The sequence below is a fragment of the Caretta caretta genome, chromosome 4 (genome assembly GCF_965140235.1).
Source record: "Caretta caretta isolate rCarCar2 chromosome 4, rCarCar1.hap1, whole genome shotgun sequence".
NCBI lineage: Eukaryota > Metazoa > Chordata > Testudines > Cheloniidae > Caretta > Caretta caretta.
In genome coordinates, this window is record NC_134209.1 from 25,284,435 (window position 1) to 25,415,323 (window position 130,889).

General features: G+C 40.9%; 1 protein-coding gene across 2 annotated transcripts; it reads left to right on the forward strand.

Moving 5' to 3' along the window:
- The first annotated feature begins 11,128 nt into the window (after positions 1-11,128).
- Positions 11,129-117,156, forward strand: BMP2K (BMP2 inducible kinase). Of its 2 annotated transcripts, XM_048846643.2 has the most exons (16): positions 11,129-11,707; positions 42,073-42,191; positions 49,349-49,454; positions 55,107-55,249; positions 55,687-55,808; positions 58,457-58,538; positions 61,668-61,800; positions 66,974-67,077; positions 70,816-70,895; positions 72,826-72,986; positions 75,869-76,044; positions 77,186-77,281; positions 79,534-79,718; positions 86,281-86,438; positions 94,863-94,976; positions 111,014-117,156. In XM_048846643.2, exons 1-16 carry the CDS (start codon positions 11,548-11,550, stop codon positions 112,462-112,464), a joined length of 3,390 nt encoding a protein of 1,129 aa, XP_048702600.2. In that variant the 5' UTR covers positions 11,129-11,547; the 3' UTR covers positions 112,465-117,156. The 2 variants fall into 2 exon arrangements, with proteins under 2 accessions (XP_048702600.2, XP_048702601.2); XM_048846644.2 differs by lacking the exon at positions 94,863-94,976.
- The last annotated feature ends 13,733 nt before the right edge of the window (positions 117,157-130,889 follow it).

Here is a 130,889-nt window from a genome sequence, read left to right on the forward strand (position 1 = left end):
GCTTATCTAAAGTGATCACTCTCCTTACAATGTGTATGATAATCAAAGTGGGCCATTTCCAGCACATCGGCCAATGTGATATATGCCATCATGTGCCAGCAATGCCGCTTTGCCATGTATATTGGTCAAACTGGACAGTCTCTACGTAAAAGAGACAGCTACACGAGAGGAAAGTGATCAGGAACAGTCAGCATGGATTCACCAAGGGAAGGTCAGGCCTGACTAATCTAATCGCCTTCTATGATGAGATTATTGGTTCTGTGGATGAAGAGAAAGCAGTGGATGTATTGTTTCTTGACTTTAGCAAAGCTTTTGACAAGGTCTCCCACAGTATTCTTGTCAGCAAGTTAAAGAAGTATGGGCTGGATGAATGCACTATAAGGTGGGTAGAAAGTTGGCTAGATTGTCAGGCTCAATGGGTAGTGAACAATGGCTCCATGTCTGGATGGCAGCCAGTATCAAGTGGAGTGCCCCAAGGGTCAGTCTTGGGGCCGGTTTTGTTCAATATCTTCATAAATGATCTGGAGGATGGTGTGGATTGCACTCTCAGCAAATTTGCGGATGATACTAAACTGGGAGGAGTGGTAGATACGGTGGCAGGTAGGGATAGGATACAGAGGGATCTAGACAAATTGGAGGATTGGGCCAAAAGAAATCTGATGAGGTTCAACAAGGATAAGTGCAGGGTCCTGCACTTAGGACGGAAGAATCCAATGCACCGCTACAGACTAGGGACCGAATGGCTAGGCAGCAGTTCTGCGGAAAAGGACTTAGGGGTGACAGTGGATGAGAAGCTGGATATGAGTCAACAGTGTGCCCTTGTTGCCAAGAAGGCCAATGGCATTTTGGGATGTATAAATAGGGGCATAGCGAGCAGATCGAGGGACGTGATTGTTCCCCTCTATTTGACATTGGTGAGGCCTCATCTGGAGTACTGTGTCCAGTTTTGGGCCCCACACTTCAAGAAGGATGTGGAAAAATTGGAGAGAGTCCAGCAAAGGGCAACAAAAATGATTAGGGGACTGAAACACATGACTTATGAGGAGAGGCTGAGGGAACTGGGATTGTTTAGTCTGCAGAAGAGAAGAATGAGGGGAGATTTGATAGCTGCTTTCAACTACCTGAGAGGTGGTTCCAAAGAGGATGGTTCGAGACTATTCTCAGTGGTAGAAGATGACAGGACAAGGAATAATGGTCTCAAGTTGCAGTGGGGGAGGTTTAGGTTGGATATTAGGAAAAACTTTTTCACTAGGAGGGTGGTGAAACACTGGAATGCGTTACCTAGGGAGGTGGTAGAATCTCCTTCCTTAGAAGTTTTTAAGGTCAGGCTTCACAAAGCCCTGGCTGGGATGATTTAATTGGGGATTGGTTCTGCTTTGAGCAGGGGGTTGGACTAGATGACCTCCTGAGGTCCCTTCCAACCCTGATATTCTATGATTCTGTGAAAAGAATAAATGGACACAAATCAGATGTCAAGAATTATAACATTCATAAACCAGTTGGAGAACACTTCAATCTCTCTGGTCACGTGATTACAGACATGAAAGTTGCGCTATTACAACAGAAAAACTTCAGAAACAGACTCCAAAGAGAGATTGCTGAATTGGAATTAATTTGCAAATTGGATACAATTAACTTAGGCTTGAATAGAGACTGGGAATGGTTGATTCATTATAAAAAGTAACCTATTTCCCCTTGTTTATTCCTTCCCCTCCCCACTGTTTCTCAGACGTTCTTGTAAGGAGAGTGATCACTGTAGATAAGCTATTACCAACAGGAAAGTGGGGTGTGGTTGCGGGGAGTGGGGGGAGAAAACCTGGATTTGTGCTGGACATGGCCCACCTTGATTATCATACACATTGTAAGGAGAGTGATCACTTTAGATAAGCTATTACCACCAGGAGAGTGGGGTGGGGGGAGAGAAAACCTTATGCAGTGATAAACACCCATTTTTTCATGGTCTGCATGTATAAAAACATCTTCTGTATTTTCCACAGTATGCATCCGATGAAGTGAGCTGTAGCTCACGAAAGCTTATGCTCAAATAAATTGGTTAGTCTCTAAGGTGCCACAAGTACTCCTTTTCTTTTTGCGAATACAGACTAACACGGCTGTTACTCTGAAACCTCTCTGGGAACAGTTTTCCAACCAGTTTTGCACCCACCTTATGGTAGCTCCACCTAGGTTGCATTTCCCTAGTTTGTTTATGAGAAGGTCATGCGAGACAGTATCCAAAGCTTTATTAAAGTCAAGATATACCACGTCTACCACTTCCCCCCATCCACTAGACTTGTTATCCTGTCAAAGAAAGCTATCAGGTTGGTTTGACACAATTTGTTCTTGACATATCCATGCTGACTGTTACTTATCACCATGAAGCCATGTTGTATTACACAAGTAAGGCACAATGCTTAGTACTTTTGAAGATCCCACCTTAAATGTGTCTCTGGTGAAAATAAACTTAGAATGCAAACATTTAAACAGTAAACCCTGCCTTTTAAACAGTTTGAGGTTCCTATAGAGGCAGAGACAGCTGCTGGCTGGCCACCCAAGCCCAGAAGTTACCAGTGCTGATCTTCTCTCTTAGCTCCTGTCTGCTATTGTCAGCAAAAATCATGTTTACCATGTTTACCAGGACGTGGCACACCTATGTTACTCACCACCTCACAAGGGCATGGTGAGAATTAATTCGCTAGTCTTTGTAAAGATGGAAAGTGCAACAGTGTGTTAGTATTATGCAGCAGCACTCCAGTTAAACAGTAATGATTTGGGTGAAGAGCATTTCTTCGGGACAAATGAAAGGCTGGGAGAAGCTGATGGCCCAAGTTCCTGCAGAGAGATTATTATTGTTACTATAAACTGAAAACGAGAAAAAAATAGGCAAGAGTTTTTTTTTTTTTTTTTAATGGATGATGCAATTTTTATCGGAATCTAAAAAGCCTTCCTGGTGAATGTATGTCCTGAAAATTAGCCAGGCAGATTGTTTGAATCCTCGTTCTATCCAGTTTATATAGTGAACCTGAAGCATGCTTTATTTTTGCTGAGCTCAGCTGACAGAATTTTAACACACACACAGACACACACGTTCTCATATATATATATATATATTTTCACACTGCTCCTTTTTCCTTGTATAGTTAAAGCTGCTTTTCATGTGTTTTGAAAATAAATTACTAAAGTTCCAAAATCCAGTTTTTAATAAATTAATTTCCACAGTTGATATAGTGAAGTCAAAATTAAAGTCATGATAATTTGAGGCCTCTTCCAAACAGGTGTATGGGAATACAGTGGGAACTGAGGGCACTCAGTACTTCACTAGATTAAGCCAATGGTTCTTTAAGGTGTCATGCATCTGTATGACACAGATTTGTTTTGTGTTAAGTGATGCTCTTGATTAGCTAAGAAGTAACTGTTGTGCTCAGGCTCTCAGCTTCCAAAATGTTTTATAATGCTTATAGTACTATATAAAAGAATATGTATATATTTGTCATTAGGTCTGATTACTAACAATATTTTGTAGCTTCACTATGTACCTTTCTCTATGCAGTGTTGTTGTAGCCATGTTGGTCCCAGGATTTTTTCCTGATATTTGAAAAGTACATAAAAAAAAAAGTCATCAAACATTTCACGGAACAGATGTAAAAGCAAAACCAGCCGTCTTCTGATAAAAAGAATATGATGGAAAAACAAAATGGGTTTTTTTTGTACCTCAAGTGCTCTTCAAAGGTGCTATGGCCATTCCATGACTTCTTACTGTTCCACGTAGCTTCAGGGCATATCAGAGCCTCTGGCAGTTTTCAGTGGCACCATGGACTTCTTTTTGTGATATTAAATAATGTATGTGTATTTCAAGTGTATATAAAGGAAGGCTGTAATAGACAGTGTTCTGCTGAAATTAACAAAGTACTCAAGCTTTACTTTTGTGACTTATGAACTTGTATAGATTTATTAAGCATATTTGGTGATACTTTGATTCATTCTTGTAACCTCTCCCTCCTCTCATGGCTACACTCACTGTCATTCATTATAGGTCAATCTAAAAATGTGACATAAAACATAACATTATCCTTCACTGAAGGACACTAATGTCCTTGGACCTGTACGTTACAGAGAAAAAGACAAGAAGCAGTTCCCCAACAGCTGTAAATTGTCATAGCCACGTAAACTTCATCTTGAAGACTTTGTCTTGAACTCAGTGGAGCTATGACAATTTACACTGGCTGAGGCTTTGCCCTATAGCCCATGCACCTATGGTGCTTATGTTTTAAATTAGACAGAGCAGGGGTCTCAAACTTTTTCCACATGTGGATGGGGCCTCATGTTAACAGAGATTGTCTTGTGGATGCCTCACTTCCATTTGTGATCATGAAAACCACCTTCATTCCCATTCCCAACTGCACTGACCCCTCCCCTCCCCCCCGCTTCCATTCATTCCCTCAACTGTGGCAAACATAGCAGCTGGTGACATAGAAGCATAATAGTAATGTATTCAATGTATTTCAGTTTTCTTGTAAAGCAATTTTGCAGTTGGAAATAAGGGGAGTCAGCATCATATGACCAGTCAGCTTTCCATGAACCATCAGCAGGTACTCCACAGACCATGGGCCACAGTTTGGGGGGCAAGCACTATATTTCACTGACTGCTAATTGAAAAAGGTACAGCTTCAAAAGATTGCAGACTTGGTTTTGTTTTTATTAAAATGCTTAGCTTGGTGCATTTGCTTTGAAAGACTCCACAGAGGAAGTGTATTTTAAGGACATAATCAATATTGTGTTATGTACCTTTAATAATGCACATTTTAAAGGGAAAAGTACTGTGAGGATGAGGTTATTGGTAAGAATGAGATGACTAAATCATTTAGAGCGTGGGGGGCCAGGACAAAGGATAAACAATTACAGTAGAGGATGAATAACAAGGGAGGAGAAAATGACATCAAGAGTCTGACTATGGAACTAGAAAATGTTTAAATAATATACATAAAATGAAATACCAGCCTGAGATTTTAACCGAATGAAGAAACTGACTGTGTTCTGCACTAGTAGTTATTCATATCAACAAAATTCCTGATTTTAATTGTATGTATTGTTTCACCTGAACTAAGAAAACTCTCATAAGGTGAGAAGCATTTGGCCCTTTGTTACTGAATAAACAAGAACTGTGATCTAGAATCACAATCATCACAGTGTATGGCAGATATATCAAAGATTTGTTTTGACGTTTATAATCAAAATAAATTATCAAATGAGTAAATTAATTTTAACATAAACTAGACATTTTAAACTTCTGCACATTATATGAATGAATAATTCTTGGAATCATATTCTAGGTCTTAATGTAGCCACATATAACAATGTGATCACTGCACTGGTGTCTTGAAATGGGAGTAAAAACAATACCAATACTTTGCACTTCCCCATCTAGCATCTCAAAGAATTGTGGATCTGCCTGCCATCCCTATTCTGAGTATGATCTTACTCTGTGAGTGGTTTCACTAATTGTTTTTTGTTCTTTTTAAAGTCCCTGAATGACTTGCCAAAGAACGTAGACAAAGCCTGTCTCAGAGCCAGGAATCCCAGTCCCTAACCACTATGTGGATTTTAAATTCTTCTTTCTGTCTTAACATATATAATCATTTTGTGCACATGAGCCATTTATGAATATAGTATTGAACATTACCTGAATACTTGCATATCTCCTTCCATTTCAGTAGCAAAGGAAATAAAGTTGACTGGTGATTTTATAAGATTATTTATCATGTTTCCTCATATGCTCCAACTCTAGATAGGGGTTTGATCACTCTATCCTCAATCCAGCAAAACAATTAAGCAGATGCTTAACTGTAAACAAGACCAGGTAAGGGATAGGCACAATACACTTGTACTTATAGGGCCCCAACTCTTGGAGTCATGCGATCAAAGATCACATTGCCACCCTGCCTCTCTAGGGGTGAGTGAAGAGAGGAACTTTACTGCCACTCTTGAGATTACAAGGGGGCCCCAGGCCACTGCCCCTGTCTCATTGGAAGAAGAGGGACAGAGACTGGGGGGTGGGTCCATGGGGGCAGAGCAACAGGTGGTCCTAGGGTCTCAGATTGCCTGGCCCTGGCCTTTTAGCATATGAGTAATGCTACTGAGGTGAAGCTTAAAATGAAAACTTAAGTGCTATGCTGGATTGGGGTCAGAGTGCTCAGAGTCTTGTAGGATCCACCCATATAACTTCAAAAAAAGAACTGATACTCAGTTCTATCCTTGATCTTGCTTATTTAATTTCCAAATTTCCAGCTTTTCCAATCGAACTATTAAAGGATTCCGGTTTGGCATCTAAGGCTCCAATTCTGCAAGCTGCTCCAGCTAGGCCACGGGATCCACCCACATGAAACAGCTTGCAGGACCAGCACCAAAGTAATTTTCCAGTCCATTATATCCTCCATCAAATTCCTTACTTCATTGCAAAGAGGGGCATGGAGCAGCATTCATGTCGCACTCTCAGTCAGTACCCAGCCTGGGGAAACTAATGATCCAACCATGGGACGAAATTCGGTGATGAACCCTGTTCGCGTGCCACCTGAGGCACAATGCACATACGCTAAGAAGAATCTTGAAAAAATGTCATCCATTGATATTGTCCCTATGGCCGTACGAACAGATGTGAATTTCCCTGCATTCCCTTGTCCTTACCTGGGCAAGGGCTGTAATCTCAACAAGAAATTTACCCGCATATGAATGGGCAAATCTTCCATTGAAGTCAATGGCTCCTGACTTCAGTGTCAATGAGACTTGCACCCACTTACATCAAGGCTGAATACAGCCATTTATACCTTTTAGTCAATTTTTTAGATATTCTACATCCTAGTATTAGGAATCAGTAATTTTCCTTTGGCTCGCTTTATTTCATGTTTAGAACAGATGGGGTTGAAACTGACAGGGTTTGAAATTCCTCTGTTTGTAAGGCCAGCATGAAGTCTATACACCGTGTAAGCCCTCAAATTAAGTATTAAGTAGGCTTGGAAGTATTAGATTTCTACTGGTAAATGTCAGTAAATGTTGATTTCACTATACACAAACCAATGAAAAAATATTTCCATTGATGATAACTGAAATTTACAAATAGGCAAAATAATAAAAATGCTTCTTGAGAACTTATTCAAGTTTGATTTTAGGTTACTTATGTTGTATATTTTGACCTGTGATGTTCACAATTTGTGTTTTAATTATTCTAAAGCTTTAATGTTTTGATTTCAATGTCTACTGTCATTAAATAATTAGTCTGACTCCCCTCCCACATAATTTCCCACAACTGTGAAAATTTAAATTGACAAAATAAAAATGTTTAAAAATAAACATTGATATTATTGGTCCAAATTATATTAAAAAAATCAAACTCTGCCAAGTCTAGTCTAAAGTAAGACTTTATGCAGTCCAGTGGGTCTTGTGTTGGACCTTTGCAAAGGAGTGAATTTCATCCATACTGTTTTTTTCACAGTAGCCTCTCAATGTACCAGATATTTGATATTTTGTATACATTTAAAAACAAGCAAAAAACCCCCAAAAAAACAAAACAAAAAAACAGGAACTTTCCTTCTTGCTGCTGAGCGTTGGAGTTAAGGTATTTACTTTATATTAGAGAAGCTCACTTGTCTCTTGGGTTTGTCCTCCTGTCCTTCATCAGTAAACATTTGGATTGGTGTTGGTAACTGTATCTAATTCAGGCTAAACCAGGGCCATCAGTAAGGAACTGAGAAACAGTATTTACTGGGATGGGGAGATTATATAGCTGCTTCTTTGTGTAGATGATGGTTCTCAGCGTTCCCACAGGACTAGAAAGAACACAAACATAAAACAGTGAGATAAGAGTAGAAAAGTGAAAATAATGCTTATGATGAGACTTTTCTCTTGAATTCTCTTGTTCAGACTAACCAAACTATCAAAAAGTAGAATAACCTTCATGTATTATAAATGAACTGGCGTAATGGCATGCAGATATTGCTGCTATGGCCTCTGCACACCAGCTAGTCTATAGTACAAAGGCAAAATCCTACAGTTTGAGTATGAGATGAAGTATAATTTAAAGAGAATTAGCTTTAACAAAGAGAGAGAGAGAGATAAGACAGTTTTAGTAAAGTAAAAACAGATTTCTAAATAGTTAAACATTTTGTTTTCAGTAAGCAGACTGGGAATTTAGTATGAGGGAAAGACTGTCCAGGAAGAAAACAGCAGGCAGACATTTTTAAGAACTAATATCTACACAAAGAAGAGTTTAGAGAAGTACTATGGGGATTTTTGTTTTATTTTCCTTTAAGAGCATTACAAACATTTGTGGGGGAAGGTTTATTTGATTTTGCTGAGACTGAGTTTAAACCATTTTATGAACCATATGAGGGAAAGAATTTACAGTTGGAAGAGAGATGCTTAGAAAACAGAAAGAAACAAAACCGAGGCGGTTTGGAGTGTTAAACAGTATAGAGAGGAGAGGATGATGTCAGCATGTTCCTATCTCCACACCTGATATGAGCATATGGAAAACATCTGACATTACAGCAACTTTCAAATGCTCTTGCATGATGATAAAACAATAATAATACCTAGCTCCTATATAGTGCTTTTTATCAGTAGATCTCAAAGCACTTTACAAAAAATGTCAATGACACTGCTGAAACATTACATTGTATAATCCATATAAACTATAAGAAATCTTGAATCTAAAAACACATCCTCTGGTATGTACACTTAAAAAATTGGGGATTTGTATTTGTGGATCCAGCTATAGTAGAGGTTTCCAGATCTACACAATTACTAAATAAGAGCATTAAGCGCAGTAATTTACATTCCATATGTGTCTACAATTATACATTCTTGTTAAAAAAGCTTCATTTTCTGCAATCCTTGGTATTATTGAACCCAGCCTTTAAAGAACCATGAATCAAAATCTCATAATTTTTGGAGCATCTTACAAATCATGAGATTTAAAAAATAATCAAATTTGGCCTTTTGTTTGCTTTAAAGTTTGTAAGCATCCAGGGTACACATTTTCAATGATTGCTCAATAACTTTGAAGGCTAGAAACTTTTTTTTAAAATGAAAGCTTGGATTTTCCAATCATCACATGATTCCAGGAGCTGGAGCTTTAAGAAAAGACAAATATTGCAAGACTCAAGATAAAATTGTGAGCGTTGGCAATGTTGCTTTGGTCCACTCCTCTGCTCCATTTCCCTCACCCACTTCCTTTACACTGGTCTCTTTCTACCCTTTAGTCCAGCCTCCCCATCATCTTGCCTCTTCCAGTTGCTGGGTTATTCTTCAGCCCACCCTCTCTTCTACATCACTCATCATCCGCACCTGTGTGTTGTGCCTCATTTTGATCCATCCCCTGCTCTCCCCTCCCCTTCTTTGCACTGGATCTATCCAATCCTCCTCTTTAGGTCATCTGCCAGTGGGAAATTGAGAAATCTAAGTAGACTTAGGGTGCCTTTCTGCTATTCATTGGAAAACTGAGAGGGAAGAAAGACTATCTGAAAGATGTCAAGTTTCTGGTATCAAAAGATTCTTTAATGAACTGGCAACTACCACTGCTGTCCTAGGTATCCCAGCATGAGGTGTTATATGCTACTGTTAGATTTGGACTATAGAACTCCAAAATGTGGATGTATTTGTATTTGTGCATTAAAGTAACTGACACCAAATATTTTACTAGTATGATACCACCCTCTGAAAAAAGCTACTTGCATGTCATCTGCATTTGTATTATGGGAATCCCCAGAGAAAGATATGCCTGCAGTCATATCACTTTGTGGCAGGATCCTGTCATCTCCCTCAGCCCAAGCAGTCAGGCTGGGTCAGTACTTGGATCGAAGAGCTCTATGGAACACCTAGATGCTGCAGGAAGTGATGTTGGGGATCCAGCATACATAAGAGAATGGCCATATGGGGTCAGATCAATGGTCCATCTAGCCATATCCTGTCCCCCACAGTGGCCAGCACCAGAGCTTCAGGGAGAGTGCACAGGACAGGGCAATTTTGGCGTGATCCACCTGTCTTCCACATCTGGCTTCTGGCAGTCAGAAGTTTAGGATTGCCCTGAGCATGGGGTTGCATGCCTGACCATCTTGGCTAATAGGCCTATTTTCCATTTATAGGCCTATCTTCCATGAACATATTTAGTCCTTTTATGAACCCAATTATACTTTTGGCATTCACAACATCACCTGGCAGTGAGTTACACAGGTTAAATTGTGTGAAAAAGTACTTCTTTTAGTTTTAAACCAGCTGCATATTAATTTCCTTGCGTGACCCCGAGGTTTTTGTATTGTCTGAAAGGGTCAATAACATTTTCTTGCTCACACCACTAAGGATTTTATAGACCTCTAAGTGTGATTACACTTTTTTCTGTGTCAGCTAGTTCTTCTAGTCTATGCAGGCTCTTAAAACACTTTCATCACCATAGTAGATGGGCTTCCCCTGACCTTGGCTAAGTTTTTTCTCTCATTCACTGCAGGTTGAAAGTTTCACAACCCTTTTTTCCTTTTCTGCAAACAATTATAGAAAACGATGCCAGTTTTTGACCAGCTCCACCCAGGAGCCAGAAATGTCCTGTTCACAGGCGCTTGGATGTGCCAGCAGCTGGGACTGAAAGGAAGAGAGGGCCGTTGCCACCAAGAATAACTATGCCTGCTGGGCCTGTCCTAAGCTTTGGCTGGGGACACTGCTTAATTTGTGCCAGGGCTTGACAGGGCAGATCCCTGGCACCTCGAGGCTTGGCAGTTCATAGCCCCGCTGGGCTTGCTCCATCAGTTATGAATGTAAAAAAAAAAAAAAAAATGCCTGTGCCCCAGTACCTCTTTCATTACAAATTAAGTATTGGCTGGGGAAGGGCTGCTCTCCCCCTGGCCTAGGGGCAGGGCCATCCCCGCGCGCGCGCGCCAGCCTCCCCGGGGGCTGGAACCCCTGCTCCTCCAGCGTTCGAAACGGTCGTTCCCCCCTCTAACGGCAGGCGGGATCCACCACCAACGTTCTAAACAACGGCCGAGGCTCTCAAAGGGCGGCGCGAGCTCTGCCTCCCTCCCCACGTGCCGGCCAGGCCCGGCGACCTCACTTCCGGCCGCGGGGCGGGGGAGTGGGCGGAACCGGAGGAGTGCGCATGCGCCGCTGACCGCACACCGCCCAGGCGAGGCGGCTGGTCCCTTGCAGGTCCCTGAGTGCTCGCCTCGGCGCTGCTGCTGCGGCTAGGCGCAAAGTCCGCGCCGGGCAGGGCAGGGCAGGGCAGCGCGGGGTCCCCCCCTGGCCCTGCAGGAGCAAAGGGGGCGCAGCTGGGCCCGGCGCTTCCCACCCCCCGGCCGCGGTGCCGCTGCCCGGCGGGGCGGCGGGCGAGTGAGCGGGGCGGGGGCAGCTCCCCGCGGGCGGAATGTGAGGCTCGCAGCCCGGCTCCTGCCAGCGGCGAGCGGTTCCCCGGGCAGCGCGTCCCCTCCCCCACCCCCGGGCACCCCTCGCTGCGGGGCCGGGCACTGCCCGCGCTTCTCCGGCTGCGTCCCCGTCCCCAGCCCGCCGCTCGCCATGAAGAAGTTCTCCCGCATGCCCAAGGCCGAGGGGAGCGGCGGCGGCGGCGGCGGGACGACGTGCGCTGGCTCCGGCGGCGCGGGCGGCGCGGGCGCCGCGGGCCGGGTGCTCGCTGTGGGACGGCACCAGGTCACCCTGGAGGATCTGCTGGCGGAAGGTAACGGGTGCAGGCCCCGGGCCGTGGGGGTGGGCAGTGCCAGGGCAAAGCCCCCGCCGCCTCGGTGGAGATGCCCCGGAGGCGATCGGCGGGTCAGGGCGGCTCAGCCCCCATCCCGCTCGCTTTCCCAGGGCCACGAGTGCCAGCCCATGCCCCTGCGGGAGGGAAGCGGGGCTGGGAGGCAGGAGCCCTGCAGAGTCCATGAAGGGGGCTCCCGTAGACCGACTAAAAAGTTGGGGACAGAAGGAGAGAGGTCTTCCCTTTGCGCCCCCACTCTGGGCTAGAAGCCGGAGACCTTTGGATCGCCCCTTTTTTCTCCTCCCCCCCGGCACTGGCTCTCCTTCCCAGACTCTAAATGGCTGCATACACATTATAAGCCGGTTAGGGTTTTTTTTTTTTTTAAATGATTGGCTGGTGCATTGGCCTCATTGTAGGGTTTACTTAGTTTCCTGGCATATTGTCACCAGTAAACCATTATGAAATTGCCTAGCAAGTGGCATGCTGCTGTTGGATCTGATGATTCATTGGGTCAGATCAAATGGTGTTTCAGAGAATGTGTGTAGTGTACAGTAACCAATGCCAGAGAACGGACTTGTATAAGATTTTTCTCCTGTTTGCTAAGTAATTCTAAATGAAGCTCGTATTAAGGCCTAACTTCTGGAATTCAACAGACTTGTACTTGGATCAGCAATGAATGTGTGATGTTTGCAGCTTTTTATGCAGTAGGACTCCTGTCTTTCCCCTTGCAACAATATTTGATTAATTACTCCATCATTAGTATGCTGCTTGTATTGTTAAACCGGCAATTGACATTGCAGTGAACTTATGTTGGACAACAAAAGCTCTGAATGGGCAATATTTGGTCATTTATGCTATGCATTTTAGTAAACTAAATAACATAGGTAATCTTGACTAGTATCCGCTTTGGGTTCTTCTTGTGGGAGTAACCAGTATAGTTCTTATCCCTTAGCTAAATTTTTATGTATACTCTACGCTGTGAAGACTACTGTAAAATTCCCTTCTCGGGTGGTTGGACATAAGGCCAGTTTTGTATTTAGAATACTCCTATGCGGTGTGGTATTGTTGCAAAATTAGAAAACAGTAAAGTGAATAAAATTATGTTAATGTTTGTCGGAGAAAGAAAAGGAGTACTTGTGGCACCTTAGAAACTAACCAGTTTATTTGAGCATAAGCTTTCATGAGCTACAGCTCACTTCATCGGATGCATACTGTGGAAAATACAGAAGATGTTTTTATACACACAAACCATGAAAAAATGGGTTTCTCTCCCCCCACCCCTCTCTCCTGCTGGTAATAGCTTATGTAAAGTGATCGCTCTCCTTACAATGTGTATGATAATCAAGGTGGGCCATTTCCAGCACAAATCCAGGTTTTCTTCTCCCCCCCCCCCCCAACCCATTCTCCTGTTGTCAGAGAGTAGACTTATGTGCATATACATGCTGGCCAATTTTCATGGTTTATTTATAACTCTCAACCCAAGTACTGTGTGCAATTGTGTAGGTTTGCATGTTCTCATTACCCCTTGCATATATTTATTAAACTGCTATTAATGTCAAACAAAGAACGTTTATAGGTTCTAAATTGATTTCCTTATTTCAAAGTGAGAGAATTGGTAAACGGCTAAAGCATTGCAGATACTGATAGTAGATCTGAGTACTGTTTATCCCGTGCTATTGAAAAATGATTGCAACGGGAGTATGTTATTGTGGAATTTTCATTTTTTCAAACGTATGTGGGATTCTGGGAATCCTCTTTAGAACCTTGAAAGGTCTATTGAAAAATATGAATTCTAAGGAAGAACTTACCTACCCTGACTTTTAGTGCCCTCTGAAAGGGACACTGTCATCTTGAGATCTTTTTGATTTAAAAATATGAAATGAATAGTTTGTTACTGCATCTTTTTTAGCTTTTGTGCAAATTTTTCTGTAATAATTTCCTATTAAAAAGGTTTCAAGTCAGCTATTAAATACCCACACAAAGGAATACTGACCATGCACTTCGCAGCACTTGATGCCAAAAGTAGAGTGGAATTTTCCCACCTCACCTTTCAATTAATATCTTTATCTATTGTAATGGATTTTTTTAATCTTTCACACAGAAGTATTAGTTGACAGTATCCCTTTAGCTAAAATTGAATTAGTGTTCAATATTGAGAAGATGGGTAGTTTTGCTTTTGCAGTTTGGAAGTGAGCTCAGTACTCATGCATTAGTTTTAGGCCACCAATTCCACAACTAGCAATGCAGGTGGACCCTTTTATGGAGCCTTAGCCCTGGTCTACACTGTGGGGTTAGGTTGAATTTAGCCTTGTTATGTCCATCTTAAAATGAACGCGTCTACACAACCAACCCCTTTCCGTCGACCTAAAGGGCTCTTTAATTGACTTCTGTACCTCTCCTCGGTGAGGGGCGGAGCGCTAAAATCAACCTTGCTGGGTTGAATTTGGGGTAGTGCAGATGCAATTCGGCAGTATTGGCCTCCGGGAGCTATCCCAGAGTGCTCCAATGTGACCGCTTTGGACAGCACTTTGAACTCCGATGTACTAGCCAGGTACACAGGAAAAGCCCCAGGAAATTTTGAATTTCCTGTTTGGTTCGTGTGGCGAGCTCAGCAGCACAGGTGACCATGCAGTGCCCCCAGAATTGCAAACGAGCTCCAACATGTACCAAAATGGAGACACTTGATCTGATTGCTGTATGGGGAGAAGAATCTGTGCAGGCCGAAATCTGATCAAAAAGAAGAAATGCTAAAGTATATGCCAAAATCGCACAGGGCATGGTGGAGAGAGGCTACAACAGGGACACGCAGCAGTGACACGTGAAAGTTAAGGCGCTCAGGCAAGCCTACCAAAAGACAAAGGAGGCAAACAGTTGCTCAGGATCAGAGCCCCATACATGCCGCTTCTATCATCAGCTGCATGGCATTCTAGGGGGGGACCCCACCACTGCCCGTAGACACCTGCAAGGGGGGAGTTTCACGCAACAAGGAGGAGGATTTTGTGGAGGGGGAGGAGAATGCTCAGCAGGCAAGCAGTGAATCTGTTCTCCCTGGCAGCCAGGACCTTTTCATCACCCTGGAGCCAATACCCTCCCAAGGCTGGATCCCCAATCCTGAAGCCAGAGAAGGCTGCTCTGGTGAGTGCACATTTGTAACTACAGTACAGGGTTTAAAAGCAATAGTGTTTAATGTTTGTTTTGCTCTGAAGAATTGGGATGCATTCGCCGCCAGTACAGCTACTGGAGAAGTCTGTTAATGTGTCTGGGGATGGAGTGGCAATCCTCCAGGGACATCTCCATGAAGCTCTCCTGGAGGTACTCTAAAAGCCTTTGCAGAAGGTTTCTGGGGAGGGCTGCCTTATTTCGTTCTCCACGGTAGGACACTTTACCATGCCAGGCCAGTAGCAAGTAGTCTGGAGTCATTGCAGCACAAAGCATGGCAACGAATGGTCCTGGGTTTTGGTCGCATTCAAGCAACATTCGGTCTATATCTTTGTGTTAGCCTCAGGAGAGTGATATCATTCATGGTCACCTGGTTGAAATTGGGGAATTTTTGTAAGGGAACAGTAAAAGGACCCCGTTCATGCTGGGTTGTTTGCGCTTGGCTAAAAGGGATCATCCCTGAGAACAGCCACATGGCGGGGGGAGGGGTGAAGGGATCATCCCAGAGAATAGCCACGCGGTGGGGTGGAGGGAGGTGTGTGCTGCACATCCACCCAAAAACCGCAGCCCCTCCTTTTAAATGTGAAACCCAACTGGCATTACTTGCTATGGGAAAGGATGGCGTTGCAGTTTGAAACCATTCCCACATGTTATGAAGGCGTAAGAAGCCAACCCTGTGTACCAAAAGGCTTACCATGGCTGCCTGGAAACAAAATTCTGTTGCTTCATACCGGCAGGCGCTCAATATAAAAGGCAAAATGCGACCTTGTACCTAAAGCACATGTGCTGTCTGCTGTGAATTGCTTGATTCACTGTGGAAGAGTCTCCCTTTTGTTCTCAGAAATGTATCATTTTAAATTTTACTCTCCCTTTTTATCTCCCCCCAGGTGCAAATGTTTCTATGCTCCCTCTATCATTTCCATCCCTGAGGTTATCGCAGATTAGAGGGTGAAAAAAACGCACTCGCAGTGACATGTTTTCCGAGCTCATGCAGTCGTCCCGCACTGATAAGGCACAGCTTAATGCATGAAGGCATTCAGTGGCAGAGGCCAGGAAAGCATTAAGTGAGCGCGAAGAGCAGAGGCAGGAGGCGATGCTGAGGCTAATAGGGGAGCAAACGGACATGATGAAGTGTCTGCTGGAGCTTCAGGAAAGCCAACAAGAGCACAGACCCCCGCTGCATCCATTGTATAACTGCCTGCCCTCCTCCCCAAGTTCCATATCCTCCTCACCCAGATGCCCAAGAACATGGGGGGGAGGCTCCGGGCACCCAGCCACTCCACTCCAGAGGATGGCCCAAGCAACAGAAGGCTGTCATTCACACAGTTTTGATTTTTAGTGTGGCTACAATAAGCAATGTGGCCTTGTCCTTCCCTCCTCCCGCACCCCACCCAGGCTAACTTGTCAGTTATCTCACTTTTTTTTTAATTAATAAAGAAAGAATGCATGGTTTCAAAACAATAGTTACTTTATTTCCTTTGCCAGCTGTGATTGAAGGCGGGAGGGTGGTTGGCTTACAGGGAATTAAAATCCACAAAGGGGGCGGGTTTGCAGCAAGGAGAAACACACAACTGTCACGTCTGGCGAGTCATGAAACTGGTTTTCAAAGCCTTTCTGATGCGCAGCATACCTAGCTGTGCTCTTCTAATCGCCCTGGTGTCTGGCTGCTCAAAATCAGCCGCCAGGCAATTTGCCTCAACCTCCCACCCCGACATAACCGTCTCCCCCTTACTCTCACAGATATTATGGAGCACACAGCAAGCAGCAATAACAATGGGAATGTTGGTTGCACTGAGGTCTAACCTAGTCAGCAAACAGTGCCAGCAAGCTTTTAAACGTTCAAAGGCACGTTCTACCACCATTCTGCACTTGCTCAGCCTATAGTTGAACTGTTCCTTACTACTGTCCAGGGTGCCTGTGTATGGCTTCATGAGCCATGGGAGCAAGGGGTAGGCTGGGTCCCCAAGGATAACTATTGGTATTTCAACATCCCCAACGGTAATTTTCTGGTCTGCGAAGTAAGTTCCTTCTTGCAACTGCTTGAACAGCCTGGAGTTCCTAAAAATGCGAGCGTCATGCTCCTTTCCCAGCCATCCTACGTTGATGTCAGTGAAGCATCCCTTGTGATCCACCAGTGCTTGCAGCACCCTTGAGAAATACCCCTTGCGGTTTACATACTGGTTAGCAAGGCTGTCCGGTGCCAAGATAGGGATATGTGTTCCGTCTATTGCCCCACCACAGTTAGGGTACCCCACTGCAACAAAGCCATCCAGTGCGACCTGCATGCACATTTCCCAGAGTCACTACCCTTGATAACAGAATGTCAGTGATTGCGTTGGCTACCTGGATCACAGCAGTCCCCACAGTAGACTTGCCCACTCCAAATTGATTCCCGACTGACCTGTAGCACAGTCAGGCGTTGCAAGCTTCCACAGGGATATCGCCACTCGCTTCTCAACTGTCAGGGCAGCTCTCATCTTGGTATTCCTGCGCTTCAGGGTGGGGGAAAGCAACTCACAAAGTTCCAGGAAAGTGCGCTTACGCATGCGAAAGTTTCGCAGCCACTATGAATCATCCCATACCTGCAACACTATGTGGTCCCACCAGTCTGTGCTTGTTTGCCAGGCCCAGAATCACCGTTCCACTTTATCAACCAGCCCCACTGCCACCATGATGTCCCAATTGCCACAGCCCATGCTTTCAGGAATGTCTGTGTCCACGTCCTCATCGCAATCGTCCTCATGCTGGCGTCTCTTAGTCTGGTTCTGCACATACTCCAGGATAATGCGCAAGGTGTTTACAATGCTCACAACAGCGGCAGTGAGCTGAGCGGGCTCCATGCTTGCCGTGGTATGGCATCTGCATGGGTAACCCAGGAAAAAAGGTGCAAAACGATTGTCTGCTGTTGCTTTCACGGAGGGAGGGAGGTGCGACTGATGACATGTTCCCAAAACCACCTGTGACAATGTTTTTGCCCCATCAGGCAATGGGAGCTTAACCTAGAATTCCAATGGGCAGCGGGAACTGTGGGATAGCTATCCACAGTGCACCGCTCTGTAAGTCGATGCGAGCCATGGTACTGAGGACACACTCCCCCGACTTAATGTGCTTAGTGGGGACATACACAATTGACTGTATAAAATGGATTTCTAAAAATTGACTTCTATAAAATCGACCTAATTTCGTAGTGTAGACATATCCTTATTGAAGTCAATGGGGCTCAGTATAGGGATCTGCCTTTGCAAGGCTTGTTGCAGGATACAGTTTTCTTGGATTGTGTAGGGGTATGATTCTCTAACAGTTGAGGAGGTGACTTAAAATAGGCCTGTGGTAGAAAACAGGGAAATTGGATAGTGCTTTGCTCAGGCTTACATACTCAAGAGGACTGGTAATCTCATTTGTAAATTGTCAGTTAAGAAAAATATAAACTCTTATTTAAGGTGGATGATGTTAGGATACTACGTCAGCCTAAGGGTTGGAGAAAAGTAATGTGTGTGTAGCCTGTCCCTTTTGTTGGCTGCTATGTTATCAAGTAACTTCGCATTAGCCATAAAATATAATGTTGTCTATAACTTCATCCTTTTGTGTGTATCTACTTTTGTTCTATGATTACATTAGAAAGCATTCAAGTCAAACTTACTGTTCAAGTTAGTTGATAATGTTCGATGTTTGTGCTCAGCAACGATAGTTAGTGGCATTGTGAAGACATCTGCATCTGTAATCCTTCCACTAAAGCCAAAAGAAATGAAAGTGAAAATGTGGAATTAAAAATTAGCAGAGCTAAAATAAAATCTACTTGCGCAAGGGTAGGAACCGTAGGAACCTTTCATCGTGTTATGTACTTCTGCAAACTCTAAGGTTCTGTTTATCCTCTTTCCTGTAAAAAGCAAGTTTCTAGTCCTTATAGTTGTGAAGAAAATGTTCCTAATATGGTGTAGGGCAGGGGTTCTCAAACTGGGGGTCGGGACCCCTCAGGGGGTCGGGACCTGTGAGCTTCCACCCTGAACCCCGATTTGCCTCCAGCATTTATAATGGTGTTAAATATATAAAAAAGTGTTTTTAATGTATAAGGGGGGGGGTTGCACTCAGAGGCTTGCTGTGTGAAAGGGGTCACCAGTACAAAAGTCTGAGAACTCCTAGTGTAGGGTTCTCTTGCCTTTCTGAATGCAGGCATACCATCTCAGCCACTCTTGTCAGTTTTCACTGTAATTTAAATGCCGATGAAACTGATAAGAGGGAGACCAATTTAAAGTCAGTGCCTCTTGGGATGAGCATTGGAAGTGGTCAAGCACTGGAGCTGTCAATGGAGAGGATTCAAAAGAGATTTGGGGAGAGCTAAAGTAGTAGCTACAGGAGCCATGGAGACTGTAGTATGGGAGTTGGGGGAACAGGAAGAAAAGGCTGGCTGAGAGGAGCAGCAGGCAGAGGAGGTTTGGGGTGGAGGGTACCACATTGATCAGACCCGTACTAGCTGGAGGCTATGAAAGATGGAGTCCTGGGGGGGGTCCAGGGTAGCATCCTAGTGGGACTCCCAATGCCTTCACCTGTTGCAGTAACTGGAGGTGTGGGGACTGGCTTATCTGAGCATTATCTATTTGACAGCAACCTATTAGACCCCAGCCCTGTTTGTAGTCTCATTGTATTAGGAGATCTGGTATCTGTTTGTTTGACTTATTTGGCAAATATTTTTTTAATTCACCTAGGTCTACAGCGGGTCAAATACTGTTCAGCAAACATTACTATTTTTGTTAAATCCTCTAGTCAGGATTAGGGGCACCATTGTGTTTGGTCCTGTATAAACCCACTGGAAGGTATATGGTCTATGCCTCAAAGAGCTTTTAGTCTAGGGCAACTGGAATTAATAAAATAGAAATTTATTTAAGAATTCATTGCAATTTGAATACACAGCTGTCTATTCTTCCAATTGAAATGGTGTGGAGTGGCCGTGTAGATATTTTCACCCCAGCTGATAGGCTTAGTTGTTGGATAAGTATGTGTTGGATAAACATTTCAAACTCTGAAAATTTAATATTTCAGGTTGAGTGTTTGAAGGCTATTACAAAGGCAGGCCCTGATCCTATAGCTTGACTTCAGTTAGGCTCCATGTGAGTGGAGGATTGGTGCCCTGGAAGTGGCAAATTGGTATTTTAGAGGTTTACCTATACATAAATTGCTAGCATACAGTAACGAATCTTCACTAGATTTGCCACTGTAATATACATGTCCTCACTGTAAAGAGGTACAATGCCAAGGAGAGTACTGCCAGTCTTTCAGTGACTTGAATGGCTAGACTTCATAGCATTGCAAGTTTGTTTGGAATGGGATGGGTACCGGAATGAGAGAACAGCATCCATCTGCTGGAACACAATGATTCATGAGATCTAAAAGCACTGTTCTTTTCAGGGATGTTCTGGTCATGACACTTTGTGTCTGGTATAGTTTTCATAAATAAATTAGCAAAAACATGATCAATCTTATCCGAGAGAGAGAGAGAGAGAAATTTCTGTCCCGGGTGGAGCAAAATTACTTATTTCTGTGCGCACTGCCTATTAGGTGGAGATGGAATTCTGAGACATACATCGTAAATATTGGATTAAGCAGAGTGGAACATTCACCCAGAAATATCTTCACTCGTAAATCAGCATGGTGGGTTGTTTGGTTTCTTTGTATCTGGAAACAGCAGTAAAGTTCTGTGTGGCTTCTCCATAGGTCTGGACCCAAGATATGAGGTGATGAATGACTTCTCATAGTGCTGGGCAATGTTTCTCATTTATGCTTTCCCGCTGCGCCCCAGGATAGTTGAGGGTGGCAGTGATACTGTTCCCACCCTCCCTGGCTGAAGAGGCTATGTTTGTCAGAACTGATTAACCTGGCATGGACCTTCCAGTGCGCCCCCCTCTCTCTCTCTCTCTCTCTCTCTCTCTCTCACAGTGGTGGTTTGCTATTGCAAAAAAACAATTTTCTAGGACCAGACAGTATAAAACGGGTAACTTTAACTGATCATTTCTCTCATGAATGCTAAAAAGAAGTCGTCAAATAACTTATTCTACTGAGTGGCACAAAGTCCATAGTTTAATTACCGTATTAAAGAATGAAACATACTTCTGAGTTCTTCCAGAAGGACTTTAAAGTGGTTGTATAAGAGAGTCCAAGCAAAAAGGTCAAGTCTCTCTGTCGTATAATGTTATAGTGTTCAAGAAAGAGAAGTTTTACACAAACACCAATGTTAAATGTTTCCTCTGGTCAACAGCCCTTTTTTGCAGCCTCCAACATCATGGAGCACTACCTTAAAAGTTCAGTCTGCTTCTTATAGCAGTACCCGGCTCAAACTGCTGCAGAAGGTATCATTATACTTTCCACTAAAATATATCTCCTCATAATTAATAACTGCACTCAGACAAAATGTTGTGATGAGACCCAGTATTTTTAAAATTAAACAAGTAGTCCACTGGGCAACCTTAACTCAGAATTAACCAAGTTTTGAGGTAGGTAATATATAATGTAGGTGGTTCTGGATGTCCATTTTTAAAAGATGGTCTTGGTTCCCATTCTGGAGGCATACTGTTGTGAAAATCCTATTATAATGGATCTGTGCAACATAGCACAATGAAGAACAGGAAAAGCTACCAGCGCTTTCCTGAGTTTTTTTTCCTTTGAGTAATAAACTGTGGCTCACCATAAAGCTAAACAGATGATTTAGAAAAGCAGAGCTGAATTAATCTGAGTGTGGAAATTCTCAACTGGAGGGAACTTCAGGAGATGGTGGCAGAGATGGGTAGGCCTGGTTCTGCCTCCAAGCTGCAAGCCTGCTGAAGTGTCCATTGTGATGAATCTGTGGACTTTGTTACTTAAAAGGAAATTTTCATATATGCTTAGATAAATTTTTGTATTCTCTAGCTTTCAGTCTGAATCAAAATCTCAGTATTGACCATTCTTGTTCCTATAGGCAGAGGATGTGTTCACATCTGCTACTTCATTTTTACACCTTAATTAGGTAACTATATTAAATGGAAACTAAGGCCTGGTCTACACTACACAGTTAGGTTGACGTAAGGCAGCTTACGTTGACCTAATTATGTCAGTGTACACACTATAGCCGTGTCCTGCCAGTGTAAGTACCGTACCACACCGACATAATAACTCCACCTTCATGAGAGTCATAAAGCTTATGTCGATGTAATTAGGGCAACGCAGTATCTCTGTAGACACTGTGTTACTTACATAAGCTGTTGGCTGCCATGCTGGAGCCTTGAAATTTGACAAGAAAGCTGGGATGCTACAGCCTGGCTGCCCCTGGTGCTCCGGAATATGGCTGTGCCCGCCTGGCTCCCCACTCAGGGAAGCAAGAAGCCCGGATGGCTCCTCTTCCCCCCCCCCCCCCCCCCCACACCGCACAGTGGGGAGCTGCACTGAGTTGAGAGCCATGGCTCTCAGCCCCTCCACACTGTCCATCTTCAGTTGGTGGAAGTGCTCCTCGTGAGGATGTGCACCTCTGAGAGAAGTAGGGTAGTGTGAACATCAGTAATTACTGAGGGGGCTGTAAGTTGACCTAACATAGGTTGACTTAAGTCTGTAGGGTAGACATGCCTTAGTAACTCTTTGCAAGCTTACATTTTGTTACACAGGCTTTCTTCAGCACTTCAGCAGTTAGGTCACATGTATCATCCTGCTCCTTGTATCTTCAAATAAAAATAAGAATCCTTTCTGTTGGGAGTCTAGAAAGCTTTAGATATTCAAATGCTTATGGACTATTCTGTTTGCTCAGGAAAAAGTAGTCCAGAAAAAATCAAGACTTCTTGTAAGTTTAGAGAGACAGTTAGCTTTCCAAACTGCTGGTTTGTTTAAGGGCTTTGCAAAACATAATATGAATTAAACTTTGTTGAGAAAGGTTAAATACACAACTCAGAACTGGTGCTGCCCCTAAACACAACTATGCTGTGCTAATACAGGAGAGCTAAAAAATGGAACTGACTTCTCTCTTTTGTCCAAGCTAAGTTACCTCAAAAAAATTAAATAGCAAAATTGGTGAAAAGGAAATAGATTTAAAAACATTTCAGACTTAAGGGTGATGATGATATAAACTTTAATTTTCTGTGTCTTGTCTGTTTATAGAATAAAACATTATTGTGACTGTGAAAGAACATAAAATATTTGATCTAGTTATTTTTATTTGAAGTCACAGCTTTGAACTAAGTAAAATATTCCAAATGGAGGACTGAGGAAACTATACAACCTAAAAAGAAAAGGAGTACTAGTGGCACCTTAGAGACTAACCAATTGATTTGAGCATAAGCTTTCGTGAGCTACAGCTCACTTCATCGGATGCATTTCATTCGTGATCTGTAGCTCACGAAAGCTTATGCTCAAATCAATTGGTTAGTCTCTAAGGTGCCACTAGTACTTCTTTTCTTTTTGCGAATACAGACTAACACGGCTGCTACTCTGAAACCTATACAACCCTAATGTTCTTTCATGCATTCCCCTTCTCTCCTCTGCACCCAGCGCCACTCCACATGTACAAACTAAGTTTCTATATGAAATTCAGTGAGAGTTTTATGTCAATAGCATGTGGGGCAGGAGGTGAAGGGTTAAAGGAACTTTTGATCTTGGAGTTATGTAAGGCAGGAAAATAGGCTGTTGAGTACTAAAAGGTATTCTAGGGTTTTAACTTCATCAACACTTCTGGTAGACTAGCTCTAGTAATAGCAATATGAAGTGAGATTAACATTTTGCTTTCTACAGGATGCAGCTGTGTTCAAATACATTTTCTTTAAAAACAGGAAGTGCCTATGGGTAGATGTGTGTAATTCTTGATTTGTCTTTCCCATATGTTAATGATGCATAACTGAGAGTGTATTGAGTAGAGGAAGGCTTCGTTTTAACTCAGTGTAGTGGTACTGGGTACAAAATAAGAAAAAATGTTATGGCTCCCTCCTTAGCATTTCATTTTCACTGAAAAGTGTTTAATTTTGGTGGAATAATAAAATTAGTAACTAGTATATTTTGTTTACTAACTCAGTGTACTTTAACTGACTTTGATGTATCCTAAATTAGAATAAGATTTTAACACTTTTACCCATCTACTTCACAGGGCTGTTAGGATCAGCTCTATTATATAGATGGGGAAACTGAGGAAGGGAGGATGAAAAAAATTCCCTAGGGCTGGAGAGGGGTGTCTGCATCAGATCAAGGATAAAAATTCAGGAATTCCTGAGTTTTAGTCTAATTCTTCTCTTTTCATATTATTAGTGCTCAATCATTCCCTAGACAATTATTTTCACATTTTAGTGTGTATTATAATTTATTTTCACATTTCCCACTTTATTGTCTAAACTCAGTTTGATTTAAAAGAGAAACTAAATATATTTTCTGTGTATGCCTAATTGTAGTTGGATATTGGTTTAAATTAGCAGAAGGAGAAACCCACGTACATGGTAGTTTAGTAGCTCTGAAAGCTTTTTTGTAAAATAGTGCTCAAGAATCAGACTATTGTTAACTAACAGTTTTTCTTTGGGAGATGTTTTATGCTTAGCTTGGTGTAAATTTTTCATAATTTTTCCCACCAGTCAAATCTTGATAGATTCTATTTGCAAACACTTTTTGTTTTACATTTCATAAATGTTGCTTTGGCGATATTCACATTAATACAGTTTGACATTACTATTAATTTATATTATGGTAGTACCTACGAACTCTAGTCAATGGTGAGGGTTCCATTGTGCTAGGCAGTGCACAGATGAGTAACAAAGAAGACTGTTCTTTCTCCAGAGAGCTTAGCGTAGGGTTAAAATTTTCAAAAGGGACTTGCGCACTTAGGTGTTTTTGAAAATTTTACCCTAATCGTGAGAAAGCAATAGGTGGACAAAATAAACAGAATGGGGTGGGAGTGGGTGGGAAGATGAGGATAAATTGAAAAGATAGTGAAAGCATAGTTTTGATGAAATCAGAAGTATCTTAAAATTTTATGTTTTTAGTGTATCATAGAAACACAAACAAATTAAGATCAGTGTTAGAAGATTTATTTGGCTGTGTATCCTCTTGTCGTTCAACAAACTTACCCTGCATATCTTTTGTTTAAAATGGAGTAACAGTAACTTTAACTGACATGGATTGTAGTTAGTGTGCACGAAGCTGGTGTGTGAATCTGCAGCACACTAGCTTGCGACACACTAACTTGTTTTGTGGACCTTGCTACTGTGCATTAAAAGTTCTGTAGTGCACTTTGATATGCTGCTGGAACATATGCAGTTAGTGTGCAGCAAGCTAATGCACTGTACATTCCCACCCCGGCTTGTCATGCACCAAGTCTCTGGTGAGCCAAGTCCTTAATTTTTGATGAATGAATGAATCTCAGTATTTGATATGACAACACAATACATGTTCAACAATGAAGAAAAGTCAACTTCTCAGACTAATTCCTTTCTAATCAGTTCTGATGAAGTGAGCTGTAGCTCACGAAAGTTCATGCTCAAATAAATTGGTTAGTCTCTAAGGTGCCACACGTACTCCTTTTCTTTTTTCTAATCAGTAGTGGTGATTTCATGTCTGAGCTCTTCCTAGGCATTGATCAGTTTATCCTTACAACACCCTATGAAGTAAGGAAGTAGTAGTACAGGAGAACCTCAGAGTTATGAACATGTCTGGAATGGAGGTTGTTCATAACTCTGAACAAAATTTTATGGTTCTTTCAAAAGTTTACAACTGAACATTGACTTAATGCAGCTTTGAAACATTACTATGCAGAATAAATATGCTGCTTTCCCTTTATTTTTTTAGTGGTTTACATTTAACACAGTACTGTACAGTATTTGCATTTTTTTTTTTTTTTTTTTTGGTCTCTGATGCTGCCTGATTGTGAACTTTTGATTCCAAATGAGATGTGTGGTTGACTGGTCAGTTTGTAACTCTTGTGTTCATAACTCTGAGGTTCTACTGTATGACCATTTTATGGATAAGGAACTGAAACAGGCAATTGGCAAAGGTCACAAGGGACTGAATGTAATTCTCCTAAGTCTCAATCAGTGCCTTAACCAGAAGACCGTCCTTCCTCTTGCCTAGTTTGGTGAGTACAACCGAGAAGAGCAGCTTGTCCAAAATTAAATTATGGAGACTCACTTGTAGGGAGAGAACCATCCAGACCCAAAAAGTCAAATTGGAAAGTGTACCCTTATTATTATTTTTAAGAGTTACTTGGTCATTCAGGCATATAGATAGAGAGATAGCACATGCATATTACTTGGGTTGAAGAGAGAGTGAAATTGATTTTTGACAGAAGAGAATAATATTCAGTGGGTGGGGCAGTATTTTAAGTCTTGTAACTGGGCTCCTGGCTGTTGTGTTTATATATTTTTCTTAATTTATTTTAACCTTTTTTCAGTCTTTCCCTCATTGTTAAAAACTTTTATTAGCTTTCTTTAAATCCTTAACTTAGATCTTTATCTCTAATAAGTTTTATGGACTTTAGACTGTCACTTTTGTATTTGTTGCTTGGTGGCACATCCTGGTCATTATAGTCTTATAATTCAGAGTGTAAAAAAATCCTGACAATTTGGACACTTGCCTGCCTCAGTCTACTAAAGAAATACTGTGAGTTTGTTTCAGATGGCACACTAGGAATTATTTCTGGAACCTCTGTAAATCTATTATGAAACTTCAGGGTTTTTTTTCCTCTGCATCAGTTGTGTCTCTGTGTGTATACAATATGTCAATACAGCTTAATTTAGTAGTTGCTTGAAAAGGCTATTAACAGTGCCTGAAATACTTGTATATAGCTAATAACTAGAGGTTAAATGACTGGGGATAGGATTCAGTTCCCAATGGCTTTAAGGGGCAATTCTCTGATACATGGCATATACAGTCCAGTCCTCTTGGTTGCTGGAAAGGGAAAGTTCACCCCATCTTTCGTCTCTGCCTTATGCTGAGAGTAAGTAAACTTTGAGTTACTGGTCTGGTCTGTGTATGGGTAAGGTTTTGTCTCCATTCTCCCTTGTCAGCAAGGGGACAGGGTGGAGAGAGAAGAGGGGCATTCTGTCCCCTTCTGTGCTGTTTTTTTTTGTTTTTGAGGGGGTTCAGTACTGTCCCCTATTAGTCTCTTGTTAAGTATCTGAGATTTTGCCATGCTGGTTTTTGGTCCACCTCTGCCCTTGGTCTCAATCACCCCACATCGCTACTCTTCATAACTTTTAGGAGCAGCAGTGTGATGATTACAAGATCAGGGATCAGTGGTGAAACTGACCAATCACCTTCGAAATATAGGTGGAATGGAAGAGATTGTAATAAGTTACACTGTGCAGCTGCTTGGGAGCCAGCAGTGATAGTCATGTTTTTGCACTGTCCACACTGGCGCTTAGGTCAATGTAACTTATATCACTTGGTGAGTGGTGGCTTATTCACAACTCTGAGCATAGTAAATTATACCGACATAAGTGGTAGTGAGTACAAGCCCTTAGTTACTGTGCTGATATAGAATGAGAACTTGAAGAGAATACCGTAATGTATATGTGTAGTGAGGCTAAGTTAAGGTTGTACATGAAACTTTAATTTTTTAACTTCCTGTCTTTTGAGTGCTTAACTTTGCAACCGTAAGATTCCTTTTACATGATTTGTTTTCTGTAATTTCTTGAGTCTGCAGATTGGCCAATCTATAACTGTTTTTTCACTCACATAATACTGGGTGGACAAAAATTGGCCAAACAAATTTTTCCTGTACATCCAGAGGTCTGTGACCAGGGTCTCTCCCCCCTAATCCAGATGGATTAATTTCCTTTGGGACTAAAAACCATGACTGTTTGAGATTCTGATATCTTCGACAAGACAGTTTGTATCTAGAGTCTCTCATCCTATCTGAAAAAAAGTAATGTGGTGAAATTTGTTTTATGAACTTGACATTCCTATTAGAAGTATTCAACAAAAAGGTTGAGCCACTGTGATCCTTCCAAATCTACCTGATATGCAGAAGCCTGCATTCCACAGGACATGGTCAGCTGGCCTTGTATCATGATGTATGGGGAAACAAGTATTACAAGGCTGAGACCACTCCTTCTGAGACTTCAGCTGGATACCTTATGCAGTCTAGTTTGAGAAGTTGTCCTGGGAAACACTGGCATCTACTGCAGATGTGAGTACACTGTGGTGTCTCCAAATTAGTTGTGCTACTTCTGGAAAGATTGATAGCAAGGACTAATTGAATGTTGACTCTGGATTGATGGATTTGTGGTATCAGAAGACACATACTGGTAATGGACAAAATGGTCAATTCTGTAGTACAGAGTGGATTGATTTAAAATGATTTTAATCATGATTACAATCGGCAAGCAGGAAACCTTGATTTAAATCATCAATTTAATCTTATCTTGCATTTGTAATTTTTACTGGTAATCATTAAAACATGTTGGTTTGCAGCTAAATATAGACTTACCAAATTTAGTGTTACTTTTTGCTAACCAGGAGGATAAGCTATATCTACACATTTTTTTAAAGCTAAACATAGCTTTATTTGGATTAATTTTTACTTATGTTGGAAAGTTGTGAATGATTCATTTCTTATTTACTAGACTATTTTTTTACTTATGTTTTGTATTGAGCTACATTTGGATTGAAAGTGGAATTCGGCTAAAATTCACACAAGCTGCCTTTTAAAATATTTTTATTAAGTAAAACTACTGTAAATGTGCTGGATCTTTTTTCTTATGTAAGTTTTGATAAAAACATGTTTTGCAATTAAAACTGTTTTATTAAACAAAAGGAAGACTTTAAGACTTTCGAACAGGTAGCTCTCGTCCTCTCGGATCTTGTTTATATTTATAGATTGGGAAAGGGAAAACAAGCTTTCCTGCTTTTTCAACTTCCACTTTAACTTTGAATAAATTTAAATGAAGAAAATAATCTTTCTTCATCTGCAGAAGAAGCTGTTGCTGTCAAAAGCTGGTTTAGCACTTCAGCAAACTCTGGCTCCAAATTTCTACCATTCATTGGTTTGATTTTCTTTAAAACTTTTTTGTAGCCAGCATGTCCTGCTTGAATATTTTTTTATTTAAATGGTAGGTTTCAGAGTGGCAGCCGTGTTAGTCTGTATTCGCAAAAAGAAAAGGAGTACTAGTGGCACCTTAGAGACTAACCAATTTATCTGAGCATAAGCTTTCGTGAGCTACAACTCACTTTGATGAAGTGAGTTGTAGCTCACGAAAGCTTATGCTCAGATAAATTGGTTAGTCTCTAAGGTGCCACTAGTACTTTTATTTAAATGATTTTGATAGATTACTATTAGTTTAATCCTTAATATAGGTTGTCACAATTCCAAATTTAAATTAAAACAGGTTTGTTTATTTAAAAAAAAAAGAATTTAAAATAAATCTGATTTAAATAAAATATTTAAATTAAAATTTGATTTTTTTTTAATCTGCTTTGTTCTGCAAATCACATTTCCATGGGAACTGATTTTCTAATTACACAAAGACTTTCCAGTCAAGTGGGGACTTGACCTCACTTGTTAATTCAGCTACTGGTTATCTCCAGCTGAGATTTACCTATTGTGGCATGTGTGTTTGGTAAGCTTTGTTAAAAAGCTTCAAACTCCACAGTTGTAAAATTAATTACAAACGACCCACAACCCTGCTGAAATTTGCAAACTATATAATATACAATAAAATGCTTCTAAGATACAGTTTTAATAGCAGATTAGTTAATGTGTTTTCTAAAATTATGTTTATCCCACGTATGGCCAAACTATATTTAACTCTATTCTGCCAGTACTTTGACTTAGTCAGGATCCTAAAATTCATTATTCTTTTCATGGTATTTTAGTTTTTCAGAACTTCCAGATTTACGTATTATTATCCACCAGTGCTTAAATAGTAGGAGACAGCAATTTCTTTGCTTTTACCTGCTGTCCTATACATGGTGGATCCAGCCATTTTGCTGTTGTAAGCAAGTTTCAGTCTATACATAGCTCCCTCAATTGGTTCAGATGTAACAGCACTCACATATGGGATTGGGACTGTGTTCAGTTTTGTTCCTTGCACCTGAACGATCCAAAGGAAAGTCATTTTTTTCAGAGTTTCCTTTAAAAAAATTTATGGATAGCCTTTATCATTTCAAAGATAAACAGATGTAGTGATATCTGCTTTATTCTGCATTCAGTCTGAAACAGTAGCTCTGAAACGTATCAACGTGCCCCATTTATTTCAGTAAGGGGCCTGTGGGCTTCTCTCTTCTGTGGCTGTGGAAAGTGGTACGTTTCCAAGATGCCACAGAATTTGCCATTTTGCTGTAGCTGGACACTTTGTTTCCATGCCATGATGGCAGCTTCAGGATATTCAGGTGGTAAATGATTAGGGAGCAGGTATACAAGATGGTAGAAAGTCACTTATCCTTGCCAGACAATATAGGAAAAAATACAAGCCTTATACCAGTCCAAATAGTCCCCTTGCGGTTCAATCAGGAAAATACACTGGGAGAGAACAGCTGCTTGAGGGGAAAATAGACCTGTCTTTCAAGAAGTCTGCAGGACTCTGTGTTGGCTTAATCTGGACTGAAATCCCCTTGTCTGCGATCTGACTTTTCTCCCAGTGTGCGGAGTATTGTTCAGTTTCCATATTGGATGAGTGAGCTTTGGGAGACTTCCCTTAAGGGGATATGCCTTAGAAAAGGTCCCGGGATGTAGAGTCATCCTGTCATAATTCAGCCTCAGGAAGAATCACAATAGGCTTGAAGCTATCCATTATCTGCTGTGGAGAAGGGTGATAGTCAGAGCCTCTCTTCTATTCTATTCCTCGTTACAGAGCAGTGTCTGATTTGGTGTATTCTGTAAATTCCCAGAAAAGTTCAAATCCAGAATAGGGACTCTCAAATACACTTCGGCAGCCATAAATTTAGAGGCCTTTCCTACTTTCTATAGCTCTGAAGGCTGCTTCCTATAAATCCTTATTTATTGATCCCATGGGGGAAACCTGTATTTTACCTTGGGATAACGGTACTTCCAGCACATTTCCTTTGCCTCTTTGATATGGCTACTACTCCTAGTGTGTTCATGATGCTGGACATGATAGTAGCCCACAGAGAGGAGAGAATCTAAGGCTATGTCTGCACTGTCGCAGTGCAGGCGATGGGACTGTGAATTGCAGAGTGCACCAAAATGTTGTGCTCTAACTGCCCTGTGTGGATGATTCTGGCGCAGACTAAAAGGTATCTAGTTCACATCAACATAGATGTATTAGATTCCCTCCTGGTCTCACCAGTGGCCTCCAAAGCTGCTTTCGATCTCTTCTGTACCCTGGTCTGTCTCACTTGACATCAGATATGCAATCCTTCCAAGCAGTACTGAAGTAACTCATGTAGTATCTCTATCTCGTGAGTGGGGGTTTTAAGGCCTCACAGCTCCTTTTCACTGTGATAGTCCCAGGAAGCCAGTTCCCTAAAGGTTCTGTGCATGTGCTTTGCTTTCGCTGAGGGTTATGTTGCTACCGGTTTCAAGTTACTGCATGGCTCTTTCTAATCAAGCAAAGAGCATTACAAAGAAAACAGATTTAAATGCACGCTAAATATACCCAGAGTCATCCATTGAAAGACTTCCCAACCCTCCTGTAGGACTTCAGGGTCCCCTTGGACAGAAGATCTTGTCTGCTTGCTAGATCAGAAAGGCCAGGTCTACACTATATATCCGTATAACTATGTCGCTCAGGGGTGTGCAAAATCAAAGTGCTACAGCAGCTGAGCTGCACCATTGCAGTTGTGCCACTGCCGCTTTTAAGTGTAGACCTGTTCTGAGTCAGTTTAAGCACAGCCTTCTTACGCCCTTTCTTTGTCTGTTGGTCTCTAGAAAACCCACTTTGAACCACTGTATGCAAGCTTCCCCACTGGGTGGTACCTGCTTAGCGGTGTTCAAAACCTAAGTGATTTTCCTTCATGCCCCCACTGTTTTTGGTTCCTGGAGGAATTGTGGCAACCCTGCTCCCTGGCGTTCGCATACAATCCTTGGACCACAGTGATACATACATTTAATAAAATATGGGCCCCAGCGATATCACATGGGATTGCATTATCTGTTACAGCAGCCTACCAGGTTTTGCAGCAAATACTATGAGAAGAGAACAGTCCTAATGGCAAGGCTCTTAAAAGAGGGGAGACAGTATAGGTGGCCAAAGCCTCAAGGTGATCCAGTATGCTACTGCTTCTCTGCACAAGTTATGGTTGCGTTATAGTTAGATCCATTCCAAGGTTTGAGCCCTGAATACGTATGAGACTTGACATTAGACTAGTTAAAGTCAGAATAAATTCTTGTTTCTATCACTAACTCTTCTGGACTAGGTAAAATCTTTATGTTTAAAAATATAATCTTTAATAGAAAAGACATCTCTCCAGTTAATAAAACAGCAAATAGAAATTCACAAGGCAGAACTAGAAGTATATTCCTTAGAATGGGACATGTCAATGACTAATGTTTGTATCTTTGGAGAAAAACCTTAATTTGTTTTTAAACTCTTCTGTAACTATCACATGTTTGCTGGCATCTGAAACTGAATGTTTCTTGAACTTACTTAAGAGCTCTTTGGTTTTTTACAGAAGAACTAGCTTAGGCCGGTCAGATATTCTAATAACACAGCACTATTAAATGATGCAATTAGAAGTTGGTGATTGTTGCACTTAACTGAGTGGAGGGAATCTGAGGGGTGAGCTTGCACTTGCACGACTTTATCTGTTGACTAAAAGATGTGCTTAATTGCACATGGGGGGGGGAATATTCATCCTTCTAACCGATCAGTAATAGCATAATCTTTTTAAAATATAAAGGAAATGAAAAAGCTGTAAAGACAGTTTCTGTGAATAAGAGGCTGAGAGAAGGATCAGTTACCCTCATTTTGAAAACATTAGTGTCTGAGATATCCTGATAGGTCTTGCATAATTTCCTTACGCTTTCATTGTCTGCAGATCTTTGGAAATTGGGTTACTACAAAATTGCTGTACGTTTTACCTAAAAATAACGAGGTAGAGTGTGATGAGAAGCTTTTGAATTAGATGGCTTATGTAGTTTCTTTTGACATCTAGTTCATAGTGTGTAGTTATGACGTTGGTAAGCAATGATGGATTTTTATTTGAAGACCTCTCATTGGAAATTAGTGGAGGCAATTCTAGCTTTCCCTCTTAGTCAGTTTAATCATGTTTGAATTTATCTAATGGCATCACAAGTAACACCAACAGTTAGTATAAATGAGATTAAACTGAAACATGAATTTTTCCTGTCCTGTACACATGACCTTTGTATTTGTTGGATAAGAAATTCAGTTATAGGAAGTCTTGTTTGAGTGAGTCCTTTTTTTTTTAAGAATTAATTGAGAAGTTTCTTTTTGTATATTCCAAATCTACATTTCAAAATTTTTGTATATGACTACTAACCATAACTTTAAATTTTCTCATTGTTGTGTATGAATATAACATTAAGTTCAACATCAAAGAAGGCGCTGTTGCATTTTATTTGACTGCATCTTTAAATCAACATCATGTTGGAATATAAAGGAAACACTGCAGATTGAAGTGCATTGGTGTAGTAAGGGATGAGATGTATAAAATATTCAGACAGGTGATCAAACTACTCATCCTTAATGTAAACCCACATCAAGTCTTTCTTTTGCATAATTTGGAGATGTAGTCTGGTGTCCCCATTTTGGGAAGATTTAATGCAGGGATTCAGGTTCCAGCATTTTAAGAGCAGTTTGTGTTTTTGTAACAGACATGTCAGGAGCAAAATGTTTAAGGATGTTTTGTACAATATGTTGGTCTAGATTTGAAAGGTTGCTTTCTCCAGGGCGTCCATGTAATATTGAAGTGACTACTCTGTCTCTAACCAGATTGGGGGCAGGCCAGAGTAATGTCTCTAAAATTCAAGATTAAGCCCTGCTTTCAATCAGTATGTTTCCCCTTTGTGAGAGGATGGCTGCAGATGTGTTGCAGAACACTACAGTACTTCTAGCCCCAAAATGCATAATTGATATTATGTTTAATTACAAATAAATCTTGATATCTTTTTATGAATTCAGTTTCATAGCACCCAGTTATAAAGAGCTGTAAAAGCTGACTCTTTATTATAAAAAAAAAAAGTTGAAGCCAAAATGATTGTGATTTATGACCAAGCATAAACTTGATTGACTTTTATATTAACTCATTTCTAAGACTGTTCAGATTAATTCTTGTAGTGACAAGTCTCTCTTGGATAAAATGTATAGGTGAAAATGGGTTATCATTTGAATCTGCATACTCAGCTGGGATATTACTGGCAGTGAAAGCAATCTGTTAACCTTGCATTACTAATTATGGTACTTCATTACCACACTTCCTTGTTAAAAGAACCAAAGTATTTTAGTGCCTTAAACAATGGAGTCCATGAATTATTTGTAATGTTAGAGAAATTTGGATCTTGCTTTTAATGAATAGAAAAAAGGCAGCTAGTGAAAGCAGTGCTATAGTTAAGGTTGATAGACCTCAGTCCAAACTTTTACTTTTGGTTCCAGTATTCATACTTTTAGACATTCTGCTTCAGAAATGAATTGTTTGGGAAAGTTTATAAAAATGTGTTGATTATGTCTCTTAGAGGCCCTTAATTTATCCTAGTTGAGAAGGATGCAAAATTCTATTTTTAATCTTTTCTTTGGAATGGTAGATGCTGAATTAACAATATAGTCTTTTCAAAGGTTTGCAATTCTTGTAACTTTAATTAAATTTAAAATCGATATAAAATGACTGAACTTTCTACTGTTCAGGGTAGTTCTTGATATCATGTGGAAAAATCCTGATGAAGCTTGATAGTTAAATTCTTGAACTGTACAATTGTGGGACATTATAAAAATTCATGGATGTGTATCAATTGTAAGCATCATTGCAAACTTACTTGGATTTAACCTTTTCTCACTTTCTTGGGGTACTGTGCATGTAAGCTTATATTGATATGTTGCTGCTGGTCATGGGTAGGCAAATCAAAAATAGAAGTACAGAAGTTTCTTATATGTAATCCATAAGGAAGGAGCAAAATACTGATGCTGATTTGCCTCACTAAATGTCACTGAAACATTTTGGTAGCGTACAGTGGCATAGGTCTGTGTGATACACACTTTGAATTTACATGACACAACGCTGCAGGTTTGGTTATGATGTCAAATGTGCTTTAGAAGAGCGTGCTTTAATTGGTCTAGCCAAGCTCTACCTTAAAGTGAATGGTAATTTGGGATACTTCAACTTTTTATTATACTTAACAGGAGACAATTTAAAAAGTGCTTGATTTTCAGGAGTTGGTGTGCAGCACTTTTTGAAAATCAGGGTCTCCTTAAGTTGTCAGGTTGGGCACCTAAATTTTTGAAAATCTTGTCATGTATTCCTAGCTCATAGAAACAGAGGTATTTTTAATAAGCTTGAAACAAATAGATAAGGGGAGATAGCAAATGGAAATGAGTGGGTATTCGTCTAAAAAAAAAAGAGCCAGAGATAAATTTGTGAAATGTTAATGTCCAACAAATGGGTACAGATTTGAAAATATTGGTGTGTTGGGTCAGAGAAGAAGGAAGGTTTTAAATATTAGTTTCATAAAACAATAAATAAAGTGGAATAAAATGCAGGAATTAATTTATCTGAAAAATATTATATTTCTTAATATTCTTATATATAAGATTCATGAATGTGACTGTAATTGCTTTGAAAATTCATCCTGTCACCATGGATGTAAGCCCAATCAAAGACTTTGGGTAAAATTTTCACAAGTGCCTAATGGGCACTAAGTGAATTAAATGCTTTTGAGAATTTTACCCTTAGTTCATAACTGTTACTTCCTGAGTCTGTTGCATATGGGTGAAGGTGCATAGTAAAGGGTCTGTCACAAGTAGCATGGCTAATGTATTTTTTTTCTGAATTTGAGACTTCTTAAAAATGGATTTTCCCAAGCAGGAGTAGGTGTACCAAACATTACTTTATTTTCAGTAGTAGTTTAGCTTCCTGTGAATATATTCAAATTACACAGCTCTTGTTGGCCATACTAAAAGCTGTCTGTAGAAAAATCTCTTCCCCCTCCAGTGTCTAGGTGTACTATTCTATCCAGGTAGAGAACATGTTGTACCATGGAACTTATTTTGTATTTAACAGCACTGATAAATAGATCATGCCAATGTAGAATGTTTTGGCTCTGGCCCATTGGTGGTACTGGTATTATTTATCTCATAGGCTTTAACTAGGGGCCACCAAATGAAATTAATAGGCTGCAGGTTTAAAACAAACAATGCACAATCAACATGTGGAACTCCTTGCAAGAGGATGTTGTGAAGGCCAAGACTATAAGAGGGTTTAAAAAAAACCAAACCTAGATAAATTCATGGAGGATAGGTCCATCAGTGGCTATTAGCCAGGATGGGCAGCCTCTATTTGCTAGAAGCTTTGTAACTTAATCTAATCAAACAAATTGTAATTTAGAAATATATTTGATAATCCCTGGACTAAAAGATGTGGAAATATATAGCACGTGAATGAAAACTTGTAATATCTGGATTCTCAAAGCTTCATAAAAGTATCTTTTGGATGGGTCCCAGTAGACAAGGACTCAGAGATCTCACAAAAGCACTTAAGGCTCTCAGTATGGCTAGCTCCAACAGGCCTTATCAAAGCCACTAGAGAGCTTGTATGATCTGTAAGCGAGCTAAAGAAGCTAAAAAATCCAAGTAAAATAGGAGAAGAAAGTGTAAAAGATCTAGGAGTTATGAGTCCTTTGACTTCTCCTTCCTTGCCCTCTTCCACAGAGGATGGTGAATTGCTGAGCTGTGACTCCGATCAGGATTGGGGAAAGACTCAGCAAAGGTTTTTTCCACTTGAGAAATTTGAGGCCATGTTTAACAAGGTTGAATCTGTGATTCAGATTCAGTCTGAACAAAATCCCAAGAGTAAGCCTTTGAACACCCCCCCCCCCACACACACACACACACCATCTTCCCCTGTGGTTGCAATTCTTCTACACTCCTCTTTCGAGGAAGTAATAAGAGATGAATGGGATAAGTCAGAGAAGGACATATTAAACATGATCTTAAGTTCTGTAAGATCCAGGAACTAAAAATTGCAATTACAGAGATATTGAAGATTGTTGCTGCCATAGCGTCCCTGGCTAAAAATATGGTTATCCTCTCAGAAGGGGAGTTCTAGCCTAAGGACCCCACGAGGATGAGGCGGTGCTCAGAACTGCAGAATCGTTTGTCATGAAGGTGAACTCTTCTTTCATTGCTTCCAAAGAAGTGGTTCTACCTTCAATCTGTCTAAGGCCACAGTATCCCACTGAAGAGAAGTGCCACAACTGTATGTGTCAGAGGGGCTCTGAGAATTATAGGAAAACGTCAAAAAAAGAAAATGGTATCCCTCCCCGTCTATAATATTTACTCAAGGGGTAAAATAATTTCCAAGTCACAACCTGCAACACATTCCTGCCAATGGATGCCGCTGCAGAGGACAGGAAGTTCACCTTGTTGTGCTTGATTGTGATGCGTGGCCAGAAAGAGTTAAACATCCTGCAGAATAAATTACTAAAATTCAACTCTTAAAGACAGATGGTGAGATAATGTTTGTGTTTTGTATATGGGTAGAGGTCAAAAGTGTAATCAACAGTCCCTGTCTATGCTGTATTCTGTTAATTCAAAGATCAAAAGAACATCCTAGCATTTAAATGAATGGAAAACACAGGATATCTCTGTATTCATCTCTTTGAAATGTACAGCAAATCATCTGTAAATGGTGGAGAAACAGGCCATTGGCCTTATGTTAATCTGTGTGAATAATTAACAACGATGCTTAGGAAATGAGGGCCTATTGTTCCCTGAGGGACTCCAATTTATCAAAGAAGGCCTGAAATTGTATGGAAGATCCTTGGGCCCCAATCCTGTTTATCTCAGGTCCGCTTAAGTTTCATCAGGGGAAGTTTGAGTTGTCAGATTGAGATCCCAGTTATGCTGGTACTCCCTGAAGGTGATATTGGACATTGGACTACATCCTATTAACTAAATTCTAAAGGAACTCTTTGCAACTATAAAGCTTACTGTCTCTGCTATGTATCTGAACCTTAAGAATTGTCTGTATGTATGTTGATCTTTTAGCCATACTCTTTCCTTTTTAAATAAATTTTAGTTCAGTTGTTAAGAATTGGCTGTATGCATGTATTTGGGTAAGATCTGAAATATTCATTAACCTGGGAGGTAATGTGTCCGATCCTTTGGGATTGGTAGAACCTTGTCTTTTATATGATGAAATAAGATTTTCAGAAATCTTCATCATATTTGACTTGGGTATCTGGATGGAGGCCTGAGGCTGGGTTACTTCAAGGGAACTGTGGTGTTGACTTCTGGGCAACCAGTGAGGTAACAAAGAATCTGTTTTATGCTGGCTTGGTAAATCTAAGTATTGAAAATATCCACCAGCTTTGGGGATTACCTGCCCCATTCTTTGCAGTTCACCCTAATTGAGTGACCTCAGCTGGGACCCCGGTCACAATAATACTTACTCAAAGGAAAAATCATTTCCAAGTCACAACCTGCAGCACCTTCCTGCCAAAGGATTCCTCTGCAGAGGACAGGAAGTCCACCTTGTGGTGCTTGATGAAAGTGGTAGCATTTGACCAGGAGGCTATCTTACAAATTTCTGCTATGGATGCACTAGCTCTTTCTGCCCATAAGGTCACCAGGGTTCATGTATAATGTACCCTGATTCCTTCTGGAATGAGAATCTCTGATGTCTTGTATGCTTTCACAATACATAGTCTAATCCACGTAACAACAGAGGACTCAGAAGCTCTGAGTCCTTGGCATTTCAGATGGAAGACTACAAACAGGGCACTACAAACAGGGCATCCTATCTCCTTTGGGTCTCTGTGTTTGAGATAAGTTTCAGGAGAATGATAGGGTTGGCTATAACTGAGGGACACTCTTGAAGTACGTGTGTATGCTTCAGAGGCATTCCTCAGAACAGTTCAGCTCTGAGAATCTTGCCAACTCCATGCATCTTCAGGGCTGGAGGGACTGGGGTTAGAGAACGTGGTAATAGAGAGGCTGTGAGTAGTGCAGCTGCTGTAAACTGTACTGGCAGTGAGGGGACCTTTGAGTTCCTACTGCAGATCGGGTCCCAGTGAAGTGGGAAGAAGCTGTGTTGCCTTTCTCATAGATGCAGAGGGAAAAAGGAGCCCCTTGGAGGTATGGGATTTTGAGGCTCCCCTTCCCCTTCGCCCACTCCTTGCAGGCAATCTACAAAATTAACACTTGTAGACGTGATTCCTCCTTTTTTTTTCTAACATGCTTTGATCAGCAGAAAGGTAGTTAACAAAGTTGACATTTAAATTACTGGGCATCTGAGCTAACTCCCAACTGAGATCAATGTTCACACATCTCAAAGCTGCTATTGCAGGCTCCCTGCAAAGCTAAAATAGGCTTTCACTAAAACAGTCTGGTCAGGGCTATCACTGCCACCAAAAATGTCAAAAGTAACCTATTAATGCTCATGCCTAGCATTTGAGGCTCCTAAGAGCAGGTAAGATTCCAACGAGCCCAAGTCTGATGGGTTGGTGGTGGGCTCCCAAACTTAGCCTTCCTCAGTCTCTCTTCTCAGCACTGTTGTTTATAGGTAATGGGAAGCAGAAGGGTTTGTGGGGCTACAGTCTTTTCCCACTGCTGCCATTTTGGCAGTTCACAACCATAATCTAAACATTCATTATGACTTGCCTTCAAAATTAGACTAATAGTAGTGCTCAAATTTCAGAGTAACAGCCGTGTGAGTCTGTATTCGCAAAAAGAAAAGGAGGACTTGTGGCACCTTGGCGACTAACGAATTTATTTGAGCATAAGCTTTCGTGAGCTACAGCTCACTTCATCGGATGCATACCATGTGAGCTGTAGCTCACGAAAGCTTATGCTCAAATAAATTGGTTAGTCTCTAAGGTGCCACAAGTACTCCTTTTCTTAGTAGTGCTCAAAGATGATTTGCTCAAGAGGCCTACCGAAAAGTGTAAACACCTTAACTAGGTACTGCCTGAAGATACTTCTCTTTGTACGTTAAAGGACAAATGCCTTGTTTTTCAGGAGAGTAACTTTCTCCCCTTCTCTTTTCTAAATGTAGAAAGGAGATTCTTTGTTCAAACTATCCTAAGAAGCTTTTCTGTTTCATGTTTTTTTTAATATAGCTACAAAAGTCTAGGCAGCCTCTAGCCAGCAAAACAGTGTTGATGGTTTTCATTCTTAAATAACTTTTAACAGTGAAGCAATTTGGTTTGAAATGATGGATGTTTTGCCTCTAAGTGAAAATTTCTTAATAAATAAAATTTTCAACTCCTAGGCTACAAATTCGTATGTGCACATGCTTTGCTTTCAAGCATTTGAGTAGTCCTATTGAAGTCAGTGGGACTGCTTATGTGACAAATTACCTCTCTGCTTAAGTGCTTGCAGGATCAAAGTCTTAACTTTCAGTATTTTGTTTTTGTCTATAACAGTTTTGTAAAAATCAAATAAGAGACTCTCGGGCATTTTAATAAACCACCATGTGTTATTTCATTATAGTACACATTTTCAAATGCATTTTACAAAGTCTCAACTGGATTTAAATCATGATTATCTTAAAAAAAAACAAAACAAAACAAAAAAAACCTACGCAAAACACCACCCACCTAAGGAATTTAAACAATTTTAAATTGCTTCACCCTTAATTTGCTATTTTTTAGGTAAAATAGTGAAAGAGAGCATAAATGTTACATGACGTACATTTGCAATGACAGTTTCAGTATCTCAAAATACCTTCTCTTGTGTTTTTTGGGAGGCCCATACTAACACTTCTAGAAAACTTTTAAAAACTATTTGCCAGAATGTTTTTAAGGATGTCTTCATATATGATCACCCTCTCCTTTTTCCAGTGCAAATTGTCAAGAGAGCCATTATATCTCTTAAATGGTGGATTAATTTCTGGATTATATTACAGTAATTTAAAAATTTTATGCCTTTTTGAATAGGAGAAATGGTTGTCATAGTAGTTAAGCATTTCATTTTTTATTTGTGCATTTACATCCTTTTTTTATAACCTTTCATTTTCTGCATTGTTGAGTCATAATTCCGAGATGAGTATTCAGACTCATGATCAGATTGTAGTGAATTATGAAGAGCCCTGATTGTTGAGTTGAGACAGTTTGCCTAGAAGTGTGGGAAAGATGTGGACTTTAAGACACTACAGACTTGAAAATCACACTTTTGAATAGTTTTCAAATCTACTATTGTTACAAATAGCCCCGAAGGTTACTGTAATGAACATTAGAGAGGGAAAAGGGTTTTTTGTTGGTTTAGTGTATTTGAAAGCATTTTGTACATATGCAGTTTCACTGTTTTCCCTGTACAGTTGTTTTTACCTATTATTTGTATGGTTCTTATCATAGCAAGGTGAGGAGAAAAACTAAAAACAAAAATAGACAAAAATTGACAGGATGACTCAAGTGTGTGTAACACTTGAAACTGAAATTGCATTTCGTATTGATGGTGTTGCTTTTAGATGGGGTCTGATTTGACTGATGAAGGGAGAGTTTAATTTCATTCTCGGATATGTACATATGTGTTGCCAAGGGGATCAACAGAGTAAAAGCAGATTAAGTTTAAATTGTCACTTGCATTATGTGCAAAATTCAATTAGCAAGTATCTTTTTCAAGTTTGTGACCTTTTTAAAGGCTTTATCTTTACGGTTCTCAAGCTACTTTGCCTACCCCCTAGCTTTCTAGGGTGCCAAAAGAATTTCCTAAACTTGAGTTTAGGTTGTGTACTTGATGAAAGATGGGGTGAATTTGCCATATCAAGCTTAAAAATTGTAAGTATAGAACTAAAAATATAAAACATGGCACTGTTCATCCTGGATTAAACCTCTCCGAAAAGTTTCATTGTCATCTGCAAATGGCAACAGTTACAAGCTGCAGGAGTTGACAAACTAACATTAATGTGAAATAAACATTTTTCAGGCAATAGCACTGCATAACATATTGTAGTTGCCTTAAATTGTTAACCAACAATTAAGTACAATTACAAGAGGACCAAAGTGTCAGTGATTTCCAAGTTGATTAAAAAAGTGTTCTAAAAAATCATGTTTTATCATGGTTTGATACATTTTTAAAGGAATAATGGAAATTCTAGAGGTCTAACTTTTGTGTAATTTTTTTCCTCAGGTGGCTTTTCCACTGTGTTCCTGGTGCGTACCCATGGTGGAGTACGCTGTGCATTGAAACGAATGTATGTTAATAACGTGCCTGACCTCAACATTTGCAAAAGAGAAATAACAATTATGGTAAGTAAAGCAACTATTTGATGGTATGCAGCAGGCATGGATTTGAATGGAAATTTTGCAGCTTTATTTTTCTAGAGGGGTGAGATTAGGAATATAGATATCCTCTACTTTTGGAAGATGGAGTGTGAATTGTGCTTTAGTTACTCTTAGCTGGTCAAGGAGTAGAATTGGAGAGAAACTCTTGTGAACCCCTTCTCTCTCAAAGATGTTTTCAGTGCATCTCAGCAGCAGCCACAAATGCAGCAAATATAAACATATAATACTGAATGAAGAGGTGGGTAAAAGTCTTTATCTCTGATTCAGGATTATATCTGGAGTGACTGATTTGTGAAGGTCAAGTGCAGGCACCTTTGCTGGTGTTAATGCAACAAGCCACGGGGGCAATGTGCAAATGCTTTAGGGCCCAACCTTGCAGTATTAAAACTCATTTTTTAGCAATCTCAGTATTAGTATCTCTATTTGTACTCAATAGCCTATGTTAGAATTTCTTCACTGAACGCTATTGTTTCCTGAAAGCTATTGCTAATGTGTTCATGCTCTTCAGCCTTCTGACTCCTAGTTAAAAGGTTTGAGAACATGCAAATGTACTGCTCTAGTCTTATAAGACAAACTCTCTTCCATGTATAAAAGAGAATATGCACACTACCAAAAAAAAAAAAAAGAGAGAGTAACGGTAAGACAGCATATCCCTTATCCTTCTAAATTTTTTACCTTGTGAATCATGTGAAAGAGATCCTCTCATTGACCGCCTCCTTTCCAAACCTCAAAATCACAATTCCCCGTACAGTTGAAGTGTTACATGTAACAAGTAACATTAAAACTGTTCTAAAGTATAATTCTGTAACAGTGATGGTAAAAATAGCAATGTAGGTTTCCACAGTTAGTCTGTTTCTGTGTCAAATGTGTTCTGTTTACAACTAAAAAAAATTTTCTGCCAGATCTGTGAACTCTAACTGTAAGCTCTGAAAGTACTGTATGTGACAATCAAGGTTCTGCTGGCTAAATGATGCTTGTAATGGGGTTGTCAAGCGATCTAAAAAAATTAATCGTGCAATTAAACAGGAGTGGTATACCATTTATTTAAATATTTTTGGATGTTTTCTACATTTTCAAATATATTGATTTCAATTACAACACAGAATACAAAGTATATAGTGCTCACTTGATATATATTTTTTATTACAAATATTTGCACTGTAAAAAACAAAAGAAATAGTGTTTTTCAATTCACCTCATACAAGTACTGTACTGCAATCTGTTTATCATGAAAGTTGAACTTTCAAATGTAGAATTATGTACAAAAAATAACTGCATTGAAAAATAAAACAATGTAAAACTTGAGAGCCTACAAGTCCACTCGGTCCTACTTCAGCCAATCGCTCAGACAAACAAACTTGGTTACAATTTGCAGGAGATAATGCTGACCGCTTCTTGTTTACGATGTCACCAGAAAGTGAGAACAGGCGTTAGCATGGCAGTTTTGTAGATATTTATGTGCCAGATATGCTCAACATTTGTATGCCCCTTCATGATTTGGCCACCATTCCAGAGGACATGCTTCCATGCTAATGATGCTTGTTAAAAAATAATGCATTAATTAAATTTGTTAGTGAACTCCTTGGGTGAGAACTGTATGTCTTTGGCTCTGTTTTACCCGCATTCTGCCAGATATTTCATGTCATAGCAGTCTCGGATGGTGACCCAGCATGTTTGTTTTAAGAACACTTTCACAGCAGATTTGACAAAACGCAAAGAAGATACCAATGTGAGATTTTTAAAAATAGCTACAGCACTGGATCCAGGGTTTAAGAATCAAAAGTGCCTTCCAAAATCTGGGAGGGACGAGGTATGAAGCATGCGTTCAAAAGTCTTAAAAGAGCAACACTCAGATGCGGAAACTACAGAACCCGAACCACCAAAAAAGAAAATCAACCTTCTGCTGGTGGCATCTGACTCAGATGATGAAAATGAACATGCATCGATCCGCTCTGCTTTGGATTGTTATCAAGCAGAACCCATCATCAGGAAGGATGCATGTCCTATGGAATGGTGGTTGAAGATGAAGGGACATATGAATCTTTAGCGCATCTGGCACTTAAATATCTTGCGATGCCGGCTACAACAGTGCTATGCAAATGCCTTTTCTAACTGTCAGCTTGTAGCAATCTAGTCTGCAGTCTGGTTCTACAGGTGTAACTGATTGGAACCCGGTAAACCATTCTGATGTGCAAAAAACCCTCCAACCCCAACCTGGTTTAATTTGTTAGTTTTGAAGTTTCTACATGAGAAGAAAGCAGTAAGAACTTTTATATTTTAAACTATATGCAATGAGTAGATATCTTAAGTAAGATGATACATTTTTTTACGCCAACCCACACTCTAGACACAATATAGAAATAATATGAAGGGTGTAGCTGCTTGGTTATGTGCCCTCACTTAGTATCAGTGGTGCAAGTAGAAATCATTTCTTTCGGGTACGTTGCCCTCATGGGAGGGGCACAAAGGGTGGGGGGCGCATGTGACCTCCACACAACCTGGGGCCCCCGCACTCTACCTGTCCCCTCCCCATGATCCACATCCATCCCATGTTAGCTGGCTCGTAGTTGAATTTAAACTAAAGAAATAACAAAGGTAGATGTGAAGCAAACATGCAGGATGCAGAAGCTTTTTTTTTTTTTTTAAGTAGGTCAGAAAATCCTTTAGAACCCATAACAGTCCTGTACTAGGCTACAACAACCAGGGCAGAATTTCTGTGAAAGGCGCACAACACCCACATGTACTGCCCTTACTATAATTGTATCAAGTCCATTCTGAACAGCATCTAATACATGAATTATATTGTATATGGCTGCATATTCACGGGTCCATGGCTTTGATCTGATGTTTCTTCCTGGTGAGCAACAGATCTTTCAAATGTACTGTACAACTCTTTTAAAGATCCTTAGAGCAGGGGCGGGCAAACTTTTTGGCCTGAGGGCTGCATCGGGTTTCTAAAATTGTATGGCAGGCTGGTTAGGGGAGGCTGTGTGTCCCCAAACAGTCAGGCATGGCCTGGCGCCCCCTGCTTCTCACCCCCGACAGTCCGCCCCCCTCTCCCTCTTGGGACTTCTGCCCCATGCAATCCCCCTGTTCCCTGATGGCCCCCCAGGGACCTCTGCCCCATCCACTCCCCGCTCTCTGTCCCCTGACCGCCCCCAGACCCCCTGCCCCTAACTGCCCCCCGCCTCCCCATCCAACTCCCCCCTCTCCTTCCTGAATGCCCCCTGGGACCCCTGCCCCATCCAACCACCCCTTCTCCTTGACTGCCCCTGGACTCACTGCCCCCTGCTACCCCATCCAGCCCCCCTCTCTCCCCCCGGGAACCCCTGCCACATCCAACCACCCCTTCTCCCTGTCCCCTGACTGTCCCCAGAACCCTTGCCCCATCCACCCCCCGCTCTCTGTCCCCTGTCCGCCCCTGGACCTCCCCGCCCCTAACTACCCCTCACCGCCCCATCCAACTCCCCCCTCTCCTTCCTGACTGCCCCCCCCCCCGGACCCCTGCCACATCCAACCACCCCTTCTCCCTGTCCCCTGACTGCCCTCAGAACCCCTGCCCCTGGCTGCCCCCCACCATCCCATCCAACCCCCTCTCCTTCTGGACTGCCCCCCCGGGACTCCCACCCCCATTCAACCACCCTGTTTCCCGCCCTCAGAGTGCCCTGATCCCTATCCACGCCCTGATCTCTATCCACACCTATCCCTACCCCCTGACGACCACCCCCGAACTCCCCTGCCGTCTACCAACCCCTCCGCTCCCTGCCTCCTTACTGCACTGCCTGGAGCACCGGTGGCTGGCGGCGTGGCTGCACCAGGACAGGCAGCAGCCCAGCATGGAGCACCGGGTCAGGCCGGGCTCTGCAGCTGTGCTGCCCCAGGAGCTCACAGCCCTGCTGCCCAAAGCATGGCGCCGGCAGAGCAGTGAGCTGAGGCTGCGGGGGAGGGGGAATAGCGGGGGAGGGGCTGGGGGCTAGCTGCCAGGAGCTCAAGGGCCGGGTAGGATGGTCCCGCAGGCCATAGTTTGCCCACCTCTGCCTTAGAGCATGACAAGTGATCCTAATCAAAGGGATTATTAAAGACCAGTATTTCAAAAAGTTCTCTTGATTCTGACAATGCCACCATGTTCTCCATAAATCTATGGGAAGACAAGGGTCTTAATTCTTTTATATAGGAAAACTATCCCTGTGAATGATAATTGGAAGTTGTTTAAGAACGCTTTACTAGATGTTCCAAAAGCCACAATCAAGGAAGAAGGCAGTATTGGTTAGAAAACTGACCCAATTTAGAAGGGAAGTGACACAGCTATAAATAATAATTAAAAAAAATAGATGGAAGAAAGGAGACGTTCATAGCAATCAATATAAACCGAAAGCTAGAATTTGTAGAAAATTTATCAGGGAACAAAGGAACACCAGGAGAAATCTATCACTTGCAGAGTTATGGACAATGAATTTTAAAAAAAGTATATTAGTTACAAAAATAATCCTGACAATGGCTTTAGTCCATTATTAGAGAACAATGGTAGAATTATTAATAGTGCAGAAAAGGAAAAAGTGTTCAATACATATTTCTGTTCTGCATTTGAGAAAAAACAGATGATGTTGTCTCATATGAAAATACTCTTTCCATTTCACTGGTATCTCGGGAGCATATTGAATAACCGCTGTTAAAGATTTTTAAATCAGCAGGCCCAGATAACTTGCATCCTAGAGTTTTAAGAGCTAACTGAGGAGCTTACTGGAACTGGACTGGTAATGTTGATTTTCTATAAGTCTTGGAACGCTGGTGAAGTTCCAGAAGAGTGGCAGAAAGCTAATGTTATGTCAATACTTAAAATGGGTAAACGAGATGACAAGGGTAATTATAGACCTGCCAGTCTGACATTGATCCCAGGCAAGATAATGGAGCACCTGATATGGAACTTGATTAATAAAGAATCAAAGGAGGGTAATATAATGAATGCCAATCAACATAGGTTTATGGAAAATAGATCCTGTCAAAGTAACTTGATATCTTTTTTTAATGAGATTAGACGCTTGAGTAATAAAGGGAATAGTGTTGATGTGATATACTTTGCCTTCTGTAAGGCATTTGTCTGGGTACGGCATGATATTTTGATTAAACAACGAGAAAGATGAAAAATTAACATAGCACCCATTAAATAGATTTAAAGTTGGCTAACTGATAGGTCTCAAAATGTAACTGTAAATGGGGAATCATCATCAAACATCTAGAGGGGTCCTTCAGGGATCGGTTCTTAGCTCTATGCTATTTAGCATATATTTATCAATAACCTGGAAGAAAACAAAATCATTACTGATAAAGTTTTCAGATGACCCACAATTGAGGGAGCGATTAAATAATGAAGAGGACAGGTCACTGATACAGAGTGGTCTGGATTGCTTGGTAAATTGAGCATGCACAGACACAATGTGTGGTTTAATATAACTAAATGCACACATCTAGGAACAAAGCATGTAGGCCGTGCTTACAAAATGGGGAACTCTATCCTGGGAAGCAGGGACTGAAAAATATTTGAGGGTCATGGTGGATAATCAGCTGAACATGGGCTCCCACTGCGACACTGTGGTCACAAGGCCTAATGTGATCCATAGATGCATAAACTGGGTAATCTAGGGTAGGAATAGAGAGATAATTTTACCTCTGTACTTGCCACTGGTGTGACCGCTGCAGGAATGCTGTGTCCAATTCTGGTGTCCACAATTCAAGAAGAGTATTGAAAAATTGGAGAGGGTTCAGAAGAGAGTAATGAGAATGATTACAGGATGAGAAAATCTGCCTTAGAGTGATAGACTCAAGGAGCTCAATCTATTTAGTTTAACAAAGAAGGTTAAGGAGTAATATGTTTATGTCTATAAGTACCTACGTGGGGAATAAATACTTAATAATGGGCTCTTCAATCTAGCGGACAAAGATATAGCATGATCCAATGGTTGGAAGTTGAAGCTAGACAAATTAATACTGAGAATTAGGCATACATTTTTAATAGTGAATAATTAATTTATTGAGGGTTGTAGTGGATTCTTTCTCACTGACCATTTTAAAATCAAGATCGGATCTTTTTCTAAAACATATGCTCCAGGAATTATTTGGGGGAAGTTATACAGCGTATGTTATATGGGAGGTCACCTTAGATGACTGCAATAGACCCAGTTGGCCTTGGAATCTATGAAGGTAGGACTGGGAAATGTCCAGTATATACTGCTTTTGGATACTTAACTAGCTGGAAAAGAGAATGTTGTCATAGTAAGAGCTGGTTTTGGACCCTAATAAATAGTTGCTTGATCAGGTCTTTCTCTAGTGGGGTACATTAGAGGTGGAGCTCTTTGCCGCTAATTATAAAAAGAAGCTCCTGCACCAAGTGAAGGCTCATATGGTGTAACTCTCACATCCTTTTGTGAGGGAAAGCTCTCATAACTTTCCACTAGTCCTCTTAGAAGCAAGGACTGTGACAGCTGTGGAAACTGTCAGGCATGGATCAAGTTGCCTGAATTTTGGCTTATTGTCCGTTAGTCCTTTTTAATGTAACACACAGTCCATGAATGTTTGCAGTGTATTATGATTATAGCTGCAAAATCTTAACATTTTTGAGTTTGTCTTAATGATGAAATTGACAGAGAACATTTTTCTTTTGACATGAGCTTAGTGTTTATAAAGTTTCCAAACTGACAGCACTGTAAATTAAACCTTACTACCTACACGGGTGCAGCATAAATAGTGGCAATCCAAGCATGTTCACACTGTCCTGCCCATGGGATCTAAGTCTTCTTTTGGAGGAATTATGTTTATGCTCTATTTGATCCTTGGTGCTTAGCTGAGTCTAAGATGGGGTTGACTGCTAATATTTTCTTTGAAGTGGGCACCTGTCCTCTGGGAATTGTAGTTGGCACCTACTCACTTGACATAAGCTCCTAAGTAGCTATTAGAATGTTTTTTCAACAGTTACCTAGGACGTTTCAAGCATGGTGTAGAGATGAAAGACTCCATATCCCAAGAATCCTCCAGTCTTCTATATAGACGTATCTTTATACTTTCTAGAGTTTATTTAAACGTTTGTTATTCAAAATGTGATGTGTTGTTTTTTTTTCCGGTTTCAGAAAGAACTCTCTGGGCACAAGAATATTGTAGGCTATTTGGACTGTGCTGTTAATTCTGTTAGTGACAATGTGTGGGAGGTGCTCATTTTAATGGAATATTGTCGAGGTAAGTAAACTACTGTTGGAGTTCTTATTTTTTATGAACATAAGTAAAGCATTCTTAAAGTTAGAGTCCAGGGTTATCTCCTAAAATGTGACATGTATTTTGGTAAAGACCACATTTATTATCTTCCTAATTAAGGTCAAGACCACTGAAAACACTGTCACATTTGATTTTGTTCTTAAGTGCCAGAAAGAATGAATCTGGGAATATGGAAAAGCTCATCCTACACTGCTTTATATGAAGGTCTGACCAGAAAAGAGGGGGGGAAATTAAATGTTTACATAAATATGTAAAGTGTCCTTGTTCCCTCTAACAAATTTCAGAATATATTTGTATATTGATTTGGGAATGAAGACTTTGCAAAACTGAATATCTTTTCGCTCATGAAACTGCTGCTCCAGATAATGAACTGTAAAGGCTACATGCTGTCTCATCATCCTGATCCCTTAAATTGTTTTAAATCAGTTTATTCGGTGGAGGGTGGAGGCCATGGAGGTCCAAATAATGGTATCTCATGTCCTGGTCTATAACAGTTCTTTTTGTTTTAGGCAATACAAGTGGCTTCAGAATCATTTCCTCTTTTTCAAATATTTAGTTTCTTTAATTTACAAGTACACCTCTACCCCGATATAATGCGGTCCGATATAACGTGAATTTGGATATAACGCGGTAAAGCAGCGCTCCGGGGACCGGGGCTGCTTTACCTCGTTATATCCAAATTCATGAAACAGCTGATTGGCGCGGCAAGCCTGGAAGGAAGGGAGGGAGCAGGGGAGAAGCGGAGCAGCGGCAGCGCACTCAGGGGAAGAGGCGGAGTGGAGGTGAGCTGGGGCGGGGAGTGGTTCCTCTCCCTGCCCCGATATAACGTGGTCTCACCTATAAGATGGTAAGATTTTTTGGTTCCCAAGGACCACGTTATATCGGGGTAGAGGTGTATAGTTTGGGTTTTTCCCCCTTTTTTGTATAGAAATGTATTCCAGTAGTTTAGCTCAAATGTAGAGAAGTGTTGGGATCCAGTTACGGTGAATCTGGAGAAATGCTTGGATTTCAAAGTAACTGTGTCTGCTCCATGTGAAAATAAAATGTTCTGCATAAGCCTGCGCATTAGGTGCTTAAAATGCTTCAGGTGCCTTCCCTTTGAGGGTATTTGGCCTTTGTCTGCACTCAGCCAGTGCTGGTCAGTTGGCCTTCTGTGAACTGCTTGATGTGATATCCTTGGATCTCTGTTTTGAAAGACAAATCCGATTCTGTGTCATTGTAGCTTGTGTGTATTCTCACTGTTGCTGTGAGGTGCACTATTGTGTGCTTCTGCAACCTTCTAGAAAGCTATGCTCATTGGGAGCCACGTGAGTGATGCTTTCATTGTGCTCAACATTTACAGCCTGAATTTACTTCATCTTCTCCTGTTGGCTGAGGGTAAAGGGAATGTCTGCTGTAACCCTCAGATTTCCAGCTACCTTTTCTCTTGTTGTACTTAATTTAGATAGATAACTATAGTTCTTCGACTTTTCTGCACCATCATGTACGTGGTTTTGGCGATGGTTTTATCTCTGTGCTGATCATGTAGACTAAGAAAGCTCCTGCATTGTTCTGAAGCAGGCGTACAGAACTAAAACTAAATATTGCTCTTGTTCTCCTAAACTAAAGATGCTTTTCGATAGGGAAAAGGGGCACTGATCTGAGAGCCAGAAGACCATGCTTTTCCACTAATACTAATTCTTTTCATATTGCTTAATGAACAAGACCTGATACCTTCCCCCTTCTTAAGGTAGGGTTTAATCACTTCTCCCACCTTATAAAAAGGTCTTACAGGGTTTGCACAAGGTCACTTCTCCAGTAAGGCAGACCAGGTCTCATTCACTTAGCTACACTGCCTCAGAATTTTACCTAGGTTGGTACAGAAAATGAGTGAGATGTAACTCCATTAATTTCAGTTGAGATGGACGAGATTTGTGACATGGATTTGAAGCTTCTGGGTTCAAACCCTGTTGAAAATCCATGCAGGAGCTTGGTACAGTTGCACGTGATGATGTTAGGTGGTTTTTAAAAAATGAAAACTGAGGAAATTACATGAAAAAAACTGTTAAAAGGATATTAAGTTTGTGAAGTTGAGCACTCAGATTACAAAAACAGTAGAATTCAAGTTGCTGTTTGTGCAGCTTCTGTTTGTCAAAATGCATCAAGGGGGAGACAGCCTTTAATTACATGATCACATACTTCCCTTGCTCAGGCCCTTGCCTCTGCCTCATTCAGTGCATAAGTAGGACTTTTGAATGCTTGACTTCGCAGTTTTAATAGTGGGTGAAGTAATATCTTTTCTAGGACCAACTTCTGTTGGTGAAAGAGACAAGCTTTCGAGCTCCACACAGATCATCCACGTTGTTTCTCTAATATTCTTGGACCAACACAACTACAACAACACTGCAAACAGTTTTGATAGTGTCTTTTAAACATATGTTTATATAGTATAAGTATAGATTGCAGCTGTTCATGTAAAAATTGACTCAATTCAGCTCAAATTTTGAGTCGTGTTTTGATTTTGCACACTTCTGAGATTTAAACATCTAAATTTCAGTAAGTAAAATCTTAAAAATTTATGGCTTGTCCACTTGCTGATATTAATATAAGTTAACTAAACTGATATTACTTTATTTTTTTTTTCTGTTTGCCAGAAGCTGGGAATGAGCAACAGGGGATGGATTGCTTGATGATTACTTGTTCTGTTCATTCCCTCTGGGGCACCTGGCACTGGCCACTGTCAGAAGACAGGGTACTGGGCTAGATTGACCTTTGGTCTGACCCAGTAGGGACATTCTTATGTTCTAAGAAATGTGGTTTTGAAACTAATGGGAGCTATGCTTCCTAGCGTCTGAAAGTAAGGCTCATAATCTCATAAAAGATAGTATTCTATGTGTAGTATAACTAAGCCCCTTCGTTTTCGGTTTAAACTGATTTTTACAAATAAAAAAAAATCCTAGGTTTTACAATAAGTATTCGGTTTTTTTTTTCTGATTTTCACCCTACGTTTGGATCATTCATATCTATATATAAAATATAACTTGTTTTATTAGGAAAATACAATACATTGCATGAGATATGTATTACGATAATACATTAGTCTGTGTGTGTATATGCAAAGGTGCCTGTTGAAGTAAGGTTATGTATTAGTCTAGAAGATGCACACAATAAACGAACAGGCACACGTTCAAGCTCCTGAAGTGCGTATGCATCTGAATGTATCTCATGCCCACCATGTACACATTTCAGGCTGTTAGCAGATAACGGTTTAAAGCTCTGACACACTAAAGTCGGGAAAATCTGTATCAGAATACATTTCAGAACATAAGAAAAGTTTAAAAAACTTTAAAAGTTTAAAAAACAACAAGGAAAACCAATGAAGTTGAGTGTATACAGTGCAAATGCTGTGGCCCAGTTACTAAAGTAAATATTTATAGGCTAATAGTTTTAAGTCTATAACAGTAAACTGTTTATTCAAATTAAAAGTTTTAGTTTGGGATTAGAGGTATATTGTTTTCTTAAACTCACAGTTGGCATTGTGTTTTGAGTTGTTTTAGTTCTGTAGCAAACCACATTGAATTCTATTAATCAAAGCATTAATCTACTCAATACTTTTGCCCCGTCCTTGTGTCCACCAAAATAAATACCGGTATTTGTCCATAAAAATTAATAGTTTTTTCCTCCAGTTTTCATCTGTTTTTGTCATTGTATTAATAAACACAGATAAATTCCTGGGAAAAATAAAATAAAATAACTGAAAATGAAGGGCTCTAAGTATAGCATGAGAATAATATGGTGAGCAATTCAAAAACTGCTGTTTCTAAATGTAAGTTTAACTTGATTGCAGTGTAGATGGAGTAGAAAATTAAGCTACTAATTAATGGAGAGCATAAATGTATTTCTCATTTGATCCACTGCTTTGAAGTCATAATTAATAGGTATTGGTGTCGGAATCGACCTAATGGAGACAGTCTTTTCCTTCTGAACTTCTCCCTGCTGGCACACTTGCTGAGTTAACTGCACCTTCCTTCCAGTATGTCTGCCTGCACTGAAGCTAATAGATGTTTTCTCTTTCGCTCTCCGTGAGATCCTTTTACAAGGGAGTTGCCTCTGGGAAACCAGTTTTTCCTTTATTTTTTCCACTTTAACGGAATATAATGCTAGAAATGACTCCATGATCACCAGAGATTACCAATAATCCAAGAACTTCCTCTGAGAATTTGGTGCTTATTCTGCCAGAGATATGTAACATAGTGGAGGGAGAACCATCAGTCCTCTCTGACCAAATCACAGTGTTACAGGATTTTTTTTCAATCTATTCTTTCTGAAATAGAAAAGGTGAATTGGTTTCTTCAGATAGCAGTTCTTGGGCAACAGATCTGTCAGCTGTCAATGCTTTTCAGGATAAAGATGTACATTTTAAAAAATAAAATTTTGTGTTCAAGAAAATTATTCCTTCTGCATGTGGAAATCTTGAGTTCAAAGACTATTGAATAGTCTCCATTGCATCTCTCTAATGTGATTAATTCAAATTTCTGGCAGTTACTCAGTGGTTGCTTTTTTCTCCTGAGTTATAGATGTTAAGGACAGAAGGAAGCATTATGATCATCTAGTCTGACCTTCTGTATAAAAAACCAGACCAGAGAATTTTCACCTATTGATTCCTGCATGCAGCCCCATACCTTTAAGCCTAGCTAGAATGTGTCATAGTATCATAGAATATCAGGGTTGGAAGGGACCTCAGGAGGTCATCTAATCCAACCCACTGCTCAAAGCAGGACCAGTCCCCAATTTTTGCCCTAGATCCCTAAATCGCCCCCTCAAGGATTGAACTCACAACTCTGGGTTTAGCAGGCCAATGCTCAAACCACTGAGCTATCCCTCCCCCTCTACAACCGTTTCTGTCATTGTGATACTCTTTGCGCTGGTACTTTTATTACTTTCCCTATATGGTGGTTGAGTGATAATGAATGTTTGTTACTTCTCATGAATTAGGACTCCTGTCTAGGACAGTGAATCCAAGAGAGGAGGGAAAAAAACAGATTTCTGACTTGCCTCCCTAATATGACTATAATTCTGAGGACATACTTTTCTTATATTTATCAACTAGTTTTTGTTTAGGCAGGTGAAGAAGCGGTGTCAGATGTCAAATATTGCAATAGTGGCATCTGCATAATAGTGGTTTATTTTCTATACTTTGAAATTATAACAACTTTTGTAGTTTTTGGGTCTTCTCAGCTTTGGAAGGATTTGGCGAAGGTCAGCAAGTGTGTTCGTGTGGGGAGGTTTCAGATTTCAGTTCCCAAAGATCCTTTTGCCACCATTGAGTGGGATTGGACAATGAATTACCTTCTGTTTGGAGCAGTGGATTCTTATTAGGAATCAATAAAATTAAGGGTAATTAACTTTGTCTGTTCTGTAGATGTACGGGGGATGGGGGTGTATTAGCCCTGTTTGAAAAACAGCAAGAGTGGTTGATTAAAAACTTGTTTAATTTTTTGACAAGAGGTTGAAACATTTTGAGTGCATATAGATAAGGTTTTAAATAGAAACACACTTTGTTAGATTCAAGGCCACACAACATTTTGAAAGATCGTTAAAAAGAGTTACTTTTACAAAGTTATGTTTCTGCTGTAGCGGGGCAAGTCGTAAATCAGATGAATCAGAGACTTCAGACAGGCTTTACTGAGCCAGAAGTGCTGAGGATATTTTGTGACACCTGTGAAGCTGTTGCCAGGTTGCATCACTGCAAAACCCCAATAGTTCACCGGGACCTGAAGGTAAGAGTTCCACTAAAAGGTAATGAGCTGAAATGTTTGCTGCTATTGAGCAGCTGACAAAAGATGACTTGTAATGTGGAGGACATCTCATAGTGTGCAAAAGCTGCCCGCTTATATATGGGGAGAAGAACAAAGTCTGTCTGCAGAACCGTACCCAGAAGATTAAATGAAAAACGTTAGGTAGGTTAGGCATCACATTCTTGTAGAATAGATTTTGGCACTACTGGTGACCTAATGAGGTAATGATGAAGTTATTGTTTTACTATTAATGCTAAATTTCTTTAGAATGTTCAGAATATTAATACATGACAGGTTTGTTAACACTAACTGAAAATTAGAGGGAAGACTTAGCTGCTTTCTATAAAATTGGACACTACACTGTTTTTTTTGTCTTTCAGTTTGTCAATTTACCTGATTGTTTCATTTTTCCTTTTAAGGTAGAGAATATTTTGTTGAATGACAATGGAAACTATGTCCTTTGTGACTTTGGCAGTGCCACTAACAAATTCCTTAATCCTCAGAAAGATGGTGTTAATGTAGTTGAAGAAGAAATTAAAAAGTAAGTTCACTTAAACAGCTATTTGTAAGCACTAATTAATTCTCTTAGCAGCACAGAACTTATTATATGTTATGTACATTAATGGAAACGTAAGGGACTAGCTAGGAACAAATTAGTGTTCAGGGTGGTTGATTTAAGTGCACAACTCCTGAAGATACGTTCCTGTTGTTAACCACTTCCTTAGTAGTGATCAGGGCTATGCAAATACCTAAAATAGGCATAGCAAGATAGTAGGAATACCTGGTAATGTTGATGCTATTTCAGTTAACCTACAGGCAATTCCTGCAAAATTTAAAGTGAATACGCTAACAGTAGAGTGTTAATTACAAAAAGTTTGATGCCTCCAGGTAATACATTAAACTTAGAATATATGCAATCTTGTGATACTTGTACTCTCTTGGCTCTTTCCCCCTAAGAACCTGCAGTGTTCTAAGCCTTGCTTCATTCCTGTTTAGGCCCCTGACCTGCAGTTTACAGCATACACGTGAACTATTGTACCAACATGTTGTTAATTACAGAATTGTGAGACCTTAGATTCAAAGTTATTTGATGTGCAAGTTTGTTAGCACATTGTTGAGACATCTGGGTGCTATTGAAAGACAACTAATAAGAACAGGCTCAATCAGCCTGTATGATTGCTGACACTGGAAAAAGGCTTCATACTAACTTACTAAGGTCTAGATCTGTCCTAATGATGGATCTAGTAAGATCCACGTCATTTCCACTCTGTTTAATCAGAGAAATTGTGCATGTGTTCAAGTTTAAAATTTATTTGTTTTGTTTGCCTGCTAAAGATGGTTGGTGCTGAAGAGTAACTATGTATTATTCAGAACTTAAATGGAAAATAAATGTACACCTTTTTGAAACTACTACTTAAGATACATACATTTGGGAATGATATGTTACATTTTATAAACACACTGTTATTTGCTAATATGAGACTCAATATCCCTGGAATATGCTTAGTTTTTAACTAGCAAGAATCAGTTCAATGAAGTGAGCTGTACCTCACGAAAGCTTATGCTCAAATAAATTGGTTAGTCTCTAAGGTGCCACAAGTACTCCTTTTCTTTTTGCGAATACAGACTAACACGGCTGTTACTCTGAAACCAGTTCAAAGATGTAACTTCAGCATCTGGGTTTGGCTTTGACTGCAAAATTTTTCAAGAAAAGTTACCAAAAAATAGTAGACATACTGCTATGAAAAAAATCACTCTTGGCTTTTCTAGCTCCATCTTTCTCTTTTCATGCTCCATATTTCCAGCATTAGCTTCATGTTGCTTAGAACTTCAATAGGAGACTGGTCTGTTAATGTGTATACCTTTAGAGTAGTGTGAGCAAAATATCAAAAAATAAGAGAAGTTAAAATGCCACAATCTAAGGTGTAATTTGGAAATAGTTTTTTCGTAGCTGCTTTTGAAGATAATCTATAACAAGAATTAAATATTTATCATTTCCCTGATTTTATTAAAATCAGGTGTTCAAGTTTGATACCTTTAGACAAACTTTTTTGTGTTCATAAACTTGGTGTATTTGATTTGCAATAGTTATAACTTGTTGTAATTCTTCTAAGAGTATAGAAAAACAGCAAAAGGTTCTTTCCATAAAACAAAAAACTTTTGCTGAGCTATGAGCAGCATATCTACTGCCATGTCCGCATAGATGGTCAATGATCAATCCACACAGCATCATTTGTTGCTTACAGGAATGCTGTAATGACTTACTATTTTACATAGTAAGAAGAAAAGGAGTACTTGTGGCACCTTAGAGACTAACAAATTTATTTGAGCATAAGCTTTCGTGAGCTACAGCTCACTTCATTGGATGCATTCAGTGGAAAATACAGTGGGGAGATTTATATACATAGAGAACATGAAACAATGGGTGTTACCATACACACTGTAATGAGAGTGATCACTTAAAGTGAGCGATTACCAACGGTGGGGGGGGGGGTGGGGGGGGTAATAAACAAGGGGAAATAGTTTTACTTTGTGTAATGACCCATCCACTCCCAGTCATAACATTCAAAAATCAGTCGGAGAACACTTCAGTCTCTTCGGTCACTTGATTACAGACCTAAAAGTTGCAATTCTTCAACAAAAAAACTTCAAAAACAGATTCCAACGAGAGACTGCTGAATTGGAATTAATTTGCAAACTGGATACAATTAACTTAGGCTTGAATAGAGACTGGGAGTGGATGGTTCATTACACAAAGTAAAACTATTTCCCCTTGTTTACCCCCCCCAACCCCCGTAATAGCTCACCTTAAGTGATCACTCTCATTACAGTGTGTGTGTGTGTGTGTATGGTAACACCCATTGTTTCATGTTCTCTATGTATATAAATCTCCCCACTGTATTTTCCACTGAATGTATCCGATGAAGTGAGCTGTAGCTCACGAAAGCTTATGCTCAAATAAATTTGATAGTCTCTAAGGTGCCACAAGTAATCCTTTTCTTTTTGCGAATACAGACTAACATGGCTTCTACTCTGAAACCTATTTTACATAGTGTATAAGTAATCTGTAGTGGGCAATTACCCATATTAAAAATGATTAGTGTATATTAGCTTATGAATGGTGGCTAATAAAGGTATACTGCAAATCTTCCATTTCATCTCAGTTCCACTTTACTTATTTTCTGCTAGGTATACAACACTGTCATACAGAGCTCCTGAAATGATTAATCTTTATGGAGGAAAACCAGTTACTACCAAGGCAGATATTTGGGTAAGTAATATAAAAGGTGGTCTAATTCTTGTAGAGTTGTTCTGCTTTGTTAAGAGTAAAAAATTGATAAAAGGGAAGTTAACGTCTCAGAAAATACAAAATAAAGGCTTTGCAGTGAGAGAATAAGGTGTGGCTTCTTGCAGCAGAAGTAGTGTGTGGGAAATGGTGATAAAGAGAAATAGCTGTAGATAATGGCTTTGTCTTTTCCTACAGAAAATTATTGGCATACGTGATGTACTGTAAAAGGGGAATTATTATTTAGATTAGTATTTTTTTTCTTTAGCCTACTAGTGCAAAATGTAGGTAACATCAGTATTTTCCCTCGCTCTGACTCAGTTGTTAACAATGGCTTCAATAGAAACCTGTTTAAGTATGATTTAAATAAGACAGACTGAATAGGTGACCAGCTCCTGTGCATTCAGCCCTGTCAGCGATGTTTAGTTCAGTGTGAAAAATAAGATTTTATTATCACTAATGATGTATAGTGAATATTTGCAGAGTGCATTAAAGATGAAGAGTGCTATATTTGCTGATTATTACACTATATATAATCAGAATGCAAAGTTCATTAATAACCAGCTGGACATAATTTGAGTGTAAGGAGAAAAGTAACAATGAGAAAATAAGGTATGTAATACAAAAATAAATATTTGTAATGAGTGGCTGGTACTGTTCGTTAAACATCTTTTAGTTGCTAAAGAAACAAGGTGGATGAGCCACTCTCTTTTATTGTACTAACCTCTATTGGTGAAAGAGACAAGCTTATGAGCTATGGAGAGCTCTTCAGGTCTGGGAAAGATATGCAGAGGCCACAGCTAGCCTAGGTCAGCTGAGCTGGGCTGTGGGGTTATGAAATTTGCAGTGTAGATATTTGAGCTCAGGCTGGAATCTGGGCCTTGAGATCCTGTGAGGGGGGAGATCTGGCTTTGAGATTTGGTGCCACGAGTTCTTTATCGTAGTGTGTATCCAGAGTTTTGCAGCTAAATACAAGGTGGAAAAGAATTTGTTTAACATGAGTAGCTAATGTGCATTCTAAGGGCAAATCTACACTACAAAATTAAGTCAACCTAAGTTAAGTCGACATATAGCAACCACAGTAATTAATGGGGCTTTTCATGTCCATACTGTGCCCTCTGTCGGTGGTGTGTCCTCACTAGGAGTGCTTCCACCGACTTAACTGTGTGGGGCATTGTGGGGTACTGACAGCTGGGGCTTTGGGGCTGACAGCCTGAGCTGTCGGCAATGCGGGGCTCGCAGCTGCAGCCCCACTCTACCCAGGGACGCACAGCCCAATATTTACATTATTATGTAAATAATGTAGCGTCTACATGGATGCTGTGTTGCCCTAACTGTGTCAAACTAAGCACTATGCCTCTCACAGAAGTGGAGGTAAGTTGATGTAGTGGGTGCCTTATATCCGTGGGAGCTAAATTTTAGGGTAGATCCTTATTAGATAAGGTAGCTTACCTTGACCTAACTCTGTAGTGTAGACCAGGCCTAAGAGACGGTTCAAGGAGAAGTGGACACGTTAACACCTCTTCAGTCATAGGTCTGTGAGAGTTCATTTGAGAGCATAGCGATGGTCTAGTTTCACCCACACATGATGATACCCATATAGGGTATCATTAAACAATTACAATCCATACTTGATGGGGACCACAGCCTGAAAAATCTTTTCTGAACCCTCTTTTCTGGCCTTAAAACAACCCCCCAGACTCACCAATCTCATGAATAGAGGCAAGCTCCCCACAGACCAGGACACATCAACTCAAACTGGTACTGGCCCTGCCATAACAGATGTAAACCCTGCAGAGTCAACTCTGCTCCTATAATGACCATTACCCACCATAACATACCTTTTAAGATCCACGTGTCCTACACATGCCTATGGCAACGAGGTGTGCTTCATTCAGTCACTAAATACCCTAGTAACAACTGTGTGAATGAAACCAGTCATTACTCTCTCAAATGAACTCTCACAGAAAAGTGATAAGACAAAAACAACATTAATGGGCCAACACTTTTCACAAAACAATCATTCCATATCTTACCCCTCAGTCCTCGTTCTCAAAGAGAACCTGCATAATGCTTTCGAAAGATGAGCCTGGGAGCTTAAATTCCTAACCTTGCTAGACACAGAAATCATGGTCTCAATAAAGACGCTGGATTTAAGGCTGATTACAACAATCGGTAACCCTCTAGCCTGCTATTTTTTTTGTCCTATGACTGCAGAGGTGTTCACAGGTCACTTTACCTTGAATAGTCTCTTACAATATGTGTTAACTGCTTATGCTAAACAATTGTTTCCACCTTGTATTTCGCTGTGATGCTGTGAGTATCTTTCCCAGACTGGAAGAAAAGCTCTGTGTAGTTTGAAAGCTTGTCTCTTTCACCAACAGAAGTGATCCAATAAAAGATATTACCTCACCCACCTTGTGTTTCCACAATCCTGGGACCAACACTGCTACAACAACACTTTTAATTACTAAAACCACTGAGGAAATGAAGCCAGGGTAAATCTGATTACTATATGAAATATAACACTTTCATTGTCAACATCTGTAATACCTAATGAGGACTTAAGAACTTTTTCAGATCACTGAAATGGGAGAACAACTCCATGATTACTTTTTTTCTACATGCCAGACAGGTGCATCTTGAGTAGATTCCATCAAAAAGTTTATGGGAAAATAACATGAGCTCAAGGACTCTTATTTGTCAGTTTAGATTGTTCTACACGTGCAATTTTGCTGTATAAACACATATTGGAATATTCATCTGAATTAAAAAATAGATTTTTTTAAAATTCAAAAACAGACGTAAGTTTCCTCTCTGAATTTCTTTACGTTAACAGCTTAGTTGCTGTCTGGCATCCAGTTGGAGGGACAAAAAGCACTTGTAGAATTGCTTCAGATCACGTCATTGCTTACATCCCAAGTTATGTCAATGGAGTGTTAACTCAAAATGCTACCATGTTCAATGTCTATGCAGGCATTAGTAGTGACCAGCATTTAAGTTATTTATTAAATCTAGCTTCACTTTTTACACTGATTTATTGCCATTTAGACTTTGCAATGACAATACTTTTTTCTTTCTTCTCTCTTTTTTTTTTTTAATTTTATTTTATAGGCACTTGGCTGCTTGCTGTATAAACTTTGTTTCTTCACACTTCCCTTTGGGGAGAGTCAGGTTGCTATTTGTGACGGAAATTTTACCATTCCAGACAATTCCCGATATACCCATAATGTACATTGTTTGATAAGTAAGTAGCTGGGCAGCACTTAAAATTGTTTTGTGTGAATTTATTAGACCTTACTACTAGTAACCTTCCCTACCTACAGTATGCACTTATAGTTAATGTCCTTTAAATCAGTGAATTTGAAGGTTTGCTTAAACATAATCTAACCTTGCCCTGACACCACTTTTAGACCTTTGTTCTAAGTTCAGAAGAGTCCTTATCTCCACTGTCTGAGAAATCAAAGTAAATCTGTGGTTTTGCTGGGGAAGAAGGGGGGATCATTGCATTGAGGAAATCTCTTGAAAAGGAAAATTGTCTGCTCTGATGAAGAAAAAAAAACAAAACAGTTTCCTTTTAGTTCTTCTTCAAGTGCTTGCTCATGTCCATTCCATGTAGGGGTGTGTGCTCGCCACCTGCACCGGTGTTGGAATCCCCTCCCTCCCCCGTGGTATCCATAGGGGCTGGCTCTGGTGCCCTCTGGAGTCACATGCATATGTGCCCGTAGAAGGGACACCCCCTCCCCCTACAGTTCCTTCTTACCACCAGTGATGGTGCTGGAACGCTCCTCTTGCCTTAGCAAGCTGTACTGACCAGTGGTGGTTCTAGTTTTTTCTTGTGTATATACCTGTAAATAGTAGTAGTTTTAGTAGTTTCTAGGACTTCTTAGTGGTTAAGTGTAGTATAGATAGTCTCTGGAGAGACTTGGTCTAGGGACAGGGCATGCCCTGGTCCCTGGGCTTTAAGCCATGTGAGCGGTGTAAGAAGCCTATGCCAGTGAGCAATCCATGCTCCATTAGGTAATATAAAATATTAAAATTTTTCTTTAAAAAGGTATCCCTGTCTGAGATCTTTCACCTTCCTCAAGATCTTCCCTACAGATCTCCCCATTGTTTACAGCGTCTCTTCTCCTCCTTGCTGAAAACTTACATTGAGGACAGCCCCCCCAAAAAACTTTTTGATAGGACAACCAGCTATATCTGTAAAATTTTCAACATTGGTTATTGTATAAGAATCTAAGTAATATATAGTGTCTTCAGTAAAACTAGTTACCTGTGCCAGTCTTTTTTAAATAATCAGTTTTGAGCTACCCCCGCTTTGTGAGGAATGTTGAGTTTACTCCTGAGCTAACTTAAAAAGACAGAATCGCAGCTAGGATGGAAAAAACATACGTTTTGAAAGGATACTTATGCAGTATTTGCAAGGATACTTTTGTAGCAAGGAGCAAGAAATGCATTTCTTTTTAAAAAGAGTGTTTATAGAACACACTGGTAATACCAGATATCCATAAAACCATGCTGAGATATAGCACAGAATTTCCCCTGCACTTCCTTGCAATGCTCCCAAATATAGCCCTATATTGCTCTAATCAATTTAATGAAGAAGCTACCATAGACAGAAAAACAAACAAAATTTTAAAATTCTGGGGAAAAATTGTGTTTAAATCGTAGACCTCATAACTTTAAGTAATTATTATTTAAGTACTTGAAATGTACCTCTACACACTCACTTTTTTAAAGAATAAAAACAGTGTTGCCTTCTTTGTCGATAAAGCAAGATGTGTTCTAGAAAATGTTGTCCATCTAGACCAGTCTTACATTTCTGTTTGGTTTGCTTTCTACCTGGAGAAAAGTAACAAAAAGTAGGAACAGAACTCTCATCAGAATTAACTCCAGATACCTGGCTGTGCACACCAGAGATGAGGAAGAATCTCTCGCTTGAAACTTACATTTAATTTGAGACAATCACTCTTTCAAATCAGATCTGTTTAGTTCTTTATTCTTATGACCTTTCTTGATTCCTAGAATGAATGTTGTCATATTTCAGTTGGTTTCCCAGGTTGCCAGGAAGGCTATTACCCCAAAACTGTTTGATAAAGCCTGGGCTGATGCAAATTATACTTTTAAAGTTTCCTGACGTGTTCTTGCTATAAACTTCTTGTTCAGAATCTAAGAAAGATTTTTCTATTTTTATAATTGTTTCTGTATTTGACAGCTTATTAAATGATGAGCTCAGTATGCTGACTTCACTGGCAAATTTCTGACCAACGTGTACTTTAATAGGCTGTAACTTATCGTGTAGTCTTGGTTCACACGAGACTACAGGTGATTTTGTCATGTATTTAGCAGGACACTAAAATCCAGGATGAGTCCAAATATGCCTCTAAATCCTTCTGAGCCCTAGGCATCTATCTTTTTAACCTTGAGTTTGTCAAAAGCTTTGTTGTGACATACCTCTTTCAGAGGAGGGCTGCACACAGTTTCTCCCAGCTGCAGTATATTACTTCTGTTAGCTTGGGGAACTTAATAGAATTGAGGTCCTAATTGTGCCCCGACACCCCCCCACACACACTACTTGCAATGTCTGAAACTTCTTTCTCAGGTGCTTCTGATGCCATCATTTCCAGCTATTTTGCACCAGGCTAGGATCATGTGGTGGTGACACTGCAACTTTTCCATCCTATCTTACGCTGTTCTTGTCATCTTTTTTAAATGGTATTTCCCCAGCCTTTTTGACTAAACTCTTGGATTATTGCAAATATGTGAAATGAGGCTAGATCTCATTTTTAGGGTGAAATTTGCTAATGTTTTACTACAGTAGTGTCCAATCTCTTAATCCTGAGGGCCAAGTGTATTTCAGAATGGTCAGGAGTCTACAATCAATATTTTGGGGCTGATTCTCTGCACTGTTCTCTCTCTGCACCGTTCAGGATTTACCACGATGTAGGGAAGTCTTCTAGCTCTACACCTGCTCTAGCTCCTGCATAGAGGGAGGCATAGCTCCTGAAAAGGGAGCATCTGAGTGGTTGGGGTGGACACTTGAGTTGGAATGAACACTTGGGCTGTGCCCAGTTGGCATATTGTCCCTTGGGGACCACAGCCAGCAGACATAAGTTGAGGCATTTCCCAGGGCAAAGAATTGGGGAACTGTAACAGGGTGGTGTTGCTCAACTTCTCCTGGCCTGCCCTGCATGGGAGAGGAGAGTGGTATTTTGCTTAGTGCGCCCTTAAGCTCAGGCAGAGCTAGTGAAGCTGTTATGCTGCCCTTTCTGGGGCTTCCACACGGAAGCAGACAGTGGAGCAGTCAGAATTTTTCTCTCCTTGGTGATGTGATGAAGGAGATAGAACTGCAGCAGGAAAGGGACAGCAGCAGCTCAGAGCACTCGCACCTCAGAGCTGTTGTAAGGGAAGTAGCACGAGACAGTGTGTCCTGTGTCCTCCCTGAAGTGATGGGTTTGTTTTGAACACTTCATTTTTTAAAATTGCACTTGTTTAGGAACACATTTTTCATTTGGAGTCAAATATCATTTTTTCTTCATGTAGTGACCCTCCAGGCCACCAACTGGCGTCTAGGTCACAGATGGGACACAGCTAGCTTAGCGTCTTATAAATATCATTACATACAAAATCGGGCTTATAAATTTGTCTGGTTATTCTTTGTGATTATCATTTTCAGTGGCAAATTGAAGCAAGTTAAAAGTAAAGGATGTGATGTGTAGGATTTCAGGCATGGCTAGACTTCCAAAATGAAGTTTAAGAAACCAGTTACTGTTTAGTGTAAGAGCCATACTTTTAAACATAACTCTTTGGTTTCCAAGCTGCATTTCTTTGTAATGTGTAAAAGGTAAGCTTCTGTGCGATTATGGAAAGGTTTGCTTGCTCATGTTTTTTCTTTTAATCAAATAAGTGATTTATTTTAAAATATCTCAAAACACTTAAGTATTTCGTACTCAAAATACTTTCCCTCTTGCTCTGTGTAGAATACTTTGGAAGATTGAAATTGAACTTTTACTGAAATGTTTTTCCTTCATATGTGAACTTTTCCTTGCTTAAAAATGTAGGATGGATGGATGCTTAATTCTCCAGTGCATTAGGTGTTTCCATATTTATATTTATTATATTGAAGGCATTGCATTCCAAACTAGTTAATTACATGCCATTACTCTCTGTAGTGAACCTAAATATTTGTGGTAGTTTACTGATTAAATCAGTGGTTCTCAAACTTCACTGTACCATGACCCCCTTCTGACAACAAAATTTACTACATGACCCCATGAGGGGGGACCGAAGCCTGAGCCCCGCTGCCCTGGGCAGAGGGGTCAAAGGCCAAGGGCTTCAGCCCTGGGCGGGGGGCCTGTAACTTGAGCCCCACCGCCCAGGGCTGAAGTTGAAACCTGACCTCTGCTGCTCAAGGCTGAAGTTCTCAGGCGTGGGCTTTGGTCCCGGGCGGTGGGGCTCAGTCTTGGGCCCCAAACCCCAGTAAGTCTAACGCCAGCCCTGGCGACCCCATTAAAATGGGTTCATGACCCACAGTTTGAGAATCACTGGATTAAAATGAGTGTACTTCAGAATTACTTATTAACAGTAAGTTTGTTTTTAATAATGCCGTTTCTGTAACGGACGCATGGATTGGTGCTGGTCTAAAATCCACTCTTTTTAATTAGTCTGCATCTAATTTTAACATTCATATAGAATAATGTTCTCATGAAATGGCTGGCTGTGTCAGTTCAGAAAACATAAATTGTGTTCAGAGATGGAACTTGGTTATGTTTTGAGTGGGGGTGTGTGTGTGTGTGTGTGTGGTTTTTTGCATGGGTCCTCTAATTAAAAAAAAAAAAAAAAAAAAGTTGCCGGTTCCAAATGCAGTGACATTTACACATCAGCCCACCTGTGATGCCTTTAGTTGGCTCACTGTTTTACATTTCTGTATCTCAGAAAATGCTTTTCAAGAAGGCTGGTATTCCTGAGTTGTTTTCATTCTAGTCATGGAGAAGAAGGTTTTGAAGACATAACTCTGATCTAGCTGGTGGAGAGACTCAGTTTTCCTAAAATACGAACTACTTTTTTTTTTAACTTATTAGTGTAGCACTTTGCAATTTGTTTTATAGCATCCCTAGCAGTCCTTACAAGTCTGCTGTTCAACTGATTCAGCTGAGCTTCAGGACTGGTAATGCAAATTTTCTACTCTTTCATTCAAGCAAAAGAGTAAAACATACAGTATAAACCACATATTCTTGGCAACAGACACCATTCTAACTCAGTACTGGTCTGAAAGAAGTAAAAACCACTTTTTGAAATGAGTAAATTCTAAATCAATTAGTAAAGTAGTTTAATTCTCATTTACTCTTCATTTGTACTATGTCGTAGGCAAATTTTCTTTAATTGCTATTAGAGAAATTTTAATCAATCCACTTTTACAGGGTACATGCTTGAACCAGATCAAGAACGGAGACCCGATATCTTTCAAGTATCTTATTTTGCCTTTAAACTTGCCAGAAAGGAATGTCCATTGTCCAATATTAATGTAAGTAGTCTTCTGTTTTTCACGTCTTTTTTGATAGATTTAGTAAGTGTCCCTCAATATTGTCAAAAGGAGTTATTACTTCTAGATCAAATCAAGTGAAAACATGTCTAATATTAACTTTTTTCTTTATAAAAGTCTGTCCCTGTGCTGAAATTTCTGGATATGATAAATTTCAAATAGATGCTGTGTTGACAGAATTCTTAGCTTGTTAAACTAAAGCAAAAAGGAAAACTGCCTTAGAATCTTCTGGATAGCCCTAATAAATAAAGATGGAATGGAAAATTGCTTCTGACACATCCTGATAAACTATATCAGAATGTAATGGTACTTTCAGTGAACTGTACTTTCCACACTTTTTATTTGGCTATGTCTCTGGGTAAATATAAAATACATTTTAAATTGTTCCTGCTATGTTAATTTTCTCTCAGTAAGTTCAAATTTGAGAGTTACTACATGAGGTAATGAGGACAAAAGGAACTGATAATTTTGAACAGAGCTTTGAGTTAACTTAATATTATTAACCATCCTTAGCCATTTCCAGCCTTGGCAGGCTCTTACCTACCTACAAGGGAAAATGGAATAGCCTGAGATTTTCTCCTCAGCCCCCTTCACCTTATTTCTGTATTTCTCTAGCATTTGGGGGAAAGATATAAAATCTCTAATTCCCAGACACAAACTACATTTAAGATGGAGTTAAGGTTGAGAGGACATAACTAGTAATGTTATAAGGATGGAATAATTATTTCAAAACCAAGCATTCTTCTTGAAGTAGTGTCCATATGGGTGCTCTGCTTCAGTTGTGCATATGCCTCTTGAGCCCTTTGATCAGAGGTTTTTCCACTACCTGTGCCTGTTTGACCTGTGTATGTGCCCTATACCTCCTCATGCCAGATGTCAAGGCTATATAGGGATGCTTGAGTGAACCACCCTTAGTTCCTATTCTACCGCCTTGGCCGGAGAGGGAGCTCTAGTGTGCCTGCCTGGAGCGTGCTGTGGCTATTGTGTATTCTTCTTAGAGTTGCTTGATAAGATTGGTTAGTATAGTTAGCTGTTAGTAATAGTAATAGTACCTGGATGACTGGCTACTCGAGGGCCATTATTATGAAGCTGTGCTATCTTCCACCCAGAGAGCCCTTGCTCTGTTCCAAAAGTTGGGTCTTCAGCTGAAAGTAAGGAAATTCACCTTAACCTTCATAAAGAAGATACAGTTTATAGGGGCTTCATTGAACTCGTTGACAGCCAGGGCCTGCCTTCCCTTAGACAAGTTCATAACCATATCAAGTTTGGTACAGACAGTTCAGGGAAGTCCTTGGACTACTATAAGGACATATGACAGCTTGCGATTTTGTGACCGAACACGCATGGCTACGTCTCCACTTCTTTCCAGGCTGGCTCAGAATGACCTGTTTTCTAGGCAGCCGCACCTTGGACAAACAGGTGATGGTTCCTCTACAACTGAGGAGCTTCCTGGATTGGTGGAAAGATCAACTCAACATTTTAATGGGCATTCCCTTCTGTTTCCCAACTCCATCACTAACTTTAACAGAGGCAATATTGTTGGGATAGGGAGCTCACCTTAATGCTCTCATGACTCAGAGCAGATGGACAACTCAGGAAACCAATCTCCACATCAATCTGTTCGAGTTCAGGACTGTCAGGAATGTCTGCCTCCATTTCCTGCCTCCCAGAGGCAAATCAGTCGGGTCATGATGGACAGTGTGTCCTGCGTGTTCTATGTCAACATACTATGGAAATGGTGCATAGCTCATCAGATCTAAATGTTGGTGGTCTACCTCTTGGGCATTCAGAACACCACAGCCAATGTTTTCAGCGGACACATGGCACAGAACTGTGAATAGGAACTAGACTTTCAAGTCCTCCAAAACATATTCCTAAGATGGGGTCTGCTGAAGGTGGATCTCTTCAGAAGAACAAGAAGTGCCCTCTTTTCTGCTCATGAGGGGGGTCTGAACCACCATTTTGGGGGGGATACCTCTCTTCCTTTCTGAAGGAATAGTGTCAAATTCTATCCAAATGTAGGTTTTGTGTTTTAAAAAAAATCTTTTATAATGCGTATGGTGAAAATAAATGTTTCCATGAATGTGTTTGAAAACTCCGAAGGAAACATTTTAAAACAAATATTCTCTGCACTCTGTGTAGCCCAAACGTAACAGCGTTGTGCTGAAAGTTAAACTGACTTAGCTGACTTCTATTCAAGATGAGAAAGCTAAAAGCAGTCTATATCATGGTGAATTTTTTTTAAAAAAATTGCAATTAATAATCTCTGTGATGGTTTCTCCATGGGGTTCCACCTGGAACTGGGGTAACACTGAGCCCCCTGACCCACCAGCCTGTGCTCCCTCTCACACGGTACTGCTGTGACAAGCTGCAAAGCCCATCAGTCTGCACTTTCACCAGCATTCATACAGGTAGGGACACACCCAGCTGCAGTTACATGCAGGCTCTCTGACCAGCCCCTGCATAGGAAGGCTACAGCCAAGGCAACTCCCAGCTCCCCAGGCATGCCCCGCCTCTGGCGTATATACCCAAAATTGTACCGTCTTGTGTTGCACAGGGAACTCGACAGCATAAGCTCAAAGTTTCCCCCCACCTTCAATGTGGAGAGGAATACCCAACAGCCTATGAGCTATGATTCACAAACCCTTCTCTGCAATTCACTGGTTAAGATAAAGCAAAAACAATTTATTAACTACAAAAGATCGATTTTAAGTGATTATAAGGAACAGCAAACAGATCAAAGCAGATTACCTAGTAAATAAAAAAAAAAAACCAAACTAAGCTTAATATACTAGATAGACTGGATATGAATTAGCAGATTCTCACCCTAAGAGATGGTACAAGAAGGTTGCAGATTCTTAAGGGGCAAGTGCACTTGCTTTACAGCTTGGAATCCCCAGGTGTTTCATTCACAGGCTAGAAATCCCTTTAGTCTGGGTCTAGCATTTCCCCCAGTTCAGTCTTTGTTCCCCAGGTGTTTCCAGGAGTTGTCTTGTGTGGGGAGTGAAGAACCACAGATGATGTCACTCCCTGCCTTATATAGCTTTTGCATATGGTGGGAACACTTTGTTTCAAAGCTTGGTTCCCAGACCAGTCTGTGGAAAAATACTGACATCCCAGGATGGAGTCCAGCATCATGTGGTCTGATCACGTCCTTGTAGAGTCATAGCAGCCAGTACTTACAGGCTGTTTGGAGCATTCACAGGAAGGCTCACCAGGTGGAAGATAAGCTTCTCCGAAAGCCTGTTGTTTTTTCATAATGGCCCATTGCCCTGAATAGGCCCTTCTTCACCCACTATTTTGTCTAGTGGGCATTAGCCAGGTGTAACTACATTTGAAATACAGATATAGTCAATATTCATAACTTCAGATAAAAAGATGATACATGCATATAGATAGGATAATAATAATCAAATCATAACTTTTCCAATGACACTTCACATGCCTAATGTACAAAATGTATCATAATTATGCCATAAAGCTATCATAACATCACTGTGAAGAACATGCGGTGCAGTGTCACAATCTTTGTAACAGAGGTAAGAAAACATTTTTAATACATTTAACCTGACAATGTGTGTTTAACCACAATATTGAGCCAAAGCACTGTCTGATACTTTGTTTATGAATTAAGATCCCCCAAGAAGCCACAGTATTCCTCTTCAATTTGTAACAACTTTCAGGATTTTATATTTTAATTCACGTATGTTTTTTCTGAAGAATTCTCCTGTCCCTTCAACTCTTCCTGAACCCATGACAGCTAGTGAGGCAGCTGCTAGAAAAAGCCAAATAAAAGCCAGGTGAGTAAAATAATGTAGAACTTCGTGGATTCTGATGTAGATATCTTTATAGCAATTTTATGCACCTGAAGTTTTCTTATATGTTTGGTTAATATGCTAAAACTCCTCCTGATACCCAGGACTTGTGTGTATATGAATTTTTTTAAAAGGTCAATGTTTTTAGCAGTCTGAGATGGTAATTTTAATAGATAAGAATATTTTATTATGAAAAAATGTCTCTTTAGCATTTGGTTTTTTTTGACAGATTAGTGATAGGGGCACATTTTGATAGGATAACTTTTCAAAAGCTCCTAGTTGACTTGACTTAGCCTCCTGTGTGCCTAATGACAGGTTTCAGAGTAGCAGCCGTGTTAGTCTGTATTCGCAAAAAGAAAAGGAGTACTTGTGGCACCTTAGAGACTAACCAATTTATTTGAGCATAAGCTTTTGTGAGCTACAGCTCACTTCATCGGATGCATAAAGTGGAAAGTACAGTGAGGAGATTTTATATACACTCAGACCATTAAAAAATATACATTGTATGGCGAGTGATCACTTAAGATGAGCTATTACCAGCAGGAGAGTGGGGTGTGGGGAGAGAAAACCTTTTGAAGTGATAATCAAGGTGGGCCATTTCCAGGAGTTAACAAGAACGTCTGAGGAAAGGGGGGGAGAGAATAAACAAGGGGAAATAGTTTCACTTAGTATAATGGCTCAACCACTCCCAGTCTCTATTCAAGCCTAAGTCAATTGTATCCAATTTGCAAATTAATTCCAATTCAGCAGTCTCTCGTTGGAGTCTGTTTTCGAAGTTTTTTTGTTGAAGGATAGTCACTTTGAGGTCAGAAATCGAGTGACCAGAGAGATTGAAGTGTTCTCCGACTGGTTTATGAATGTTATAATTCTTGACATCTGATTTGTGTCCATTTATTCTTTTACGTAGAGACTGTCCAGTTTGCCCAATGTACATGGCAGAGGGGCATTGCTGGCACATGATGGCATACAGCACATTGGTAGATGTGTAGCTGAATGAGCCTCTGATTGTGTGGCTGATGTGATTAGGCCCTATGATGGTATCCCCTGAATAGATATGTGGGCACTGTTGGCAACGGGCTTTGTTGCCCTGGTCTGTGTGGAAATAAAATCTCCTCACTGAACTTTCCACTTTATGCATCCGATGAAGTGAACTGTAGCTCACGAAAGCTTATGCTCAAATAAATTGGTTAGTCTCTAAGGTGCCACAAGTACTCCTTTTCTTTGTGCCTAAGTACCTTTTGAAATGAGGTTAAGGCTTGCTCCTAAGTCAGTTTGGCACTTTTGGAAAATTTTACTTATGTTCTGGCAGAATATTGCATTGCTATAAAATTCCCAAATAGCGAAACAGAACTGGAAATGACTGAAGCTCTAGAGTCTGTAGATTTTTGACCACCATGAAGAGAGAAGAACGGATTCTTGCTTTTAAAAAAATATTTTATCATCTCCTACTTTTTCTATATCACAGTGTTGAGTTTCTGGAATATTCCATGAATGATCGTCATGGTGCAATCACGGTACTTTGCTCAAACTCTGAAACAGTTGCATTCTGTCATTTAGTTATGATCAATATATGTCTCCAGGAAAAACAGAACACTTGCACTTAGGAAGAATGAATGTTAATGATGTTCAGTCATCTTGGTCTCCTTGGAAATGTTGTTGCGTGGGCCCCCTCTTGTGGTATCTATAGACATTTGAGAGTTTATCTGAATTAGTAGGCAGGTCTTTAGGCTTGTTCTCCAAAAGTAATGTCAGGGGCTTTTCAATGTCTTCAATATTTTTAGAAATCAAAACTTAGAAATATTAACATAAAATTTAAAGGTATGCAAAAAGAAGATGGGCTTAAGGGTATCTTGAATAAAGCTGAAGAACAGTCATATACATTGAAATGTCTTCTCTGGAAAATTTTTCATTATAGAATAACAGATGCTGTTGGACCAACAGAAACCTCAATTGCACCACGACAAAGACCAAAGGGCAATTCAAGCACTGCCACTTCTAATGTGCTAACTATCCAGAGCTCAGCAACACCAGTAAAAGTATCGGTTCCTGGTGAATTCGGTAACTGTGTGCAAAAAGGTAATTCACTCAAGCTGAAGGACTTAAATATTAACACCCTTCCTTTCCCCCACCCCCACCCCCAAAAGGGTGGTGGTGGAGAAGGTTTGTTCTATTTTTCCATTGTTTTTAAAGATAGAAATCCAAAGTCTGTGACAGTCACTTTGAACCCAGAGGTAGCTGTTGTGGTCAGTGTCCTGGAGCTCTGAACCATCTGGATAGCCCTAACGGCCATCCTACCTATTTTTCAAAACTCCACAGTGCGGATCCTGACACATAGCGGCTCCCCTACATAAATCAAGAAAGCACAAGTTCATCTCTCCTCTGCCTGGATTGGAAGCTGTCAAACTCTAGATGTGTCATCAACACCAGATAACTGAGATGGCAGAAACAACATGGCAGACGTCCTGAGCAGACAGTTGGTTACCACTCATCAGCGATTTTTTACCTAGATCCATCATAGAGATGAGACATGGGGACCCTGGTGATAGATTTGTTCGCCACTGATGTCAACGCCAAGTGCCAGAACTTTTGTTCCAGAAGGAGCACGAGTCTAGGCTTATTGGGCATCTCCCTTCTGCAGTGGTACCAAGGTCTCTTATGTGCCTTTCCAATTCCCCAGATCCCCCAGCATGATTTCCAAGATTAAAAGGGACAAATGAAGAATTATTTGTAGCTCTGTACTGGCTGAAGCAGTTCTGGCTTAAAGATTGATTACAAATGTCCATCCAGCCTTTGATCCAGCAGCTCCCAGACTGCTTGAAGCTGAGCTACAGCCTCACAACCAGATACACTTCCCAATCCAGAAGTCACTGCAGCCTCCCAAAGACAGCATAGCTATTAGCTGGTTGAGTACCATGGACAGAGACTGCTTCCTTCAGATCCAGAAAATCCTGACACAGAGCAGGAAAGCATCTACCAGAAAAACATATTCATTTAAATGGGAGATGTTCTTGTTGCAAGCAGCCCAGCATGGTCTGGACCTTGTCCAGGTCTCTGTACTGAAGGTCCTCAACTACTTAATGCATTTAAAATAGTCTGGCCTTTTATTCATCTCTGAGACCCACCTCGCAGCAAGCCAAGCTTGCCATCTGCCTGTACAGTATTGCTTAGTCTTGTCACCCCCAAAAGAATATTACACACACACACTCCCACTGGTCAGAGAACCTCCTACTGCCTGGGACTTCAGTTTAATCTTCCTAAGGCTTGTGGAGCCTGCATTCAAACCTCTCCTTACACCACCGTGGTTTTTGTTGTTCTGATCCCTGCGGTAAAGGGAACAGAAATTACCTGAAAGTACCCCAATGTGGGAATTGCCAGTAGGTGTAGAGCCAGCATATATTGCTCCTTCACCACCCTCTCTACAGACCATGATGCAGAGGGCGTGTTGCAGGGAGTGGCTGGAGAGCAATTATGTGGCACAAGTGAAAGCAACCTTCAGATTGCTCTAACTGGTGCAAAGAATCAGGGACATGTAATAATAGGTGGCTGGTTCTCAACTTCTCCTTTTTCCTGTATCCTGGACTCTCCCACATAGCTGTGTGAGGGAGGGGAACCATTCTTGGCTACACTCTCCCAGGCGCAGGCAAAGGCAGTCGAACTCCTATCTGACTCTCCAGAGGGCTCCTGTCCTGTAGATAGGTAGGTCAGATTTTCTTTTTCCCCTGCAAAGCAGAAAATGGCCAGTAGGGGAACTCGTGAGCAGCTGCAACAGATGTTGGCTGTGCACCCATACAGTGATAAGACTGATTCAGATGCTTAATTTGAAAAGTGGCAGGATACTTATGAGAATAATTTGTAATTATTTTCTTAACCTAGTTGCTCTCAAGGACCACTGCTTAAAGCTTTGGTCACAAGTGGCCCCAGGGCACAAGTTTTATACCACTGGCCTAGAATGTTACACATGAGGTACATGATACATGAGCTACCTGACTTCATCTTACTTAGACAGCAGTGTGTAGTACATTAGTAACTACTTACCTAATAAAGGCTGCACAAAGAGGACTCTGTGGACTGGAGAATCTGGCCCAGTGTGTGTGTGTGTTCAGTATATTGCAAATGTTTGTGTCAATATGCTCTAGATCTCTGAATATACAAAAACATTTTTTCCTTAGCTATTTTTTTAAAATCTTAAACAACTATAATGTGTGAGGAGTTAGATTTACCTTGATGCATGAAGACTTCATGTGCCTAACTTGCCAGCGTGTGGAGTGATCCACAACAAGCAAATATATATTTTCCTAAATGGATGAGTTATGCATCAAGGTACATTCATTACATTAAAGAGTCAGAAGGATACAAATGGAATAAAGGGAACTGTCTATTTCAGTATCAAGTTCCCACTAACTGGAATGTTTTGGGACCTCTGAGCATTCTCAGTAAAGAAGAGCCCTCGAACCAGCTGACAAAGGCCATAGAGTCAAATTATAAGAGCAAAGGGAGTTTCCCACATGACTCAGGCTGGAGGCATGAACTCTTAGAGTGAGAATTCTGCAAGATATCTTCAGAGATATAAAATTTACCTTGCAATTCTACCTTCTCATAAGATTTCAATTTCCCAAACTGGTCAAGGAAACTCTTAGGACAGGTCTATGTAACAAACTTGAATTTGTAAAGACTTCTGGTGAAGATGCTGTAAACTGACAGGAGAGGCAAGAGCTGTGTCGGCAGGAGAAGCCTTCTGGCCAACATAGTGCTGTCTACGTGGGGGGCTAGGGTCCATATAATCTGGATTTTTCACACCCCTGAATGATGTAGTAATACCGTAGTAACTGTATACTTGGACTTAGAAAACAGTTTGTTTGCAGTAAGAGTGTTAAAATAAAAATGTGACAGTTACTGACAATTCTGCCAATAAACTTCAGCAATACATGAGTAAATAAAATTCTTTAAAAACGTTATAGGAACCCTACGACCAGGAAATGGACAAGAGATCTTGTCCCAAGGGACCAATCAGCACCCTCCACAACAAAATAGAGTACTGCAGCAACTGCAACAGGGGGACTGGAGATTACAGCAACTGCACCACTTACATCACCAGCAACAGCAACAATTACTTCAGGATGCTTACATGCAACAGGTACAGGTTTATTTTACTAAAGGAAAATGCCATGTTTAAAAATAATTAAATGTGAGTAAGCCCTCTTTTTAGATTCTATATTTCAATTACACATGGAAATTTAAACTTTTCTACTACTGTGGGGGGGGTTCTGCCTTTTTCAGGCAGAGAGCAAAGTGGGCTGTCTTATTTCCCCTTTGTCCTACATCTGTTGTATAACACACTTTTTATAGTTACGTTCTACGTGCTAACCAGTTGCTGTTTCTTCCGGCTGCTTGAACTCAGATCCTAGCTGGATTTTGATTTAGCGCTAGGTGTAAGTGATGTGTTGTGTGAGACACCCTTTCATTCCAACAATCTAGAAAAGCAACCTGATGCTGGCAATGACTGTCAGCAATAGTTTGTTCTCTGAAGAGCCATCCGTGTAGGATTCTCGTTCTGTGGTTTTGCCTAGTCAGTGTAAAATTCCCATAGCTGTTGAGGTTTTTTTGACCCTGGAGGGTAGCAGCGGTGAGAGCAGAAGACAGATCCCCCTTCTTGTTGGATCCCCCTGTAAATACTACTTCGCAAACATTATGATCCCTTTTTTGACCATGGTCAGCAAAGGTGCTCCCTTTTGGTGATTGTGATTCTGCATTGCTCCAGCTCTTCTGTTGACACTGTGTATCCTTAAAAGACTTACTTAAACGTGTGTTCTGTTGAGTATGGCTTCCTAAATTTCCTGAGGATCAGATCATTTTACTTGTACTGTGTGGTGCCTAAAACACATTTGAGGGTGAGTGATACAATAAATAACCATCTGAGAGGGAATCTAAAAGAGCAACCAGGTTTGACAGATCCAGTGGGTCCATAATACATAATTTTTTCCCCCACAGGACTCTCTGCTTTTTAAGGTAGACCATTGAGTTTTCATTTAAGTGTTCACTTGCAAAATACACTAAATACTGGCCCCGTTTTTATATCTTGTACTATCAGAACAACGTGTTTTAAAATGCACCAATTGTTGATAGTGCGTTTTACACTTATTTAACCATTGCTCTCCTTTATTGAAAATGCTGCTGATGCATATAGATGCATTTTTTAAACAAGCTGTTTAAAATCATTACTCATTGAGTTGTTTCGGTTAATTTTTTCAGAAATATCTCTTTCTTTCTAAATGTAGTATCAACAAGCAATGCACCAGCAAATGGTCCAACAACAACTTATGATGCAATCTATGTACCAACAACAACCTTCCCCCTCCCAGTATCCTGCCATGGTATGTTGCCTGTAGATACTGCTATTCTTTCTTTGATTAGTTGGTGTGCTATACAGATTAATTACAATGTATAGTAGTCTTAATAGGTATCTGAGCTGCAATAGACATCTTAAATATTGGGCAGTGAATCATCTAATTTGTTTCCCAACATGCTACAGCTTTCAGTGCTAGCATGTTTCTCTGTTCATATCTGTTAGCTGATTTTATAATGAGCACATTTTAAAGAATGTGTAGATTTGGGTACAGTTAACACATGTTGCCTGAAACACTGCTGAGTAGTTATTCACTAGCCTGAGAGATATTTGGTTGTTACAAGAACGTAGGCAGATGTTCAACGTCTAAAGGTTGGTAGAAAATTAAAGCTCTATAAAATCCAATATTTGAAATAAACTTCTCAGGCCAAGACTTTTTCAAAAGTGGTTGCTTAAAATAGGGTTCTTAAGTGGCCTGAATATCCAGCAGCTCCCTTTCAGGCTCCATTATACTGGTACTTACCACAATTGGCTAACAGTACATGTAGCTTCTGCATTTGCATGCAGTCATATTAACTGAACACTCATTTTGAACACAATTATGGAAGTTTGATCCTTAAAGACAAAAATAGAAAATAAAGCACTACAGTAGACACCATTTAAAATATTTATAATTTTGCTTTTGCAAGTAGATACTGAAGTATAGCATAACGTACATTAATTTTGCTTGCCTTTGCCAGTAAATATTTTAATGGTGACAGTTGTATGCACAAACGTGGCTGAGTTAACATTACTATTAGAACCTTAACTTTCTCAGAGTAATGTTAACTTGGCTACTCCATGCATACTATTATGCAACATCTCATTTTCCTGTTTTTACTTTTTATATTTGTTCATAAATAAATATTCTGAGTATGCCATAAAATATAGGATGGGCACCAGAGCAGAGAGAGAATTTTTCACTTGCTTATGATAAAGCATTTGAAATCAAGTATATGTTACATTGACTGAAGTTTGTTTATATGAAATATTCTTGAATGCAGCTTTTAAAATATATCGAAAGTCTTGAATTAACAAACATCAAAAAATATCAGTTAAGTTAAACCTTTCCTTTATTTACCATTTGATGTATCATGATTTCCGTAAAGAGTAAATGTTCTTACATAGTACGTGTGCTGCAGTATGTAGGCACATCACGGTGGAAACTTTAAGCTCAGAATTTTCCTGCTTTAGAGAGATCTTTTGTAGGTGGTCTGGTCTTTTCTTAGCAAGATGGAATAATTTCCTATTGTTTTGCGGTATGCAGTCCCTCTGGACTTAGAACCTGACTGCAAAGGTGGTTTTATTTCATTAGACTTACGGTTAAACTTATTTTAAATTTTTCTATTTTTATTAATAGATATAATATTGTCAGTTTACTCCACCTTTGCAATGTAGAAAAAAGGACATGGAAAAATAATTAGCCCAATCTAATTAGTACACTCTCTTATCTCTAACATAATTAGAGATTTTACTCCCCCATCAAAATAGATTTATCTGGGTATGTGGGCAACTATAATTTTTGCAAGGATAATTTACACCAAGATTACTAAAATGAACATTACTCAGCATTTCAACCTTCAAGTGGATATAGTAAAACATAACTTGTTGACGGTGCATACAGTACAGCATTGTAAGGACTCCTCTGTGCTGCCATACAGTGCCCTCAATATATTGAATGTGTGTAATTTAAAAAAAAAAAGGTAGCAGTTATATATTTACTTTGATCTTTTTTCCCTCTCCAACTCATATGTTTCAATGAGTGATTTATTAAACAAGCAATTTTATTAGTAGTATAAATGCTCTAATACTGATTTCCTGCAGTTTCAGCAGAAATATGTAACTTTGGCTTTGCCATAGCCTGATGTTTTTTGTCTTCCTCCTCATATATTAATTTCAGACAAGATGGGTGAGGTAGTATCTTTGTTGAACCAGCTTCTGTTGGTGGAGGGGATAAGCTTTCAAGCTTCACAGAGCTCTTCCTCAGGTCTGGAGAAGGTGAAGAAAATTGTGAAGTTCGAAATCTTGTCCTGTCCACCAACATAAGTTGGTCCAATAAAAGATACTACCTCACCCACTTCATGTCTTATATCTTGGGACCAATACAGCTACAACAACATTGGAAACTACGATGATAGTCATATTGCAAGTCCAAATACTGTACAAGAAGCAAAAGGAAAGTGGCCTGTTGAATGGCCACATGAATTCTGGTTACTTTATAATGGTGAGTCTCTTCCTCAGGTGCAACAATACCAGCAAGCTCTCTTACATCAGCGGATCCTTGCACAGCAACATCAACAGCAACAGCCACAGTCTCCTGAGTATCTTACCTCTCCTCAAGAGTTCTCACCAGCCTTAATTTCCTACTCTGCATCGCTTCCAGCTCATGTTGGAGCAGTGATGGATTCTCCTTATACTGCCAATAGGCAAGTAGGCATGTTGTTGAGACAGTAGTGCCGGAGGCCCTAGTTGACTCAGTCCTGTTGTGATGGGCACTGTACAGATACTTGCCTGGTCCTTTCTCAAAGAGCTTATGCTTCCTTCACTATTCTGAAATGTATTTAAAATGTGTCCTACAATCTGCATTCAACTTGATGCTGTTTATATTGGGGTGGGGTGGGGTACTTCTCTGGTTACTCTGACTGACAAATCCAGTTCAGGTTCTGCTGCTGACAGAACACACCACTCATAGCTGCTTGCTTCTGGACTAACCTCACTTCCTGCCTTGGTTGGTCATGGGCTAAGTTGCTCAGGTATTGAACTTGACACTGCTGCCATTTACCATTCTGCTATCCCTAGGCAGGATTAAAACCTTTTCATATGCTGCTTCAAGGTATGAGTATGTTGTGATTTGCTGTTGACTGTTACTTGTACACCCCACAACACAAGCTATGGCTGAAGTTTCTTTCAGTTTTCAGGCCTCAACTTTAGCTGCACGCGGTGTAAACTTTTCTACTTTATTCACTATGCATTGGAAGGAAAAGATCAGCTTCATTTGTTATGATGGAAATACGAATGAGGCTGCAGCTAAAATATTTTCAGCTTACTTACAAAGCTGTGATTTTGTTAAATCAGTTTTCTGAACCAAACAGGCATGGATTGAAGGGTAAAGGAGAGAGCTGTTATGGTCAGATGTGGGTGGGGGTTGTGTTAAAAAATTAGGCTGAATTTGGCACCATATGGGAGCCCTCTCCACAGATGTAAGATCACACTTGAGACTCGGTAGCTGGAGGCAACATTCAGATGACAGGCAGAATTTTCCTCCTGGCCAGTAGCAGGAATCCACAGAGACCATATCAGATAAACAGGCATAGTTTGCATCCAGGACAGCTAGGGTATGCTGTTAGAACTCAGGATTAACCATGGCCTGAGGTTTGATAGGCTTCTGTGAACCAGGTGCTTCTCAGAAGCCCCAGGGAATTCAGCAGGAGATCACTAAGGTGTTGTGGCCCTCCAGGTAAGTCCCAAATCCCACAGCTCCAAATATCACCAGGGTATTGTCTGATGGGCCAAGATGACCTGACCACCACAGACAGGATGGGGGAAGAAAACAGACACCAGCGAGGATGTAGGAGACCTTATTAAAGAGGTGTGTCAGTATTTAGTTTATCATCTACAACCAGAGTCTACATATTTCTCTTACCTGTCAGGCAAGTTCACAGTTTCTTAGCAATGCAGGTCCCAGGTGGTGCCCCACCTTCCCCAACCTCAATACCTTTTTCCCCAAGGTGGCTGCCTCTCCTCCAGCCCCTTCCAAGGCAGTTTTTCTTCTTGGCACTCCTTCAGCTTAGTCTTCTTGGGTGCTGCTGGTGTTGCTCTTCCTCCTCTCTGGAATAAGCTGGGTCTGGCTTGTATAAACCCCAGCCTCCTCCCACTCCAGCAGACTCTGAAAAAAGTAGTTAATTGGAGTCAGCTTCTTGGGTCCTTTTTTCTTCCCCATGTGAGAGTTCGCTTGGTCACAGCTTCACAGCCCCTAAATCTCTGCAGCTTACAACAGAAAATAAAATCAAAAGTAAAATACAGACAACAAAATACAAGAACATTGACGAAAAGCTGCCAATCCTTTGAGTTTTTTCGGTTTTTATATGTTGTGTCAGATAGATACTGGTACAAGTTAATCATGTTTGAAAGACTTCAAGAGTGGATTTTCTCATTATTTTGTATTTTTTTTTTTAAAGGCCTTGACTGACTGACTGACTTGTTTTCATTGTCCTAGTATATTTCACTTCTACCTATAAATAAATGTTTCAGTTTAAGTTCATGCCTATGGATGCTCCGCCTTAAGATGTGCATGCGCTCTCGAGCGGAGATTGCAAATTAGTGTCCACAGGGCTGTTTCTGCTCAGAGCTGTGCCTCACTCATCAAACAAGAGGATAAAAGGAGGCATGAGCCTGCTGCCACTCAGCTTCCTCTTCATTGCCTACAGCTCAGAATGGAGCGTTCTGCTGTCTTCAGGTTTCTGCCATTTTTTCCATTATTTATTTTATCTGTTGTTTTACTTAATTATCCCCTTTTCTGTTTTTGGTTAGCATGTTTGTGCTCCTGGGAGCGAGGAGCTGATCCCCCTTCCTCTTCTTGGACCTTTCATTTGCGCTGGAGCACAACCTGTTACACTTAAGGGCTTAACCCCTACCAGACCTGCCGCAGGACTTGTCCCTGCAGTGACAGACACTTGAATTGCCTGTGGTGTTTGGGGGTCTCTTGCCTCCCCTCAAAACGTAAAGTGTGTCTGGTATTCAAAGACCGGTCCAAAAAGATAGGGAAACGAGACTAGAACTCCTGCCTAATGAAACGTACTCTAGTTCCAGAGGGGTCTGCTCCCTCCTCCTCCATGTTGGCCTCAACATTGCTGGCTGCTTTGGCCACTGTTGGAGCTTTGTCTGCAGCTCCAGAAATGATGGTTTCAAAGGAAAAGAAGCACGCCTCCCCAGCCAGGTGGACGAAGAAAAGAGGTAGGTCTTCCCATATGACCCACTTTCAGGAGACTGTACATCCCTCAGAGGGTATGGCTGAATCTCTGGCTGAGTCCAGGACCAAGGTTTTTGTACCATAAGAAGCCCTATATAAACAAGCCCAGTGGCACCACCTGATCCTTCATGACACTGCTGTATACACAGGGCTGTCCTGCATATCTCGACTCTGGTCTGTTACCGCAGTTCCGCAGACGGTTGAAGACCCTGCAGCTTCCTCAGTACTGCAACAGTCTCTCTCTCACCAGGAGGCATTTCCGCCTCTGGTAACAGCCCAAGTCTTTATTATAGGCTATCAGAGGCCTCCAGCACCTAGATATTTTTTTTTTTTTTTTTTGGGAGGACTTTATAATTTCTCATGAGCTGGAGTCTCCACTGTTGAGATCTGTCAGAGCTCCCTCCCTAGTAACATTCAGACAGTCACAAGTTGAGACTTACCTAAGTTGCTAGCCTTTAGAACTGGCTATGTTACCTTGAGGTTCCATTTGTAGCTCAAGAGAGGATTGGTCAGACTCCGAGATCTTGGTACAGGAATTCTTCCATGTACTGTACCTCTACACTCCTATGAGTCCCTCTAATGGAGAGAATTTGGGGGAACCTGGCAGACATTGTAGGCCTAGAGAGTCTGATTATCATTGAGAACTCCTACTTTTTTCTTGGGGATAAAGGATCAGTAACCTTACTGTCCATGGGTACCAGCGGACAATTCCCTCACTACTTCGGTATTGGATGATACATAGGAGGAACAAGAAACTCAGGCTGAGGGGATCTCTCTTCCTTCCGTCAGGTCCTCTTCATTTCTAGACCAGGTGGTAATACCATCACTGCCTTCCTGTGCTGGTGACATCAAGACCTTCCAGGACTTCAGGCAGTGGCTGGTGGGCTCTCTCCAAATCCTGCTAGAGGAAGTCCAAGAGTCGCATCATTGGATATTTGGAATATCAATCCCCAAGGAAAGTTTGCCTTACCTATTCATTTCTCTATCTCTTACGTGCACCCTGTGGCAAACACCTGCCACAATTCCATCCACCTGTAAGAGGGCAGATAAGATATATTATATCTCATCAAGTGGAGTAGAACACTTCTTTTCCCATTCCAGTCCTAATTCCTAGTGGTGGATGCAGCCAACGAAAGGAGCCATCAAGCTCACTCTAGACCTTCTCCAGTGGACAAGGGATCAAGTGGCTGGACTTACTGGGCAGGAAGAGCTACTAGTCTTCTGCTCTTCAATTTCATATTGTCAATTATCAGGCCTTCATGGCAAAATAAGACTTTGCCACATACTCAAAATTTACACATTTTACTGGACACCTGCCACAAGACCAGAGCGATCAATTTCAGTCCACCTTGGAAGGCTAATTAGTCGCAAAAGCCTCTATGCAGGCTACCTGAGATGCCACGGCTCCAGGTCCAGAGCCATTGCTGTGGTCATGAGAAGAGCATCCTGGCTCCAGGCCTCAGATCTTCTGAGAGAGGTGCAAAACACTATGGGGAGTCTCTCCCTTTAGAAGGACCCAATCTCTTCAGTGAGAATATGGACTCCTCGTCTTGCATACTCAAGGATTCCAGGGCTGTTTTGCGGTCACTGGGGATTTAGTGTTTGTTTAGTAGATCTCAAACTGCTCAAAGATCCAGTCCATTCCAGTATCATCAGCACGCCTTCTCTAAGCCTCAGGAACTCTTCTTTGGAAGATACAAACAGCAAAAATGAGGACCCCTTCCACTCCCCCACACACTTCTACTCAGTCTGCTCTCGACTGAGCTGTCAAAACCACCTCTTAGAGCATTGAGCATCCCATTCTGCTGGAACCTCTCTTGTGCAATTACTCCCTCGTGTCCCTTTTGGTGACTGTCTGTCCCACTACTTACCTTACCTCAGCCAAGTGGATACTGGAGGTCATCAGAGTTGGTTATTCCATCCACTTTCACTCCCCTCCTTCTCACTCCCCCTTACCCATCCCTCTTCAGGGACCCTTCTCATGAGGAACTCCATAAGACAAGAGGTTCAATCCCCCCTCCTCCTCCTGTGAGCAATAGAGCCAGTTCCACCAGAGTTTATCGGAAGAGGCTTGTATTCCAATCTCTTTCTACTTCCAGAGAGAGAGAGGGTGAAACTCAGGAACTTCAATTATGTCCTAGCACAGCACTTCAGAATGATGACACTCACTACCATTATTCCATCCCTAGATCCGGGAGGCTGGTTTGTTGCCCTCAACTTACAGGATGTCTGCTTTCATGTAGCCATCCACCCATCCCACAAGTACAGCTTACACTTCAGAATAGGAACAGATCACTACCAATATTGAGTTGTCCTTTTCAGACTCTCCATGGCTCAAAGGCTGTTAACAAAAATCCTCTCAGCAGTAGCAGCTTCTCTGTCAGCTCGATATTCCTGTACTTGGACGACTGGCTGCTCTAAGGCGGGTCACCTGAGAAGATCCAGTCATCAGTGGGCAAGGCATTAACCTTATTGTAATCTCTGAGCCATCATAGGAAATCCATACTAATTCTGGAACAAAGAATAGACTTTATAGGGGCCACTTTAGACTCCACAATACCAAGAGCCTGTCTACCCAAGGAAAGATTTTTCCATCCTATCCAGTTAATCTCAACACTGCAGTTCAGCCCACAAACAACCTTAAAGCCTTGTCTAGAGCTACTTTTGCCGGTGATATTCCCAACCCCAAAGAGAATTGGGTTGTCACCATTTTTTCTCTTAGCTTTTTAATTTTTAAATTTGAGTTGAATTTTTTCAGCCTGCATGGGATGTGGGATCATGGTTTTTATACAAACTGCAAAGGGGGTGAGGGGGAGCAACGTAGAAGGGGTTTGGAGATGAAACCAAGAGGCTAGGGCACAATGTTGTATGTTTCCAGTTAATAAGAAATGGAAAAAATGAAAGTATATTTACATATCTATTTAGGTCTGGTCTACACTGTAAAGTTGTGTGCTTTAACTGAAAAATTTCATGCCTTGTGTGATGTAGTTAAACCAACCTAAGCCCCAGTGTAGACACTCTCGACATAGCTATGGCCTCCCAGAGAGATGGGTTTAAGAACCTCTTCCATCGTGGTAGTGTCTGTCTATGGCACAGAACTATAGTGGTGCAGCTGCAGCACTGTAGGTGTGCCACTGTAGTGTTTCTAGTGTAAACGTTCACTTAGACATTCACATACTACTTAGTCGTCTTTGTTCCTTGAAAGTGATCTCCGAAGGAAATGGGTTTATGCCTCTTTTTCTTTTTTTTTGCTGCTGCGCTATATAAAGGCCTGAAAAGTTTTAAAAACCACATTCATTAGAAGTTGACATGTTATATAGCTCTCCTGTCTTCCGTTATTTTTAATGAAAACCAAAGAACAGGTAGTATTAAGATTCCAAGAAAGGAAAAACTTGATTAAAGAGAAAGTGACTTTATTTTGTTTAAAATTTATCTTTTTCTTGTTAACACTTATTTAACTTCATTAACTCTATAAATAATTGGAGGAGGAGAACCTTTTAGTCAATAGCCCCAGCCCTTCAATTAAGGACCAGCAGGTCCCAATCTACAGATACGTTTTCTCCTCCCCCTTTCCCACCCCCCCCCCAAAAAAAAAAAAGAAAATCCCAGCAACAAAACAGGGGAAACAAATTTTGACATTCCCAATATTCCTCCCCTGCTACCCTCCTAAAAAAGCAGAAATAAACATACTGGCTATTTTAAAATATAATACAGAAACAAATAGATACACTGCCTTGACTATTTCAGGTCATGTTTACATTAGAAGGTATTTGCAGTTTGGCCATGCTTAGACTGAATGGAGAAAAAAACTCAAAGTAAAACACAACTTGAAGTGAATTACATACAACAGTATAAAATAAGGTGGAACAAAACTCTAAACTATCTCACTGGGAAGTTGTCACATTGTGTGTAAGAACAAATATTTAAAGACCTCTGAAATGACGAAATTCTGATATGCTTAATTTTACATCAGTAGGCTGTAATGTTTCTTTATCTGCTTCCCCAAATTGACTTCACAGGTCAGCCGTTCCTGATACAGAGGCCGTTTCCAGTTACCCAAAGCAGAACATCAGTAACCCACCGGATATGTCAGGCTGGAACCCATTTGGAGAGGACAATTTCTCCAAGCTAACAGAGGAGGAGCTACTGGACAGGGAATTTGACCTTCTGAGATCAAGTAAGGGACGCTTGAAGGCTTATTTCGCTTCACAGTAAATAAGGGCTCTGTGTAGGTACACTCAACAGTGCCAAAGACTGTCCTTTTGAAGGGCCATGCAGTCTGTTGTACACAAAATTCTTTCTGAGCATTTGAGGGCAGAACTAGGTCCGCTTTCTCACTTTTCTTTCCATTTGGAAAATGTTGTGTGCGGGGGAAATTCACTGTTTAGCATTAGCAGCTATTGATATAATCTTTAACTCTTCAATATTTCTCACATCTCCTTGATTGTCAAGAATTCTAAGTATCAGTAGTATGGTGTTCAGATAAATGAGACAATTTAGCTGCTTGCATTATTCCATTTGCAGCTCTGTTTTCTTGCACACCAGAACAGAAGGGTCTGTTGGTCTGAAATGCCCTTTGAAAATGCCTGAAAGAAAAATTGGTCTATTACATTATGTTAATGTTTTGTAATGTCCTTTGATGAGTGGCTACATGTAAGGGCTGCTTTATTGTTCTGACATGGCAATAGTTGAATAAACTTTTTTCCTCTTTAAGTCAGATATCTCAATGTTTTTACTTGAAATCACTTTCTTTAGTCAACTTGTTGGTATTCATCCCGATACTATTTTCAAATGTAATTTTGTTAAGGAAGACTAGAGCTGTTTTTAAAAAGACCTGTAGCATGTAACAAAACATGACATTGACTTCAGAGTTACAGGTATAATAATTTGACAGATAGGATCAGATTTCTCACTTGTAAAAATGCAACAAAATAGCTAGTGGGGAATTAATGGAAAAAGAAACTATAATTTTAACAGAGCTGGCTTCTTTCACATTTCTGGTGGCTTAATTTTTCCACGTGACTTTTTTTTTTTGTAAGCTTGCTGTGAGAATGTGGAATGCCAACAAGCAAAGTGAACATAAGAATATTAAAGACCATATATGAAATCGTTTTTCTACCATTTAAATTCAAGAAATCATCCTAAAATAAATAGGGCAGAACCGAAAGCTTACCGTAGTGTTGCACGAATGTGGTTTATTTGTACCATTTTTCTAAGAGATGTCAAAGTAGCATTGCAAAAATGAATTATTTCCAGTAGAACAAAAAACTTGTTCTTGTTAATGTTTGGGAAATGAAGATTGTCCTAGTTGAAAATAACCATTCTTTAAAAAATTGAACTTGAAACTATTGTCTTTCCAGTAATTGTGCTTAAAATCTTAAGCATACTTCCTTCAAAAGGAGCCTTGGAAGATTTGGAAATCAAAATAATACTCAACAGGAGAATGTTTGTTTAAAAGTGAAAGGTCAGCATAGCGCTGCCCATTCTCATGATTCCTAACCACTTTGCTGACCATAATTATGCTAAATGTCCAGAGTATGTCCTGTGTCTGGCTTCACTGATTATTCCGTGTTTCCAATAGATGTAAGGAAAACAAAATACACTGACCAGAAAAATATTTTAAGTGGCTTCATGACTAATGTACTAGCTGCCATCTAGCAAATGTACTTACTGAGAATGGCCAGCTATACTGAGCATACTCAAAGTTATGTTCAGTCTGGTGAAAGATGTAGAAAAATTGACAACTTAAACAGATTCTAAGAAGGGAAAATAAGATTGTCAGAGATTTAAGATTTTGATTTTTTTCTTCATACAGTGTGATCATATTCTAAAATTCCAGCAAAATAGAAATCCTAAAGTAATGCTATTTTCACACAAAGTCACTTTCTTTGAAGGTTCTAGGAGGTTGATTTCTTCCTGTAAATGCTAGTGAACTTTGCATAAGGTTATCTCATCAGGAAATTCTAACACCATTGTCTCGGAGGCCCTGAAGTTATGTAATGCCTTTATACACACCTGATAGAGAGCTTATGACGCTTTGTAGTGAGATGACTGGTGGTATTCTCAGTGCAAGATTAAGGAGAATACAAAGAAGAATAGTTGATTAAGATTATTATACAGTCTGTAGGCTAGAGCTACGTCTACACTAGCACTTTTGTCGTTATAGCTTATGTCACTCCGGGGTCTGAAAAAAACACACCCCAGATTTACATAAGTACACCGACATAAGTACACAGATGTGCTCCCGTCGACACAGCGACCGCCGCTCATTGGAGGTAGTTTAATTATGTTGACGGGAGAGCTCTCTCCTGTCAGCATAGAGCAGCTGCATGAGCCATCTTACAGCGGCACAGCTGCATCGGTACAGCTGTGCCACTATAAGCGCACTAGTGTAGTCATGGCCATCAGTTGCTTTATTCCAACATCACAGTGAGCAAGATGGGACTGTAAAGTGATGGCAGAAAAAGGAAGAATTATTGTAACATGACAAGAATTAGAACAACTTTTACATGGTTGGTGGCTCCTGTTAACATTGCGTTCATTATATATAATGCCTGCCATTGAATTTGTGTAGTAGCCTTAATATGATGTTTCTTGGAACGCAGTCCTTGTAAAAACGGGAGTGCTTGAAACCACACAATTTTCTCTCCTCTTTTGCTCTTTACTGTTAAGTCGGGCGGAATATGTAGTAAAAGTTAGAGCATAGTAGACATTAGACTTCATGTTACCTTAATGCTGACATTTGTTTGAGTTATTCCTTATTTCCTCAAGTATACTGAGCTTCTACAAGAGAATTATATGAAGAAAATAAACTAATGATGTCTTGTACTCTACAATCCCTTGTATCTTTTCTGCTGATTCTCCTTTAACAGTTACTGATTACTTCCATTGTTCAGTGTTTGTATTATACCCTGCTAGTATAACTGACTAAACAAACAATGGATGCTGGTGCTGGTGTATCTTGCTTTTCCCCTACCCTAGTCTGTAAAGTGACTTTACTGTTGTACAAGAGGCTCATGATAATAAGCCACTAGCACTTCACATTGTAAAATTAAGTACCTGAGCACAGTTCCATTTATTCAGTATTTAGTACTTAGCTTGTACGTAGCACTGTATATTTAAAAAAAAAAAAAACAACTTTTCAAACATCAACTAATATCACATTACATTTCTGAACTAGGGAATAACTCCATTTATAGATAGGGTTAAGTGATGTGCCCTAGGTCCTTCAATGAGTTGTTAGAACCAAGACTAGAAACTCAGGTTTCCTGACTTTTTTTTTTTTTTTTATATAACCACAAGACTGCGCTGCCTAGGAAAATGTTTAGACATAACTTGCTGTGGTTTGACAAATAATACACTAGGTGGCAGGCTGGTTTAGTATACTGCAGGAGGTGCAATAGTTTTTATTCCTCACCTTTGGCTTGAGTCCAGTTTAAAAGCCTCAGTGGCAAGCCGTACTACACATCACAGATTTCCACAATCTTCACTCTGACAATGAGGGTTTTCTTAATGAATTTCTCATTGCAATTATTGACGTCCTGTCACAAAAGAGATCCCTGATATTAAGGCAATAGTAGACAAAGTAGATAAAATACTTCCATTACATTTTAGCCTATGGATTTTGATGTTGAGACAGTTAGCAGTCTTGTTCTAAATGTATGTTCTGTAATATCTATAGTAATCTTTTAAAATCAGAGCACAAATGTTTACCGCTATACAGTTAAAATGGCAAAAGTGGTAAATGTACAGGCATACTCCTCTACAGAGATAATTTACATAATTCTGGTTTTAGTTATTTCATTGTACATTAACAAGATTATACTTGATAAAATGTTTTTGACATCGTGCAGATGTGTTTAAATATATATCACTTCTCTTTTCATAAAATCACCAGATTCCTTTCAACAGGAGAAGACCTCAGTTTTTACAAGAGACAGCCACTGTTTATCACAGAATGTGTAAATTTTTTAGGTTTATTTTTGCTTTTTTTGATCTGAGGGAATAAGGACGGAAGAATGAAAACCCAGAGAAGAAAATTTCATTGCTGTACTACTTAGTCCGATAATTGACACGTTATAAGCTGTCATATAGTCTTTTGAAATAAACTTTTCCGTTTGCTTTCAGTTTCACTGGGCTGGCATATCACAAAATGTTGATCCTTGTTTTTATTTTCTAAAAGCCTAATTTGTTATGTCATGTCACAGTTTACATATACATTAAAAATATGTAAAGTTTTGTTCACCATTCATTAAACAAGTTTCCTAGGTTCTCCCTTTTGGGTCTCAAAAGTCAACGTTTTTAGGGTATATGATTTATCTGCAGCTATCAGCATCTTCATCTTAATGTGGGCACGTTCTACTGTACAATCTCTCATATAAACTGGTTAAACTATTATCTGTGTGCATAGTAGAGTATGCACAGAGAACTAAAGTTCTTGATGCTATGATGGTTAAGCTTTTTGTTCTCCATGTTCACTGCAGGAGAAATGAATAAACTGAATATTTTATATCATATATAAAAGAATATTATGCTGTGAAAAAGATCTTACTTTCACAGAGACAAAGTCACTTGACAAATAACCAGTAGATGAAGCTAAGTGAGAACTCTTTTGTGTAAAAACATTTTTTTTTTTTTCAAAATTAGCTATTCCATTAGCTACTGGCTTTTTTTCTGCATGGTTTCCTTTTCCATGGTCATGGTTTTAAAGATGCCAATGAAGCTGCAAAGGCCAAACATGAGTGATTGTAATGGGTTTCTGAAAATTATAAAATTGCATTACGACTAAATGGTTTCTTTACTGACTAAACACTCAGCTGCGGTACTACACTTTGGAGCCAAAGTAAAACACTCACTGGAATATGGGTAACAGTAGTTGAACGGTCATCTCTGCTCACTATGATTTTCTGTTATCTTGGCTCCTGAAGTCTTTGCTGAAGATTTTGTTCCTAGTGTAAATAAATAAATAAAACATACTTTCCCAAATTGGAAAATTTTACTATTGCTGAGTTATTGCTTTTTAAGCTCCAGTACTCTTAAACTGGAACCTATGGTTTTGGGATTGAAAACTGCCCATTCTCCTAAATAGAATTCCTCTTCAGATCCATTCTGAATCATATTATTTTTGAGATCCAAAATCACTTCAAACAAGTGTGCATATCGTAGAATCATAGAATATCAGGGTTGGAAGGGACCTCAGGAGATCTAGTCCAACCCCCTGCTCAAAGCAGAACCAATCCCCAATTTTTGCCCCACATCCCTAAATGGCTCCCTCAAGGATTGAACTCACAACCCTGGGTTTAGCAGGCCAATGCTCAAACCACTGAGCTATCCATCCCCCCATATGGGGCCTATGGTTGCCAGCATTCTAGAGAAATGTATAGAAGACCCATGGGCATGGGATGCTCAGTATAGTTTAACTCCAGCTGTGTTGAGGAACCATCCAGTCCATGTCTTAAGCAAATTAACCATTTTTTGAAAATGTTTTTTTGTATAGTCATTTTTCCAATTTTATTCTGTTTTATGCTTTCTTGTTGGTTCAAAGCAAAAACTAGAGAGAGCTGGTTATTAAAGAGGTGTGCATCTTATGACAGGATGCAAGTCTTGTTTGGATTGTGGCACTTGTGTGGAATCTATTGCATTGTCAATTGGCATTAAAGAAACTGATAATTTTCTTCTAAAGCCTAATCATCTATGCTGAAGGACAAATAAGTCTTCATATCAGTGTGCTAACAGTCTTAATTACCTTAATCATTGACACTCAAGGAAAGCTCATGCAAGCTTTTTATCCCTCAGTTCCAGGATATCACATGAAAGTAACTTTGCTTGCTTCACATGTTGAGGGTCCTTTTGAGCATCAAGAAACCATGGAGTCAGCCTGCTTCTGCCCTGGCCTTAATCAGGAAATTGGACAAACTCTTAAATCACAGCAAGATTTAATCATCTTCCTCACCCTTCCTTCCTTGGGCTCCTTGTTTGTTACCAGTAAATTTACAAATCAAAGGGAAGCATGTCACTGTGACATTAACACCAAAGGTTAGCTCAATTGAGAAGGAAGGCTTACTCATTTTTGCTACTAGCAGCAGTATAACTGTAATGGTACACAGACTGAAAACCAGCCTCAGCAAAAACAATTCAATAGCGGCAGTCTCAGGGTGTGGAATGCAAGGAGTGCCAAGTCAGTGAAACCTTTCCTGGATCCCATTAGCTTCGTCTTCTGAATCAGCTGATGTTCCCAGAGAGCTAAGAATCCCAACTCTTTATTTGGAATCTAGCTGTCTGAAAACCTTCTACCCATCAATCTGCCTCCTTCCCATCCATATTCTGAGGTCTTTTCTGTGAAAAATAGAGGGGAAAAACAGCTGGTCTCCATTTCGCCTATAGCAGGAGACTAGGGATGATGGTACCTAAAGCCTCCCACATGCACATTTTACATAAACTTGTATTACGGTAGTGGCCACAATGCAGCAGGCTCTGTCCAGAAATGCAGTAAGAGGCAGTCCTTGTCCTGATGACCTCACAACTTAAAAAACAAGCAGCAAACAAAGGGTGGAGGAAAATAATACTTTTTTTTTTTCCTCTATCAGCTATCTCCAGCTGGTCCTCAGATTCTCCGTGAATAGTCAGTTCATTTAATTGGCACTTGGAAGTAAGAAAGGTCAATACAGACCAGATCAGAGAAGATGTTACCTGTAAAAGGGTCATGTAGGAACAAATGTGAAGATGGCTGTGGGAGAAAAGGAAAATATTGGAGGTCGTCTGCTCATCACGGGCAGGGAGGCAAAATGTAAGAGTTAAACAGTTAATGTTAGGCCGTATAAGTAGAGTATATGCAAAAGAACAACTAATCAAATTCCTCAGACTGGCCCTATGCATAGGGGTGTGATGGTGGGAGGAAACAATGTTTTTTAAAGCCTACCCATACACCTGTCCTATACTATGCTTTAATTTGACAGTGCTTATTACTATGGCCTCTGCAGAATGCCATTTTTGAAACTTAAACTGACCTGGAGCTACTTGAAGTCTTCCATGACTCAGACATTCAGGATTTGCTGTAACAGAGCAGAAATTGACAGGCTTTTCATACAACAATCTGATAGATGAACACACACATAAACTGGCACCTAGTGCACAGATGAGCTGGTGCAACTGAGAGCAAGTTGAGTGCACATATGACTCAAGAACCTGCTCAGGTCTGACACAGTGATGTTGCCACCATCATCTTCCCCTACACAGAGATCCATATGAAGTCTTGAGACTTGGGTACTGCTATAAGTGACACACCTGTAATCAACATAGTTGAACCACCATGTTCTGCAACTCTCTTGTGTGTATTTGCCAGAAGGGCTTATGACCCATTTTAGAAGAGCTGTGGCCACCTCTTTATCTTGCCTCCATCAGATTTACAATGCTTTCAGTTTGTATCTGTATCTGGCTCAGTAATATTCTCTCAAAATGCTGGAGCTAGACAATATGCTCACTCTGTCAAATCATTTATCCAATATCTGTCCAATTAAACACTCATTAGTCATCCACCTGGGAATTGCAACTACTTGTTAATCTACGATGGAATACCACAAGGGTAATTATATTAACTCTGGTTACTGGTAATTTTTCTTTCTTTAGCTGAATGTATAGTTTCTGTAGATCCTTGCTCACCTGCCCTCCATCCCTTCTTCCTTTTGAATCAAAAATTAGAGTTTAGCCAGATGGAGAGGCACCGTGGGCAATTGAGGATGTGGGCTTATTATATTCACAGAATGTTCAACTATGACTATCAGTTTGTGTACTGTTGGGTAACTGCTTTGAAATGGTTCCAGGACGCTTGAGCAATAGTGCACCAAGATAGATCTGCTGACAGAATTACAGTTATGGGTTACCTTCTTGTCTTATCACTGATGACCCTTGGAACACTAGGCTACAATAAATGAGGAGACTACATTCACAGTTTTGTGTTGCATTATTCTTGTAATGTTGATTACTGTATGTATCCCTTTCTAAAACACATTGTATGGACCAGAACACTAGAGAATAAAGAGCATATAAAACATAACTATACTTGTTTGGATTTGGTGAAACTCAAAAACTGGTATTGCAATCATTAGTACAATTCCATAATTTAAAAGGGATTCTGGCGGGATTACAAATTTATGTCCTTCATTGTGGTTCTAGCAGAAAATCTTTACCTTTAGGGAAGTTAGTGAATTTTTTTAAAACTGATTTTAGACATAAAAAGTTAAAATGTAACACAAGGTGTCTGACTTAGGTCCTTGGATACCATGGTGTTTGTGATGTTAGAACCTAAACGGAACAGAACGAAAATTAGTTTCTCTTACAAGTGCTGCTTGACTCTATTGGTTTTTGGTTTTAATACTTTTTCATCATCTGCCACAGTTTACTTCGGGGTGGGAGCGGAGAAGTAAAGCAAGAATGAACTCTTGCAGATGAAGGCGTTCAAAAATGGGATAGCTGTCAGGGTACAAGGAGAGGATGTTATCCTTCCGAAACAAACACAAATCTATTAAACGTATCATTAATTTGGCATAAGAACTGCCATTTTTATTTTATTTTATTTTTTGTTCTGTTTCATTTATTTTTACAGACAGGCTCGTGGAGAGGAGAGCATCCTCAGATAAGAATGTGGAGCCACATTCTGCTCCACAGAACCATCCTTCTGAAGATCCCTTTGGTTCTGTACCTTTCATTTCTCACCCAGGCAAGTTACATATGTAACATCACTACCTCTTATTTAAATATCTCTCTCTCAAAGGAAGCTTGTTCAGTTATATGACCAAACCAGTGCAAATTGGAATCATCAGCCTTGTGGTTGAAGATTGAATAGAGGACAATTTTTCGAACGTTATCGTGAGTGTCTTGGAGTTTAAATCTAACCTAGCACCCAAATGCATTGATACATTTACATTTCAAAAATTGCATATACATGCTATATTGAATTTAATACAACCTGTGTCAGTTTAAAAAAAAAAAAAAAAGTCTCCTGTTAAGGAAATTAGTCATTTAGGTCACACACAAGTATTGCTACTTTCCTTTATTGTTTTCAGCCACCAGCCTTTCTATCTTTTATTTTTGTTGTTGGCTCCTCTATTTTATTAGAATCTGCAGGTGCAACAGCAGAGGGATAAAGAGCTTAGCTTTATGTCTGGTTACAGTCACACTTATGACACTGAGACTCTGTATAACTTTCTTTATAGAGACAAATTTTCTGACTGTACTGTGAACTCTGGGATCTAAAAACCAAGTTGTGCTCTATCGCTTACTAACTTGCCAGTTATTAAAAATTCGGCAACAAGAACTTCATTGACAATTTTAATGCATGAGGTAGAATAGAATCTAGGGCACTCCTCCGTAACATTACAAAAAGTTTTTGTTACTTTGTACTACTGTGAAGCCAGCAATGAGTAAAATAAGGTGTAACTCAAAGATGCTCAAAGTTGTGGGTATGTTGAGTTAAAAATGCCCTCTTCATGTGATTTTTCTGACTGTCCATATTCACAGAAATGGTTCCTCTAATATGCTCTGATTTCACTTTGTCTTCAGTCTTGTGTACTTTTTTTTTTGCAGCCACATTCCCTTTTTACTTTCACTTTGCATTTCTGTGACTCTCCTTATGTGATCTAACACTTAGGCCCTTTCTGACCATGCATTACCAGGTGTGAACAGAATAATATTTGGCATTCTGTTCTCTACTGTGGTACTCATTAAGAGGTAGGCTGTTAGTTCTGCTCTCATTCTCTGTCAACTTTTTCCTTGTCAGGCTGCCTTAAACTGGTTAAAACTGGTTAAACTGCTTAAACTGATTCTGCTCACATTACTACATTCTTTGAGTTTTCGTCTGTTATATCTGCTCAGCAAGCACTAAATTACCACCTTCAATCACCCTGCTCTAAAGAGTTCTAGCATTTCTCAGGTCTCTTAAGCCTGTCCTAAGTACTGTGTGTTTTCCATAGAACTAGACTCCGCAGGATTTGCATTATGCAGAATCTGCAAAGACTCTTCTTTGCCTTATAGGCAAGGCTGAATTAATGTGAAATAAGGAAAGAAATGGTCCCTTTGAGTGATGGCCATCCAACTTAGTGTCACTGTTTTACTTTCCTGATCTTGATATGCACTCAGCAAGCCAAGGTATCCTGCACTGAGATATTTTTAGGTCTGGAAACTTTTTATAGTCCCTTAACTTCTGACACAACTTTTTGATGTTTTTACTCTGCTACTGCTTCTCAGCCTGCTGTGCCTATAACCTTAAGATAATTACATTGAATTTACTAAATCATATAATGAAAACCCCCCACTTTTTTCCATTTACATATTTAGGATAATCTTGAGTCCAGGAAATGGAAGAGCTGGGGAGATGTAGAGTGAGAAACTATATACCCTCACTATTGACTCTTTTGCCATTTGTAAAACTTACAAAAAAAAAAATATTTACAATCCTGGATCAGTTGAGGCTGAAAAGTAAGAGGAGACTTATAAAAGATCTTCTCTAGCTGTTGATTGTAAAAATTCTTACACTACAGCAGTCTGGGAGGCATGGCCTATGTTGAGGTCTTTTACTGAAAAAACTGCAACAAATGTCAATGTTCTTCTTCAAGTGATGGTCCCTATTGTATTCCACTGCGGATTACACACTCACACAATGCGTCTGAAGCCAGAGAATTTGAAAGTATGTCCACTGATCCGCATGTGCTCCCTGGCTCACCTTGGCCTCTGACTGAGGGGATAAAGGGCAGGGCAGACTGACCGCCTCTCCAGTTCCTGTCACTGCTGCTTGGTGCGGGTCGGAACCTCTCTGTGTCCATAGCTTCAGCTTCGTCCCTTAAAATAAAATTTAGCTTTTTAAATAGTTTTAGTGGTGTTATGTTATCCTGGGGGGACCCTCCCCACTAAACCTCTTGTGGGTACTATAAACACAGCTTTCAAAAATGGCTTTATTAGGTTGATTTCTTCAACAAGGACCACTTGTTGAGATATTGGACATGATACAGCAAGATCAGTGCTATTTAGCAAATACAGAAGCCTGAAAATACATCCTTTCGTTACAAGGTGACAGTTATTTTTTCCCTAAATACTTGCTAGCATATCTACTATACCACAGTCTGTCAAATCTCAAAGCAGTGTATAATGTCTTGTGATGGCTGGCACAATTTGGTACAACATATGAAAGAGTTCTGAATTCTACAAACGAATTGGTCCTTTGTAGGTTAACTTCTGGTAGAGTTTTAGTTTTAAAAAAAAAAAAATGAACATTCCCATAAATAAATTTCTGCTATTTGGAATGGTACTCAACGATAATGTTATAGATAGATAGTTAATGGCCTTGTACTCTACTCCTTGCATAGGACATTTTGGTCTCAGTCTTTTAAGAATAACTAAACGGGATCCATACAATTCCCAAGAATTTGAAGACTTTAAAATATATATATATAATATATATTGTTTTTTTCAGGCTCCCAAGGGCTGGAATTATTCTCTGAATCGAGTTGTATTTTGTAGCTTTTGGTAAAAATTTTTTTAAAAAGTAGAGTTTTCATTTCTTTACTACTGCAAAGCATCTCTAATGAAACTAATTTATATTTTTACCAGAAATATCATCTAGCTTTCCCTGAAAATTTAATTTTGAACAGGTAAACTATAGTGGTAGTGTCCCAGTCATCAGACGGTGGTAATCAAGAATAATGAATGATGCATGATTTTAAATCTGTAGGCATGATTTTAGACCATGGCAACTCGTGATAAGTTTCTCCCCATCATATTTTTACTATAACACACAGATTACTATAGATTTTGATTTGTAAATGTGAGGCACAATTCACTTAAATTTAGGCAGAAGAAATATGGAATATAGTTGAATCAATGAGGCAAATTTGCATAAAACATCTGATTCCCTATATAAATATCAAATAAGACTGCACAGTTCTCCAGCTGCATGCAAAACATACTTATTTTGGTATTTTTGAGTTGCCTGGAAGATGATGCAGCTAATTCATGCCAGTATCTCTGGCTAAATGATCATCTACTAAGCAGTGGTCCACTTCACAGTAAGAATATCAGTGAGTTCATGGAGTAATTCACTTTGGGGGGGAAACTTTTTTTTTTAAAACCTCGCACTTAATATTGTGGACTTTGACCGAAAAAATAGCATAGCTTATATTGCAGTAGTCTGTCTTTATTAAACTATGGCTGTCAGTTTCCTACTACAGTGGGAATTCATGATCTGTGACAAGTTGATGGTCCAGGACAATACTGATTGCTTTGCTCTTGAAATGACTCAAGTATACTCCTGTCACTCATTTTGTTGTGTGGTCATTTTCAGTCCTTTCCTTTTCGGGGATGAACAGAGATCCTTTGGAGGCTGCATAACTAGGCATCCTTTAATAGTAAATAATGAAGTAGGTTTTCTACTCCTAAAATTAAAATAGATCAGTACATCAGGATCATGCATTATGTAAGTCCACTCATGTTTCATGATACAAGAGGGGTCCCACTAAAAACCATCAAAGACGTCCTAACAAGTGTAAAGTTATTCACAGATGTGTTTTGAAGGGGAAAAAACACATTCTAAGAAATACATGTTTTAATTTCCAGTTCTTGTCTTGAAAACAAGAGCAGCAAGCAGCATACATCTATTACAATATTCAGCAGCTGCTGCTCTGCCTGTCGTCAAAGAAATAGTGCAGATTTAGTTGAAATGTCCCAGTAATCCTGGGGCCTGACATGTGGCAAATTGCTGTGAAATGATGGCGGCAGTATGTTACCAATTCAAAGAAAGCGTAAGGCCCTTATGCCCCACTCTTCCACCCCCCTCCCCCAACCCCCAAAATGATGAACCAGCAGAAGGAATGTAATTATTGCAGTTGTTACAAGCCATTCATCCTCTTATAATCGGATGTCTAGAAAAAGAACATCAGAACAGAAAATTTCCTTGAAGATTATTAGGATCTTCTTATATGATTAAAGATGTTCCACCCGCCTTGCATTTGAGTGAAGAACAATTGTCTCCTACAAGATGCAAACCTGATTAGAAGTGTAGCAATCTGAGCAGTACATTGCAAACAGATGTTACTGCATATTTCTTCAGCTTTTATAAATATATATTTGAAAATTTCATTGCAGCAGTTTACAGTTTGAGAAGATTACTTAAAAAAAATGAAATCTTCTGCTATGTTTATTTTAAAGTGCATTCTGACAACATTAAAATGTCATTAAATTAACAAAACTCTTTTTTTCCCCTTTGGGCATTTATTCTGATACATTTACAAATTTTGGTAAATGAAGTATAGTTTGACAGCTTCTACTTTTGGGGTTGAAAATAGTTTTACCGTTATTGATGGAGGAAAATTTCTATAATGTTTAAACTTATGTGAATTATTAACAGTACCGGGGCTTTGTATTTGGATATTTATGTTTACTTGTTTAAGGTTGAATGTAGTGCTCATTAATTTAACCAACTGTGACGCTGACCAAAGTCACCAAGAATGTTGTTGATTTCAAGTGGGAGTATGCTCATTCCCTAAAAGCATGTTTGAGCTGTGCATAATCATAATGTGTGCAGGTACGTAGTGGAAGCTTCTTCAAGCAATGATGAATCCAGCGAAGTATAGCACTGTAATATACGCCTAGTATATTCTGGACTTGAGCTTTTTTTCAGCAAAGACTGTTAATCATACTTTTTTTGTGCTGTGACTTTGAACTGTAAACAAATAAGTAGGGTAAGATCCTCGCTCTTTTCTAAAATGCAAGGACATATGACCAGTGATGTCCCAACTATATAATATACATTAGCCATGCATTCATCACAGAACGGAGAAGAGGGAGAAACATCTGCAGTCAGGAACATCTGACATTCACTGTTTTCCTGTTTTGAGGCCCCTTTGAATTCTAATCATAGAGGCGTTATCAATAGCAAGTTTTTCTTACAACTTTTGCTCCCACTTACTGAAGATTTTAATTAGCTTATCCATTATGCCTAGCCCATCTTTTAAAATGTTTTTGTATTTATTCAGGGTTTTTTTGGTTTCATTACAAAAATCTAGTAATTCAGTTCTTCTCTCCACATGAAGAAATCAGCAATGTTCCTGCATATTGTTGGGGACATGGGTGGAGGGTGAGGAGAAACAGAGGAGAGAACCCCGGGGGAATTTTGGGTGAGGAGGCGAGGAGAGAACCGTAGGAGTTTTGGCTTTTCCTGTTCAGAAGTAACGTACGTTGTTTGAAAGACTGCCTTGGGCAATTCATTTTTATTGGTCCTCTGGGTCCAAATAATACGTTTCAAAGTGATCAAGAATGTATTCAGTATGTAAGGGAATTCCTTGAGGTGATCTCAAAATCAGTGGTTGCTTAAAAAGGATTTTCTCTTGATCTCAAAATCAATGGTTGCTTAAAAAGGATTTTCTCTTGGACATGTTTCATTGTGTATTTTTGGTGTATATAAAAAGTAAAGAAAACTCTTATTTCTGCAGAAACTGATGTAACCTTCTGATGGGCTTTCTCTTCCGTTTACCCCCAAAAGGGCCTGATTCTCCCCTTTCTTAAACTGGTTTAAATCTGGAGTAATTCCACTGAAGTCAATGGAGACCCCATTGTAAAACCAGTGTAAGTGAGAGGAAAACCAGGCTTACTATCTCTATAACTATATTATCTCAGCATAAGATTTAGAAGTTGCAGAAGTTTAATACATCCATAATATATCAGATTTTCTTCAGCAAAGCTGAGGAAAATCATATGAAGCAAAATGTGAATCTCTTCAATGAAATTAGGGGGGGAGAAAGAGGGTTCCTGGGTTTGCTTTTGTATGATTCTAGTAAGTATTTGACAGTTTCAGTAGGGACTATGTCAGGAAATTAATCTCAAGTTTTGAATAAATCACTGTTCTTCTTCCTCTAGGAAATAATTTTTCACAGTTTTACCTGCAGATAACAAAAAAGAAATCGAGATTTGCTATTAATAGAAGTGGAATGACTTTTGGCCTCTTATTGCTGAGTCATTAAACAAATATTCCAAATTAACCCCCATAAACTGGCATTGGTTGTATGCACTTACAAGTACCCTGGGGAGGGTGCAGGGAGGCAACTTATTTCTAGATCTAAACAAAAATCACCTGTGTATACAAACAAGGAAAACCTACTTCTGTGGCTTGTGAACAAAGTATGAGAAGTAAGCAGTTTAGGGCAGAAGTGTTACTTAAATGAAAGTTTGAAGTTATTCTAAGTCTAATAGTAACCAGAGATAATTTTTTAATTGATAATAGTCACATCTAGATAAGGAGCAAGGACAACCCAATCCTAAAGCTATGAAATAATTAACTGTCCGGGGGGAAAATATTTTGTAAATCTGATTATTCTAAAATTCCCGATGGAGTGGGTAATATTGAGGGTGGTTTTGTTAGGGATGAGAATTAACAGAACGTATCTCTCACCCACACTTCTTTGCAAGCTATGTCTTGTAAGCTTCAGATTTACACCCAAGACACCCAAACTTGATCTCACTGTTAGTTACTGTCAATAAATGGTAACAGAACGCCGACACAGAGCTGTGGTTAGAAAAGATCTTGCAAGTTTAAAGAAACAAATCCCCCACGTAGTTTCTTGTTCTCTATTCTTGGGTTGTCCCCTATATTTAGGGGTTTTTTTTAAACTGCAGCGGTTCACATTAAACCATGGCAGAGAGAGAACTAAGAATGAGTCGTTAAAATCTTTTTATATGAGAGGTGGAAAGGGGAACAAGGGATGACCAAGGGTCTTTCAAGTGCACTTCAGTGTGAAAGCTCTTTGAGTTGTAGTGCAGGCTCAGGAGACAGAGCTTTGATTCTAATCCCCACACGTACACGGTTGGGGTTTCAGAGTTTAAGTGGGCACTCCTGCATAGTAGGTAGGGTAGGAACCATCAAACTAGAAAATGACTTGGCAGTCATCAGAAAACGAAAATCCTGCAACTGTCTTCAGAGTAAGCCTGTAACCACAGAAATAATACATTTTGAATTATTTTTCTACTGGGTGAGTTATAAGTAGTGTGGATACCACTTGTTCAGAAACTGTGCTGCTCTTTTTTTCAACCCCATAGCAACAGATATGATGCTTTTGTAACTGCGTTGCAGTCATGAGCCAAAGTAGTAGGAAGTTCAAGTTTAAAGGACGTTATTTCTGTGCATGATATGCTCTGGGGAGTGCAGTTACTCTGTTCTGTACTTTGAAACAATGTACAAAAATGGGTATCGAGAGTAAGTTTGTTTAGACATTTAAGTGGCCTAATTTTCAACAATACTGCGTGCTCAGTAGCTCCCACGGAAGCCGTGGGAGCTCATCAGTGCTCAGCACTTTCAAGAACCAAGCCACTTGTTTAGGTACCTGCATATGGATTTAGGACTTTAAAGTTCGGTTCATGTTCTCGAAAACCTTGGATAGGGGATGGTCCAGTTGGTTAAAACTGCTATACTTTCTACTATATACAAGTAAGGGACACAATGAAAAACTATGGACTCTTAGAAATGTATAGGTCATTATTATTTTTGTGTAATCTACCTACTTCAGTGCTGATATAGCATAATCCAGGGGTCTCAAACACACAGCCCATGGAGTTATTTGCTGCAGCCTGCCAAGCTCCCCGCGCCCCCGCTCCCAAGTTATTTCCTGCGTCCGCCAAGCTCCCCTCCCCCCAACATGCTGTGTCCCCGCTCCTCTGCCTACCTCCAGGTGCTTCCCGCCGCCAAACAGCTTAGCGCTTTCCAGGAGGGGGGGAGGAGGCGGAGAAGAGGTGGGGATTTGGGGAAGGGGTTGGAATAGGGGCAGGGAGGGGGGCGGAGTTGGGGTGGGGACTTTGGGGAAGAGGTTGGAATGGGGGCAGAGAAGGGGTGGGAAGAGGCGAGGCAGGGGCGGAGCCTCATGGAAGGGGTGGGGGCGGGGGCGGAGCAGCGGGGGGGAGGGGTGTCAGTGATGCGGCCCTCAGGTCAATGTACTAGTCCTCACGTGGCCCTCGTGGTGATTTGAGTTTGAGATCCCTGGCTTAATCTTTATTCTGAAATAGCCTGTCATATGTATATGATCTCTGTTCAATCGATTGATAGGTGGGAACAGTAAAAGACTTCAATCCTAATTCATCAGACACTTAGAATAAATAAGAAAGCACTCAGATAATACTAGTCCTAGCAATTTATTCTTCCTGTTCCATGCTCTTCCCCTATCCTTATTGCATCTCTGTGCAGATCTTTAGATCTATTTCTTCAGTATTACGATTAGTGACATATGGATGCTAACAATGTGTAAGGACTCCATTGAACAATCCCAGACAAACACAACCCCTTTATCGACCTGATCGTGGAAACATGCCTGTGAGTACTGCTACTCATGTGACTAGTCCCATCAGCCTCAATAGGACTGCCTGTTCCTATGCCATTACAAGGAATGGAGGCACCAAAGCTGATTGGCAATGGAACAGTTAGTCATATACTGACTGTTTGCAGAGTGCTCTAAATATGAAAACTAAATATTATTTTATGTCAGCTATTAAGCTGTTCCCAAATCTCTCAAAGCTCTCTTGGCTTTATTATGGCTGAAAGAAAAACATTGATAAAGGCTATGGTGATAGTAAGAGGTGCTCGGGTGATCAGACCCAAAAACAGCAAATGTTCATCCCAGTAAACAAACAAACAAAAAACCCACCTAACCACTTAATGTATAATTAAAATAAGACCTCTTTGCAGTAGACATAGCAAGCAAGCTCAAATTAAAAAATTATTTCCCAACTGATTTCTTCTCCTGTTCCTCCATTCTCAAGCCCCTTCCTCTACAGGAGTTGTTATCCATATATTGGAAAACTAGGCTTTCGGATGTTCATGTAGGTCAACAAAAGTGAAGTTGACTTAGTGTGCTAGGACGCTTAAACTGTATAGCGCAGATTCAGGACACTGATTATAATGTGCACAGGCTCAAGCCCCAAGTCTTTTATTACATGTGTTCTGTCATGGCAACGTTTCCCATTTAAAAAGTAAACACGCACCATTATATGGGTTAAATCTTGCCGCAGTACAGTAACTCCTCACTTAACGTTGTAGTTCTGTTCCTGAAAAATGCTACGTTAAATGAAACAATGTTAAGCAAATCCAGTTTCCCCATAAGAATTAATATGGGGGGGGGGAAATTAGGTCAGCAAGTTGAGACAGCCGCTGCTGCCAGCAAGCTCCCTCTGTCCTGCTCTGTGGAGATGGGGTAAAGGAGTGAGGGGGACACCCTGACATTAGCACCTCTCTTCTCCCTCTCCTCCCCTCTGCACAGCAAGCAGCAGGCTCCCGGGAGCAGCTCCAAGGCAGAGGGCAGGAGCAGCACATGGCAGTGGGGGGAGGGACAGCTGAACTGCCCCGCAACTGATAGCCTGTTCGGCGGCTACCGCACAGGGGAACTTAGGAACTTAGGGGAGTGGGGATAAATAGGGGGCTGTCGGTCCACCCTGGTTCCAAGCCCCGACCAGCTAGCTCCTACGGGCTGCTCTTTCTGCAAACCGTGGACAAACAGGTGGCTGCCAAACAATGTTATAAGGCAACATTACGCAACTTTAAACGAGCATGTTCTCTAATTGATCAGCAACGTAGGATGACTTCAAGTGAGGAGTCACTGTGTATGCTCCAGGGGGTCAAACACAGCCCTCACAGTTTCTCTTTGTCTTGCTAATGCAGTTTGGGGATGGTTCGTCTCCTAGTATCATCAGGGTGAGAGCATGAATATGAGACTAGAGACTAAAGACTAATATGTGATATTTAGATATTTTCAGTGTACCAAATTTTCAGTTCATCAGACAGAAATGGAACCATTTACCGGTTACAGGTGTTCAACTCTCTTCATACAGAAATAGTTGTGTAGGTATATACAAAAAAGCAGAATATACACTTACATTGGTACTAATATTTTAAAAACAAGTTTGTCTTTCTTGAACCTAATGTTGCTAATGTCTACCCTAAATCAGATAGATTTAGGTTATTTTCATTTTGCAAACTAATCACATTCATGTTAACAATTACAGAGTCTCAACAAATATTGGAAATGTCAGGATTTGGAAGACATGGGGTTATCAAGTCCAACATGAAGGCTATACCTTTGGGAAATCTAAAGTATCCAGTCAAATAATCCAGATTTTAATTTAACAGTAAACCAAATGTGTACTATTTAAACTAAGAACAGATAAGACGCAATTTAACACCAGAAGCAAACAAACAGTCCAAAGCTATAATCACCTGATGTTTCTGGTCATTTTGTTCTTAAATCCATATAAAAAACATACATTACTTCTAAATTCTTATTATGACTCTGGGCATGTTTTAGAGGTGAAAAAATGGTTACCAAAAACTATTGTTATACTTTTTTTCATAGAATACAACAAGATAGTCCAGTAAGCTTCTACTTCCTGCCAGAAATAGACCATTAACCATCAAAAGATAATATTGACCTTGCTTGGAGTGATAAAGTTGCATACTCCTTGAGTGGCAAAGGAATAAATCATAAGCCAACAGCAGAAGCTTTACCAGTTAGAAACCAATGAGTAGAGTGACAAACTTTTTACTCAGACTAACCAATTCATCCTTTAAGAAAAGAACAAAAAAACCATGCAAACTTGCCCTATACTGTGAACAATCTTCAGTTGCTTATATTCCAGGAGTGCTGATTTTTTTTATGAAGAGAGGGCCCAATCCTTTAGTCCTTACTCAAGCACAACTGTCATTAAAGTATATGTAAATTTTGCTTAGCTGAGGACTTTCCAGGTCACGTGGCATACTACAGAGGTTGTTAGTTGTTTTAACAGTACATAGCTGTTCTACCTATAACTTAAGTTGGGTGTTGACCGTGATGTAATGATTCATTCATTTATTTTTATGCATTCATGACTGTTGCATATGGGTATATTACTGAATCTTACTGTTTCAAACTGCCCCCAGTGGACAGTACAAATAGCTCCCCCCAGCACAACCCATTTCAATTGACCATAAATCAACTAGTAATTATCAGTTAGTCGAGCAAATGCTTGATCAAAAATATGTTTTGTTCCATGCTCTGAAGGTCGATAAAAGTGATCTCTTGTGATACACCCAGAAGAAGTGGCTTCCATGCTAGGGGACTCTCCTGAAATTAACCAGCCTCAACTCCCTACACGAAAACACCATCGCACGGTCAGCAAAAGAGCTTCAACTGAGATGACGAGGCATAGGAAGGGGATGCTGTTCAAGTTTTACAGGACCCAAACCACATATGGCCTTATCAATTAAAAACTGAACTGGGAAGCAGTCCTTGGAGCATAGATGTAATGTGGTTGGGCCAATTTTATTGGAATTGGAAAGAAGTGCTTAAATGTGTAGCTGGTTTCCCTCATCCACAAAACTACAGATTTCTACTGACAAAAGTGTTTATTCTCTTCAGTATTTTGTATACCTCTCATTCATTTTATGAACAGCCTTTGGAACACACAACTAAATGTTTTCTTGTCAGATGCAGTGACAAGAAGTAGAGATTTTGTCCTGTGTGTCTTTGAAGGAGGAGCAAGGGTATATACGGTAGAGTACACGTTGCTGCTTCTGGGAGCAGACATATAACTATACAGCCCTTGCTACTGGCTAGTGCCTACTGCTGACCATGCTCATCTCAACACTGTTAAACTCAGATCCAAAATCGTGCCCTTGACACTCCCAAAACTGAAGAGCTGCATCAGATCTTTTGCCTTTAGGCTGTTTTTCCCCTACTATGCTAGAATTGTATTTGTAAAAACAGTGCCTAGGGCTGGGGATTACAAATTTGTCCCATCTTTGAAATAGGTGACTGTATGTCAGTTGTAAGAAGTCTTTATACATTCAAAATATATTTCAATTTAAAAATAAACATGCCTTTTAAAGTCTTTTATATTAAATTTTAAAATGTGTTAAATGCTGTAAGAATGGAGTTACATGTGGGGGGAGTGTAGGTGAGAGAAAAGAGGTAATTGGCCCTTCCGTATTTTAAACTCTTCTGCCGACGAGTAATTTTGTTTCCATGCCATCCATCCCTCTCCCTTCCTACTGATTATGAAGCACTTCAGTGTAGCGGTGCTCTGTGGGTAGGTGTTAGCAGTTGCTTTTTTTACTATCTGGAGTGGAATACAGTAGTGGCCTACTTCCCTTTATTGCTCACGTTAGAAGAGACACTCATCCCCTCCTCCTTGCCCGTCAGTTTAATCAATGTAACCATCCCCCTCTTTCCAAATCCTTCCATTGGCTGCCTACCCACTATTGCATCCAACTTAAGCTTCTCATCAACTACCTTCAAAGCTCGCTGTAATTCTGGTCCTCCCTACTAATCTTTCCTTGTCAAGCTTTTCATTGCCCCTCATCCCTTCTACTCCACCCATGCTCTTACCTTTGTCCACTCATTTGTTAGCTTTTTGCACAAACCTCTCTGTGCGGTCTTCCATGTGACCTCTATGCTACATAGGAGCTCTCTGAACTCATCTGCAAAGACTTGACCCCATCCACATTTAAGTCCCTCTGAAAGACACATTTGTGTGATGCTGTGTATAATGATTCTAGTTCAGGGGGTCTCAACCTTTTTCTTTCTAACCACCTCCCCCAACAGGCTATAAAACTCTACAGCCCACCTGTGCCACAATAACTGTTGTTATGCACACAAAAGCCAGGGCCAGCATTAGGGAGTAGCAATCAGGGCAGTTGCCCTGGGCCCCTCACCGCGGGGGGATGTGCAAAGCTAAGTTGCTCAGGCTTCGGCTTCAGCCCCATGCGATGGGGCTTTGTCTTTCTGACCTGGGCCCCAGCGAGTCTAAGGCCAGTCCTGCTTGGTGGACCCCCTAAAATCAGCTCCCGGGCCCCAGGCCCCTGGTTGAGAAGCACTGCTCTAGTTAACTTGTATATAAACTGCCTATTGTTCCCTTTCCTCAGTCTCAATTTGCTTGTCTGTCCTTAGATTTGAGGTCTTAGATCAGGGGCTATCCTGTTTCAGTGTTTGGAAAGCACCTGACTCATACTAGGCACTGCTGTAAGTAATTAATAAAGTCAAAAGTAAAGGCCAGTACAAGAGCTTTGCTTTCTATTTTCCCCTTTAGGACAGCAAAACCCAGTAGTAAAACAGCTGCTGCTAGGAGAGATTCAGTCCTTTTTTGTAGTTAAAAAGTGGGACTCTTTAAAGACAATCAGTGGTGTGCTTCAGTAAGAGTGAAGATCTGAGAAGTCAGGAAGTATAGCATTTTCAGTAAATAAATTGATTTACTTTGGTGTGATACTATAAACATGAGACCCGTATTCATGAAGCAATCTTCTGTGGGTGAAATGAAATGTATCTACAAAGGTATAAATATTCTCCATACTGTGTGTGTGAGTAAACTTTTCTGATGTCCTTTAAGATGAAAGGTGCCGTCTAAGACACCTGTAAGATATTAAAATATTAGTATAATTGAACTCTGAATTTTACAAAGGTCTCAAGGGACACGTGATACCTATGTAAAATCAGGGCTTCAGGTGACCCGTGTTCCCTCAGTTATAGGCTGGCTGAGTCAGCAGAAAAGGGTGCTGAAGCTCCACAAGGCTGAAGCTAAACTCCAATGGCACTCGTAATTTCTGCAACAGGGGAGCTCTGAAGTTCTGCTGGAGCAAATCTAACCCCCTGCAGGAGTAGGGCTCTGCTCGACCCCTGCAGGTGATTAAGAGCTCTGCATGGTTAACTACACTCAGTAGCACATCAGATTAATAACAGATAACTTGAGTTTGAATATCTAGCTCTTGTATAGCACATTTCATCCATAGATCTCAAAGGGCTTTACAAAATACTGACCACCCGATCAATATCATTCCCATTTTACAGATGGTGAAACTGAGGAAGAGAGGTAAAGTGACTTTCCCAAGGCCACCCAGTAGGCCAGTGACAGAACCAGGAATAGAACCCAGCTCTGTTATATCACAGTCTGGTGCTTCATCCACTACGCAACTCTGTCTCACCCATAAAACTGGGGTTGCAGTGTAGAAAAAATCATTTAATGAAAGAGGTCATTTTGTGCTATTCAGATGGAACCTAAATAAAGATGAGCTGCCTTTTCTATTTTCCCTGCCCCCACACTATGTTGGCCTCATAATTAACAAAAGTATTCCAAGTAATTAGACTTGAGACTCTACTACCTCAAGTACAACCTTATTCTGGAGTGGGGAGAATATTCTCTGATCTGTATCTGCAAACCTACAATCCTGCACCACTGAAACAGGACCCATCATCTCTGTTCCATAGAGATTGAAGAAAGATCCTTTAACGTATCCCCTTTATGCTATTTCAGAAGACTTGATTTTGTATTTGTAGTTTTAGTCTTTCTAGTGCATCAGTGTTTTACCAAGAAAATGAACAGCCTGTAGGCAGTGTAAGACCCTGATTCAGCAAGGCACTTAAGCATGTGCTTAACATTAATTATGGACTTAAGTGCTTTGCTGAACAAGGGCCAAAGTATTGTTGTAGGTGAGAAATTAGAACATAGCTTTTAAAATGTGCTCCTAGGGAGGAGGGAAGAGACGTGACCTTTTAAAATAAAGCAACAGACCGGTGTTTCATAACAGCTACGTCCTTTTATAGATATAAGTGGTACTGCTCAAACATCTGTTTTTGCTGGCTTTTTCATAGGGAATTTGCATACGCTTATACATATGCTGATCCAGAGACACCGCCAGGTTGGCACATTCACCAATAGTTCACCCTGCACGTGGTGCTGTATAAAAAATACTTCTGGGACCGTATTGCAGCCATGTGGCTTGCTAGTGTGCTGAATTCCCCCACCTCCTCTTCACCTGTGTATTTCTTCACACACAGCCTTCTTACTCGGACTATGTGCAGGAAAAAGTGAATTTCACCCTTTGAGAGCTCATGCAGCAACAGTAATCAGCACGATTATTACTGCCATTATATATTGTTCTTTGATACACTTTCCATTCTTTGCACTGTACTTTTTTGCAATTTGGTTTCACAGTCAGAGCATAGCTAAGTTGTCCGCTGATGTACGATGCTGCAGTAGTGTATCAATATAAAAAAATCAATATTGCTACCCAGACCGGTACCTATGCAGCTGTACAGTGCACACGGCCAAGTAAGGTGGTGTCCACATTTGTCTTCCAAAAATAAAGAAGCGTCTTCAAATTCAAATGCTGTCATACAACTGTATTGCTCTCTGATTTGTGATTGGTAGTTTGTTACATGGTGTACAGAAACTGCACAAATTGGATCCAGTGTGACTAGCTCACGCTGGTAGATTTTTTCCCCCCATTAGTTGAGCTATAAGATTTTTCAGACTAGTTTTTCAAAAGATCAGGACCCCACCGGCTCCCACTTAGGCATCTTAAAGAAATGGAAAGATTTTTAAAGCGCTCAGCGCCCAGCAGTTCCCATCATTTTCAGGGTAGGAGCTGCATTGTGCACACCTGAACAGCTGGCCGTACTTGTTTATATTATCTTTTGAAGATTGATACCAAGAGCTGTCAAAGGAGAGAAAATGTTACAGGCCAGGTGTATTAGAAGTAACCGAAGGGCACAAAGGTCTGACAGTTTACCTATTTCATTAACATCAGATCAAAAGTTGATGCTCTATATGGACCTTCAATCTCTTTTCTGTGAATAACTGCAAAAGAGGCACATCTGAATGCACCTGCACCCTTCTACATGTCTATGTGGTATATGTGAATAAGAGCTGTTGGTTGTAAAAATGAATGTAAAGTTATGTTTTATATTTTCTTTGGCCCTGCAGGTTCTCCGGGAAAGGCAATTGACAATTCAGCCAGCAGTCAAGAAAATAATTTAGGGAGCCCAAACAAGGCTGAAAAATCAAGTCAAGCCTCTCGAGAGCACCATTCAGGAAGAAAAACGGCAGGGGGACAAGTGCAGAAAGGAAGCGATGAGTCAGAGAGTGACTTTGAATCTGATCCTCCTTCTCCCAAGAGCAGTGAGGAAGATGAAGAGCAGGAGGATGAAGATGTCTTACAGGGGGAGCATGGAGACTTTAATGATGACAATGATACAGAACCTGAGAACTTAGGCCATCGGCCTCTCCTTATGGACTCTGAAGATGAGGCGGAGGAAGAGGAAGAAGAAAAGCAGAGTTCTGATTCCGATTCTGATCACACCAAGGGAAAGCCCATGGAAGGGATCCCTTGTGGTAGATACAGAGAGGTGGGTGGCAGTCGTGAAGACAAAGAACCTAATGTAGCACTCTCTTCCTTGCCTGAGTTACCAAGTACTGTGGCCAAGGTGAGCCCTGGCCAAGAATTTGATGTGTTTGGGGCTGTCCCCTTCTTTGCTCTTCAGACTCAGCAACCTCAGCCAAGAGAAGAGAGTGACACAGATTTCTCTCCTCAGCCTGCTTTTCTCAGCCTGAGGCAAGAGCAGGATGACTTTGATGTCTTCACCAAAGCCCCATTCAGCAAGAAGGTGGCCCAGCCAGATGGCCCGGTTGTAGAAGCTGAGACCCAAACCTCCCCTACTTCTCCCCGAAGTGTGGATATTTTTGGCTGCACCCCTTTCCAGCCTCTTCCCACCCCAAAGAGCAGTGAAAGCAGAGAGGACCTCTTTGGTCTTGTCCCCTTTGAGGAGATTACAGGGAGCCAGCAGCAACAGAAGGTGAAGCAGCAGCGGAACCTGCAGAAACTCTCCTCCCGGCAAAGACGCATGAAACAGGAGGTGCCCAAAAGCAATGGGAAGCGCCACCATGGCACCCCAACCAGCACCAAGAAGGCTTTGAAACCCAGCTACCGCACCCCAGAGAGAGCCCGCAGGCACAAAAAAACTGGCCGCAGGGACTCCCAAAGCAGCAACGAATTCCTAACCATCTCAGACTCCAAGGAAAACATAAGTGTTGCATTGACTGACAGCAAAGATCGAGGCAACCCTTTGCAAGCGGACGAGAATCTGCTGGACCCCTTTGGAGCCAAACCTTTCCACCCACCAGACTTGATGCGGAACCCACAACATCAAGGACTGGGTGACAACCGTGGGGACCATAATATAGTAGTGCCTGGTAGACCTAGACAGAGCTCCCTGCATGGGGCCGTTCACAGTGGTGATGGGCTAAAAACAGATGACTTCGGTGCAGTGCCCTTCACAGAACTGGTTGTGCAGAGTGTAACACCACAGCAGGCCCAGCAGCAACAGGCATTAGAGTTAGATCCATTTGGGGCAGCTCCATTTCCTTCCAAACAGTAAAGGCTTCCACCAGATTATTTCTCTTTCTCCGCACTATTTAACTTTGTTTTTAAATAGTGTAATAATCCATCTGGTTGAATTGACAGGAAACTGATTTTTCGTACAGTTTATTCAGCCTTGGTACTGCATGCCCAGCTATCCCCAAAAATTTAAAATCATGTGTTTTTGTATCATACAAAACACCCAGAAAAAGGAGGAAGCATTTCAATAGGACAGCACATTTCCAGAGGAATCAGACGTGAGCTCTTATTTCAGCCACTGACTTTGTAGCCATGAAATATACTGTTCTGCACTTTTGCATGGCCTTTCCACTCATAGGCAGTGCCAGGGGAAAAACCAGGGAAGAAGGTCTGCCATGATGCATCCAGTAAGTCTGATGGAATGGACTCCTTCCATGATACAAACCTTTGACTCTCTCTGAGACCTGAGATAATACGTATCTGCTGGTATCCAGGATCTGCTGGAAATTTTTCAGTCTCCACCTTCTAAATGAAAGCTCTTTTCTAATCCTAACCAAGACACCTACTCAAAGGATTGTGTGTCTCAAGATTGTGGAGTGTGGTGGTGGCTTGAGAACTGGTGCACAAGTAGAGGTGAAAGGCAATTTTTGTGTGCCTGAGCATAAATGTTTTTACAGTAAGTGCCATTAATGTAAAATAGCAAAATGAAAGTCTCGAGTTAAAACTAAAGATATAGAGAATATATTGGTTTGCTAGATAAAATCCTGGGTAACAAAGTAGCAGGGATACAGCCAGCGTTTGCAGCACTTTGAAGACTACACAGTACACTTGACAAGAGGGGCTGATTTACCTGGGTCCCATGTCTAGCACAGCAGGAGTATATCAGATCATCAGTACAATGGGCAGCAAGTGCAAACACGTAAAGATTACAGAGTGGCTTTATTCAATTATTAATTAGGGTGTGCATCTGCAAATACCACTACTTTCTTGTGGATTTTTATTCCAAACAAAATCTGTGTATACCTTAGAAACTGTTTTTAAACAACAACTATGAAATTGTTGTGTAATATTCTTTTCAGTTCTGACAACTCTGTTATTGTAATTAGTCTGATTTATAAGAGTTTCTGCTAAATGCACTGAGCTATGAAGAAGCTATACCGTGAAACCACAGTTTCAGAAGAGAAGCAGTAAGCAGCAGGTAGCTTGTAGATGCTGATTACTATTCTGTCAGTAAACTGCATTTCACACCACAAGGCCTTACAGACAGGACCCACTTCCTGCTACAAAGTACCTCTAAGCCAATAGGTGCACATGAGATTGCTAAAAACGTATACTACACAGTATGTCATGATGGGCTGGTGTTGCTAATCCACTTGGTGAATACATGATTTAGCTGTTCTGTTACAAAAGAATATACTAGCTATATATGGGCCTGAATCTCCACTGTCTTGTGCCTTGTGTCTAGTCACTTACACCTATTGCAAAGTGAACAGAAATCAGAATGGTGGTATTTGACACCCATTTCACACTCATTTTTCACAGGTGTAAATGACTAGACACAAGATGGAAGGAATCGGGTCTTCTGTGTTTATTTCAACATGGTATATCTTGCTCTGAATGTTGACATTTTGCACAAAAAGCCCATTTTAAATTATTTGAGACAAATCAATGGATAAATGAATTGTATATACAGATGCAGTGAGTGTTCCCTTCCTACCCACCTGTCCACGCCCCCCCCCCCACACACACACATTGTGGATTAGCTAAACATCTAGATTAACACATTTCTTCTGAAAGTCTTATTAATAAGACACATACAATTAGGTGCAGACTCCTCCATAGATTTTTTCCAGAGGAGTCTGGCTCTTTTCATGCACAAAAAGGAAAAGGGGACTTCTTAAAACAAATGGCTGCTCTCCTTTGATAGCTTTATTCCATTTTATTTGACTGCTTTTTTGGATTGACTAGAAACCATCTGTAGCTAAAGTATTCATGTCTCTGGTCTTAGGCATGAGAAATAAGAGCTGCATACATGGGTCTTTATCTCTTCCTCTCTTTTTCCTTTATTCTGACAAAACAGATGAAATTCAAATACAAAGTCTTGCTGAGTTAGGGATGTCCTCGTGCTAAAATGTTTAGCTTTGGGAAAGACAGTTAAAAATGGGTAACCTCTATCTATCTGCATCTGAATATTCCAGTTCTTTTAGGCTCTATCCCTGTTATTCTTTCCTATTCTTGTGCCAGGAAGCAAATGTCGAGCTTGCGTTTTTTTCTGGCTCTCAGATTAACACTGATTTACAAAAAACCCACCAAACTGCTTTTATTGAAATTTTACGCACCTACCTAATTAGTTCTTGGAAGATGTTAATTCCAAAAGTGAACAGATGATCAGATTACTCATGGGGGTAAATCGTGTAATGTGGACTCAGAAATTATAGTAAATCATGTCTAGAACACTCTGGTCATTGCTTTCATTTGTGTAGAATGATCTTAACTACCTGCAAAACATTTGTCTTAAATTGGAAAATTCATTTTTTAGTCTTAGATCTATCTCACACACAGGAATTATACCTCTGAATTTAACAGTCTGCACAAAGGGATTCTTGACTCTGCTCTTTGAAGTGAAAGGGAGTTTGCCTTTGACTTCAATGGGGGGAACATTGGGGCCCCAAAAAGGTTATGTACTAAGATAACTCTTTCCTGGATTATCAGTTAAAATGAGCATAGAAGGCAGATTACTGTCATCCCAATTGGATTTCTTTTCTAAGACTTTTATTCTGAAACATGTTTAAGTTGGAGAATGTTTTAAATGTTTTCGTCTTTCTTTTCTCGCAGCAGAAGGAAGGTATATGTTAGATTAAATGAGACTCAGTAATGAAGTCTCATTTAAGGGAAACAAAAATACTGTAAAACCAAGTAATTCCAAAATTCTCTGGCCTTTCATTGTTATGGCCTTTCCTTCCTAATGGCCTTAATATACCTTGATTTATGTACTCTATTTATTTAGCAGATCCTTTTCAGAAATGACTTATTTTTAACATGTTTCTGTAGTGACAATGATTTTTTGGTGGCGGTGGTTAAGAGAGACAATATTTGCATGCCTTACAAACCTGGCTTTGCCTGGTTGGCTGTGCAGTAGACTTGGCCTGTGGAGATACTGACCTTGAGTTTAATTTCCATTAAGATCTGTTAATGGAACCAAAGTAACTGATGTCACTGGGGAAAACAGTATACCTTTGCCTGTTCTGTGTGTGTATGCATGTATATATTTTAAAAAGGATTATTATGACCAAATACTGGAAAAAACATACTATGATAAGTACCATGATGCTGTATAAGACAATGATAGAAAGGTAGGGGATTGTCACTTTTTTTTGGGTTACCCAGCAGGGAGTATCGTTTTAGGGTTTGATCCTTCCCTCTGGAACAGGGATCGGCAACCTTTGGCTTGCGGCCCGCCAGGGTGAGCCCCCTGGCGGCCCTTGCCGGTTTGTTTACCTGCCGCGTCTGCAGGTTCGGCCGATTGCAGCTCCCACTGGCCGCGGTTTGCTGTGCCCGGCCAATGGGGGCTGCGGGAAGCGGCGCGGGCCGAGGGATGTGCTGGCTGCCGTGTCCCGCAGCCCCCATTGGCCTGGAGCGGCGAACTGCGGCCAGTGGGAGCTGTGATCAGCCGAACCTGCGGATGCAGCAGGTAAACAAACTGGCCCGGGCTGCCAGGGGGCTTACCCTGGTGGGCTGCGGGCCAAAGATTGCCGATCCCTGCTCTAGAATATAAAAGGCAGCAGGGGAGATCTTCACAAATCAACTACTTTCAAACTGCAGTAGATCCAAGCAGATTAGGGAACGTAGTGCCATGATAGCAGTCCACACAGTCCATCAGTGGACAGCACGCTAGCATGATGTAGATTTACACCCCAGCTGGCAATGCGCTAGCTGTTCGTCTTAACAAGCGTTGAGTGGATTTTCTAAGATTGCACATCTTGTCAGAAGGTACTAATAAGCCCTTCATGGCTAAGGGCAAGAGTCACTGAAAATAAGTCTAGCTTCTCTGCAGACCCCAAAGCATCAGATTTGGGAGATCTGCATTGCTTTTTACTAGCTTGCACAATACAAGAGCTGGACCTAGTTTAGTGTGTCCCTTTTAACATGTTACAGCTAGTCAGATGAGATACCCACTGTGAAAATAAATGGATACTTTGACTACTGTGAGAATAACAAATAGAGTTTATCTGGAGGTTTTTATACTATACGGTGTGTTTTTATATATATAAATATACACATGCACTCACACATTACATATCTCTTGGAGTTAGTGATTTTTTTTTTTTAAGTATCATTGCAAGCCACAATCATTTTCATGTGACTGGAAAAGAGAATATGAACATAAGCCATTAAAAATGCCAGGAAGACATGAGAAAAATGCCAGGTGGTGGGTGCCCAGTTATTTTTCTATAGTACTTCTTTCAAAAGGAAAATCAAATAATTGTGTGTGTACCAAGTTTGTTTGTGTGACTAGGGCGTCCTCTAATAGTAAACAGCATACAAGCTATTTTTAAATTGCTGGCATACAGCTTTAAGTGCACTTTCCTGAATTACACTTCCATTTCTTGTTAGACTTGAAGTTTCTAAAGCTTTTTTGTGTACCACTAAACAGAGATCTTTAATTTTTCTGTGAAATTGATGTACATCATAAAATACTTGCGATTGTTATTAAAAAAATAATCAAATGTGATACTGATTTTGCAGACCTCCTTAAACAACTAATTGTGTAATATCATATTCCTGATGAGCTGCTGTTAACGTTATCCATTTAATCACTAATTGAGTTTTACGGCATTTTACCTTTTCACTGCTACAGACTTGATTTTGGTCCCTAGTTCATTTTGTTTGAAATATTTTTTTTCTTATTGTTTATTATATCTGCTGCCTAATAATCTGCTTTCTCTTAAAGCAGTAAATCCCAGTGGATTACACATTCTTTTATAATTCCATGAATGCAACATATTTACTTGACTCCGTCCTGCAGAAGATTTTCATATGTGAACATTCAGATTCTTAATAGGGAAGCCAAATGTTTGCAATTTCCATTACTGGCTAGAATTCTAAATACTGTCTATATGTTTACTATACAGATTCTGTCCTGCAATTGATTTTCTAACCATTTCTTAGGATAAAACTACTCTGGGCCAATCAACTAAAACCCCAGAGCAGACTGGGGTAAGAGTAGGGCTTTATTGAAGACTAATGACAATGTTAATGTTACCCCTATTCAAACCAAATGTAAAAGTAAAGTGAAACGGGAAGAAACCAGTATTAGTAATTGGTGGTGAGTACCCCATATTAGTGGTGATTTGGCTGTGTGTGTTCTGTCCTTCAGTCACCATCATTTGATTCAGAGACTTACTACCCGCCAGATCAGTGGGCAGCGATCAATCCAGCGGCGGTCAATTCATTGCGTCTAGTCTAGATGCGATAAATCGACCCCCTGAGAGCTCTCCCGTCGACTCCTGTACTCCACCGCCACGAGAGGCGCAGGTGGAGTCAATGGGGGAGCGGCAGCAGTCGACTCACCGCAGTGAAGACACCGCGGTGAGTAGGTCTAAGTACGTTGATTTCAGCTATGTTAGTCACATAGCTGAAGTTGTGTAACTTAGATTGATCCCCCGCCAGTGTAGACCCAGCTAGAATCTCAAAAATGATGTACATCTATAAAAGAAGCTTTGTTAAATAGGCGGCTAATGAGATTTTTTTTCATCTGTAGGTCCCTTTTCAAATCCAGCTCAGTTTGCCTTTGAGTGAAAGTTACCAACAGCTGGTTGGCTGGTTATGGTCTTACGTTAAACACTTGGCACCTTCTTTAGCAGTCTCAGTACGGGACCCAGTGATTGAATAGGTACAGAAAATCTCTCATTCTTCTTAGGTGGTTGTTACAGGTTGACTGTCCCTTTAAGGGGGGTGAAACCCAGCCACACATGGGCCAGCTGAGCTCCCCCTTCGCCCCATGATATTGATCAGCTGCAGTTTTAGATGGGTTCATTAATAGGCTCAGCTGGGTGGATTGCACATAAGGAGGGTGTGCTTCTTGAGTGGATTCAGGTCAAGTTCCCAGGAGAAGCAGCAGACAGCAAAGGGAGCTAAGAGAGGCCGGTTGTCTGGCTGGCTCCTCTGGGGGGACTGGAACTAAGCTAGGGCAGACTCAAAGCAGGAGGGGTGTGGCTGGTGGGAAGCAGTGGGTACTCGTTGTGTGTTGGCTAAATGTGGACTCTGAGGGGAAGAAACCTGAGAGCCAGCTTTCTGGGAGAAGGGTGAAGGGCTGAGCACTGAGCCCAGGAGGGGCCAGGAAACTCTTGGTTTATGTCAGGTGTGAAGATTGTTTTGCTGGACTCTCTGTTTATAGCTCCAGAAAGGGACAGAAGGGAGTCTGATTTGGCTGGAAGGAAATGGGGTGTGGTTGTTGCAAAACCAGGTCTTGCTGGAAGGGGATGTTGAGAATTATTACAGTGGTCTTTTTAGTTAAAGATGTAAGCATTTTGGTCAGACTTTTGGGGGAATGTGGTGGGAGGGAGAGAGCTTACTCTGATGCCTCTGCTACAGCTAATTACAGTATTTAAATCTCCAGGACTATCCGTCTGACATCTTTTGCAAGTGCTGAAATCCACATACACACAAACACACAGCCCGGGTATGCAACATACGGGGAGATAGCATAATTACTGTTAAAGTTCCTTAGGATTCACGACAGAATCAAGTAGAGGAATATATGTGAGCAATTTTTCTGCTCTAGCCCAAAACCCACTCCTTTTCATACGCAATATCTTGAAGTAGGCTACACTTACAGCAAGATTACTTGGTAACAACACTACTATGGGAATTTCACTTTTATGGTCTCTACTAAGCCTATGGTAGTTTGATTTCCTGTAACAATGCATCCAAGAAGAGGAGAAAATGATGCCCCTGTTGTTCTAACATGAACCGTGCTTAGCAGAGAAGGAGGGAATGTGTCATTGAGGAAGGTAAGAGAAGCATCACAGGTGAACTCCCTTTACTTGTGCTGACCTGGTTTAATTCAGGTTGGGACATGGGCCAGGCCCTCCTGTGTCTGGGATTAAGCACAATGTATGTACCTGTGCCCTTTGCAGTGACTAGGACCTTGTATTGGAAGTGATCCCTGTCCAACACAAACCTGTAACCCAAAGTCTCCGGCAATTACTTCATCTTGAAATATGACCAAGATCCATCTGTTTGACTGACCCAAACCGCTCCTGAAGGGAGGGAATTAATATTGGTAGCTAAAGAAACCATGCAGTGTTTCTTAGAATTTCATCAAGTTTCTTCAGATCAAGAGGGAGCTGAAGGTTTTCCTCCTTCTGGGAATGAAAAAACTGCTAAGGATTAGCCCCCTGACCTTGGACCGCATTTAGATAGGGAGTACTTGTGGCACCTTAGAGACTAACATTTATTTGAGCATAAGCTTTCGTGAGCTACAGCTCACTTCATCGGATGCATTCAGTGGAAAATACAGTGGGGAGATTTATATACATAGAGAACATGAAACAATGGGTGTTACCATACACACTGTAACAAGAGTGATCACTTAAGATGAGCTATTACCAGCAGGGGAGCGGGGGGAGGGGGGAACTTTTGTAGAGATAATCAAGGTGGGCCATTTCCAGCAGTTGACAGGAACATCTGAGGAACAGTGCGGGGTGGGGGGGAATAAACATGGGGAAATAGTTTTACTTTGTGTAATGACCCATCCACTCCCAGTCTATATTCAAGCCTAAGTTAATTGTATCCAGTTTGCAAATTAATTCCAATTCAGCAGTCTCTGAGTCTGTTTTTGAAGTTTTTTTGTTGAAGAATTGCCACTTGTAGGTCTGTAATCGAGTGACCAAAGAGATTGAAGTGTTCTCCGACTGGTTTTTGAATGTTATAATTCTTGACATCTGATTTGTATCAATTTATTCTTTTACGTAGAGACTGTCCAGTTTGGCCAATGTACATGGCAGAGGGGCATTGCTGGCACATGATGGCATGTATCACATTGGTAGATGTGCAGGTGAACAAGCCTCTGATAGTGTGGCTGATGTGATTAGGCCCTGTGATAGTGTGCAACTTCATGTAACAGTGAAATGGGGATTCTTTAAAATTGCACAAGCGAGACTTTTTCAGTTTCTAACAACCATGTGTTAGTAATAAAGATTGCCGTGGCCTCTGAGCCACAGGGGAAAACCTCTCTCTAAAGAGAGCTCTCTAAGGCCCACTATTAGCATTACCCTGTAGATGGAGACTTGAGAGGAAGTTCACAGCTTGAAGAGGTCCTCTGAATGTGGTGATGGGTCTTGAAAGATGAATGTTGGTGTCCATCTGAATTAAATGCACCTCACAGCTAAGATGGTTGGGCCCAAAGCTCTAACTGCAGGTTCTTAAAGCATTTTTAACATCTGTGACAGAGCACCATTATCAATACCTTAAGGAGGACAGGCAAATTAATTTTGACAAAATTTCTTGGGAGGGACCCAAAAATCCAGGAACTCAAAAGCAGCATGAATTGCCATAGTTTAGGCTTTAGCATTTGAGAAGCACTGGAGTGCAAGTGTAACCCATGCACCTTCTGGGTGTGGTGGTGAGTCCCATCTAGCGGCACCGAGACCACTTAGTGAGCAAGAGAGATTAATGAGTTTGCTCTACAGCCTTAGCTACCAGCCAGGTGGCTTTTAGCTCATGCAGTAGAGGCTCATGCACTAAGCTCCAGAGGTCCCCGGTTTATCCTGCCCACTGACAACCAGGGTCTGTCGGTGTTACACAAGCTCAGTGAAATTGGATAAGTTCATAGAGGATAGGTCCATCTATGGTCAGGGAGGTAACCCCATGCTCTGGGTGTCCCTAGCACCTCTGATTGCCAGAAGCTGGGAATGGATAACAGAGGACGGAGCACTTGATGATCGCCTTCTCTGCTCACTCCCTCTGAAGAACCTGGCATTGGCCACTGTCAGATGACAGGATATTGGGCTACATGGACCATTGGTCTGACCCGGTAGGGCCATTCTTGTTATTCTTTCTGCAGCCTAGGGTCTCACAATTCTGGCCGTGTGGGCTGCTCTAATTTCGTTGCAGCCTTACAGAGGCAGATCATTTGGCTCCCAGGCTCTGGCTGCGCCCGTTCTGTTACAACTTGCCACCAGATTCTCTGCCTCTGTGGCAGCAGACCATGGCAGTTTCTGTTGCTCCTGCCCTTATTTAGCAATTTGAGCTGTTTCTGGGCAGCTTTTGGGCAGTAAGGAGCAGGTGTTCTCCTCCTCCTCCCTCAGTTGGTTAACCCCTTAGGGGTTTAACCCTTTCTGAGCCTCCACTGCAGCATCTCCCTGCTAGCTCCTCTGTCACTTGCAAGCATGGAAGAGCACCCAAGGAAGCACAGGGTTAATTCCAAGCAGTGCTCTATTTTGAGGCAGCCTTCCCAGGCTTGGCAGTGGATGAATTGTGCCCAGCCTGCACCTAGCCTTCCGTCCCGAACACTGTTAGATCCTAGGGCTACAAGTCAGACAAGTGGCATCCCCTAGCCACCACCACAGCCATAACTCCAGCTGGGGAAAATGGACCAGGAACCACAGTGCAGAGCAGGGAGAGGCTCTGAAAGTGAAGACCCTGACCACTCGACTCGGGTAAGTCCCAGGAGACCTCTGCAGAACAGAGAGGGGAAGCACGCAGGGCCACAAATCCTCTCCTCTCTCAAATCTTAACCTGAGCACCCTGAGGAAAGAAGCAGGGCTTCTAATAGGCCCTCCTCCTTCCCAAGCTGCCTAGGAGGGTTCTGACAAGGAGGGGGAAGGAGACCCAGTGGAGAGGTTTCAGAGACAGACCTCTCTGGAGGGCTCCAGGCCCTTAGGAAGGCAATACACAAAAGGCCTCACCAAAGCCACCATAGAGCTTCTACACTCCCAAAGTGCACAAAAAGTTAAAAAAAAAACAAAAAATCAGAAGGGGTGGGAGTGGGGGAGAAAAGCACATAATATCTCAGAGACGAGTCCTCTGCCTCCCCCTCCTCCACTGAGGCAGGTGAGCTCTCTGGCTTTGAAGCCAAACAAGGGGTAATGGGGGGAGGGAGCGGGTAATGCAGCAAAGGTGGGTTTTCTTTCCCCCCTTTGAGAAATTTCAAGCTGAACAAGGTTGTTTCCATGATTTGAATCCAACCTGAGCAGGCTTCTGAGAGTAAGCCTCAGAGTAAATTTCTCCGCTCACTCCTCCCCTGAGGGGCCAATACTCCTTCAAGGAAGTGATTAGGGGTGAATGGAACACTCCTGACAAAGGCAAGTGCATTAACTAGAGCAACCTCAGCCTCTTAAAACATTCAAGAACCAGAGGGCTCCATTGCTGAGACACTGCTGTAGTGTCCCTCGCCAGCTATGGTTTTTCCCTCAGAGGGAAAGTTCTATCCTAAGGACCCCACAGATAGAAAGATGGAGGCCACCTACAAAAAGGACTTTAAAGCCTCCTCCATTGCCCTCAGAGCATCGCTGACAGACACCTGCTTTGCAGGAGCATCTCTCGCCTGGCTGGAAGTTCTCAAAGTTCACAAGGACAGAGATCACCCTGACTTTGGTTCCATTTTAAAGAAAGCCCTCCCTAGCAAGAGTATTTGTAAGTGATGCCTCCGGTGATGCAGTGAGGTTCTCAGGCCAAGCCATGGCTTCCAGCTCACTAGCCAGGCACCACTTATGGCACCATCCCTGGAAGGAGGACAGAGCAGATTCTGTTCTTGACCAAGTTTACAGGTTCCCTCCTTTTGGAGAAAAGCTGGAGAAGGTGATGACTGGCTGCAGCAAAATCCAGACCGTCTTTTCCTGCCTCACTAAGTGCCCCCAGGAGAGAGTACAGACCAGCTTTCAGACAACGGCGCTCCTTTTGTGCCTCATCCTCACAGAGGTGACAACAGATTCTACAAGGGAAAACAGTGGAATCAAGATCTGGGGGGAAAGTCACGAGGGACCAAAATCCACTTAATGACAAAGATCACATAGGTCTCTGCCTAGAACTGATGGTAAGGGGCAGAATTTCCCATTTCCTAGAGGAATGGTTTTCAGAAATAGCCAGGGATACTCTCTCAAGCTGAGGGCTCCATCCCATCCATTCTTCATCCACTCATCTAGTTCCAGCAACCCCATAAAGTGCAATCTGATCTGGAACAAAAATCTCACCTTCTGGATACGGAAGAGATAGTGTTTCCTCAGAAGAAAGGTTCTCTGGGTTCTATTCCATCTTTTTCATTGTGCAGAAACACACGGGGAATGTCTGTCATTTATTACCTCAAAAGACTCAAGTGGATGAAGAAAACTAAGTTTCGGATAGAGACCCTGGCTTCTCTAGCATCATCCCTGTCAGGGGGAAAGGGGTCAGCAGGAGGGGAAGGGGGAGAAGGATGGGGATTTCTTGAATTCAGTAGACGTAGCGGACTGTGCCACCACAGAGTTCTGAGAGTTACTCATGGCAAGAACCAATATTGGTACCAAACACTACTTCCTCGAGGAGCGTCCCTGTGGGTGCTGCACGTTAGGTGTCTTGACACCCTGTGCTTGTAATCAGAGATTTGTGGCAGCCGTGCCCGGCTGGGCCGTGCACGCGAAGCAGCTGACTCACATGGCACCGAGTGGCTACATGGCAGTGCACAGCCAACCGTCTGCCGCCGTTGGCTTGAGTGGGAGCAATCAGCAGTGTCCTCTCTGATTTCAGATAAAATTTATGGTAGATCATTCAGCGTGGTAGCATTAGCTTAGTTGTAGTTAGCTTCCCTGTCCCTTTGCCGTACTCTCATTTCTTCAATCAAAAAAAAATTTCCATTTTTTCCTCCCCTGTCTCTCCGGCAGGTGTACAGCCTTAGTCTCAAACAGGGTTTACCCCTGTTTTTTCTCTAAGATACCGACGCTCGGGGCCGGCTCACCTGGTTGTAAACAATGCCTGACTTGCAGACTCTCCATACACCGCTCAAGGTGTCCACTAACATGGCAAGGCGCACATTACTCAGAAGTGCCCACGCTGCAGAAAGCTAACAGCCAGGACAAGAAAAGCCCCCAGGGATCTCTTAACTGAAGCACCTCATGATGGAGAAATCCCTCAGACCAGCGGGTGGAGACCCATCCTGGATTTACGAAAACTGAAATTCATGAGAACGCAACGTTTCAAAATGGTGACTCTAACCACAATAATTCCGGCGTTAGAGAAGGGAGATTGGCTATTGGCTCTCGACCTTCAGGATGCTTACTTTCATATTACCATTCACCCGTCACACAGAAGATTCCTGAGATTCACCCTAGGGAAACAGCATTTCCAATACAGAGTACTACCCTTCCACTGCCCCAAGGGTTTTTTCCGAAGTCCTTGCTGTCATTGCAGCTCACCTCTGCAGACAAGGAGTGATGATATTTCCATACTCAGATGACTGCCTTTATAGGGGCACCAGTTCAGCAAAAAGTAATAAAGACCATGCAGAGCATGATAATCCTGTTCACAGACCTAGGATTGCGAATAAATGTACAAAAGTCCACACTGGTTCCTGTCCAAAAGTTGGAATTCATAGGAGCCTACCTCAGTTGTTTCACAGCAACAGCAGTGTTACCCCAACAACGCTTCCTCACTCTAGTCAACCTAATTTCAACGGTGATGGGCAGCCCACAAACATCCGCCAGAATACGCTTACAATTCTTGGGACATATGCCAGCGACAACATTTGTTGTGAAACATGCTAGACTCCACATGAGATGTTTGCAGGCCTGGCTTCGAACAGTGTATATATACCGCACAGACATTCTCAACAACAGATGCCTCACAACAAACAGTGAAAGACTTGTTAACATGGTGGACACAACCAAAGAATGTCTGCTCAGGAGTACCTTTCCAATAAAGAACTCCAACCATGACAATCACGACAGACACTTCCCTAATAGGTTGGGGGGCACAACTATTCAACAATACGATTCAAGGCCCCGGGTCCCCAGCGGAGTCCAACCTGCACATAAACTTACTGGAGCTAAGGGCAGTCCAAAATACATGCGATCACTTTCTCCCTTTAATCAAGAACAATACAATCAAGATCCTCATGGACAATATAGCATGCATGTTTTATATAAACGGCCCAGGGGGAGCACAATCATACTCCCTATAAGGAGACAATACGTCTTTGGAGTTGGTGCATCACCAACAAGAGAGATATCAGCATCTTATCTGCTGGGATGTCAGAATAAAACAGCGGATCCACTAAGCAGGGATTTTTCACAAACCCACGAGTGGGAGATGGACCCCGGAATTCTCAAGTCCATATTTAAACTATGGGGGTTGCCTACCATAGATCTATTTGCAACAGCTCAGAATGCCAAGTGCCCACAATATTGCTCCAGGGCGGGATTGGGACACCACTCCCTAGGCGACGCTCTCCTCATAAAATGTGAGGCGCCACTGATGTATGCATTTCCTCCAAACCCACTCCTAAGCCAAGCCATTCACAAGATCAGGCAGGACAAGTTCCGGGTCATTCCCATTGCACCCACATGGCCCTGAAAAACATGGTTCCCATACCTGCGTCAGATGGCAGTGAAAACACCTTGAACCCTTCCCTTAGTGCCTCACCTTCTATCACAAGATGCGGGATGCATCCGTCACCCCAACCTCGCAGTACTCCACCTAAAGGCCTGGTTACTCCATGGCCAACTGGGTCAAGAAGGCCTGTTCTGAGGCAGTAAAAGATATACTACTGAACCGTCGGAGACTAAGCAGAAGAAAGACATATATCCAGAAGTGGAAATGATTCTGCACCTGGTGCCAAGATAAATGGATCTTACTACAGTCGTCGTCCCTACGGAGGATCCTCGACTACTTATTAGGACCACAAGCTCCTTCAGAGTACACTTGGCTGCTATTACCTCCTTCCACGACAAGGTGGACGGGGTCACTATGTTTGTTCACCTGAAGATTAAACACTTACTTAAAGGCATTGAAAACACTTATTCTACACTAAGAAACCCTACACCCATGTGGGACCTCAACCTTGTTCTACACAGACCCATGGAAAAACTGTTTGAACCCCTTGCAACTTGCCCTTTGTTGCACTTATCCATGAAAGTGGCTTTCCTCATTGCCATCACATCCGCAAGACAAGTGGGAGAATTAGGTGCCCTAATGGCACACACACCTTTATACAGCATTCTTTAAATATAAAGTAACCCAGTGACCACATCCTAAATTCATATCCAAGGTCGCCTCCCCCTTTCATTTAAATCAACTCATTTACTTAACTGTATTTTTTCTGAAGCCATATGCGGTCAGGAGAGAGGCCTCACTCCGCACGCTGGATGTTTGCAGAGCATTAACTTTCCACACTGAAGGAACAAAAACATTTAGAAAATCACCTGGACTATTTGTTTCCGTAACAGAACACTCGATGGGTCAAACCATTTCAAAACAGACTATCCAAATGGATATCTGGATGTATCCATTTGTGCTACCAAACCAATGATTTACAACTTCCCCTGGGAGTTCGCACACACTTCACCAGAGCACTGGCAGCATCTGTGGCCTTTCACTAACATTTGCAGAGCAGCTACCTGGGCATCACTCCATACTTTCACTAAACTCTATGCTTTAGAACAACAATCAGCATCAGATGCTCACTTTGGACTTACGGTGCTATCCACCATTTATAGACCAACTCCGAAGCCCCTGCCCTCCACCGAGGGGCCCTGCTCAACAGTCATCTAAAGTGGAGTACCCCCAGGGACATTCCTCGAAGAAGAAGAGAAGGTTACTCACCTTGTGCAGTAACAGAGGTTCTTCGAGATGGTTTCCCTGTGGGTGCTCCCCTACCCCCCTCCCTTCAGAGTTTCAGGCCAATTCTCTGAAGTAGAGAAGGAACAGGGGGACAGTTGGCTGCACACTGCTAGGTAGCCACTCGGTGCAGTGTGAGATGGCTGTGGCGCATGGGCTGCCCAACTGGGCACTGCTACCACAAATCTCCGATTACAAACGCAGGGCGTCAAGACACCTAGAGTGAAGCACCCACAGGGACAACCATCTCGAAGAACCTCAGTTACTGCACACGTTGAGTAACCTTCTCTTTCATTCGGCCTGTCCTCAGACCCCAGGGTTTTTACAAAGATGTTGGTAGTGATAATAAACAGACTCAGGTTGCAGGGAACCCTTTCGTGGGTGACACTCGGATCAGAGCTCTATTACAGTGTACAGGATCCCGTTTCGGACTTTGAGTCTCCTCCAGGTGCACGGCTTCATCATCAGTGCCAAGAAAAGTTCCCTGGTTCTGTCCATGAGAATAATCTAGCTCTGGGGGGCAGAAATAGACGCCTTGGTAGCAAGGATCTAACCAGCATTAGGCTTCAGAAAATCCAGGAATTTTTTATCATCATGCTTCAGAGCCGCAGAAGACCTGCCATAGCATTATACCTCCAACTGCCGGTGTCAAGCATAGGCATCACTTCATGGGCACATCAGAGCACTTCACGCCTTCTTTTTGAAGGAGAGGGACCATTCCCTGAAATGAATGAAAAGGTCAAGTACTGGTTCCAACACAGCTATTCAAGTCCTTACAAATTTGGTCAGTCCATGACAATGTCTGCAAAGGCATGCCCAGCTGCCTTCAAGAGCCTTCAGTCCGCACAACTGACGCCAGTCTGGAGGTTTGAGGGGCTCTCTTGGGGGCCCAAACAGTTCAGGGCCTCAGGAGCGAGGAGAAAAAGGCTCACAAAAATCCTACAGCTGAGAGTGGTCAGCTTAGCTGTGTGAAGGTTCCAATCCCACTCCCCCACAAGGGGGAACCACTTCCTGGTTCAGTCAGACATAATATGGCTATGGAAGCCTATTTAAACAACCAAGAGGAATAAGAAATCTGACACTGCATGTGTGTAGCCTGTAGGTCTAAGTGCATAGGTATAAGTTGCGGCAGTAATGCAATGAACCTACTTGCCTCAAGGCCTGTGAGAAATAGCTCAACTAAACCGATGAAGGCATAAAGCCCCAAAAGCCTTAGCAAAGTAGCTAACCAAAACTAATCCTCGATCATAAGATATCACAAGATAGAATGATGCAATGACTAAACTGCTGACAGGTAACCACAAAATGCTAGTTTGTACCGGCTTGGCGTATTTTAAATTAGGGACATCAGAGGATGTCTGACCACAAGAATGCCATGGTAACCAATGACGTATATGTTAAAATTGAGGTAAAAGGATTAATAACCTATCGGAGAAGAGCATCCCAACATTAGTAGGGTGAGGAACTACAAATAAGGAAAAGGGGCTGAAACCCCTACCTAAGATGCATTAGGCATACTGGCATCAGTATAACACATTGTAAGAGCTGTATCCAGGTCTGTCTCCCTTAGGAGATGCCAGGATGACTACCACTGCTGATGGGGATGATAGTGAGGTGGCAGAAAACTAACTCTTCAAGTTGTTCTGCAAGGGATAGTGAGAGTATATGGATGCTCTGCTCAGTCTATATTCTCTACCTCCCTTGCTGGGAGCGTTTGTTACTTTGCTAATAAAATGTGAGTGTTGCAATTGGGGTTCCCAGTTAAACAGGAATTCTAATAATACTGGGCCTGATCTTGGGACGAGAACCAATCAAATCTCAAAATGTTAATTGGGAATTTTTAAGCAATCATATAATTAATGCATAATAGATCAGGCAACATGTGGAAGCAATGGAAATGAGGAGGGCAGAACAGTTCTTCTTTGCCCTCAGAGTGATCCATGTGAAAGGAGATCTGAACCAACAGGCAGACTGGCTTAGCAGGTGCATGGTCAACACTTCCAGGTGCTGACTGATGATGTTAGTGCTGCTGGTCTTGGAGCTTGGGTGTTAGCTGCACTAGCAGAGAGTGCAGCCTGCTGATTCAGCAGACCTTGATATTAATCAGAAAGAGAGACCACAGGTTTGGTTCAGTGACAAAGTCGCTTGGCCAAGTTTATGGTCAAGGCAAGTCCTAGTATCCTGGCTCAATGGTTACAGGTACGTGAACGCATATATGCCCGCGACAACATAGTGGCTCACTTGACGTAGTGTTGTCCCCTAGGCCAGTACAAAGTAGCCCCTCCTATGGCTTCTCCTTTTATACATTGATACAAACAAGTTACGTATCACACTCCAGACATTGTTAGCTACCACCTATATCTTGTACCCTCTAGTTTGAACAAAACATCCTCATTCATTATCCTGTCATCCCCTCCTGATCTTTACGAGGGGTCTGTGTGTCCCTGTACTGTCCTCTCAGGTCAGGAATGTGCTTTCTTGGTTAGCTGATAGTCTGACAAGGCCGAATTTAGCCATTCCTGGGGATCCAGCAAGGCCTACATTTCCCCTCCTCTTTGTCTTTTTATGTCTCTCATCCTGGAAAAGCATAGTGTCAGAAGTGAAAATGACCCAGTGGGCTGAACACTGTTTCTTGGCCATTTTACTTTACATATCCATACATTCATGTCCCATGCATCTATTCGAGGCAATGTGCAGACCAGTGACTTGTGAACAGTTTCCTTTTTCCAATTGTTCTTTGTCCCATATAGTGGGCCTGGGAATGTTAGGTCCAGGACTTCAGTTGAGAGGTGTAGTCTGACTATTGAGCCCTGGCGTCAGTGTGTGTAGGATAGAGATAGTGGTATATAATTGCTATAGTAGATAACAATACCCATAGATATAAGGATGATATGCATTCTATAAGGATATCTGGAATAATAAATGCATATTGCTAATGCTATCATTATATATTTTTAAATTTCCTCCATTACTGCAGCTTTATTAATGGTCAAAACTAATTCTTTCCCAGTCTGCTGTTGTAATTTAGCCCTTTTATTCTGGTAACCCACAAAGCAGCATATTCCTATTAGTTTTGGAGTACTGACATTACAAGTGAGGCCTTCATATCTAAATTTCGTGTAATTAGTTACTACGCTATTGTCCATTCATATTATAGGTGACCCTTACCGCTGGTTGTCACCATCTGGTAAGCTTCACCAGGCAGCAGACAGGAGAGGTTACCCTCTCCATCACATAGAACTGGGCTGAACCATTGTGACCACTGGAGTAGCCATGTGAAAAAAATCCCTGGCATAACAAGCAGTGTGCAGTGCTCTTCAGGCTAGCATTGTTGTGTGATACACCAGTAGTTGAAGTAGATCTAGTTGTTTCTTGTAGATGGGTCTTCCAGGTAACCTATTAACTTGGTTACTGCCTATTTTATCTAATATTGCTGTGTCAAGATTCCATGTTGATGGCGATACCGTAAAAGAAATGTACATGAAACTGCACCAGATTGTTTTGAATAACATCCCTCGGTTAGGTTGCAGTGCCATTGACCTCAAATTATGAATGGGACTAAAATGGCTAGAGTAGTTATCATGTAACTCCCATAAGCAGTAGAAATAATTTCTTTACCAACCCAGTTTTTCCCTTGCCTTTATACTGTTTGTT

What these genes read in the sequence shown, in the direction of transcription:
- BMP2K (XM_048846643.2), top strand. Translation starts at nt 11,548, where the DNA reads ATGAAGAAGTTCTCCCGCATGCCCAAGGCCGAGGGGAGCGGCGGCGGC. An exon ending in AAAGAGAAATAACAATTATG is followed by an intron (nt 42,192 to 49,348) that starts GTAAGTAAAGCA and finishes TTCCGGTTTCAG; the next exon opens with AAAGAACTCTCTGGGCACAA. An exon ending in GTCCATTGTCCAATATTAAT is followed by an intron (nt 67,078 to 70,815) that starts GTAAGTAGTCTT and finishes TTTTTTCTGAAG; the next exon opens with AATTCTCCTGTCCCTTCAAC.